Here is a 107,796-nt window from a genome sequence, read left to right as displayed (position 1 = left end):
ACTTCCCTGCTTGTTTGCTTTCTGCTGTGTTCTCACCATAAATTTGGCTCCCGGAACAGTGACTTACAAAGATTTAAATACTTCTTGTTTTCTGACTTTGTACATGCTTGTGTGCATGTGTGCCTGTGCACTTATGTTTGATACACATATGTGAGGTTTATTTGCATTTAAGTAACTTATCGATACACGTTGCCAACAACAACTTGAAAGATCTGGACTTTCCATAACTTGTGACCTTTTGATGATTAATTGTTGTTGTAGTTTACAGGAAAGCTTTTGGAACTGTCTTTCAGTTCTGTTCCTGTCAGATTTCTGACCTTTTTCATGTAGACGCACACAAACATTTACTGCGACTTTGAGAGGCAACTGGGAATTTTCAACCGATGCTCTGGTGTGAGAAAACACAACCACAGAGGCAGGTCGAACATGGAAACATGGGAGCAAGTGTGCTGAGACAGAAGCAGTGAATCCCCACTCCCATAGGGTTACAACTGGGAACAAGTGAAGTTAGTACTCCCCATGGCAAAGGGAATGCACCCCTAGACGCCACAGGACACTCCCAGCCAGCTCCGGTGAAAAGAGAAGCACAAACCACAGAAGTTATAACAGAATACTACTGTGTATAAAAGGAAATCGTGACAAACATCACGTCACTACACAGTGGGACTGACTGACAGGCTTGTGTATTTAGACGCAGCGAAAATACTCAGAACTTCCCCTTTAGAGGTTGGTGAAAAATGAAAATATGTCCGTATGATATCACTCATGTCAGACAGAAGTGAAAAATTACAGAGAAGTGAAATTGCATAATGTCTGTGTTCAGCCCACAGTGATGATGTCAAAGCGTCTCATAAAGACCATGCTGAAAATGTTTGTATCATGAGAAACATGACTTGAAAATGAAATGAACAAAATCCAACCTTGAAAATTATATAAGGAATGAGATCAGATTTCCTTAGTGTGTTGTATTGAGAGTTATATTGTTTCCCCAATGTTTCCCCCAATGGGGAAACAATATAACTCTGATTAAAAATAAAGAATTATCATCAATTATCATCATTATCATCCTCATTAAAATGTAATGCAATGAGAAATATAATGTGATGTGGTGGTTACTATAAAGTATAAAACAACAGAGATACAGTTGTATCATAAAAATCCTTTTTCTCTAGTGATCATTGTATTTTTTATAAATTAATTAAATTAAGGGAAATATGAAAATGATAAATTAAATTTAAACTTTTATTGACTTAAGGGATGTTAATTAGTTATATAGCTAATGATATAATTTTAATGATAACATTTAAAAAAATTTTTTTAGTAGTTGCTTTCATTGAAAGGACAAACACTGAGCAGGTGAAAAGGGCTTTCTTCAGCTAGACTTTCAAAATAAAGCATAATTGGTATCCTTGGATGCTGGTTTTAGTTACTGTAGTTGGATTGTCTTGAACATTGGGTTGGTATCAGTGTCATTGCTCCAAAATGGTTCAGGTCCTACCTAAAAGACAGACACTTCTGCATTGTTATCACTGATTCTAGGTCAGCTACAATGGGTTTTTACTGCGAGGTGCCCCAAGGCTCGGTGCTAGGTCCTATCCTCTTTTCCATTTACATGCTCCCTCTAGGCTTCCTCATAAGCAGACATAAATCAGTTTCCATTTTTACGCAGACAATACTCAGATCTATCTAAACTGTGACCCTGAAATCAGAACAATGCCAACCTGCTAAATTGTCTGGATGACATCCACACATGAAGGTAACAAAATTCCGTGCAGCTAAATGCTGATAAGAGAGACATATTAATCCTAGGTAAAGATAGTGCAAACAACCAAATTTTGAACAGTCTTGGTTCACTATCCCATTCATTAACTCAGCATTGTAGAAATCTTGGTGTCATTGTTGTTCAAAACCCTAGATAAACATGTTAATTCAATGGTTCAATCCTGTTTTTATCATCTCAGAAACATTTCAAGGATTAGACCTCTTCTTTTTCCAAAAATCTGGAAACTGTCATTCACGCTTTCATAACCAGTCGATTGGACTACTGTAATTCCTTGCTCTCTGGCATCAGCAAAAAGTCCCTCTCCCACCTCCAGCTCATCCAAAACTCTGTTGCCAGGATTTCAACTCGGTCTAGGAAGCATGATCACATTTCACTGATCCTGGCTTCCCTACACTGGCTACCTGTTGCTTTTAGAATAGATTTTAAGATTTTTTGATTACTTACAAAGCCCTGAGAGGCCTTGCCTCAAGTTATCTATCAGATCTCTTATTGCTATATGTCCTTTCCCACTCCCTGAGATCATGGGATGCATCGCTTCTTGTTGCACCAAGGTCCGGATTGATAAATAAAGGGGATAGAGTCTTTGCAGTCAGGGCTCCTAGACTTTGGAATGAGCTGCCTGAGGAGATCAGGGCTGCCAACTCTGCCTCGTCTTTTAAATCACTGTTAAAAACTCACTTGTTGCTTTTCGGTGATCTTATTATATTTTACGGAATTTTAGTTAATTTTACTTTATTTGTGTTTTTATACTGTGCTTAGTTTTTCTGGCTTTTAGTTTGGCATAGTTATTGCATTTTAAATGTGTTATGTTTTTATTGTAAAGCACTTTGTAACTGTTTTGAAAAGTGCTATATAAATAAAATTATTGTTGTTGTTATTATTATTATTATTATTATTATTATTATTATTATTATTATTATTATTACTGTATGTGTGAACATTATACATATCCCTGAGCCTGTCTTAGCTACTTACAATCATATTAACCCTGGCACTGCTTATACCTACTGCTGTCCCAGACTCACTCCATATAACTGCATTGGTGAAGTCGGTGTGTTTCACAGCTCAGTACAGCAAATGTGTCACAAAGTCCTCAAGCAACAACACTACAAGAGAAATGCAGCTGTCGTAGCATAGTACAAGGAATTTTCCAGCACCCTTTCCTGAATGCAGTGGAACTAAAGTCTCATACCGGGTATCAGTTTCCACTTTCCAGCTCCCTATAATTGAACAAATTGCTTTGAATCAGATTTACTTGCATGGTCTGTTCTTTGTTATATGGGTTCGGAGTGATTACGGGATCATGACTGAGCTTTGCCTCAAATGATGACAAACTACATGGATTCTCCTAGTAATGTGTTCTCCCTTGGCCAGCTTTATGTTTCTATATAGCTGGCTTGTTGCTGTATGAAGAGCCCTGCTGACTACTGCTGCTCATAAAGGAAATATGAGGAAGTTCGTATTATTGTACAAAAACTTAATGATTAAAAGTTTCAGCCCAGTTATGACAAATGTCTGAGAGAATAATAGCTCCAAAGAGCTGTACTTGAATTGAGAACAAACATTTTTCATCACAAAATTATTTGGAAAGTAATTTTCAGCCAAGCTGCTAAATCATTAATTGCCCACTTGGTGCTAGTTACTAGCCAGGTTACTACATATTCCATAAGAAGTCTTTATGTGAATTCTTTGCCAAATGCATATGACACTCCATCTGAACTCGCACAGTTAACATCTAATACTATCTACCTGATATTTTCACAGGAGTGCATGTTAAACACATTCAGGTGCTGACTCATGCAGACATGCACATGCACTCTGTTTGAAGGTGAGTATCTTTATTACAAAGTGATAATAGCCTGCAAGGAGACACTGGCTTACAACCATGACAGATCCACTTTTCAGGGCCAGCGTATCATCTCAGAGAAGCTCTCTAGCATTTAATTTCATCAGAGGACTTCAGGGGGCAAACATTTTAATAAAGAAGCTCTATTCTATATCACATTACTTTATTATTAAAAAAAATATCGTCTTCTGTCATGTAGCCAAACATGATACATGTACAAACATGACACAACCAAGGAAATACAATAACAGCATCCTTAATCTCTCTACCCTTATGGATTTAATTTCTCTCAGTTTTGCTAGTACTTTCTTTCTTTCTTTCTTTCTTTCTTTCTTTCTTTCTCTCTTTCTTTCTTTCTTTCTTTCCCTTTTTTTTCCCTCAAAATTTTGTCATAAAAACTCAATGGTAATTGAGGCATAGCAGTAAATGCAGCATGACGTTTCTAGCTTTATCAAATGCATATCATTTGAGGAACAATGAGGCTTACACTTTAGATCATCAGCCGCACTGTCCAACAACAAATCTCCTAGCATGTAAATATCAAATCATTCAGTCAGTGCAGGACCTGAGGAAGAACTGGATAGAAAGAATGATGAAAGTGAAGATTACAGCAAGTACAATTGCACAAATCCTACAGACAATCTTGACCAATTCATTCAACAAGCAGAGCTCCAACAGGTTTCTCTTTCTCATAAGAAACTCTCCTATACAATGTATACACAATAATACTGTTCAATGCAATAATAGAAGTGCCCTGGGTTTCTATTCGATAGACATTCCCATGGTTTCAGCTGTCCTAGGTGCCTGCCAGGATGTTTCTGGCCCATGCAACAGACAGCCATTTCCTCCCAGGCCCAGGTGATTGACAAAGACACAACAGGCCACAGAGCCAAAACGACCCGCTGCTCCACTGCCAAGCACTCTGGGTTATAGTGCCATTCCCATACTGAACAAAAGCGTTGAGCAACTGGAGATAGAGAGCCATATCAATTTCAGTTTTAATGAGCACTTTCTGTACTCAAGCTTAATAAGTAGAGTCACCAGTTATCATCCATGTGTGTGCCTTACAGAAACGTGAAGAAACGCATTTTATGATTGTGGCTGTTATTCTAAGACAAACATAAAGTCAGCCGGTGGCAGATTTATACTTTGATAATGACAGCATAGTTTATATGGAAGTAAGTAAATCATGTCTTTTAGCTATTGTATTTATCTCAACGCAGTACAAAACATGATTGTAAAGTCACATACATCGGAAGTGGAGGGGCCTCATCACAATAAAAAAAAAGCGTGCAGATGCGACACAGGACCCAACCCTGGGATTTAGGCTGCCTTGTGCTGTAAACATCTGCATGTTATTGAGCTTACGGCAATGAGACGTGACCAAGCCTCCCTCCGTGGTGTACATCTCCCAGGATCCCTTCAAGGTGAGATACAATCAGACAGTAGTGATAGCATCATATGCAGGCCCCCAAACATCCCTCCGCGAACAATATCACTAATTTGTTCCTCTCTCTCACTTCCCCAGAATCCACTGAGGGTACGTAAGCTGTTGTTTTGTCAAGCAAAGACAGCGAGACAGATTCCTTGTCAAAACTCTTTTCCTTCAGGCCTCTTGCATGAAGAGTTTGACTTCCAATCTGTTGACTGCACTGATGACTCCACTCATCTGTAAGTGTGTGTGTGTGTGTGTGTGTGTGTGTGTGTGTGTGTGTGTGTGTGTGTGTGTGTGTGCATGACCAAACATTTGCCTGAGTGTTTCTTTGCAGTAGCTGTTGAGCTCATCAGGTTTGGAGGAGTCGGCTTCAATGACAGGTGTCGTTAAAGTATGAGTAAGTGTATCTGTGCACGGGGACGCTCACGGGCTCACAGTTGCCTATTATTAAAGAAAACATTCTGCCGTCACCATAGCGATGGCAGCGCTCTGAGATGGCTGCTGGGAGTGCTGACAGGCTTGTGTCAGAGCAGAATTTCCGCCCCGCCATTTAGGATCACTCCATCTCTCCACCCCTCTTCTCATTTCTTTCAAACCACTGAAGCTAATACTCTAATACTATTTTTCTTTTTTTTCTTCTTTTTTTGTCACTGCTCATATCCCGCTTCCTTCCCGTCATTTTCATTCTTTTCACTGTACTCTCTATGTCCAGAAAGGCTCTCCTTGGGAGCCCTTCCAGTCTCAAACACTTAGACACACCGACACACACACGCACCTCTATTAGTTCTCAGAATGAGAGACAGGCAGCAGCAGGTAGAACTGCTTTAATTTTCACAATCTACCCCAGGCAGCTATCTTGTCCTCTCAAGGTAAGCCTTCATATTTACCGCTATACAGTCATATTATTCACTACGTATTCACACCAAACAAGCTGTTATCTCCAGCGATCTCCATAGACATGCAGTGGAACAAGTTTGTGCCTGAAAGTATCACAGACGTACACCTGCACACACAAGAATACAGCTGATAATATAAAGGGAAAAAATCAAGCATATTTCCAATGCTAGTCTTTAATTTCTTTATATATTCTTGCATAAAATGTGTGAAGATCTAAGATATTCAAGGTTTTACTAAAAATTATACAGAGTTCAACAAACAATGGGACAGTAAAGTGTGCATACATTGCATTCCCACAGTATAGTGTTAAGATGGGAGGTATAGATATCCCAGTATTCACACTGTCACTCACTTTAATGTTTAGTGAGTAGGAAAATAACAGTGGCTAAAGATACTTTGTGTGAGTATGGCATAAAGTAGCACATACCGGTTCATGTGTCTCACCCACACAGCACAGTTTCCTGGGCACAAGCTGTCAGCTTATGTGTTCTGCATGACTCAGATTTTCTGATTAGTGGCCTGTTTTCATAGATACAGCGCAACAAGAAACAAATGGGGCTGCAGAATAACTAATGGCATTCCCAAATGAAAGGAATGATTTAATGAAATTGAAGGTTGAAAGCATGGTCAGTGACAAGTACCTTTAATATATGTGTGTGTGTGTGTCACATGTTTTTGCTGTATATCTGCATGTATGTAAGAGGGACAGAAAAATGTCACATCTGACGTAAATAATTCTGAAAATATATTCACATACAAGCATAAAGTAGCCTAATTTGCATTCCTCCATTAATAAATCAACATCTAAAACATTTTTACACTTTTTAATCTTTAATACACAAGTTTTTTCACATGTCAAGAACAGTCAGTCATCACTTTATCTCAAACAAACATGATCAGATTAAACAGCTTTGGGGCTGGGTTTTTCATTCTAATAATAATAATACTAAAATGTATTTATTTCATACACAAAATGCAGCTCAAAGTGCTGGTAATGAATGCCCATTGCCTGTAAATTGCAGCTCAGAGGTTAATACTGTCTCCTCAAAGCAGGATTGGGCTAATACATGCAGTATACATATAAGCCCTGTAATAAGCTGGCAAACTATGCAGTGTTTTCCCTGCATGCTTGGGTAGGATGCAATTACCAGATCTTTGTAAAGGAATATGCAATAAAAATATAATGGATAAATGAAGCATGTACCTGTATATGTTGTGGTATATGTTTAATCTACCATGAAATTGTTTGCCTATAGTGTTCACTCTTGCATGGTATTTTTGATACAGCACAGAGACAAATCATGTGTGTGTTTCATTGTAATCACTATAATAAAAATAATCTTTTCAATGTGTGGTGAACAATATATTCAGGGGGTTAAAAATGAAAAAAAAATGGAAAAGCACCAGGTTCAGAACACCAGTTTAAGTTTGTTGTTTCAATTCATCCAAAGTTGTAGTTATGACAATGCAGCGAGAAAAAACAAATAGTTGATGTATTGCACCAGTAGATGTGTTGACATGTCACCTCACTGAAAGCTGACATGTCTCCACCCCTTTTCAGTGGGCAAGCTAGTCAAACTCCTCAGTCTATAAGAAAGAGTGGGAGAAAAACTCAAAATATTTGATTCTTCCGACATCCATACAGACATAATTCCTTTCAATCAGACCACACTATATTTATAGGGGACTGATGCATATGTGGGGATTAAGAGCAGGGCTGTACCTCACTGTAAACAAGGCCTGTACAAACAATGCATATCCATAAGCTGCTTATCTTTGATTTGTTGTGACCACCTAACCAGAGGCAGTTGCAGTGTCATAATTTTCTGCAGATTATCTGTCATGGTAATCAAATCTATGTCAGCATCACATAGACAGAATAACATTTTTTTATGATCCATATCTATTTTCATTTTTCAGTAATAAAGGCAGTTGTCTCACAGTCTAGATGCAAACTTCACTTAAAACATCCACGAATCTTCATCTCCTCTACCTGTCAAATTTTGCTTAGCTCTCTTGGTATATTCGGACATTTCTGGTCTATCTGCAAGTCATGGTCATGCAGAGGGAGCCTCTGAGACATTTGTCATTGTACAGCTACGTGATTTATGAATAATTTTCCACCAATGTGAAATCATCACCAGAGTGGTTTTACAAGCAGGATAATATCATAAAAGTTTGGCATCTCCACCAAAGTTCTTTCATCTCATTCTCTCTTCCCCCTTAATTTCCCTCTTAATTTTTAAGGCGCGTGGTAATAAAGTAGCTGGTAAGAATTGGAACAGCTGCAATCTGATGACAGATTCATGGTGAATTTAGGAAGAGGCTTTTTAAGTGATGCACAATGAAATTGTTACATTTCAAAGCATGAATGGAGTTTGGAAACCTCGCTGGATCCAATCTGTTAACGAGCCACGACTGTCAAAATACTCATGGATATGGAGCAGTGTGTGTTGTGCTGTGCCAACATATAAACGTAGGGCAACACACACACACACACTCTATTTCTCTTAATCGCTCACCTTTACTCTCTCGCACGCGCACACTCCCACACACACCATGCACAGAGCCATCAGATACACAGCTGCTGGCAGTTCCTTTGGACTGATACTCTCCAGCTACAATGACAGGCCAAACAAGTCTGAGCAGCGTATAGTCATACACATTTCCGTACCCTTGGCCTGAGGCCTTAGACACAGTAGGCAGTCACATTATAGGGTGGGGCTGATGTGCGTATTACTGTGGCACCAGACCTGGCAAGGCAACACAATACTCACACTGCTGTGTGGCAAATAGTAGAGTCCTTAACACAAATGAGCGCCTTAAGTTCACAGCTCTTTATGATTTTGTGTACGTGAGAAGGTGATGGTTCAATTGCTTCATGCTCCACAACAAAAATACCTAAATCTCAAGCCCTTGAAAAGCTGTTTGAAACTCAAGACAGCATGCACTTTGTTAGCTCACTGGAGAAACATTTTATCATAAAGAACTGCATCATTCCATCTTCCTGACATACAGCCGTACATGACATCCCATAATTTGAATTCTGTCTCATTTCCAAGTGGCTGTGTATCACCAAGACAACATCTATATAAGCCTGTCCTCCCAGTGAACTGTGCTCTGTGCTCTGACGAAGCGAAGGGGAACAACAGCCCTCATGGCTATGGGACAGGTAAATTGCACAAAGAGACAAGGGGCTGTTTGTGTGAGACAGAAACATGACACGTTCTGATGCAGGAAGTGCAGTTTTTTTTTTCTCCCGCTGTAAAATAAAGAATTAAATCCTGGGAAGAGGTAGCATTATAGAAACAATACTGGCACCTTTGTGTCTGTGAAGGTGTTAGAACAAGGTAATGTATGACTGACAAGCAATATGTTCCCAAGCTGTGCATGTCTCCTCATGTATAAAAGTGCAGCACAGTTTGTACAACAGAGGGATATTACCATTCAACACTGTATGGTACAACAAAATTGCCCTTGGAGCTTGCCCAGGCAGTAACCGAGCTGTGGAAGTGTACCAGTCTTCTGTGTGCAAGTCACAGCAGAGCAGACATGGAAGGAAATCTTAAGTTCTCCTCTTTCCTATTTACAATTGCTTGGCATATGTTGTTTCACTGGGCAGCATTGTCAAACCAAATACTAGAAAGCAGGATCTAGCATGCATAATATTTAATTTGCAGGATTCTGCAATTTTATTTTACCCCATTGCAACTTATCAGCTTTCCTCTTGTGACGTGTAACAGTATCTGTATATAAAAGACTGTTTGTCTTACCATATAGCCCTGTTTGGCAGTGCTGCTATTATGCTCATGTCTCACGTCATAGCACCACTTTGTAATGCCAAGATGCGGAGACACAAACGATTTGTGCTGTGTGGTGTGGGAAAGCTGGTGCAGCATGCATGGATGGGATCTTGAGAGATTCAAAGATGAGTAATATATGACCATGATATAGATACCATATGTTCCCCTGCCTCTCTGAGAGACCAGGAGGTTGAAGGATGATGAGGTGCTAGTACCTGTCAGATCCTTGACACTCAGAAAGCTGGGTGATAGAGGAGAGGAGAGGAAAGAGATGGAGAAGAAAAAGAAGAGGGGATAGAAAGTACGGGTGCTGAGAGAGATTCAAAGACAGTTCCCATGCATCATGCCAAGTAATAGGCTGGGGCATACAGTCTATGACCTCACTGCTCTGCGGCTGGGTAGAGCCGCTCGGCAACCTCACTGCATCAGCCCCTCCACTTTTGTGGTTTTGTTTGGGACGGATCAAGAAAGCCCAAATGGAGCACAGAACATGGAGGTGGGCTGGAAGCCCAAAAATGAGCTGGAGCCGGCCAAGTGCTTGTGGTCGTCTAGTCAGGTCAACCCTGGTCAGGGCATAACATCGCCCCATCCATCCATCCAGCAAAGCAGGCTTACACTGGCCTCTGTAATGACTGCGTCACAAGAGAGAAACCCCTCTTCCTGACCCAGGCCCATAGTTGTGCTACCCTGGACAGAGCTACCATGCTGCTGCACTAGTGCAGAAGCTGGAGCCAGAACAAGGATCACAGCCAACAACTGAGGAGGTGGAACTACTGCTCTAACCCTGCACTAATGCGAAAAGTAAGGCTGTATGTGAGAGCAAGAGGAAGCACCATTTTGGGATTAGGGGATAGTACCCTTACTGGATGAACTGAAGTGGTGATTGAATATATCCTGCTGAGATACAAATGGAAAACGGAAAGTCTTGGGATAAATGTATCTGAAAAATGAGAAGACATACAGGATGTGTGCCAGGTAGGAGAGAGGTGTGTTAGTCCTCTCTTGGGTGTGTGCATTCCAACCCATCCATTGATGGCCATGCTGGAAATGCTCAACTTTTTAGCAACAGTGAAGAACCGAGTGCACTTTTAAGTGTTACACTATTTTGACCATCTTGACAAAATACAGTAGAGACTGTTATTTAGTAGACATAGTTTTTTTGTCTTATTAGCGGTTTAGAGTGGTAACTGCTGATTTCAAGAATTATGAAGATTGTGTGCAAATGGGAGTTTGTCAGCAATAAGCAAATGCAGTCTGGTCTGATTTGCACAAACCTATACAGTACTAATGGCTATAGTCAATACATGTAAACATTATTTGCTTTATTAACATAACAACTATGTTGTATCTCTCCTCTCTTAGCAAATGTTGTATCTGTATTTTGCCCATTCATTTAAAATTGTTATGGAGTTTGTGACTAAATGTATTATACAAGCTTCCTATTGTACATGACGTATAGAAAGAGAAAGCCAGGCTGTGCATGTGTGAATGTGTTGATTTGTAGGTTTGAAAATGTTCATGGGACGTGTGGCAGTATTCACGTCATGCTAACATTAGAAAGCCCTTGCTCTTTTTGTAACTTTTATTCCTCTCCCACAGAGCTGAACTCTGTCCAGCAGCTCTATCTAGCTCTAGCCAGGATGCTAACCAGTCCCAGGTGCTGTCAGAGCTAGGCTAACACAGTAGGCCCACCTAGACTGCGAGGCCTTGGATTTCACCTCAAACCGCAGGCAGCTCTAACTCAAAGATCCAAACTATACCATAAAAGTGCTGTGGCTAAATCGGGTTAGGCCTTGTGCAAGCACGTTCTGTCATGCATTATAAATCTATCTGCGTTTCTATCATGCACTATGAATCTCAATCACATTTATAAGTTATATGGACTGAAGTTGTTTGTTCTTGTTAAGTCCTCTGTAAGCTTTGAACAAAAGAGATTGCTCAATGCTTCCTGCCAATCAATGGGGCAGTAAATACAAGATTAACATGACGAAGCCAAACCTGAAACCAGGCAGGCTCTTTCAAACCTAGATATATTTGTTGTCTTTTGTAAATCCTGTTCTAGCTGAACCAGTACAGAGTTAAGATTTTGCCTGTACTTCCTGTATTACCCACAATACTTCCTGTTTCTGTTTGAGGTGTAGTGTATGTGTCTGGTTGATAAAACTTAAGATGCAGAACTAACCTGACTTATCTTTTGAGTTGTTGAAATGAATTCTGTCCACATTTTTTTATGTTATTTGCTGCTGAAAAGAGTTGAAAAATCCATACAGCTGCTATTTTCCATGCTCTTATTCTCCACTGCTGATGCCATTGTGTCTTAACAGTCTGTCAGGTGTGGGTATTCAGCCATGCAGGCAAATGTGGTGTGCACATTGCCTGCATGGCTATTTGCCAGCAGTGTGTGAGGGCAGTGTGGTTGCAGACACGGGCAGGTGAGGGGAGGGGTGCAGTGGCTACGTGCCTGCAAAATGGTTTTAGAGGGGCCAGGCTGAGGGGACTACGAGACGAGGAGAGGAGGAGGAGGAGGAGGGAGGGATGTACTACGATAAAGCTCCTATACAAAACACAAGACACTGCCACCATGCTCTGCATATAGATATGCCATACACATTATGCACAAGTGCATACCAAGAACAAGCTAAATGACACGTAATCCCTTCCATATCACATCCATCACAGCGCTTCCTGTCTGCACACACTCGTATAAACTCCCCTCCACCTCACCTACAACCTTCTTGAGCACCTTCCAGCCCTTATCTCTCCTTCCTCCCACATTCGTCTTCTCGAGTTAAAGCTGCCACCTTCCATGAAACCAGTGTTTCTAGATAGCAGCTAAAACGCCTTGATGACATCATTGTTTATCGCCCCCATTACCCAAAATCCTGTTCGGCGGTGTCATTATCTCACCTGGCATAAGACCTCTGATTTGTTGCCTGTGCTCCCTGCCACTCCCTCCATCCCCCATTAAAATACACCAGCATGTACGTACACACACATGCAAACACACACATTGCCACCTCTACCCTGGAGTCTGAGCCAAAGCCTGCAGCAGGCAGCGCTGTGAGAACATGTCCCCACACATCCACTTTCTTGGAGGCCATTTTAACTTGTTTAGCTTGTCTAAGCCTGAACATAGAAGACAGAACAAAGCTGTGCTGCATTTATCTTTCAATATCATTTTACATCAGTAACACCATGCAAAGAAATGCACAGAGAATGGTACACATTTCCCTGACTTCAGCTTTAACACAACAAGACTAGGTCAAAACCTATGATGGACAGTGTATGAAACCCTAGAGGGCTTTTAATTTGAAGCAACAGATACAGGAAGTGGCGACACTCAGCCGAGGCGACTGTCACTCAGTCAGTCACTCAGTGACAGACTTTTGCGTTTATAGGGCTGGTCCCGCCGTTGCAGTCCAGCCAAAAATTATGTCACAGTGCAAAGTAGATCCCACCCCCCAGCTGCAACACTACAGCTCTTGGCCTGTATTGGAGGCATAGACGCACATCAATGGTAAAAACCCTTGAAGACAGACACAGAAATATACCCCTCTCTCCCCCAAAAAGAATATAATTGAATCATTGCAAGAGACAGATGTCTATTCCAACATAATGAAGTCATTCCCTTCGTTTTTTAATGCCTTTCTCTCCTAGCCCAAGCTTTATCACTTCATCTTAAATGTTTGATGAATCCACTGGGTTTTTATCTCTCCAGCCTTTTGTTGCTGCATTGCAGGGTCAGCCACAGGCTAACTGATGTCATCTGATTGTGAAGGTTGATTTTTTTGTAGTGTCTCTATCAGTAGTCATCTTATTCAGCTACTGTTTGCTTTTCAACCCACACAGAGACGAGATCCTTGTCAGCACTCACACATGACATCATGAGTGAGAGGCAGCTCATTATGGTGTGAGTATTTGAGGGAGTAGGCCTATGTTATTTGTGTGTAGGAAAGAAAGAGAAGCACAGAGAAAAAGAATCAGGAGTGAGGTAGAGCACGCAGTAGGCCATGAGTTGTGGGGAAATGAAACCTAAGCTCCCTTTTAAAGCTACGTCCTGTGGAGAGGAGCCCTATAGAGAGTGAGGTAGAGCCCTTTGGTGCCCTCTGTCATCTCTTTCTCAACACAGATCCATCCTTAACCCTTAACAAACACATGGATATGTGTAATCATGCCAACCACATTAAAAGGATGTGGCGCTAATCTCAATAACTTATTAGAGTGTAACACCAACATTAAAGAAATGTTTGTACATGCAGGCATATACAGACCTTGTTTCACATAAGGATAAATAAAGATTTTAATTCAACTGTGAATTTTACTGTAGGTTTAGTGTTAAATATACGTTTATATTGTGGTAATATAGTATCTAAATAAATGACATCAGTTGTCTTTATCCAGACAGCCCGTATGGCTTTAATAAGACTGTTATCTACAGTCTTACATTATATGTGTCACATGCTGTCTGTGTTGATTAGTGAGCGATGAGTGAGTGTTTGTGTGAGTAACCAAGGAAGAATTGGAAAGAACATGAAAAACAAGTATTGTTACTTGTCTGTCACTTGTCTGGGACTTTTACATTTAAAAAAAGAAAGAACAATAAAGCACTTCCATTTATACACCCTTGGCAAACATCCATACATCTCACAGAGAGTGTTTGGTTACGGAGGCTGCATGGTGTTCAAGTGATCAGTGAGTGTGTGTGTGTGTGAGAGAGAGAGAGAGAGAGAGAGACGAAGACAGAAATATTGCATTAAATTTGTATGTAAAATGGTTAAATGTAAAACCACAAAGAGTATGAGGATGTGTTGCAAGGAAGATATTATCATTCCTGTGGATAAATATGTGTGTACGTTTCTGTGTGTGTATCCTGTCTGATGTCATGCAGGTGCAGGGTAGAAAGCAAATGAGGGAGGAGGTGAAGTTCTGCACAGCGTTCGTTTTGCGAGAAGGCAGTGGGTGGTAGGGGTGGAAGTGCAGTAGAGATAATCCCCGGCTTTTGCCCTAAGTCCTGTGCACGCTGGGCAGATCAGGGACTGAGGGAGGAGTGGTGCTACCCCGTGGCAGTCACCCAGCCCCGAGCCTTCCACCTGACCAGCCTGGCAGGCCTGCAGCCTGCAGGCCTGGAGACTCAGCCTTCAACTTTGATCAGTAGCTGCTGAACAGTTACGGCTAAGTCTGGCTGAACAGACTTTGAGCCTGCTGTTGGCGTGACTGTGTCCTAAACTGCCCCTTGACCACTCAACATTAGCATTCTCTAAATTTTCTCTCGCATGCAGAGCCTCCGTTTCCTGATCACCTCAAACGCTTCATCATACCCCACATTTTAAGTTTCATACTATTTGCAAATGAGTGATTTAAGGTGTGTGATAGCTATTGTTGTTACTGAGTGAGGATGAAGTGTCCTGTGTATCAATAAGCAGGGACAGAGGAGGTCAGTGGGTTAATGCGTTCAGTATGGCTATGTGTTTGGCCCTGAGGAGAGATGAAGTTGAGAGGTTAACCCAGGAGTCAAAAGGTCAGGTTACCCCAGAGCACTATTGCAGGCTGAACCCCAATTCAGCTGGAGACCCTGAGGAGAGACCCCTTCAACCCACACATCACCCTGCATGCAGTTGGGAGCACCAGCTGTGAAGGGGAGCAACGGAGGGAAGGAGGGAGGGAGAGGTAGATGGAGCTCAGCTGACAGGATGTGCTCCAATCCCATGACACTCTTTCATTCCCATCCATCCATCCCACTCTCTGCGTTTGTTATCAATCATACTACGCACTTTCTATGTTCATTTAGAGCTATTTCCCCCCAAACAGCAACATTTTAACATTTTTATGTAGTCTTATATGGCAGCTATAAATTATGCCTTTAAATGGCTTTAAATTACAACAATTTCTGAATAAGTTCTGGATGTGAAACCAAAAAAACATTGTGGTGTCACAGTTAATCGGTCCCCCCAGTGGCAATAAACTGTGTCTTTTCCTCAGCCAGTTGCAGCCTCTCGGTAACCCCACCACCACCACTGTCATTATGGCCATCACAAGAGCTCTAATCATGTGAAAAGTGAAGCTTGGCTCCAGCTGCAAAGCCACAGCTTCACACCCATGTCCATCGGCTCGCTGAGGGACTCCAACATGCCCTCGTTGTAAACACATAAACAACAGTCTCAGCATAGCTGGTCAGGGTGAATTCTTTGGATAGCTAGGCTGACAGTTTTCACTTCCCTGTTTCTAGTACACTGAACAACTTCCTCCCATGCTTTCCTTCTCTCAGGGGAGTTCCCAGGTGTTTTAGATGATGCAGGGGGCTGAAATGTGAGAAGACTGTATCAAAACAGGAAGAGACAGCTTGACGTGACTGAGGGGCATTTAATCTGATTCTCAGTATGCACAATGAGCCCAGGGTTGGGATCAGATTCGATTTGAGTAAGGTCTCTTAGGTGTAGTCTTTAAGAGGCAATAAGTATGCTGCTTTCTCACAGCACAGAAAACCTGAAAATGAAAAGTTCAGTTAGAAACTACGTACACTAATTGTGATTTCTAATTAGACCAGAGAACATTTGCATTGTGTCCCATGAGAAAAAGTGCCTGATGCCAATGGGTGCCAAATTACATTCACCTGCGAAAATGACAATGCCATTCACATTTCTTCAGATGTAGATGGGACTATTCCCTAATGGCCATTCTCAGGAGGATTGGTGGTGGGAATGCTTTTTATCCGCCAGTGAGCACAATGAAACTTTTCACATCCACATTCACAGAAAGAGGTGAACCATACCACACAAGCATTTCCTAAAAAGTTCAATTAAATCAAACCTAATACAAGCACACAATCGGAACTACAAAAACACATTGTTTGCTCCTGCATCTCAAGCTGAAAACAAAAAACAGAGTCAACAGCAGCCTCACCAGATTTTCAGAAGAGGCTGGGAGGCACACAGTCCCTGGTCATGCTCTCCCACACAATCACATCCCCAGAGAGAGGATACATGTAACCAACTGCTGGAAAAAGTTGCACAGTCTTGACTTAGTCACATCAGGCACCCACCCTTAAACACCACTCAACAATTGATGTGTGTTCATACAGGCCCCAGAAAATCAAAACGTGCCTCAGCATATGAGTGTGTTACACAAAATATCCATATTCATAGAGTCTGGCCTTTTGGACTGAAAAGGGGGTTTTTAGCACTCCACTTTACCTGATCATGTTGTATTATGTGTCATACCTTGCCACTGACAGACGCTACTGCTGCACTTTACTCCCAAACCCTCACTAACTGGACAAAGGCCAGTGCAATGCTTTCCTTCATCCAAATAAAATTCCCTTAAATGAGTGAATTCATGTTTGTTTCTGAACACACTGAAAGTAAACTCCAGGGAGTAGCTGAGCTCAATTACTGTGTTGTTTTAGCAAATGGACTTTCTGAGTCGTGTCCAGACACTTTTGCGCTGCTAAAATGCACAGAGCTTAAATTCTAGAAATACTGCACAGATGTTTTGAAAATGGCCATAAAATGATTCATGATTTGATAGGTTTCGAAATTAGCATCATCGTTTGGAGGACGTTAAAGTGTCGCCATTGAAGAAACAATACTGTAAACTTTGTACTCCTCACTCCCGCTACGGGAACATTCTGGATTCTGTACATGAAATATAAGTTTTTAAGTTTCATATAAGTTTTTCATTTTAAAGGCAACTCCACCTGCGTTCGTCTCTGGGTTTTTCAAATGGAAACATCCTCTCAGCCGTTAGCAAAAAGCATTGACATGGGTTAGAGTGCTGACGCCCCCTCCCACCCCTACACCACACGCACACACAGAAGCAGTTTGCTGACAGTGTCTTCCTAAAATACTTGTTCACTGTAAGTGAAAAATTGTACAAGTGATGTTGTAGCGCCTGTAGAGTCTGAGATGGTTATAAATGCACCTGACAGAGTGGAGGGACAGACAGCTGCTGAGTGCCGGGAGCTGTGGAGGACAGAGCCAGGAGCAGAGCCGGAGCTTCAGGATGAATAACAGCCACGAGTCACACCAGATTCTGTTCTGATCCAGAGCCATTTACTGGCGGGAGGAGAGCTCAGAGTTTATTTTTTAAAGTTTCAGTGAATGTGCTGTCTGTGTGTGTCTATGTGTCTGTTAACACGTTTAGCAGAGCAGCAGCAACAGTGAGTGCTCAGTCTGTCTCTGTGGCTACTGGCTAGGGGGTTTATATCGGTTTATATGTAGCAGCGTTAGCATGCAGAAACCTACGTCAAGTCAAGTGGGAGAAAGTTTTTAGAAGGGCTTGGGAAAATAGCATTTTGAAGCTAAAACATACGTACTGACCAAAATTTGAATTTTCTGATTTGAATACATACAGAATACTAATGTGAAGCTACTGAATGATATAAAAACCTCAGAAATAATATACCTGCACTTCAAGTATAACCTGATTTAAAAACAATAAATACCTTGAAACATTTTCCTGTTTTTCTCCACAAAATATAAAAAAAACATCACATCACATCACAGAACATTTGTGCTGTTTATCCCATTCATGTACCTTGAACAACTATTGGGACCTGGGCATGAATGCAACTAAACCTACCTGTACCATTTTTGGGATACTGAAATATAACCAGATGAAAACAGATATTAGAATTTTCACATTATCATTACAAATTATTTTTAATTTAGAAGTAGAAAATGAGAAAAGTCAAATGTTAAAACATTAAAATACTGTCTTTGATGTGTATGTAAAAAGAACTTTATGTTAAGAGCCTATGGGCCTATCATATGTAAATATGATAATTACGTAACGTGCTGCTCATCTTACTCAATGTGCGCACCTGAAATGGATTATGTTTAAACATAATATACTCTAAATAATCATGAATGCTATTGACCCCAGAGCTTTCGAAGAAGTAGGAAGCGTTTTGAATTTCTGGCGAGGACACGAACACAGGGCTCACTGATAAGATCACACAACGTGGGCTACATTTCAAGCGGGATAAACATGAAGACAAAGCTGCCTTTGAAATACAAACACAAGTGAAGAAAAACACTGAGTCTGCAGTATTTTGATCATCCTCTATTTCAACATAAAAAGCAGTCCTAATTTTGTCTTGAATTCCTCAGATTTCTGCTCACAGGATGCACGCTGGATCTAACCTTTACCCTTTTTGGTATCATTATCAGCCATTTTCATCCTAAATAGAAACTCATTAAAATCTCACTGGAGTCATAGCAGCAGTTTCTGTGGCAGAATATTTAATTTAGCTTGTATTTTCCATGTATCATATGAACACTGGTTGATTGAAAGCATGCCATGGTCCCAGACAGAAGGTGGGAAAGGAGTAGATGGTGTCGATTTTTTCCATATCTTTATTCCATATCTCTGTTTTGTCCTTGGCTGTGCGCAAATATGGCTGTCGAACAGTTATCCAGGTGTAGATACATGTGGAACAGGGGCAAAGCAGCTAAACCAGACGTGCGGTGCTGAGGGCCTCACTGGCTGTGTAAACATGGCCTGACTACCCTCAGAGCTGATGGCTATCGACCAGCACAGACCCAGGAATGACAGGTCTTATCTGGAACTGGGATTGGCTGCAAGATCCATGTCTATATGTGCATTTGTATAATACCTACAGTATGTTTTAGGTATTCTCTGTTCAAATCTAAAGAGAAACGGTTTAAGACTTTGTGCAGGAAGATGTTGGAGAAACATCCAAGTTGCATACAATGCGGCTGCAGAGGTGACACACCAGCACCATCTTGTTTGTGCTATCATTGTGATAGATAGCTGTGCGAGTTCACGATGTTCCTCACCCGTCTGCAAGCTCTACACATTGGGAGACGAAATTCAAGTGCTACATGTAAAAAGGAACTTTGTGAGCATGGGTCAAGAGGTCACCCCTTTCCCTGACCAAGAGGATTCTTGTAGTGTGTGAGGCAGCAGAACTGTCAGATCTGTCAGGGGAAAATAATGAGACCCTGATATACAGTGTAATTACACAGCTGAAGTACCTTATAACTTTCATACAAAAAGGCAAATAAAATGAGTTGACCCTTGGCACAATATCATCAGTCAACATCAACAGCCTGATATGTTGGACATTAGTGAAACTGAGATATACTTTGCAATGAGTCATAGTGGTGCAAGAGGCAGCACTGAAATCCTGGGTTGTTTCCCGCCATCATACAATTTATGGTATTTCCCTTGTGTGCAAGCAGAGTGCCGCTATGGTTCCACCTGCTTTTTCAGGAGGTAACATCAGTTTTTGATTTTGAAAACAACATTTTTGATTATAGTAATTTTAAAGGGAGGATTTTTCTGCACATTGTCCAGAGGGGCAGATAAGACTACCCAGAGACAAAGAAATTAAAGTTATGAAAAAGTAAAGTGATTAAAATCTATGAGCATAGAGGGTTTATGAAATTGTTTTTATGTGAATGTATCACATGTGAAACAGTCAGCATTTTAGTTGTCACAGATGTACATATTTGTTTTTTTTATTGACATTTCACTACACGCTTTTTATAGGGGTTGTTCTTAAGAGAACCTAAAAAAAATCAGTTTTTATATTTTAAAAGCATTTAATACAAACTTTTAAGTATGTAGTCAATAGTATGTAATACTTTTTCAGAACCTTTCATATCATTAGATGCATGCATACTACTACAAATAATGTGGCCAACTAATTGTGACATTTCTTTCTGACAGTTTCACATGAAGACATTATTTATCCCTGCAGTTGACAGGTTGTCACCCTCTGTCTAAATTCACCAGAGGCATAATGAGACATCTCTATCCCAAGGTAAACTCTGGAGTATGCCCAGACCTTCAATGAGGAAGACAAGTGTCAGTCTGACCTTTGACTTGACCTTTCTTTCACAGAGAGAAGAAATGAATAACACTTTTGGGGAAAACGTACCACTAAAAACTTTAGTGTCTTCCATTTAAATCTAGTCCTTCCTCTTTTCCAATCAGTAAAGGTCACACCATTAAAGCTGCTGCGCTGAATCACTCTCTGTTGGAATTTTTTTTTTTTTTTCTGATTTCATAGTGAAAAAAGAAAGAAAATAAAAATAATTTGTCATAATTTTTCCCATCGGACAGATTTGGCTGCGGGGCTAGTCGGCAAAAGTTCAAACGTGGTGTTCAGCGGGCTGGGAGTGACGTTCTCACCGAGCGGGGACAACTCAGAGTGTTTGAGGTGGTCTCTCAGCTGGAATTCTGAATCCAGGAGTGAAATGGCCTGTCAGAGTGATGTATGATGTAAAGGGGACAGAGGGCTGGCATCCTAGACTTGAGAACTTCTACCAAGATTGTTTTATGTCTTTTTTTCATCTGAAGCACTTGGTGCATGTAATTTCTTTGTTGTAAAGCACCTTGAGCTGCTCCTGTATGAAAGGTGCCATACAAATAAAATGCATTATTATTATTGTAATTATTATTATTATTATTATTACTTCATTTCATGCAGACAGGCAGGAAGCACACATGCAAGTAAATTCTCCTTTTAATTATGATACTTGCATAAAGGATGCAATAGGAGGCAATAGTGTAACAACGATGCTTTAAACTGATGCTGAACTTCCAAAGTGTAAGGAAGTGTACTGCTAATCAGCCCTGACAGTATGTCATTAAAAAGCACTCTTCCATTCATTGTGTGACCTTATAAACATAAAAACCAAATGGCAAATGAATTAATCAGAGATAAAATGTTCATGACCACTGGCCTCACATTTGATGATGTACTCTACAGTTCCTCTGTCTATAAATATTTCTTTTCTTGTAATCAGTTCTCCAGAGACCAGACATGAAGAGAAAGGGAAATGCCCTCGCTCATAAGGTAAAGCTCATATCATTCAGCTTTGCCATAATTGAAAGTAAACCCACATTGCCCCCCACCTCACCACCTCTCTCACTCTCACTTTCATTACAACCTCTTGGCTCCTCTGCTCTGCCATGATTTCAATCTTGGACTAACCCCCTCTATCCCGCCCAACCCCACCCCCCAAAACTCTCCCACACCCCCTTGCCCCCGCCCCACGCCTTGCCACTGCCTCTCTGCATTGATGCTGATAATTACCACTGAATGGATCTGCAGATTCCCATGGATGTCAGTGGAGCCTTTGGCCTGTTCTGTCGCTTCCCTCCTCCTCCTCCTCCTCCTCCTCCTCCTCCTCCTCATCCTCTCCTGCTTCCCGAGTCTCCCCTTCCACTTCTCAATGGGGATTAAGAGCAAGGGAGAGAGGAGAGGGATGGAGAGGGTGAGAGAGGGTGCTTGCCCAGACTGAGGGATGCTTTGCCATGCAACTGCCTCATCTATGTCATCTTGCCAATCAAGGCTGTCACCATGCATAAACCACAAACGTTGCTATGTGTTTTATGATTTTTGGGAAGTTCATAAACTTAATGTCACTATCAATTTGCTGTTAGTGTATTGATAAAGTTCTTACTTGGGAAAATATGATCATAATAAACTCAAGGTAAATCCCATGACACATTAGAAAGTGAAATCCTGTTGGAAAATAGGTTACCTCTATAAAGAACAATTGTGGAAAATAGAGAGAAAAGGGAAAGTAGTGGATTCCCACCATTTCTCCTGTGCAAGCAGAGCTGAGTGGGATCGACGTCATGGTCACTGGGAGCCCACGCACCCTCAGCATGCCAGAGGTAACCGATACCCAGTCAGTGCTCATCCAAGCTAGAAAACCCACTAAAGCTATGTTTTCTTCCAAGGAAGTCCAAGGAGGGGCCAACCCAGCAGCCGGCACACCACAGTTAATCACATCACACCACAGGGAACAGCAAGAAAGAGAAAGCATGAAAACTGCAGAGAGGGCCACTTTAAAGTGGGTAAGAGACTTGGCGTGATGGATAAGATAAAGACAGAATGCTGTATGGGAAGAGCAAGAGGAGAAAGTTATCTTATTTTGTCTATTAAAAGTATGTACGAGCACTAGCATACATCATACATGACTCTTTAATGCAATATGTAACATTCAACATGAAAGGTGGACGTTTTCCAAGATCATGTGGTAATTGTGTCATTTTTTCTTCGGATGCAGCTCCAATTTGAGGAAATGGTTTGGAGTCTGCTTAAAGGCGTCTATGCTGCAGGAGTGTTTGGAACCAACAAGGTTTGGCTCCGGGCTGCATGTCAACCTCACAAATTATCCTCATTAACGACAATTCCAAGGGGATATGGCCATTTGTATGTGTGTGATACTCTGGTGTAGAGGGCCTGTAATAGTCCTGGATGCATACCAGCATGAAAAGTGGCATTTATTAGTCAGGGTCACAGGTTGTACTGCACTGATAGGCAGCCAATAGCAACTCCTCTGGCTCTGATACTGTGGGAGAACCCTGGATTTGTTTCTTGACGTCATGTACCAATGAGGGGAAGAACATCCCAATTGCGGCCTATTTTCAAATTGTGAAGAAAGTAAGAGGAAAGTAGGAATTAGAAAGAAGCGACATGTCATGCTTCTATTTGTTTTGTTCAGTATTTTTTAAAAAGCAGAGGAGATATACAAGTATGCTAAAAAGAAATTGTATGGATAAGGGTGAAAATAAAATGCAACTAAGGGTGAACTGAACAAGAGTGAATCCTCTGCACTGACACAGTATCTTCATCAATTAAAGAAAATGAATCAAGACTTGTGTGCTGTGCATGAAACACACACACGCTCCCTCCTTGAATCTAATGAGAGAGAAAGTGAGACAAAAAGAAACTTGCACCAAAACTTGGCAGAGGCTCAAGTGAGAGCTCAGCAGTCGACACAAAGCTCATGTTTGACATTAAAGGTTTGTGGCTTGACAATTCCTGCTGGAATACTTTCCTTATTCCGGAAAGTTACATCAACACTCCCTATAGAGGAGAGGTGGAATGAGGAGGGAAGCCACCAAGACAGTGTCCCTCATCCCTCCCCTTCTTTCCGTCTCCCTCTATCATTTCCCAAGATTGTTTACCACAAGCACAAGAGCAATGCTGCCTGAGCTCATTATGGACAGCCAAGTCGCAATATACTGCCAAGTCCTGCCCCACTGCCTGGGCCTAGCTCTGTTGTCTTGGTAACCCAGCATCCAAGAACATGGAGGGGGTGGGGGGTGGGGGGGGGGGGTTGCTGGTGCTGGTGGTGATGTGTTGAGGGGGGGTCGCATGATGTCATCCTGTGGCATGGAGGGGGCCAATCAAACCCTGAGAAAATTATGTCACCTTTTGTTGAGCTGGTCCATTCAGGGCTATAGAAGTGCAGTGAATTGAGAGCTGCAGAGAGGTCATTTTTCCCCTGCGCTGTGTATGTGTGTGAGAAAAAGCGGGGGAGAAAAAAAAGGGGAGGCAGGCAAGCAGGGAAGTGCATTGTGAACATGCTAATGTTGTTGACCGTAAGCAAGGCCATAAAGATGTCATGAAGCTCAACTTCCAAAACATCAGCGCCGGGGCCTTCACACCGCTTTTCTTTTTCAGCGTTGACCCTGTCCCCTGCAAATTTGATTCTTAATATGATCCCTATGATGCTTTGAACAACTTGTCAGAACATTGTCAAGCGCCAGAATAAGCGCATGAACGCACTGCAACGAAGCCCAGCCTGGTAGGCTTTGTTTTATCGCTGAGAGAAAGACAACAATAAGCAACCCCTTGAGGAATAATTACCCCCTTGGCAACTCTGCTAGCCCACAATCCTGCACCCATGTCCCATCCCTTGCAGGGATGTAGCTTTCCCCCCTTGAGCCAAACCTTATTGAATCACAGCTGAAATTGACAGTGAAAGACAGTTGAATAGGAAGTCACTGCTGAATTGTTAAACTCACTTAAAATAATTGAAAACAATAAATGCATTTATAGTGTTCCCTGAAATGTCATTCTTCAGATGAGGCGGAGCTTCAGGGATTTTTATGAAAACTCCATTGAATGTGACCCACATTAACCTCGACTCTGACATTAAGCACTTCTCAGTCATGCATACAAGGTTTACAGAAACTCAGCAGGCCAACACATTTTTCCATTATGTCATCTTTATCAGGAAAACTCTCATTTCTAGAAAAGTAACTATAAAAGTAAATTCTAAATAAATGTGTTTTTTCACAATACATTTTTATATCACTTCAAATTTGGCCTATTATCCACACAGGTATTAGTGAAGTAAAACCCTGGGATTTCCAATAACTGCTTAGTTTATCATCATTTAAATTTCACATTTTTCCATTTTCAGTTTAAACTTCACTTTTACTCTGCCTCTTGTTGAGTAGAAAAAGAGTGATGCAACTCCAGATAGTCCTCAGAAAGTAGCAGATTGGCACATAAACAGACTGGTAATGAGGCCAACATGCCTAACAATAACAATGGACACACATATGCACACACGCATAACGAACATTGTGAAAGCATCTTATCAGTTATTAAACTTAACAGACAGGAGTTTGGTTATGCTTTTTTTTATTTTTGCAAACATGGTTTCATAGTTATGGAGCTATAAATCATAAGGAGATTAAGTGTCTTGACAGGTTTGTTAACTAACATAAACACAGGTTGCCAATGTGTTACAATGAAATGTAGTGTCAATAGAGAAGTTTTTTTGGTTTGCATTCATCAGCAACTTGGTGACAATGGCTTCTTTGTGATCACAATTAGAATATCAAATGTCAAATGATGCAGTTACATTTCCTGTGTCTGAGTAATCCTTCTGAGGAAGCTTGATCACATGTGTTTCAATTCATTTTAACAATAGAAAACATTTATCGCGCTCTTTGTTAGATAAACTGTGTATATGCTGTACTTTGCAATCAAATTGGTGTTAGTGCTGACCTCAGTCTGTAAAACTAGTACTAAAAATGAAAATAACCTCTAATTATTTTCCGTTTACAGTTCCAGCACTTGTTGATACTGTATCCAGAATAACATAGTAAATGTCACAACTACAGCGTAAGAGCAACAATGTGAATAAACACTGAATATCAAAAGCAGATGTATATATGGGAAAATATTAATCCAGGTTCAATTTAGAAAAAAGTCAAACAATTTGTAGATCCATTGTGGTAAATATACAAAATATGCATTGAGTTTCCTTTAGAGCACCTCTCCAGACAGGATTGACTGATCTGTTCCTTAATGTCTGAGCAGCAGAACACACTCAACTGTCCTTCTGAGTTCAGCTTCTCCAAGTCCAAGTTGCTGGCGCTGGATCCTGAGAGTGAGATTGTCAGTGATGGAGCTCAGGCTGTCAGCAGCCATGCCAGGAGCAAACATCTGCTGCAGGGGGATGCTGGTCCACAGTCCAAACCACGATTTAGTATGATCCTAGAAACATAATACAGAAACTAATGATTGACTGAGTCCAAAAAACACTTGAAGCTTGAACACCGACACATGTTTCTCATACCCATACTAAAGAAAATTAGAGGTTTATTATCTCTGACCATTTTTTTTTTTTTTTTTTTTAAGTTAAGAGCGACGGTTGAACCAAGTAACTTTGAATAACCAGCAGAACATTTTTGGCTGCTTTCACAAACTCCACACAAAAAGGGCTTGAGGATTCAAACTGGCATAAAGAAGTTACAGATGAACAACGCAGACCCTCATCCACAGCTGAAATTATCATATCATGAGTTGTGGCAAAAACCAGGCTGTGTGTGTTGCTTCAAGCCATGTGGATACAAATCACCAGGCCCGCTTACAGTGCAGCTGCAACTAGCAACTTTTCAGGCCAGAAACAAAATTAAGATGTAACTGCTTGTACCGTTTCAGGCCAAAAAAGTCCTGATTAGAAAGATATGTCTTATTTCAATGATTAAAGAAATTAATTACTTGTGAACAGTTGTGGGAAAAAATACATGAGAAAACTGTTCTATATGAGAACAACAGCTGGATGAATGTTTTGCTTTCTTATGACAGCAGTGCTAATCAGTGTACAACATCTGCTTTTGTAACAACAAAGTCTGAACATCCCGAAGTGAGGTAATGCAGGTAGGTGGCCCCTTGACAACCCCGGCTCTGCTTTACCTGTGCTTGCATATAACCTCCCACAAAATGACATTACGTTGTCTGCCTCCACACACCAGTGCACTAAACCCTGTGGTTGCCATGGCAGCGAAGTGGCAGGACCGGCCTCTCCCGCTTGTTCTTTGCCCGGGGAAGGAACGACGTGTCAGAGGATAAGTAGTCATCCATCAATGTTTCTCATCTTCTTTATGCCTGTCTGCACCTCTGAGCTGGTTTACCTGTGAGGAGTCACGTTCCACCAGCGCACAGGATGTGGCCTCACTCTCGTCCTCCTTCTTCATCTCCCTCCTCCTTCACCGCCCTCTCCTTCCCCTGGGCCTCAGACATCATCACTGCTTTCCAGCTTGCTTCACCTAAAACCTAAGCTACTACCACTCTGTTGCTCTTCTCACACGCTCTGACTCTATACTTTCATTTCAGAATCTACGCTTTTTCCAGCCTCACTTCTCAATAATCTTCCTTTTACTTCTCTATCTCTCCCTTTTGCGCTGCATTCTGGCTTTTCCCTTCCCACGTTTCTCTCCTATGCCTCACCTTGGAGCAGAGCCAGTGGAACAGCATCAGCACACAGAACCAGGTCCCAACCTGCCTCTCAGTCTCAGCCTGCCTGTGTACGCCTGTCTGTGCCTGGGGCTGCGACTGAGGCCGGCCCCTATCACCCTCCCTCATCAGCACATCTACTGTACCTGTCTGCTGGCACCCTGCCATCCACACACACAGTTCCCCTTCATTTACTGAGAGCACCAGGTACGAGGAAAAAAAAAAGAAGATAATGTACGCCTAAAATCTATAGAAAAAGACTACTCATGTTGGGGTCAAGCATGTTTGACCTCCATTGAGAACACCCGCGGCCACCCTGAGAGGTGCACGTATACAGTGCCACTCATTCAGCCTGCTGGCTGCCGTGCACAATCCCATCAACAGGTTGCTTTGAAGGCCACCGACTCTGTGGTGGGCCATCAAAGCATATCTTCATTCATTTCCAATGAAAGGATCTAAGGCTCCTAAGAGAAGCTGTGTTTGAAGTGATATCTCTGTGCCACTGCATTCTTTACCATGCTGTCATGGCTTGAGTTACACAGTAAAAAAAAGTAAGAACATGGGCGTTACGCCAGTACCATCACCCTGATCATGTCTCAAGTACATGTGAACTACCACTGCTACATCTGTTTGATCAGTGAATATACCATACACTGGTTGTTTATAGCAACTGTCAGTGTACATAATAAGACTGTAGTGTGTGTGAGCAAACATTCCTCTGAATGTAGATGAAACAACAAAACAGTCATCCCTACCTGTTGAATCTCTTGAGATCATGTTTCCATTAGTCAGCTTCTTCCCGTTGCTCACCTGAGATCATCTGAAAAATATAAAGGATGGGGAAAGAAAATGATTCAGTGAGTGGCTCATTCAACGGCAAAAAATAAGAGAGAGGAATCAAATTTAATTCAGTCCTGCTATGCCCAAACTTGCATTAACACTTCAGCAAACATTTATTTTTCTACAGTACAACTAAAGAGCAAATAGTTTCTTCTTGCAATGGGAGCCAGGAACCAATGGGATCTCAAAATAAATCTGAGGAATTGTGGGATGATTACCTTAGGATAAGAAAAAAAAAAAAACCTTTCTGTCACTCTGCCATCATCACTGTTCAATCAAAATCTAGGAATATGCACTGGAGCAGTAAAGTTTATTAGTTTCAAGTGTTACTACAAGTTGTCACTCAACAGCTTTGCCTTCCTACTTCATGCATTATTTTTAAAGCTCTTTCTCGACCAAATCTGGTTTTATATTGACCACATGGCTCAGACCTCTTCTGGTATCTTCACAGAGCATTTAAAAAGTCAAACCTAGAGTAGTGACATAGATCACCCCGGTCTGTTTTATGTAAATCTAAGGTTTCAGTGAAGTTTTGCAGTACCTGGCAGTGCAGGAGAATGGAAGCAATCAAAGTGGCTTTTCCATTCTACTGCTTAAAATGAAGTGGTGTGCTGGTTTTATTTTATAAGGTTAACAGGTTCAGGTAGATACTGAATTGAGAAAGTTGCAGGTTTCTTTACACAGATAAGTTTTAGACTGAAGCTATGAGCTCTGGACCGATGACAGTCTGGGTCCCTCTTCATCCATTCACGGACAAAGGTGCTCTCTGCTTCTGAGTTTCACTGTCCCAGACCTGTTACCTTGGCAACAAGTACACTGTTTCCGAGTGACACAAAGCCTGAACTTAAGAACCTCCTTTCAGGTTGAAGGCTCCAAGAGTTGAGGGGAAAACAGCAATAACAGGACGGCGGGGAGAGAAACTGAATACTTGCAAATTGCTTCCCAGAGTTTCTGGAGGACATGGTAAAATGATTCTTTCTTTCCTCTCCCTTTTAAAATACCTTTCCCTGGCATCAGGCACCATATGTAGTTGTGTGTGCTAGTCCCATTTCTTTTATATCCCTTCTTAAATTTCTGTTTTTTCTAGCTATCGTACTGAGCTAAGTGAGTTATCATGTACACCAGTAGACTGGAGCTGCATGTGGCTGGGCTAAGCCTCCAGATGAGGTAATGTTTAGAGGGTTGGCGAGCCAGGAGAAGGGTTGGTCAGGTCTTGATTAGCTCAGGGGTAGGGGCTCTCTCTAATATTGGACACCCCTTTGTGTGGTGAGATTACTACCTTATGAAAAACTGCCCCTGCTGACACGCCTGATGGGATCAGAGCTTCCTGCCTGCTGCATCGTCCTGCTTATGAGCTCTCCACACACAAGAGAGAAAACACACAGCCAAACACCAAGCACACACGAGTGAACATCTCAGAAAAGACAGGCATGAGCAGTGAGAGATCATATACACAACTCACAAGTTCTGTACATGCTTAAAAACAAACGTACACGGCCACACAAGCTAGAGCGTGCACAAACGGCACCTCCTAGGGCCTTCCCTCATCCACTTGTGTGTGTGTGATGACCACAACTGATGACCCCCAGATGGAAAACAACCTGCATTTATTAACGAGGCCAGATGACACACAAACACACACTCATGCTCGCTCACTTGCTTTTACTGTGGTTGTCTCCTCCGGCCACTGTTCAATGGAAATCACATGATGGACCACATCCAGCTCTGAAAAAACAACTGAGAATCTCCACCCCGAAAAAATATCAACAAACAATGTTAAAAAAAAACAGAGAGGATTCAGAGGCAAAGCTTTCAGGGGATTTGATCCTAGCAGTCTTCTAAAAAGAGCTGAGGCTATAGGATGATTTCAATTATTTGATATAATTTCTGATGGTCCATTAGTTCAAAATAGAGCTCTGATTATATGAGATGTGTAAACAGAAAGTCGCAAACAAAACCTGCAACAGAGCTGTACTTTTTTCCAGATGTGTAATCGACTGTTAATTAGCAGTGGCCTTACTGTCATGTAACCTTTCCCAAATAAATCCCATTTAAAACCAAGAACTGCAGTATAAATGCAGGAATCTGGTTTGTTCAACCACACAGCAAACTTCAACACCTTTCCTTTTCTACTGTTTAGAAGCCTACACTAACAAAAGCTCGTATTTCTGCAGTGCACTTTGTGAAAACAAATAAATACTTGAAGGTGTATACACACAAGCATGCACACACCAGTCAGGGACACTGGCACAACCTTGCGCAAGTGGTCCTTTAAACCAGTCATGTGAAACGACCCGTTCCTTTCTGCAAATCAGATTACATCTCCGAGCTGAGGCCTGCAAGTCCACACACACACATTTAAAGCTCGGGTCCATGCAACACACACGCATGCACACACACATACACACACATAACTTAATCAGATTTTGTCCCACAAACCTTCTTGTCTTTGTGAATGTGTGCTGCCGGTATCAGCCAGGCCCGGAAATGCTGGCTAAAAATATGCATATAAACTTACAGGTTACAGTAATACACAGTATGTTTGTACTATGCACTGTATACTGAATTAAGCAGAGGCTACAGATTCCCTTAAATAAGTGCAAAACTAAACAATTTCTTTGTCAAAGAAAATCATAGAGGGCTTTGATAAGCCTCCTTTCAGCAGAGCTTGGCTGCTGTTTGGCAGCTCTGCAGTGGAATGAGCACATGTGGAAACATGTTTATACCGTGTTTGGCAGGAATGCAAATGATAGATGATTCGCAAATTATTCAACCCCTATTCAGGTTACCAAGCACTGATGTGCTAAAGTAGGGAAATCACACAAGTTTCTTCTGCTTAAATCAGTGTCAAATTTTCCTGGGTCAATGAAATACTTGCAAATAATTAAGTCTAAAATGGTGGAATAAGCACTGTACGTGTGATAAAACATAGTGAGTATGCAAATACTTCCACACTGTTTGCTTCTAAGGTGCTTAATACTTTTGATGTCTCTGCGCATTTTAGCTTCAGTGATCAGGCTTGCAACTTCTCAGAGTTTTTGTTCCGAGTCTTTCAGTCTAAGTCACAATGTAAAAGAAGCTGGTTGGCTCACTGCTGGTGGACTGGTCGGCTTAATCAAACCCAGACAGTTGGAGGAAATACAAGTCTCTGTTCTTACAGGATCTACATTAGGCTCCACACTGCTAATCAGAAAGTCCTTCAACTACATCAGCATGTTCCCCTGGCCCAACCAACAACCTAACCTCATTTGTCTTTACAGTTTTATGAAGACACTTGAATTACGTCCCTATCAAATTTGGAAAAAACAATTGCTGCTGCCTCAGAACTCATCATAATAAACAAAATCCTCAATAGATTAGCTGTCTGTTTTCCTGTTGTCCTTGATGCCATGGAGGTCAGAGAGGGGAAAGTTGTGGGTGGCAGGAAGCTGAAACAGCCGTGCCTATAATGGAGTATCAGGAGTGCCAGCTCAACTCAAGTTCAACTCAAGCGGGTCATTCTCTCTTCACAGTGACATCTGAGAAGACCAGTGATGATGACCGGCATCGAGGGGAATAGAGGAGCAGAGGAACCGCACCCTGGGTTAGATTGCACTGGATGCTCAGATAAGAGGACAGGAAAAGGCAGTTTGGGGCAGGGCAACAGGGGAAGCTGGCTGGAGCTACTGTTACCCCAGGAAGAGCTCACTCATCCCTCAGATCACCTGCCACACCTGTGGAGGCCAGGATCTGATTCAGTCACACAATCCCACCGGGCGTGGAGTTAAGAATTGGTCACCAGAGCCTCAGATTGGACTCAACGTGAACCGATGTAGGTAACTGCTACAGCTACCATGCATAATAAATGAGTGTAGTAGTGGTTTTGCATGTTTTGGCCAAACTAATATAAATATGTATTTACTCTACATTAAAGCTTACTGTTTTCCAAAGCATATAAAGTTTTTTTCGGATTTTGAATATTCTAGGCAACCATTGGTTTTCCATCAATCATACCATAGGAACACAGCTTGCAGAGACTTGAAACATGCTTTACATACTAATTAGTCAAGGTTACTTGATTGTTGTGTGGTTATAGCTCTCCTTTTTGGTGCCTTCAAGGCCACACTCACATCGAAAAAAAGAAAAAGAAAAGGAATATCAGTGCAAGAAATGACAAAATGTACATGGTCCTTTTTTGGATGTCTACGTTTTACATTGTTTGTCTTCTGGGTTAAACTTTGCACCAACTTAGCAAATGAATGTGATTCTGGCAGCTGCTATGTAAAAGCCTGTTTCTGTGTACAGCTGTAGTACCAGTTGATTTTTAAACCTTACTGAAATGAGTGAAAACCAGTCAGATTATCTGGGTGCAGGCTCTAAAATGTAAGATTTGCTGTTCTGTTTCAGAATTTCATTATAAATCAAATTATGGACAGTTGCCAGACAAAAGCAGCAATGTGGGCTCTGATAAGTTACTGTATGATGTTTTTGCCATTATGGTTTACATATATATTATATAAAAATTAAATCAATATATTAATAATCAAAAGTCATACTAAGTCACTGAGAATGGAAATGCTGTGATGTAACTAAAGAGGCATATGGTCAGTCTTACAGCAGACACACAGTCTCACACACACACACATACATCGGTAAAGTAAACCACAATGTAGTATCTTCATCTGGAGTGCATTTCCTGTCCTCCGGGTTGGCATATGGCTGCTGGGTCCTGTTTTACACTACTGCATCTCTCTGTGTTATATTTCCCTGCCTGCACAGAAACAACTGTTTTACAACTGAAAACAGGACAGAACTTTAAGGACAAGGACCATAGTCAAGATCTTAGACTTTTATTCTGGGTGTTCGAAAATCTAGAGCAATATGATGTACTCTGCACATCTGGAAAAATCCCTCATGATGGATTATGTTGGTTTAGGATATAGTTTTGACAAGCACAGTTCCCAGTTTTACTTAAGTCTCTTCCCAAGAAACAGAAAGGTGCAATCATCAGTGTCATACACTGACCAAAAATTCAGTCTGGAATGGAAATTTAAGAGGATAATAAAGTTACAGCATGAGCAGCTCTTTAATCAGACAAATTAGACAACTCAACCCTCTTCCTCTTTAGAAAAAAAAAAGTGTGTCAAATTTTACAGGGTGAGAAGTGAGGAGACAATTCTATTCAGCAGCAACAGCAAAGACCTATCATCTTGTCTGAAATAAAAAAAAATGTCACCAAATGATCTTCTATCACCTTTTTAACCCAGTAGAATTCGTAACCAGGAGTGGTCACAGGAGCTGTGAAATGTTAGTTTTAGCATGAAGGTAAACAGCCTCTCCCATGGTGGGCCTGTATCCTACACAGAGTAGGCACATGTTTCCCATTGTGGTTAAAAGGGAAGGGGATTAAAGTGTAGTGCAGCCGGAGCCATAGCCATACACCCCATGGTGGGATCACAGTACTCTCAGGTCTTTCAGTACTGCTGATGCAGCCCAGTTGGAAGTGGCTGGTATTAGGGAGAAGCCATGGCCAGATCTATCAGGTGGGCTAGTCAGGGTCCTCTAGAGCCTGAATTTGAGGCCTTTCCTTGGGGCTGAGGAGGCAGGCATGTTACCATGTTGACAGAACTGCCCCACTCACACAAACACAGGGTAGCTAAGGATTATGAGAAGGTGTTGAAATGGAGCGGATTTTGCTTTTCAGAGGCCCAATACTGTCCCTATGAAAAAGAGATCACCTTCAAAACTCATATTAAAGACAGAAACAGAGGTAGAGAAAGAAAGAGATGAAGGTTAGGTTAGACTGAAAGAAGGACAGAAATCTGTTTAATGGCCATCAGTTCAGGCTGCCAAATATGAGGTTTTCACCCCAGGGCCTCAGGGTCAAATAGGCCACATTCAGGTACCACAGGGGACACTTCACGCAGGAGACTGTGACTGTGCAGCCAATTAAAGGACACTTTAAAAAGGCAAATAGTGCAAGGGACATTGAAGAAGATATGCATAGTGGAGCATATCTGCACTTACCAAAAACTGCCAATTATCCAACACCCCATGAAGCTGCACATGGAGAGCTTCCATGTGCAGTGAGTAAAAACTCTTTCCGTGCAGGGTAAAAAGGGATGCAGAGGGAGGGTTGAACATGTGCCCTGTCATACCCAATATTGGTGTCTCTACGGGGTGGTTTGTGTGAAGTCCTATTGTGTTTGAGCAAAAAAGTTTGAGTAAATCTGATTCTGAAAAATCATGACTGGTCCACACACTTTGAATATTCAATTATTGAGCTTAATTAAAGAATCTCTGCTGTGTGAAACTATTAAGAAAAGTTCAAATGGCATGTTTTACAGTAAACCTTAAAGACTTGCATCTTGGGTTGCAGTGCTCTTATGAAAATATGTGACTTTACTTGGACGTGTCACAAATGACTTGAGACTTGGGTTGGATGCTTTAAGCCTTGTAAACATATCTGTCCATCCTTGCTACACATTGCTCAATTCAGTGAGATGGGATTGTCACTGAGACATTCTTAACCTTTTGGCCTCAAAGCCCACACACATAAACATAGATAATTACATGCTATATGCCTGTCAGTCTTGCAGTGTTGGTGTATCTGCTCCTGTGTATGTTTGTGCATTAAAAGGGAGGAACTAGGGAGCAGGGATTCTGTCTAGAGCCTAAGTGTTTGTGCAGATTTACAGGACTTTTTCACCCACAAAAACTGTGTGGGTGAGAGAGTACGGCATGTTAATGAGCATGTGCGCGGTTGTGTTTTGAAACTGGAAACAGATTTATGTAGTGTTTGGGATCAGCTCTTTAAAGGTCACACTGAACAAGTTAGCTTTGCTCAATAAACCCTGTTCCCTCTCTGATCCAGGTGACTCTAGGCCAATAGTTTCACGACACACGGGACAGAACGTAAATACCACTCTGATCACTTTCTCCTCCTTATTGACATCATTAATTTCCTATTCCAATGACGCCACGCTGACATTCAGTGTCTTTGATTAATTGGTTCCTACAGGGCTTTTGGGCTGTTCCATTGAAAAAAAGAAACGTTCTGGAGCCCTGCATTGTTAGATCCAAACATGCCTCAAGCTGTAAGTATGGCCACAGAAAAAGATACCATGGCAGTGAATAAGATATCAGTCACAGTCACAGAATTTTCCTATCGACACTTATCACAGTGTTACATGGCAGTTAGAGGGGATATCTGTCAAACTCGTTTGATTTAAAACATCTTTCATCGACAGATGTGAGACACACTTAAACACACATTCATTCATTGTCATTCATTTACACACAAGCCTACAAGCATGCCACTGCATGCAGATGTATGTGTGTACAAATAGTCAAAGCACACATTAACAAACGCAAACACCACAAAGAAGCCACGCAAAACTAATGTAAATGTCAGGGACTGCACTAGTGGAAAAAGGTGGGATGAGGAACACATCAAGGCTAATCCAGCCAGGGATTAGGAGCGGGCAAATATCACCAATAATAAACAAATGACTAACATTCCTGGTCTGTGTGGTTACGAGCCCCTGGGCTCCAGCTAGAACCCAACAGGGTCTGGATCCAATCCCTGCTGTTTATCAGTACGAGTAGAAGCGGCCACTGGTGAGATCTCCATGACAAACACTTGGGGGACAAACCTAGAGACCAATCACTCGTCCCGCTTTGATTTACAGCCCAGACCTCAAAGTCCTCAGCTTGATATTCAGACTGAAATGGACATTTTGTTGCCACTCCAATATTCATTACGACACTGCTTACTTGTTTGGCATTTTCTGAGGGGTGACAATTTTACTTTGTCCTAACCAGTCTCCAGTGACAGCCATATATCCTGCCACCCATGCTATGGGGCTTGTTCCCCCAGCTTTGAAAAAGCCTGTGCAGTTTACTGAGTCTCAATCATAATTAATATCAAAACTACAAATGGGGTTACATTACATTTGAATCAGTAATGTTCAGGGATTATAAATTTGACAATTTATTCTTAGGGAGAGGGTTTTGGTTAAGATCTGGTGAGGACTATATTATTAAAACTGCAGTTTCAGTGCCAGAAGATCAATTATTTTAATTTGATGAGCAAATATATTTAAAAGTGGCATCCCATGAACATCTGTCTGTTAATCTGAGGACAAGTCTGCACTCACACAAGCTGCATCCTTGACGGTGAGACTGGGAATATTTTAGCCATGATCTAAATATCACTTGGATGTGGTTTTAGCTTACTTTATAAACCACATGCTACTACAATTTAAAACTGATTTTAACCAAGATCCTTTTACATCTTGACTTATGTAGGTCAGAGTAGCTGGACTGGCCTTCTGAGATAAAATAAAAAGGAAGGGCTAGAGTGCTCATATTTCCAGCATTGTCAAAAATACTGAAGACTGGGCAGGAGGAACAGCTGGAGAGAGATGGAAAAGAAGAACAGAGAGACCGAAGCGATGGAAAGGAGAGACACAGGAGCAAAAGGGAAGAGGGTAGTGGTTACAGAAGTGGGCCTGTGACCCGAGGGTCGCAGCTACATCCTTGGACCAGGGTTGGCAAAGTGAGAAACCATTAAGGTACTTTTGAGCAAAGCCCTTAACCCAAACTGTGCTGCTCAGTGACTAACAGGTCAGACTGTGGTTGTACTGGACAGCTTCCTGGTGTGTAAAACTTTGTGAGTATGGTCAAGGTGCAAAAGAGAGCTGAGTTCTCATCTGAATCAATAAAAGTGAAAAATAAAGAGATCAGGAAATAGGTGAAAGAGAAGAGGGAGATGGAGAAAGATTGAATGTGAGGGATGAGGGCCCAAGTGACGAAGATGAGACAGAATCAGTGAGAAGGACAGATGGAGACAGAGAGACAGATGAACCAATGCCTGCCACAAATCCACCTGAATTTATGTTTGCTCTCTCTTTATATAAACTCGAAACTTACCATTTCAGTTAATATGTTTTTAGTTATTGGCCATTTTCTGTTGTGATTTACCTATAATTTTATTTGGGCACCCACATCCATGCTTTGTATTCATCGTATTAATTTGTATTTATTCCAAGATTACATGCAGTTTAATATATAATGAGCAGTGATTATAAGAGATTAAACTAATGCTGAAAATATGAGTAAATTAATTGATTGGTTGATCAACAGGAAATCAACCAACAAGAACTGTAATGGCCATTTTTCACAATTATCTGACATTTACAGACTAAATGATTACCGGTAAAAATAATTGTCAAGTTAATAAAATATGAAAGTCACAGCCCTTGTTGTTCCAATCTGACACAATTTGGTAATGTCACCAGCTTAAGCCCTGCCAACAAAGACTTTGATTGGCTATGCTGTCACTCACTAAAATTTGTGGCCGGAATTGAGGGGTTTGGAACCAGGCTACAAAGTATTCACGCTCAAGAGCAAGAAGGATTTTATAACACGAGAAGTCAACACCAGAAATACGGCAAAACGGCAGACTTGTTTAGCATTATTGACAAAATATTGATCGCTTGTCTTGGTGTCACCATGGAGATTATTGCAGAGGAATTCTGAACATGGGCCATAGATTAAGGGCCATGAATTTTTTTAAGTAGTAACAGGCTTGGTTAATTAGCAGTTGTGTGATGAAACTGAGATCAAAGGTAATGCAGTGAAAGCAGGTTGTAATTTGGTCGGTGCACTTTTCTACAACAAGGAAATTGTGCACAAGAGGAGAAAGGCCTTCCACTGGAAATGCAGACACAGCAACATTTCAATCTCTCCCTCTACCAGCTCTTTTGTGTTATATGACATCAGATGAAACACTCCACTAAGTCTTAACTTGGGTCGATGTTCAGAGGCCTTAATCTCACCCTGTAAATGTGTGTGTGTATGTGTGCTGAGAAATAGTCTTCCCCTTTGCTGTAATCCACCTATTTTGTTCCGGTCCACTGTTCAGATTCAAGGTGGAAAAAAGCCGAGACAACAGCGTTTTGCCTTAGTCTGTCTGGCCCACAGTGCTTTACCTGCTGAGCACAGAGACTCACCAAGCCTGAAGGACTCTGTTGCTTTAACCCTGTCCCCAAGCATGTCCCTGGCCGGCACAAAAGCCATCTGGGGTGCGGCTGAGAGCTTTAGCAACAAAATAACTCTTTCAATCTGCACTCTGCATGGTTCTGACTGCAGGGCGCTGAGGTCGCCAATACCAAGACTCTTACTGGACCCTCCTCCTCCCTCTCCTCCACCCTTCTAATCCTGGCCTACATGACTGACTCCGACTGAAAGCCCCACACGCCAGAGGTGGGAGCCAAAAGCACTGTGAGATTCAAAAAAGACCACCTGCTCATCAAACTAAATTGCACTCACTGAAGGCAATGGGGAATAGAGAGAATGAAAAGGAGGGGAGCAAGAGGAAAAAAAGCATAAGAATAAAAAGAAAGACAAGTCAGTGCTCTCCCTCTGTGATCTTGGCAGACAAAAGAACAAATTGCATTTCTGCGTCATGGCACCCGAGGGTCAAAATCGGCATAGGCTCCCACTCAGTACTGTTTGTGTGTGAGCATGTTGATATAGGTTCCATCAGTTCCCACAAGAGAGCCAGAGAGGTACACAGGCCTACCTTTCAGCCTTTCATCTTGGCTTCTTTTGTATCCTGCTACACTTGGTCTGTTGTCTTTCTCCTCTATCGGGCAGAATTGACTGTTATTATTCCAAACAGCATTATCTTTATTAATGCCACAGGTCTCGGGACTGTGCACTCCCTGGGAGCCGGGTCTGGACAGAGCTGCAACCAATCTCCCTAGATAAAAGCTCAGTGGAGAGCTGTATGCAAGCCAGACAGCTCGGACAGGCCTTCATCCTCCCTCCTCATTCTCAGAGAGAGGTATAGACCCTACAAAGACTAAGATATGGCTTTAATCTTGGCACTTTGAGTCAGACAGAAACATTTGAACTGAGAGCAGCTCTCTACACGGCTATCAGAAGTCACTTCAGGTTTAGTCAGAACAAACAAATTGTATTATTAGTGAATACATTTCTATATTTAAAATTGAAAATAGAAAAATCCATCCATCCATAATGGAAAAGTTTTGAAAACAAAATTGGGGGAAAGATTGTGGAGTCATGCACAAACTACTCAGGTTGTAAGTCATGAAACTATATCTCCTGGTGCTAAAGAACACCAACCAGCACAGTTTATGAGGGTGCCCTCAATTTCTACCCTGGCTTATATTGTTGGTGGCTTGCATGTACTTGGAGCTGAGGCCATTTCCCGAAGTCAGCCGTGCATGACGAGTTATTTTAAAGATGGTGTGGAGAGCTGACGTGTGGCCAGGCCAGGGCTGGGCAGCGGCTGGGGTCGCAGCTTAGTGCCTCGAGCCCCTCGCTCCAGTGGTCACACAGCATCAGCTCCCGGCCCGAGCCCGGACACTGATTTATGGGACAGGGGGATTACCATCAAACCAGCCGTGAGGACCACCCAGATGGTGGCACAGGATGACAGCCGCACAAACACACACAGGCACACATGCACGCAAATTCAAATACTTACACATTCACACATGCACTTATATGTACCTTTTTTACACAGGTATCCACAGAAATCCACATAGTTACACAAATAACAACTTAAATGCAAACAAGAATCTTGCTATTTAAGATGCAGTTGATATTAAAGATCAAAATTTTCTGAAAATTACCAAGCATGAAAAGCTGCACATGCCGTTGGTAATGGCTCTGTTAACCACTTGAGTGCAGCAGGAGGGATTAGTTCGCTGAGGCTTCCTCATTACCACAATGCAAGAGAGCCAGCTTTGCTCATCAGAGTTCTTATGAATCCGCAGGATATGCTTGGTTTGAAAAGTAATTCTGCTCAATCACGTCATATTATTTCTTTTTTTTTCCTCACTTATGTTTGCATAATGCATAATTGAAGACTGACGACTTGTGTAATTTTCTATCTCAACTGACACAAGTCCAAAACAAGAGCCTTCCATGTAGTTACAGATGGGAAGCAGAAGCCAGGCAAAATCTCTGGCTTTTATCAAAACTGCTGTTAATTCTCTGAAATGGGTGACATTCAACTTGATCACGATGTTTAATAATTCACTTTCCACTTTTCTTAATGCAGGTCTGGACTCCTCTCGTTCTCATTCCAAATGCATTTACCATCCTTAATACTTTCCCACCAAGTCACATTTTCATCCAAGAACATGTGCAAATACACTGAGCAAAAGAGGAAAAAGGGAAGAAAAGCACATATTTCTCACTTGCCAGGGCACAGCATAACTCAACCTCAAGGCACCAGTTGGATGAGCTGAACAATAAGAGTCAATGACAAATCGGACATGGTGCATTCCTTGGGCAAACACTCACCTTATAAAGGGAGACAGGTAGGCAAACACTCACCTGCCCTAAGCTAATAACGCGTGTGGAGGCAAACACACACACACACTCACACATGCACACACTTGAATGTCGATACATTGAGACAATGATGGGAATTAAACTGCACAAAACTCCGTTAGCATGAAAAGAGGAGCTGATTTGCTCATAAAAACAAAACAAAAAAAACAATAAATCTCAGATTACAGAGAGAGACACGTAGTATTTTTTTATAAGCACCAAAGAGGAATATGGGAAACTGGTGTCCCTTTGTGCTGTATAACTGTGCTATGTGAAACACGGAAAGACTGACACACAATTATAACATATACGGTGCACCCTCGATCTGTTTAGGGTTTCTCTTAATCATTGCACTGCAAAAATAAACAGAAATTGAATGATCTTAACCAAGGCCAGTGCAATGGCTGCAGGAGGAGGATTTAAACAGCTTATGTAGAATATATTTTATAATAAGTTGCACATTATAAACCACATACAGGTCTGGCCCAACAAACACAACATAGCCTCCTACAAAATCTGTATGTGCTTGCAAATGTATGAATGTGTGCAACAATGTTTGCGTACATGTGCTTATGAGTCAGTTGTAATGACTGTACTCGCTCTCCTACCAAACAAATCACACACATTTTCCCTTAAGGCCTTCTTTCCCAGCAGAGCAAAGCTCCAGTGACAGCACAACTTCACTCAGTGGGATGCACCCTCAACACTTCCTGACTATGTGATTCCCTCAAGCTGCCTTTTGATTGGACGCTGGAGGACAGAGAGGATGAAGAGAAGGGGGTGGGGAGGGGTGGCAATGCTGGCAGCGGACACATGAGAGAAAACAAATTCCTGCCCCATTACCATGGAGATGAGTCAACAGCAGGTCGGGGGAGAGCAGAGAGGGCCGGGGGTTGTGGGGCACAGGCTGACCTGCTGTAGTTAACAATTCATCCCTGTATCCGGCTCCCAAATGATTGGGCAAACACGGAGTGCTGTGGAGTCAAAAGGGCCCCAAGGGGCTGAGAGAGGGGCATCACCCTGGGGTGACACGCTGACAGGCACACACTGGTTGGTGGAGGGTGGACCAGCTGAAAGAGGGAGTAAGGGATAGGGGGCACCAGTGGAGAGGGAGGGGGCCTGATGGGATGTGGAAGAGTACATTGAGTACTGCAGGCTACAGCACAGTCACAAAACAGAAATGATGGCTGTGGCTTTTTTAAAGTAGTGTAATTAAATGATTTGTGTTCAAATGCCATTCTGAGGATGAGACCAATATTTTTAGTACACCGCAACAAACATCACCCAGCAGATTCTGTTGAAATTCTTCATGTTAAGTTAAACAGTTAACAACATTTGGCTACAAGTTGTGCCAGTGAAAGTAAGAGTTGCGTCAGTTTTATAAGCCTAAACCACAGTAACACTATAAGTCCCTGGCACATATCCACTTTGCTGCAGATAGTTAGAACATTTAGCACGTCTGGGTGCAAGGCAAAACACCAAAAGACAAAAAAGGAGTTAATGTCATAATATCACCTTATGACAGCTAACCTAATAGGGACAGGGTTAAGCACAAGTTAGCTGAGTTTTATAAAGTAGGAAAGAACTTGAACACGGAAACACAAGCACACTGAGACTATTTAACAGTGTCTTTAGAAACATATATACTCACCATAAGATCCCTGGGAAGCAATTAAGGGTTGACACCTCATTCCAGGAATTTGGATTCCTTCACTGTGAAAAAAAGAAATCAAAAGAGGCAAAACGTCACTTCACACACTGACTATATACTATTCCATTGCTTTATCTGCTTAACTCTTCACTTCCCATTTGTTCAGCTGGGTTCATTTAGGTAAAACAGTGTTGGAGCATGTAATATGAGGTACAAATGGAAAATAGTTCAAAGCCTCAACCCACAGGTTCCCACCGGGTTCCAAAACACTGACCACTTTACAGTACATCACAGCGCCACGTGACAATAATGGGTTAAGAGACCGACATAACAGACAAGCAACGGGCGGATCTCATCAATGGCACATCACACAGAAGAAGAAGAACCACAAGGCTTCAATACTGTACTTATATTAGGCTAGACCTTACGTAGTGTAAGGTTTTGTCTCAGTCAGCATAATTTGTCATATGTGACTTTATGCACTGTCACGGCTTGGTTTTCTCCCCAGAGTGGAAAACCAAATCCCATTATCCAATTGGCCATCGGACTTTGAAGGGCTGAAATGCCACCATTACAACAGACCTTTCACTGGCCAGCATTGTAGGGAGGGTGTGTTAGCAGAGAGGACCTGTTACTGGTTCTCCACTGCTACTCACGTCAGAGCACAGTGTTTTCATAAACACTACTGAAGCATGTCATTCCTTTAGTGGGAATTAGGATCCTCTCTATAATAATCCACCCAACAAATCTTATAAATGAAAAACAGAACAGCATCATTTATAGTGTGTCTGTCAGAAAAAAAGAGAAGAAAGTAACAAAAACAAGGGGAAAAAGTATGATTATGATAAAAATAGCAGATGTTGAGAGTCATTTCTCAAAAGGTGTATTATGCAGGGAGCTTGGGACGAAACTTTGGCCGAAGCTGAGGTCTAAATTTAGCATATTTACTAAAATAAAAAAGTGAGTTCATAGCATTGGAACTTTCTCCTCCCCATTCATGACCTCAGTGGTGCAGCCAGCGTCACTCATGACGAAATACAAACCATATAAAACAACAAAAAAAGACCTCCTCAAATACGCTGAGTACATAAGGAAACAACCGCAATTTAATGTTCCCTGTAAATGATCCCATTATGGCAATCCAAGTCCAAATCAACAGAAAAATATGGTTTTGTACATTCTATATTTAGAACCGAGTTTAAGCGTGAATTACCTTTTACATAACAACCTTAAACAGAACACAGTCTCCAGTTTATTATTAAGACATTAACCACTTTATAAGTTGAATTAATAGACAAGAAATAAAAGCTTCTTACTTAAGTTTCCATGAATGTATACTTGAATGTGTGTAAAATACTGTAAAATGTGAATCTTGGTTGTATGACACAGTAGTACTGTATCCATATGCTGGGGTTGAGCCTGTGTGTGTGGCAGGCTGGGGAGGATGCCCCTGGGCCAGGCTGAGGAGTAAGCGAAGCAGAAGTCCCATCTAAGCTCTAAAGCATGCGAGTATCAGGCCTGTAACTAAAACACAAGCGTAAACACAGGCGATGTTAGGGATTACACCCTGCAATACCGCCGCAGGAAACCACAGACAGCACAGGTGTAACCATCGCCAAGGACACATTCTTCCCCATCTCCGTTTTTGCCAGTGGAAGTCTGACTGACAGCTCATCATCTACCTTTGTTGGCTGTGTGAAACTTGTGTAAACATCTGTGGGCGTTTGTATGCTTGTGTGTGTGAGTGTGTGGAGTGGGAGCCACAGGTGAGGAGGCTACACACATACACACAGAGGGATTACAATGGCCTAATGTCATGTCAAAGAAGCCTTGCAGCACAATACCACACATTCTCTCAGAGACTGTAAAATATTTCCTTCGAGAAATCGCCGGCTTATGTATTATATCTTTTTTTCTTAATGTCCCTCAAGGGTTTAGTCCCATATGTCTGACATATCCTTCTCGAGATTAAATCAGATTTGAAAAGTATTAAAAGCAATGATGTAAAGAGCTGCACAGAAAATTTGGAATATTTTTTGTGACTGATACGATATTTTAAAGCTTTACATTTGCAAGTAAAGCACAGAGAGTAAGATTTAGTGAGAGCGGCAGGGATGAGGCAAGCATTCCCTCAGTAAACAGCACCCTCTAGAGCAACACCCTACATTCAATCTTGCACCTCACTCTCATTGCTGCTGCCTGTCTCTGCATAAACTGCAGAACGCTATACTCATATGGCATATGCATCAGTAACAATTACTTCATGCAAAGTGCCAAAAATCCTGAAATTCCTCTGATTTTCAAAGTGAGAAACTCAGACAAGCTCAAGGGTTTACTTTTTTTTTCTTTGAAAGATACCAAATAAGCAAGCTGCCTTGTTCTCTGGCTTATTTGTGAGCCACATACTTACAACTACAGAATTGAGGTTGAACCTTACTCATTTTCCCAGTTTGAGTTGATAATGAGGCAGGCCATTATTAAGAAGTTTGCTTTAATCGTGTGCAGGGTTATTAGGGGCGGTTTACAGTACACAAGAGAGATTAAGGTAGGCCACGCATGACGGAAAGAGCTGAGGAGGCCAATGATAAGCCAGCTACCCACAACTGTGAAGCGGGCTGAGAAATATGAGCGCACAGTAGGACATGAAACCCAGCAAGACAAACCTCTCTCCCTTTCTCTCTCTCTCTCTTTCTTTCTCTGTCTCTCTGTCTCATTCGCCCTCTCTCTGTTCGCCTCAAACCTTGTTACACAACCACAAAGGAATGCCTCGTATATCGGAGACAGATTTAAAACAAGCGGAAAAGAAAAGAACAGTAAAGAGAGGATCGCAGAGGGAAGTATAGGAGCAGTAGGTGTTGTTTGGTTCCTTTATATTTATATAAAAGAACAACATGGCAGGGAGCTTGGCAATACTGTAAAGGCACGTTGCAGTGACACACAAGTCCAGACACATACGCACCTAACTACTTCACACATGCTTACATAAACTAAATCAGCCTGGGACCTACGGTTCTGTGCACCAACCAGGGAGCACTACACGTTTCCTCTATATTTTTCCATGCCATTAATAAAAATAGACATCGCGCTGTTTCAATACTTTTTGTTAGAATTAAGGGAGCACTTGAAAATCCATCATTTTATGAGCTTTCAAACTTTCCCACAGAATTCCCAGTGTTATTCTGTGCACACACACATTAAAGTAGCACTCAATTAGGCCGACACGCGAAGCCTGAAACGGGGCACTCATATGCTCCTTAAACATGACAAATAGCACCCACCACCCCATGTTTATGAGACCCGTGTTGCATTAAAAAAAAAAACTTGTCATTTCCTGACATGCAGACAATGGAAAATCATTCATTAACTAGAATCAAAAGAGATATTTTGACAAACTATTAAAGTTGTAAACTAAGACTAAAACTGAACTGAGCTGTGTCTGTAACATCAGGTGGAACCACATTTTCATATCATTTACCTTCCACTGTAAGGCTCAAAGGCTTAAGCCCTTTGATACGAAACAAAAGTTGGATTTGGTTTATGTCAACATTATCTATATCTTTGTTGCATCATCTTACTACATTGCACAATAAATAAACCACACAAATCCGAGATTAAAATGAACGTTTCACACATCCTTTTGCACTGCATGACTTGACTGCATTAGTAAAAGGTGTGTGTTTGTTTGTCTATGTGTATATCAAGTTAGTAGAAGGTCAGAGTGGTGAAGTATTAGAGCACTGTTTGCTCTCTTCCATGTGCTCTTGGGGACCAGCCTGTTTGAGAGTTTGAACAGTGACGTGTGAAACCCGTAAAAACAGGACATAGCACCACTCTGTTTGCTTAAGAACACCCAAAGAATGGACTGCCATTACAAAACAAATCCCTCAGCCTGCATTCCTCCTGTCCATCAAACTCTACCTGTTGAACAAGATATGACACAGAGCGGAAAAGGTAGCTCTACCTAATTCATGGTGGGATGACTTGCAATTTGTTAAAAGGTTGTCAACACTCTGACCTTCATGTCTGACCCACGCGAAGAGGCATGCATCCACAAGTTTGCAACAAGCATAGATTCTCTTTTTCTCTTTCCAGTAAGAATGAATGTGCTCATGCAAATGCAGGTACACATACTGTGGGTGGTGAGCAAGAAAACAGTATCTCATCTGGACCTTCTTTATCAAATCCAAATCCAATGAAACTTTATGCACCTCTATTTATTATTATTATATATAGAGAGCCAAATCTATATATAACGTCTCCTTGAACTTATGTGCTATTTTTGGCGGCCACCCACACTTACTCTCAACTGACCTTTTCATTATTAGAATGCTATGTATGATCATTTTATCTATAGTATTCATTTTTTCTAAGGAATACTATTTTGATAATGCATTTATAGTGTAAGTAACAACAATGCGGAAAAGATTATTAAATCATAAATTGAAACATTCTAAAATGTGAGGGATTTGGTGCATAATTGTAAAATGTCACATCACTTTTGATTTTCATCACACAGTGATTTGAAGGTGTCTGCTAGAGCTCTGGGAAATTGTGCATTTTTCACAATTTTCTGACATTTTAAAGACCAAATAACTGATCAGTTAATAGAAAGAAATCAACATCATGAAAATAATCATCATTCATAAATTGTACCTTGCATTTTGATGCACCAAAGGAGACTGACAGTTCAGTAATGGTGCCTTTATTTCTGCCTTCTGTCTAACATCTGTTATATGAAACATTTTAATGATGTTTTCAGCAGAGATGTCCAGCTTGTTCTTATGTAACATGCGATTCAGCCCATGACAACAAACCAATGGATCCGATAGTAAAGTCGGGGTGACACTGGGTGGAAATCCATCAACTGGAACAGATGAAAAGGGAGAGAGGCACTACAAGATTCCAGCCCCCTGCCCTCGCCTCCCCTCCCGGCCATCATCCTCGTATCAGAGGAGCCATTGGGAGAACTGGATGTGATTTGTATGTGTGTTTTTGAAGAGGGGTGCTCATAAACAGCCATGAAAGGGGCCCCTCTATTCAGCCTGCAAGCCGAGATGCGCTTCACTGGGCTGGCCTTTTGTTTTCCCCTGTTCACAAAACCTTAAGCATAGAAAAAAAAGGGGTTGATTCACTCGATGTGTGCAGGCCCAAATGATGCCATTAGATTGGTGCCCGCTTTGGGTGAAAAAGGCTTCAGTAGCGCTTGAAGTGATTTAAAAGATGCAGGAGAGAGCTGCCTGCAAATCCTATTTGGGAATAACACTGGAGGAGAATGGGGAGGCAAAATGCCAAGCTAGTGATCATTCTATAGTATGCAAAATTGCTCTCAACTCCATGAGTGCTGTGGATGTTAAGACAAAAGATGCGGAACATTCCTTTGTCACGTGATGAGGGTCAATGTGCTGCGGTGGTGCGTGGGGTCAGGAAGTTCACCAAACTTCCCACGCTGCCTTACACCATAAGACTATGGTTAAAGCCTGTAACTCTTCATTATTGGCAAGAGAATGTTGTCTCCAAAAGGGCCACTACACAAGTGCCCACACGGGGATGAGCCATCAGAAAAAAACTTACAGAACTTCCTCATCAGCATGACCAATCAAACACACAGGGGACAAGAATAATTTTCCCATGACTCTAAGGAAGACTTGTCAGGTATGTCGGTGATGACAAAGTGATACATTAACATTGAGGCTAAAACGGTACAGGTATCCATTCAACCTTAACCGCTAGATTACAAAGCAAAAAAGACAAAACCTGTGCACCTCCCTACTCCAGCGGTCCAGAACAGGCATTCCAGCCAAACAAGCAGGTGATAATTTGACAATGACACAGTGCCAACCAATGGCATTGTGCGGGCTATGTCATCACAGTGCCCATCGACAGCAATCTAATAGGCATGGGAACCTGACAGTGTCAACAAAGGGACGGTGCCAAACAAAACCACTTGTTGTGAGTGAGAGGGCTCCTGAACAGGCTAAGTCCGGTTCCACTACACTCCGCTCAGCCTTCTTTTCTAGTTACATTATGTCTCCTTGACATCTCAGCTATCAGGGAGAACATGTCATGTTTGTTTTTCTTTCATAAATTATGTGCTATTTTTGGCGGCCACCCACACTTACTCTCAACTGACATTTTCGATATTTGAATGCTATGGATGATCATTTTGTCTATTTTGTATAGTGTAGAATCTTCTATGGTTGTGATAGAATGACAAGCCCATTGCATCTCCCTGCTTTCCACTCATAAAATTTAGGAATAATAAGCAGGTAGATAAAAAGTATGAACGAAGGATTGTCATTGGTGGAGATGATTATTGATTATTATTATTATATTATTATAGACTCGAGGTTATTACCTATGCAAGTTTTCTTAATTCCAAAAGGTGTGAAAAAGAAATCATGTCAATAGCTGTTCACAACTACACATTCAGATACATGGGAGGCTCATGGGAAACATTTCTGGGTAAGAGCCTCCTGTGGCTTTGCAGTCTTGTAAAGCCAAAACATGGAAGGAAAGGCAGTGATGGTACATGAGCACATAACCTTACACATAACTTTCAATTGAAAAATGAAGTTGCAACAAAAGTATATGAATATTCTGATTCGTAAAAACATCATTGGAAATCATTAACCATACACACCAGGTGACCTAACAATGAGTGGTTGAAACGTCTAATGACTCAGACAGGCTCTAAAATGATGAGTTTTCCCCCACTTGGCATATTTGTTAGCTGTCTGGCCTGCCAAGCAATATCACCTCTAATTACACACGACAGGGTAGTCAAATGCCCTAAATACCATACTTATCAGTGCTCATTAGTAACACAGTTTTATAAGTTTGAGATAAAGTTTCTGCTGTAGACTACAGTTACCTCTGGGATCTATGGACAGTTGCTTTATGTGGACACACTGTTCTCTGCTCAGCAGGCAGTGATAACTACCCTTTTGCCCTCAAGGTTTGTGCTCCACTCAGTAAAAGATACAGAAGCTACATGGATGAACTAACTTTTCAGTGCTAGCACATGTAACCAACCAATGCTGAGCCCTGCATTAAGGAAGCTTCAACACAGAACAGAGATGCTGTGAATAGAAAAAAAGAAAACGAGGCCACTGAAGCTTCTTCTCGAGAGCTTGAAAGCATTATGTTCCCACAAACATGGTGTGTAAAAGCAATATGAAAAATACAATTAACTACTTATCAAGATCTATGTTTATGAGAATGGTATGATGATATTCTATTCTTCTGTAATGCAACCACACTCCACAGATTGGAGCAGTCAATCAAACTTGGGGCATTCCTGACAAAATATTCCTGGAAAGGTGCCAGGACTAAACTTGTACTGGAATGTTCTTAAAAAAACAAAAACATAATTTATGTTTCTATCATTCTGACAATGAGATGAGCCTGTGCTAATTCTAATTAAAAAATAATAATCAAACATGTACTGCACTTTGTTTATTTATGATACTAATCACCTCAATACCAAGTAAGTCTTACATGGTGAGTTTGATTTCAGTGTTACAGTTGAGTGCCGTTGAGTGCAGTTGAATGTTATGCAACACGTCCCTTAAGAAGACACATTTACGTGTCAAATTCTAACTGATGCAAGACAATAAGTGGTTTGATATTTTTCATGCTTCATTGTGAAACCAAGTAGCAGTTTCTCAAGGATCAAAATATAACCGGCGTAGACCCTAGAGGCCATGATGTCAGTGGAAGTCTTTTCCAGGATGCTTGATATGGGTCCTGTGGGCTTCTGCTGATAAGATTGAGGAGCAGGCCATTAGGAGACCCTCAGCAAACTGCTTGTTGGCTTACAATGCTGCCTCAGTCTCAGCTATCAGACCATCTCACCACAGACCACATGTGGGCTAGCCGGACACAGGTAATCAGGGCTGTCAGAATGGGACCAGCTCCTCTTGCAGAAACCATCTCAGCCCTGTGAAACTATTTCTACTGAATGCACAGGATAAAAACTTTTATGTAAGTAGTGTACGTTGAATTCTTATGGAAGCTGGAAGCAATGACTCACTTTGTGCCACATTCAGCAATGTCAAGCAAACATTTCATTCTTCTCCTCTCTTAAGTGACCCTCCTTGTACAAGCGCCACCACAGACTCTCTGTCAAACCGGTTGGTGGCGAAATCACTGTTCATTGTGATGCCTGTTGTCATGGATACACCCAGGTGTTGCTCACGAGCCAACGCTGAAGAATTAGAAAGCCAAGACGCTCACTAATCCTCCTCCATACCACAGTGTGTCAATAATCAGGAATGCACTGCCTAAACTAAACCATTGTTCCTCTGCCAACAAAATCACAAATATAAGCACTGACAGTGCCTCTGGGCACTGCCGTCTCTGGGACTGGAAAATAAATGAACTAAAGAGAAACAACAAGAGTGAGAGATGGAAGAGAGATGCTTTGATATCTCTCCAGACAGCTTAATATTGTCTAAATCATAAGGCTCTCCACTACAGTGCGGGATGGGGGGGTGGGAGCGTATATAGTGTTGTACTGTTGGAGATTGACAAAAGCAGTTGAGTAGTAGCTTCTTTATACAGTAGGACAAAGTCAGAGACAGTACACTCCTGAGAAGACCAGCTGCTGTCAGCAGTTGGATGGCTTTGAACTAGCACTAAGCCCCGAGACAGCAGGAAATATCCTCTTCACTACTTTGAACTCAGCCCCATTTGAGTCCAATTCAGAATATACAATCTAATAGAAAAATAATCCCACAGGGACTCATACAGATGCATCTGACAATAGCGTCTGATCTTTGCGGACAAAAGCTACCAAACCAAACTATTGGTTGCCCACTGCTCATCTGCCATGGAGTACATTTTTGTTACTATGTTCTGTTCTTCTGAGCATGTTATGTGGCAAGTTGCCATTTTTAGGTTGCTCATAAAAGCCATTTGTCTCCTGTCACCTGTCATTTAAGAGGTTTAATGGTAGCTGACATGTTAAAGAGTCATCTCGACGTAAAGCAGCAGCACCTCAATCGTCTTACACAAAACTACATCTTATACTTTAAGATCAGGCCTGCAGACATGACTAGTTATGAGTCCATCCTATGGAAGACAAAACAATAGCTTGCCTGTTGTCTCTTCTTCTATCTTTCTCGTCTTTCGATGTGTGTGTGTGTGTGTGTGTGTGCGCGCTGCGGTATCTCAGAACAAAGAAGCGCAGAACTGGGCAAACGGATGCAGCTGGAGCGCTGAGACCAATGTGGAACGCCCCGGCACTGAAAAAATCCTCCTTAGAGTTTATTGTGTGGGGTGGCTAGCCACAGCCAGTTCTATTTCCTCAAGATGCAAGGCCTTGCTGCACGCCACAACAATGAGCACCTTTGTCAAGCAGCACTATTATCTTTACATATTACTGTAAATGACAGGAGAGTTTAGTGCGTCAAAGATCCAATTTAATGAGCTCCAGGTATGTGCTTGTCATAAAACGAGAAACTAATTTAAACATCTGCAGATCTAAGCTTCATGTGCTTTCAATGTCTAAGAGCATGTAAATGCTGATCTGAGGAGCTGGTAGTACTCAGTTCTAAATATGATTATATATCAAATCACCCTGAAGATATGGCACAAAATTATTTGCAGACAAATGTAAATGTAAAACAATTTATCTTAGGGCTTTTCTTTGGCAGAGATCATAGTTAAAAATGCTAATTTTGCAGCTAATTTTTATTTAGTTTATGTTGCAATCTAGTTCACACTACCAATTACAAGTGAAATGGCTCAAAAACAAAGGTTACATGGACTCTCAATTACTTGTTTATTGGATAGAAGAATACTAATTGTGGTCTTGAAACCAGGTTAAACAACAAAAAACGGTAATGTTTGTGAGTTTGTTTTCTGCAGCGGGTGTTTTGTCAGTGTCAGTCCTGCTGTTCACATCACACATTGAGACAGAGGTGCACTTTTTCAGGAAGTCTTGGTGCATATGAACTTGATTGAATCATTTTCTTCTGCACATATAAAACAAACAGGTAAATGTTCTGGAGATCGACTGAATCATCCATACTTGGTATAAATGCATCCTGAAGAGCTAAAAACACAGATCAGGCACTTGACCCTCTCTGCTATATTACAGCTAAATCTGTATGGAGTTATAGTTGTGCCTCATTCTTAAACGTGCAAGAGAACATTTTGAGCACAGAAAATGATTTTTTGTGAGAAAATTGCAAGCAAAGAATAATCTATTCAGTGCTCAATATACTTATTTACATGTTTGCTATTATCCACCTTTTCCACTCAGTTGTACTCACTTCCCTTCTCAATTTCTCTGCTCTGTGTGCTTGCAAAGTCTTTTGACACTCACTCAGCATCTGTCTTTCTCTCTCTACATCTCTGCTCTGTGCGCTCTCAGGATTGCCTGCACACTTGTTCAACTCTGCACAGTGTTGCATTCTGCCACAACTCAAGCCATTCTGAAAATTGGAGTAGAGAATTTCTGATTGGCTGTTTTGTCTCCAATCTGATTGCTAGTAGGATTACAAGTTACTAGTAGAGTAGGTAAGCACTGGAAGAATGGTAGTATAGCTCCACAGCCCCACGTTAGTAGTTTATACAGTTTTTTTACATACCTAGTTTTATGAACCTTTATTCCATTCTGTTAGTAAGATAGCCTGGACTTTATTAGCTTGCAGTCTAGTAATCTTGGTAGGATGCTAGCAAACTTCTGCCATGTGTGCAATACCTAACTAAGCTGGTTGACTACCTTGAGGATTGCCAGCTACACAGTCAAGGTATTATACAGTAATTATTTGATTACTGTGCCTTTAATATTTTTTCAACTCAGTAGCACAAGTGTCTGTAAAATGTAAATGAGTCCTGATTTGAGTCTAATATTTACTGTAGGCTGGCTGATTTACTACTTTATAGCATTTAAAAGAAGATGTAGCACACTCTGTCCAACAAAATTGTATCTCAGATTTAAATTTACAGGCACAGTTAAAGATAGTTTTTTAAGGGAACTACTGTACATTAATTATTATAATGCCTTGTCTCATCATCATCAAGTTAGCCAACTAGTTTAGTTAACTATTCTGAAATAATGTCGTATTGTCTGGCAGAACTTAGCTAGCCAGCTATCAAGATAGCTGAATTTGTATAAAATAAATATGTGTTGTTGTATTGTGCCTGCTTCCTTCTCCCAGTGCTTCCCTAGTAACCCATCATACTACTAGTAATCAGGTTAAAGAAAAGCAGCCAATCAGAAATCACCTACTCCAATTTTCAGATTAGCTGGAATTGTGGCACACTGACACTGTACGAAGTTGAGTGAGTGTGCAGGCAAACCTGAGAGCGCATAGAGCAGGGATGTTGAGATAGAAAGACAGACATTGTGAGTGACCAAATAGATTTTTGTTTTCTCAAATTAAATCATTATTTGAGTGATAATTATTTTTGCTAAAAATATGTTTTATTTTCTAGCAGAAAAATATTTTTCTGTGCTCAAAATGTCCCAGCACACGCTCAGGAACAAGGCACAAATATAACTCCATAAACCTGAACTTGACCCCTCAGTCACCTGATTTAAGCGGCTGCATTTTCAACAGAGCTGGTTGGTTGAGGATTATCTGACCCCAGACTTGTAGAACTTGGCCCTCCTCACTTGGCAAGTGCTCACTCGTCCTGATGTCATGGGTCTAATTGCTTGCGCTGCGTGGGATGTGAAGTCTGATGTACATTGTTGGCTGTGTGCACAGTCTTGTGTGTGTGTGTGTGTGTGTGTGTGTGTGTGTGTGTATGTCATCAGGAGCCAAGCTAACACTTGCCTGCAGCAACACACACAGACACACACACTCATGTCTTCACCCGCCACAACCTATCATTACTTCTGTCACGTAGCCACCTCCGCAGTGGGCCTCACAAGTCCCGACAACCACCGGCACACACACCTGGAGGGCCAAACACTTAGTTCCCAGCCCTGTGCTTCGTAAACACAACCTCTTAACATACACACACACACACACACACACACACACATACACTCACCCACACATATATATAAACACACACACCTATTCATATCCTGCAGCCTCAGCTTCTACCTTGGCCCTCCCATTTTCTAAAGTATGTCTCACTTCTCTATTTCCCTAACCGCAAATGCTTTAGTGCTATTTAATTTATTTCCTTTGTTATCATTTTTCACACCAGCTGAGTGAAACAGCACACGAACTGCAGTGCCAGGTTGGCAGCAGCTTCCTGGCTGCTCCTGTGACTAGAAAAAACTGTATGTGTTTGAGAGCGGAGAAATGGGTTTTGAGAGGTTGAATGATCTACCGAAGACAAGGTACTTTCCAATCCAATTTCAGGTAGAGTACATTATGATTCAATGAGAAGATATGGCTTCCTCAACCATGTGGCCTCATCCATGTTTGCTTGAGCTGGAGCTACTTGAGAGTGCACACGGTTGAAAGAACACATAAGACCACTGAGCAAACATGTGGCTGACGTTGCACACCTGAGCCCAGCCTACCTTCCACACATCCGTGACCTTTGCAAAAGCTGTCATCGTGACAAATCAGACACAGAAAAACTTCTGAAGATCCCAGCCTGCTGGTTTAAGGCCACTCAGTGCAAACAGACACTTGAGGCAGAGTTAATCGAGGAAACAATGGAGGACCTCTGGAACGTGTTACACCAACAGAAGCCTTTGAAAAAGACAAGAATCACGGTGGTGTTTGCCCTCCTTTGTCATGTTACAAGGCTGTCTTGGGCCTGTGCTTGCTCTGCACCATGTTCTATTCAGAGAGGGCTTAGTGTGTAGCAGGTTGCTCCGATAGGTGTGTGAAACCTGAAACTCACAGGCTTTAGAGGCAAACTGTGGAAATAGAGAATCCAGAAAAACAGCATGTCACACCTTACTGGATTCAGTTCCCAGAAACCAAAAGCAGATTATCTTGATTATCTATGCATTCTCTTACAAAGACCTTGAACATGAAATACTTTTCTTGAAAATTTAAAATTCCTTCATGCTGTTTGATGATTTAAAATATAAAGTGTTTTGAAGCAATAATCTGATAAGCATGTTGAGAACCATGGTAGCAACTGGACAAACTGAACACATCCTTTTTACTTGACAACTTTATTTTGCTTTTCATGTGGAAGCTAAGGCTTGATCTCTTTCTTTTTGGTACCAAACCGTCCCGATCCTGTACAGTGACTACCTCAAGACGGGATAGATAACTACTGATCAATCAAATATTTTGTCTAATACATGTAGAGTCAGAATATATATATACAGCAATGCCCTAAAATGTGGCCTTGTGCTATGCACGGCTTACTTCTTTGTTCCTACCTTATTTCTGTGCCTACAACTGTGTGTGCGTGTGTGTTGCCTGTGTGTGGGTATGCACTATGTGTTATAAATGACCTCATCAAACACTAGAATACACAGTGGAGGGGTCTGGGCAACATCAGGTCCAAGCTACGCCACAGAGCCCCGATGGTGTCTCCCCGCTTCATTTACATACAACAATATACAGGTCCACAGCCCACTCCCAAACACACATACACAAACCATTCACGGCATGCTAAACTCAATCTCAGTCAGAGCGCGTCTGTGCATGAGTGTGTGTGCGTGTTTGTTTGTAAGTGAGTGGAGGAAAGGGCAAGGCGCCTAAAGAACATGTCATCTTCATTCAGTGTGGTGAGCAGCGTTTCAGAGGCATAAAGCAAGATGGTTTTGTTGCTTGAGTTTTATACTTTTGTTTTTCATGACCTGAGCACACAGCACAAGGGCAAGCTGGTGTGGTCAACATATCCCTTCTCTCCTCTGCTGTAAGAGGCACACTGTGTGATTGATTTGAGAAATATGCAGAGCGTTCTCCAGTAAGAGAACTGGGGAAAGATCCAGCCTCAGGATATGTGTGTGTGTGTTTTGTGTATGTGTGTACATGCAAAGGGCTCAGGCATGATCAAACAAAGCACATCCAGGTACAGTATGCCATCTGTACTCCCCCCAGCCCCCCAAAAATGTACTCTCTCCCGCCCTCTGCATCTCCATGCAGAGTTTTTGCGGTATATGGAGTGTCAGAATGAAAGAGGCCTTGTCTAAGAGCCTAATCCTTGGGCGATTAGTCAACGCGTCTCGATTAAAAGCTGGAAATGCAGCCACGCCTCCATCCCTCAACTCCCCCAGTAGAAAATGGCAGCCCACAGGTGTCCATACAATGTGTCTCATTAGAAAAAAATGGGTGGCGGGAGGTGGATCAGGGGTGACTTTCACATGAGACAGGGGAGAGGAATGGTCAGGAGAGGGGCCTGAACAATCCTTCACAAAAGGCCTGACAGCGGTAACACAGGAGCCCTGAAAGCATAAACATTTCTTTTTTTTTGATTTTGCACCCATATGCTATCACATTCTGAATTAAAATAAGCATTCTCTTTCTTGAAAATGTTAATAAGGCAACGAGAGACAGAGAGAGAAAGAGAAGTGGCACGTATATTTTTGACAGATTATCCCTTCATCAGCCGGTGTTTTCTGTAAACAGCCATTTTGAAGTGGAAGGATTGAGAGCAGAGACAGGTATTTCACCTAATCAGCCTCATACACCCTTACTTTCCATCAACACATGTTCAAAGGCTAAAATACCTCATCTTAGGGATATTCCCATGCTAGAACATGTCACCAGTACCACAAATATTGGGACTCTGATGACTACACAATCAGATATATATAAACTTTCTGTGTCAATGCTCAAGAAGAAATTATCAACAAAAGATACAGTATATTGTGTTGAAACACATCATGAGTCTGTAGGCTGTTTTTATGTTTTATGCTTTACACGTGTTAATCACACAAGTGCTTATTAAAGGAGTGATGCGCTTGAAAGGAGAGGCAGGAGATGTTTCGAGGGCTCAAGGCCCCAGACAAGGGACAACAAAGCAAGCCTCTCTCTCATTAAAAAACAATCACTCATTAAAAAAGAATCATAAAATAAATCAGTTTTATAATGATATTTTTTCCACCTGCTTAATAGTCACAAATGCTGATCAGTTTATGTGATTACTGTTGAACTCTTTAACTATCAGCAGCTTATTTCCTCCTGTTTAATAATAACTTTTATTTATATAACACTTTTCATATATAAAATGCAGCTCCCAATGCTTTATAGTGTGGCATTAAAAACAAAACGCAATGGTAAGTGAGAGCAACAATATGAAACAATGAGAACAGGTTAAAATAAAATCAGATGCAAGCAGGAGGATACAATGTGTAAAAAATAAATACAAAAATAAATAAGTTCGTGAAAATAGAATAAAGGATCCAGTATAAAAGGCATAGAAATAAGAGTAATAAAAAAAGTCATTTTTCTTAATCTGCTCCTAGTTAACCCATGGCAGTTTGAGTATCAGGAAATGACCTTTGGCCCTGGGGACAGACTACTGTACTTCCCCAATCACATCCATCGTGTGCCTAACCTTGAATGAAAGCTCGAAAAGGGAGGGGTATGTCTTTAGAGACCGGACATAGAGAGGAATCACTTACCACTTTCCCCCAGAGACTCAAATAGCCTTACACAGAGGGGGGATTCAAATAACAATGGCAAGAGGCAGGGACTGAATGTTTCCTGAGATCACATGTTGTTAGGAAGACCACAGCACTTGCCAACCAGCCAGCCAGGCAGCCAGGCCGGCTGTATGCGGAGGTCCACAGGGTGAGAACACACATGGTTTGAGTTTGGCTCTGTGTAGGACCGGGAGGAAAGAGGGGCCTGGTAGCAGGAACCCTCCAATTCTCACTTCCTGCTCCTGCTGGAAACGTGATCTGTGTGCCCGTCGTCCCCATCAACACTGAGCACAGTGTTCACCCAGCAGCCAAGGGGATAGCATGTTCATACGCAGGGCACCCCATCACACCGAATCAGCCTGTCAGCACCCTGAAACCCAGGCTGGTGTTTCCCTAATGAGCTGGGGGGGGGGGGTACAGCAAAGACAATCCCATTCAATCATGCTGTCAATCCTAGTGTGCCACAGCGGCAGGTTAGGTGACATTTCTTTATTTCTACAGGAAGCATTTTTGAAACACGGGAGCTGATTATTAACAATATAAGTAAAATAGGAACAATACTTGAAAATGAACATTATCCTGACCTGTCTTTCACCTGCGTACAGTAGATAGACATCTACTGCTGATAATGAGTCTGGGAAGAGAGGAAATATATATATATATATAGGTGACACATGGGGAGAGGCCATAATTATAGGGTTGTGCAACTGTCTTAATTATCTTTACTACCTGAAAGCCAAATCAATGTCACTTTAACTGCTCCTGGAAGAAAGAACTCCAGCTGACCTCGCAGTCCCTCCTTGACAGCAGAAGATGACTCACCTCATACCACAGGTCACATTTGGTCAAGTAAACACACCACACTAGTAAAACCACTGGGCCCATATACATGCACCAATGACTTACGTTTAAAATAATTATTTAAAAAAACGAGGGACGAAAAATCTATTTGGCCAAACGATACCAGCGAAAATGCTGCGCTGTTTTGCAAGAACCGAAGCAGTGTTTTGGTAGCGACAACAGTTGCGTGGGGCAATGTGTGTGCTGTTGTGTGTCCATGTGTGCCGTGTGTGTTGCCAAAGCCCGAGCTTCATTGTTTATGCTCTGCTGTGTCTGGGTCAGCGGGGCTCTTGACTGAATTCTTGCCCCAGCATGCAGAAAGTTTTAACGGTGTTGTTGCAGGAGGAGGAATGATTACATTATAAAAATACACCACACCATATGTCCTAGTGAGCGCCCAAACCGCATTATGACATACAGTAGAATCCAGCAGGCCTTTAACCCTGCCTCTGCACTTCACCAACCCAGCTGACACAGCCTCGCCACAGCTTTGGATGATCCGCTCACCTGGAGTTATTTTCGGACAAAAGAATAGTGATTTCCAAGACAGCAAATGCTTAATCAGCAAGTCCTGACGTGATGGAAAAATGAGACGGGCACGCATCACAAGGGTGTTGAAGAAAGCCCTCTGCTAGTTTTCAATCATGCTCTGTTGTCACCCCAGAATTTGCAGGTATTAATTCCAACCAACCAACCATCAGCAGCTGATTTTAATGACCCCCCACCGTTCCTCCACTTCTCCTTCCTTTCCTGCCAGTCAGTGCGATTAGCTGGTGTAGTGTGTTTGGTTAAGGTGAAAACATGCTCTTTCTTGGGTCTTCTTGGGAGCTACAGAGAAAGGCACTGTGGGAAATGTAACGGCAGAGAAGAGCACATGCTAATGTGGGTTTGGCAGCAAAGGTCATCAATGCTACTTCACACTTACACAAACACGACAAGACCAATTTGAAGATGGTTACACAGCTTTTGCATACAAAGCAGCCCCTTCTGTGTGAACCTTCCCACACGAGTTCACTCTGGTTAGGAGCCAGTCGGTTACCTCGATCAGAACCTCGCCCTCCTTCTTCTCGTCTCCATTTCACTCTCTCTGTGCGCTCCTTGTGTCTCATAACAAGACGGAGCATGCTCACAGTAAACCTCTTGGGGGGTGAAAGGGATTGGGAGATTAAATTTATTTTGAATTCCTTCCCCTTAATGTGGCAATTACCCCCCTCCCTCCCCTCCCCTCCCCTCCTCCTTCCCTCTCCCTCACCTCTTCTCTCCTCTCACAGCAGCACAGCACGGAGTCTGTTCTAGAGCACATCTCGTTTATGTTTTGTACACAGAATACATTTCTTTCACCCCCAGCCGAATCTTGAGCTTCACGGCAGAAACGGCCAGCCACTCATTCGACTTTAGGTGGATTAGCTGTACGTGTGCTGCTGAAAAGGTTTTGCGGAGTATGAATTTCTTAGTGTGAGGATTGTATAAAAAGATCCAACCTCATTCATCATTATTTGTTACTGAATGTTACATACAGATGTGCATCCTTGTATGATAGTGGAAGCAAACACACAGAACTACTGACTGACAATGATGACTTGACCTTTTTTTAAGACTCAGGAAAAGTATATAAAACGTAATCCTAATTTTGTGCAAACTGATTCTCTCAACTTTACTTTTAGTTAAATGTATATATTTATTCCTTAAATTTGAAGTAGTTTACTGTCCTGCTGCTTGGAAATGCAGGGCTTCCACTAGTTAAAACAGTCTTGTGAAATGTGTTTTCCTGAATGAGACAAAAGTAAATGGCTAAATGCTTTAACACCATAATTCTATGGATCTTAATCTCACCGTTTTGCCACGTCATAAGCCTGGTCATTTGTGTATAATCTTAGTAAGCAGATCAGAAACTCTGTGTGTGTGTGTGTGTGTGTGTGTGTGTGTGTGTGTGTTTGCCGTACAAGATGCTGCTATTTTTTTTTTCTGCATCCAAGACAAAGGTCAGGAATGCTAAGGTCAGCAGTGATACAGTTACAAAACACAAGTATCTGATCGTGACGTCCAAAATCCCTGATCTAAACTACTTGTGTAACAAAACCGGCCGGGAATGAGAGATTTCTCGGCTCAATTTTTGTTCCACTTTTCAATCCTCTGTGTCTAACCTCTCAGAGGCGACACACATTCTCCTTTGGTAAATGAATCCCACCAAAAGGCTCCATTTCCCTCTTTTCTTTGGTTGGAGGGCCAGTCACAACCCCCCTTTTCACTGCATTTTCACACATTCCATGCATCTAAAACGGTCTCGTTTTCTATCAACTAAGCTTCTTAATTGACCGTTCTATACAGGGAGGGATTAGCTGATAAGAGGGGGGAAGAAAAAGAGGGAGAGCAAAACAAAAAGAGGAAGTAAACGGTCAGTTGGGGGGTGGCAAGACACCAAAGGATTACCCCTGTCATCTGCCCTGAGATAAAAATACATCTTCAGAAGTGTGTGTGTGTGGGGGGGGGAAAGACTTTGTGAGGCATCCAAGAAAAATCTGTGCTATCAGGCACTGTGGAGGCACCCTCTCTCCAGGAGAGAACACAGGAAGGCCCCTGCAGGGAGGATTCAGCATTTCCTCCACCAGTAGTTAAAGTTAGAGCACTCTGAGGTACCGAAACCCTTTCAATGGGTCTGTCATCGATGTTCTCTCACAATGCTTGGCCCACATCTCTCCCGCTCTCTACTTTCTTTATGTTACTTTACAGAGCTGCCCAGGGCCCATTCGTACACTAAATTTTTTGTCGTCACGTCATGCTGTAATGTTCTAATCTGTTCTTTCCATTGTTTGCTGAGTTGCCAGTATATTCTATGATTTTCATTACAAACAAGGAAAGGAGGTTGTAAAAGGAGCTTTCGTGCTGTTGCGAGATCTCCAAACTCTTTAGAGCAAAGCTGTAGAATGACTAAGTACAACAGGGACTGATATATTCTATAACCTGTAAGTACACACACACACACACACACAGTCGGAGTGCCAGCTGTGCCACTGACGTAGGTGGAGTCCGAGTATCAAGCCAACACAGGCCTTTATAATTGTCCTAGATTTATAGGTGTGGTGCCTTGTGTTCTATATCTAATTACAGATTTTTACAATGATAGCATGTTAAGTGAAATGTAATACAAGAGCGTAAGAACCATTGCTTTGACCTAGACGTAGCAGCCCATGAAGCTCTACCTTTTAATTTCACCATATAGGGTTTCAGCAAAAAAAGGCTGATATACTTCCTGCTCAGGGGTGCAGAGTTAATGTCAGTGGCAGAAAAGCAGACAGGAAAGATTTTTTTTTTTTTCAGTCCTCCTCTCAATCTGCCTCTCATTTTAAGGCTTATCACTACATTCTGTCTAAACTCAATCCTCCCCCCCCCCCCCCTCTCTCTCTCTGCCCATTCTCTCAAAAGGTGCACATTTCTTTATCTTGTATTCAGCAAACAAAGGTGCCATTAGGTGGCATGCCTTCTGACAATATTTAATTAGGTTAAAACAAGTAGAAATGGCCTCTACTCTGACTCAAGGGAAATTCCAGCTGGGGATGACAGGGGCGGTGGGAGGGTTGGAGGAGAAGGGGGATGAAAGTCGAGCTCCATCTCTCTTTGACAGATTGGTAGAGACATGGGGAAACTTTACACGCTGTTTATTTGACCATGCTTTCCGTATGCTCGTATCATATTAAAAACCACAAGTGTCGGGAGAGGAGTCAGAAGAAAGGGCGCTTTCCTTCCCTCAACAATACCCGAGCTGTTCACGCTGATTTATGCAGCACAAAGGTCTCAGTGAGGGGAGAGAAATACACACTCACTAACAGTCAATACTGCCACAGATAATCTGTAATGATGCTGTCACACACACAAACATAAATGCTAGGAACGTAGACACATGCACACACACACAGGCACACGCACACCTCACATAGACACGGTGGTGCATCTGTCAGCTGTAACTATAATCTTCAATCTGACACCTGGCGATCAGCAAACAATTATAAAGCCATCAAGCAAGCAAATCCTGGTGGTGTTGAAACCACGATAAAAAAAAGGCCAGGAGGTGTTACCGTTGGCAGCTTTTACAATGCAAACTAAAAGGAAGATACACATCTTCTAAAACACTATCTTGTTAAATGAGTTACTTAAAAGTTGCAGTATTCTTAATTCTGTTAAAATTAAAATCCTTGGTGAATAATACAAAACAGATGGTTTTTTTTAAATCATTTTATTATATAAGCTCTACCTATTCATAAGCTTTTTTCAAAAAGTGCATGTGCACTCTGACTATTGGACAATGTAAACTTTGCACACTTTTTAAATGCATTTCTCACATCTGCAATGAAACTCTCATAAACAAAAACATGCTATAATAATTATAAGCCGTATGAAACGTCACAATACATCAAACTCTGTTTCAGCTGAGCTCTGAGGAATCCTAGTCTCCATGTGCCCTCACATTTGCAAAGCAGATGTCTTGATTAGAGCATACCAAGAAAATCTGTCATTCCCCCCAACAAGATGAGACACAAAATTCATGACAGTAAGGGGTTATAAAAACAGCAACGTGTTGGGCATGAAAACAGTTTTGTAATCTAATAATGATATATGATTCTGATATATCATCAGACTGTACAATAAAAGTAATAAAAAATATTAGATTCAGTCCAAGATGATCATTTAAGAAAAGTGAAGACCACCCGTGTTTGCTCACATAAAAACCATGGCTCTCGTGTCCAATCACATATCATAGATCAGACTGTTTATGAGTCAACCTGTAAAGACCAGCGGCAAAGGCTCAGCCACATGTTTTACTGCTCTGTTTGAATAATCAGGTACAAGTAAAACAAACAGCTACAGAAGGGATGTTTAGCAAGGAGCTCAGGATCCAACTCGGGGTAATAAGTGTTCATTAGTTTTAATAGCCTGGCTCCTGCACCAAATGAAAAGAAAACTAGGAGACCACATCCAGCTAATGTAAATAAACCAAAAATCTCCTCCACTGTCTATCTTGAAAAATCTATCTCACTTTCTTAACAACTTAGGTAAGAGTAAAGCAGGAAGTGGAAGATTCTGCTGTCCCGACTGAAAAGTACAGTTTGTATTCTGGAGTAATTACTATTGGAAAGACAATTAGACGCTGTGTGCATGTGTTCACTCAAGAGAGAAATGAGGAAAGATCATCCAATAAAAATAGAACATTTGACAGAATTAATTAATGCACTATGTGTCTAGATACAGAGTAAAATAAACATAACTGATGTAGGGATTAAAATATGAAAATGAAGAACAACCGGATCTGCTATGCTCAGACTTCAAAGTGCTCAAACAAAAAAGGGTGGGACTCATGTCAAACATTTTTAAATCTTAAAAAAAACAAACAAAAAAAAAAGTATCTTAAATGACCTTGTGTCTCTGTTTTAAGCCCGTATGCGTCCATTAGGCAGATGCTGCTGTTGGGCTTCTCTGGTGTTTGGTGGCACATCTTGATTCCACCTGAGCCGAGAGAGAGGCAGTGAGGCAGGCCCAGTGATCCAGATGGCCCCCCAACACTGGCCTGAACATAAACATGGCTTGGGTCTGGTTGAGTAGAGGGAGACCCCGTTTATTTATGGACATGTCTGGGTCTGGGACACAATTATAGAAAGATAGATAGAGGAGGTGAGGGACAAAGGAAAAGGGCTCAGAGAGCGGTGCGTCCAAACTTACACATGTGGATGACTTCCAGTACGGTCAGACAGTTGTGTGATCTGGCCCACCTACACAGCAATAGCTGAAAATGTGTGAGTGTGCGTTTATAACAGCGTGAATGTGTACAAGGTTAAATGTCCCTATGCCCACATACTGTTCCTTCTTATCTACATTCCAGTCCAATGTACAAACTATAAAGCAAAATACCTTTTTAAACTGAAGGAGGGAAAAAGCAACAACTGGCTCATTTGAGGAACTAATTGAACTCTCCGTGACGTCAAACACGCCACAAACAAGCCAATGTAGCAAGCGGTACTGGCTGTAGGGCGGCAAAAGTAGAGTGAGGGTGTGAGGCTGGGGAATTCAAAGAATTTTCCCGTGTGCTTACCGGTAAAAACCAAGCCCACTGTAGGTTTATGAAAGTATGGCTGAGCAAGGTGCTTTTCATCTTTACCGCACTCTCATCAACTATATCAGTTCAATCTAGATTTTTACAATGGAGTTTACAGCTTAATAGCCCGGTACAGAAACCCAGACATCGTAAGGTGTTTTTATGGCTCTTGTCTTTATGACGGGTCCAAATATCATTGCATTACTGTACAACACAGAGGAAGGTAGTTCTGCAGAAAAACAACTATTTTACTTTCATAATTACTGCAGGATCCTTGAAATAGACCTGAGAAACTGCAGCTATAACGAGGAAGCCTTGGTGAGTCGATCACTGGTCACAGTCTGCACTCACACTACAGCACGTTGCCTCACAAACCCTGCCAGCTCATGTTTTCTGTCGCCTTTCACAAAAACCAGAACAACTATCCAATATGAAAACAAGTCACACATCCGATCAACCTGCGAGATCGTTGTGAGGAAAGACAAATCAGCATCACTCATTTCTCACTTCGAACTCTTCTAATGTTCAAGTAAGCATAATGTTGAACAAATTAAGATAAGGTACATAAGTGCAAAAGCTGCTTTCACTTTTTTCTTGGCAACTTTGACGGCAAAGTCATTAATCCAGTCAGTCAGACATTAATTCCACTGACAAACGTCTGCTCGTTCTTCTGCCTCAGTGCGAAGGTTCTCTGCTCGTCTGACTTCGGCATCGTTACAACATCGCATAGGGCAATAAAACTCTAGCTAGGTGATTAGCACGGTGGCCTGACACAGCATGCACACACACACACTGAAGTATAAACATTACACAATCGCACCAAACATGTGAGCAGCTTCAGCTAATTAAAACCACGCTGTCTTTTAATGCCTGTTTATATCTGACTCTTAAATGAATGCTGCCCCCGGAGCTCCTTCCAAAACAGCTCAGTCAAGGAGCGGAGCGGAGGGAAGGAGAGGAGGCTATAGGGAAGGTGGGATGAAAATTACAGTAGGAAGGGGACTGGCAAATGATTTTTATGAAGGTTTCACGAGGAAAAACAAGTCAACAGAACGAAGAAAAGTTCACAGTTGAATTAAAAAACACTTGATTGGAAAAGCAGTTTAGCCCTGGGGTAGTGTTTATATTATTTAAGCAAACCAATTCTTTAGGTGATTGAAGAAATCTACACCAAGGCAATTTGAATAAGCAAGACATTCGAGGCATAAAGATTATCAAAAGCGCCGGGCTGTTCCAATTTCTTTGATCTTCATGATTCAGTGAATGAGTGAACGAGAGCAGGGCAAAGGGAACTTTAATACCTCTCAATCAGTACCATGTGGGGCTTTATTGGTGTGCCACTGCCATTCTCGCTGCCTTGGCGGGCATGAAGGACACAGAGACCCAGGGGGCAGGAGGGGGGGACTGGCCATCGCTCACTCACGTCGTTAAAGTCGATAAGCTGGCAGCTGGCAGGAGGGAAGCTTGCCATCAGTAACCACCAGGTCCCCGACCACCTCACTCACATTTTCCAAAACCTTTTCTCAATCTGCTCTCTGCCTGGTTCAGAGTCGGATCAGACTCAGCCCTCCAGAACATGGGCCAGTTAGTCTGACGCATGGCACCGCAGTTCTGGGAGGGGTGGAAAAAGTCCAACCTCACACCTGAGTGACCTTTGCCCTGTCCTCGAGGCCACCACCAGACACTGTCAATCCTCTGAGTAACAGTAAACATGTACGACCAGCTACTTTGACATCAATACTTCCACATACCGCCTTGTCTTTACAAGCCACACTGAGCACATAACACACAATTAATGTAGTGTATCCCGATTTTTAGAAATGTCACTGTTGTAATTATATTTGGAGGTGGATTACCTATTTTCATATGCACAGATTTTGAGCCACATTTCAGGTTTGGATTTCCAGTTGCAACTTGTACAGACTTAACTGAGAAAGTGGCAGAGGCATATGTGTGTGTGTGTGTGTGTGTGTGTGTGAGAGAGAGTGAGGGAGAGACAGATGTCTGGAAGAGGCTAGGTTGGCAGAGTTTACAGTAGAGGAGTGCAGGCTTTGTAAACGAAAGGAGGAACACACACAAACATACGTACCCACCTCACACAAACTCCCCCACTTACACCACACTGAAACCAAAGCTTACAACAGCCGCGCACCGCTGCTAATGCCCTCCTTGTGTGTATAAGTCGGTACCTGAGTGTGCGTGCACATGTGTCTACGACATTACATCGCGCTCCAGAGTCGTCCCCCCCCCCCTCCTCTACAGCAGCTGTCCACGCCCCAACACACGTGCACCCCGTTTAGACCGCTGCTGATTGAGAGCTGGAGCACCGATTGGAGGTAGCAGCATGAGGGGAAGACGTAGTTACTCATTTTCATTGCTCTAGGGTTTCCCCTGGTTTCTAATTGAAGGTATTGCCAATGTTACCAATGGAGGCCCAGTGTTACCCAGTGCAAGGGTGGAAAAGTGTAGAGTGAGGGGGTGCTCCGTTAAGAAAGCCTGTAAAGTAGCTGCTGCCACTAACAACACCCCGTTAACATGAACCACAGACACACAGCCATAAGAAATAGTTATAGAGAAAGGCTCACCATGTTATGCTTTATTGCACACCTGCAAAATGTGGTTAATGCAATAGCCAGCATATGCATAATGAGGTTTAAAATGTGAAAAATGCAGCTAATGAATACATGTTTTTTTCCTAAATTCTTGCCTGCCTACAAAGTACATAAAGACAGGAAACTACAGGGTCAATGATTAACTTGAATAGTAGACGGAGGTTACCCTGAGCTATTGACTAGACAGATATACTGTACACTCAGACTTCCTCCTCTGTATCTTTACAGAACACCTCCATGACTCACTCACTCTACCAGCTCTGCCATGCCTCAACATATTGTCTGCAATAAACAACAGCTTGGGAAGAAAAACATAGATCTCTTCCCTCAAGGCGAGGTAGCTCCTACAGTACCTGCCTGCCTGCCTGCCTGCCTTGGACACGTCTGGTCAGGTCCTCGGCTCAGCTAGCCCGCGGTAGCTCTTATCAAAAACTGCTGAAGGATTTAGATGATCGATTATCATGAAGAGATGAGTAATTTTGGAGTGCTTAGAAGAGATGGCAAGAGATAAGCAGATGGGAGCAGTGTTGCAACCATTCACTTCTGTTGTGGGCTGTTAGCGACTGCCACAAAATAAATGAGATTTGACGCAGGTGCTAATGTCAACAGGCTCTCTCCACACAGACCTAAAAGTACACAGTGGGCAGTACAAGCTTGCACTTTCACTGAGAATAAACAGGAAAGAAATTAAAGGGAAAAAAGAACAGGAGCAGAAGCAAATAGTGGCCAACAGCTCTGATAAGCTCACAGTTTGGAATTTGATTGTGGTTTTGGTAAGAAAGTAAGAAGTAGATAAGAGGGATCCGGAGGAACTGCTCACAATGCATGAAATATTACAAAGGTTATATAAAAGGTTTTGTGTATGTGCATGCCTTTCTGTGTGTGTGCATGCACACACTTTGTAGCATTCAAGGTAGATGATAGAAAAACCTAAAAGTATAAATCAGATTAGCTACAGATTATGGACAATTTAACACATTCTTGTACCAGCATGAGAGGTGTGGCTGTGTGTGTAAAGTACACACACTGCACTAATACACAAATGCACTTAGCCTATGCCAATATACACCATACCTATATACTGTATACCAATACTACACCTTACTGCACATGTGCACACATGCATCAGCCACAGTGCAGTCAAACAGTTAAAATCAAACAATGATAACATTACAAGTGCAAAAAAGTTACACAATACACAGAGAACAATTCACTTATGATTGCAACCTTTTCCCATGACAATGTATCTCATAATTTCCAACTGACAAGAACCTGAATAACTACATACTCTGAAATCAGATTTGTTACGAGCAAACTGGTCAATGTTCAACAATGTAGTGACACACTGAGAGGAAACGGAAGTCTTCCTAAACAAATGATACACCTCTTATAAGAAACTATGATATTTAATGTTCAAAAGAAGAGAGCTGATGAAACATGTTTCGACAGGAGCTATGCACATGCAGTAGTCCAAAACAGCCCATAGAAAATGTTTATTTTTGTAAGTTCTAGACATTCAGCCACATGCATGAAACAGTAAACAAAACAGTTATGAACTACAACTTTAGCCTGGGCATAATTTTCCAAGATTTACTTGAAATAGTACTGAAACACAGACATACAGAACACCTGTGGGAACTGAACTGTAAGCAACACTACACTTGTGCTATTACTGTCACCCAATCATAAGCTGCCCCACCTGTTCTTTCACCATGTCACCTGTATCTCTCTCATTCATTCTCTGTGTTCTGTAATGTCTGAAGTGCAGAGAGGAGGAGTAAAGCCAACAAAATGCCAAATGTCTGTTACATGATTAAAGCTGCAAACAACCAGCTGAGCAAACAACCACAACTGGTTGTTTGCAGTTTTCAACATGCTATTCAGGTTTTCTATTCACTATAGTGCACTATACTATCCATACATTCAAAATTATATTCCCAGCTTTGCTTAAACTACTCTAAAATCTCTTGTGTTGACTTATTTGATGAAATCAACATGACATGCCACACGACAGTTGACTCTCCCTCAACAGAATTACAACTTGTAAGGCGGGAAATGGTTAGAAGCAACAGATGTACAAAGTGAACAGTTGGCTTTATTGAAGTTCACGCTGGGTTTATCAGTGTCGGTACACACAGAGGCACATGGCCACTTTGATCTTCAAAGGGAGATGAGCTAGAATGAGGGGCAATAAGAAGATAATAATGCCAATCTGTATCCATTACTCCATAGATCACAGGGTTACTTTGACGTTCAAAGCAGGTTTTACCTCAAGAGGGAGACCCATGTTTCATGTTACCACATTGCCATCTAGTGGACAAGCTTGAGACTGCCTTTTCCTACACTAGAAATAAACAAAGTGTGCTCTATGCACTATACCTGTAACGGCAGCCAAACTTTGCCAGCTAATTTAAAAACACATTGACAAATAAATCAATAAACTAACCAGTGAACCAAATTTTAACAAAGCAACAGATTTTTTGTCTTGTACTGTATTCCACAAATTTATTTCACTTATGGATTTTAAACAGTAAAAAGTTGAAGACATGAACAAACTCTAATCAAAGCATTAATAAATGTAATCACTGTATTTATTTAGGCAAACAAAGGCAAAAAAAACTGCTCAATGTATCAAAGATGTTTCATCTACCTATTCACATAATATGTTTTATACAAGAGAGACACCTTGTGGGTAATGTACCAAACTGTAGTGTGGTAATATTGCACACAGCAAGAAGAGAACAAGGCTCTATGCTTATATGCAGTCATTTTAAAAGCAGGAAAAAAGCAAATAGATAAGATCTGCACTGTGCTTAATGGTTTGACACTTTCCAAAAAAACTTTGTGACCACTATGATGTGTGTGAAATTGAACAACAAAAAACAAAAACAAACAAAAAAAATTCTATTTCATGCCACTGATGAAATAATATAAGAATATTTGACAACCAGACCTATATTCGTGTTACAATAATCAAGTAACTAAGACAGTGGGTACTGGTGTCTTTCAATGTGTTTCAGGACAAGTCAATCAAACTGTGACCTCTAGTGGTGAAATGAAGTAAGGGGATGCAAAAAGGCCATACACTGGAGACTATTTCCTGTCACACTTTGCATTACAGACATCTGTGCATGTTAGAAATACTCCTGACTGAGGGTGCATGGTTTTCTTTGTTGCAGTAAGAGGGGTAGAAACAACTTAGCTGCATAGTCCTTGACAATTGAACCATGTATGGTGGTCTATCTAAATATTAAAACTAATGTTCAGGGTATTATACAAACTTTTTGAAGTTACAAATGCAAAATACTTTATAAACCTTACAAAACAACACATAAACTAAAAACAGCTATTACAGTGGAACAGATATTAATTTGTATTTCTGAATACGGTTTTAAACTCCTGCTCATGTTTCTGTCAAACTGCTCACTTTTCATTTTCAATATAACACTACGTATCAAATCTCATACAGAGTCCAACATGATTATATTTCATTAACAATATGCAGAAAAAGACCTAAAACGTGATCACTCAAGAGTTACGGGTTATTTTTATAAATAATTCAGTCTTTTAACGTTCTTTTCCTGATGTGTTTGTAAGGTACTTTTTGTAAAACATTGTAAAACAGAAATTGATCATTTATTATTCTGAATAAAATTTGTAGCACATATCTCAGAGCTGGATTCACACTATTTGAATTGGTCAATGTTGATACACTTACTGTAAGCTGATCTAACTGCATCATTAAAGGGTTTAGGGAGTTGTTTGGGCAGGGAGGGATAACATCTACACAATTTACATTATTGATTATGTCAGTTTTTATAATTTCTTGTTTGTGCTTTCATCCATTTTTGACAAAACTATTTGTTTTTCATTTAGGGAACAGGTTTTTATCCATAAAGTCATCATAATAACTATATAGAACATAAACATATACAAAAAACACTAAATACAAGAGAGGCGCTTAGGGAAACAGTTGTTTGTATTTATAGATACAATATTTAACATCCAATATTGTAAATAGCATAATGTAAATTATGTAGAACTTTAATAATATACTTTATAACAAAGATATATGAGCATACCTGACATATTTTTAATATATTGTTTGTAACAAGGACTCCATGTAACGCAGCAGTGATACTAAGTGGATTATCCAGGCAAAATAAAGTAAATTAAGCTACATTTATCTTTAACAGTAACTTTTATAACCACACACACTCTACTTCATCTCCAAGCAGTTTCAGCACCACAGAGCTTTAGTGGCCGAGAGAGGAAATACAACACAGTAAAGCTGTAATTCTCTACATTGTCCACAAGGGTGTAGCAGTGTCTAAGAAATACACAAAGGCTACTCCAAAGTCAAACACTGATTGCACTGAAACATTGCTATTGGGTGCTCATTGCTATTTTTTTGCAAAATAAGGCTATATGGAGACAAAACATAGAATTCATTGTCCATTATTTGTCATAAAATTCTATCTTTTGTCGCTAATCGTAAGATTTTACTCCTCTCAAAGGTGACACAGTATTCAGCCAGGAACAGCCCACTGAGGAACATGGATGTCTGTGTCTTTTCCACAGCCTGCTGAATGAATGATGCCCTGTGATGACAGCGTGACATCTGGACAACCTCCAGTCGCTTAAGCTGTCATTACAGCACTTTGGCACAGAGAGAATAATGAGCACTATTACTGTTGGCTTATCTATGCCTATGGTCAGAGACACTGACAGCCACTTCTTTCACTTCCACAGCATGTCTGTCAGTAACTCAGAGCTCACTGTGGTAGCATACAGACCTAGTAGCAGAGCCTTAAACAAAGAAGTATCTGCCTCCTGCTCACCCAGCCTATAAGTTTAATGAGACACGATCATGTGTGTGCCCTTTCTAAATGTCAGTACACTTAACAATCCACTTTGGATTGCACTTTTTATGTGGACAGGAGTGTAACTCGACTTAATTCAATCTCCTTTAAAAAAAGCAAATAAAACTAGACATGCGCTCAAAGCTGTCGACGTCACACACAGATCCCCTACACAAGCGCAGGACTTAACGAACACATACACAGTGGTCTGAGGAGCCTGGTGGTCTGCTGTGTCCCGGGGAGGTCACACAGGAAATTTCACGCTCCTCTTCACACTGAAAATGTCTCCTTTATCCTCCCCACTGAGACGGAAAGAAAAGGGAAGAGGAGTGAAAGAGTGGATCGAATAAGAAAGAGCCAGCTCCTGAATGAGGATGGCTTACTTGTGTAGGTGTGACATGCTGAAACGCAGTGGCGTTACCATGGAGACCCACACCCAGAAAGTGAGGCCGAACATGGTCACAGGTTCGGTGGAATGTGACATTTGTGAGACGGGAACACAAAGGGAGGAATTTTCCCTCCAAAATGAGAGCATGAAAAGAGCAAGTGAGGTCAGTGTGAGAGAAAACAGGAGAAGGAATGTCTGCTATTTTAGGTGTTGCAAAACTAAGATCATAATTTTTTTTGTGTGCGAGGTAAGTCAAGATGTCACCTGAAGGTCCGCCCTAGACACCTGTCTACTTTATATGCACACACACAGAAAAAAAACAATTGAAATTTATCAGCAGGTAAAATTATAATCTCAAAATGTAGAAAAAATTGCAACAATGTAAACAAATGCCATGCACTTCCTTTGTATTGAGCAGGTGAGGTCAAGCCTACACTTCTACACTGCAAAACATCACAGCGGCCTCTTCACCTGCATGTATTCCAGTCTGACTAGCAGAGTCTGTTCTTAGCATCTCTTATTCACAACTGTTCTGCAGATCCATAGTGTCCTTGTACTGAGGTGGGTGGTGCACGCAGCCTTCCTGTGGCAGAGCCTGAATGGAGTGCTGTCTGTCTGTGTCGGGCCAACAGAGATGCCCCTGTGCTCCACTGTGTGTCTTTGCTATTTGCTCTGTGTGTGTGTATGTCCTCCACCCATCCTTCTTTCACCTTTCTGTGCTCTCCATCTCTCCTACATGCGCTTTCTTCACGACGCAAGCATGGTTGTGTTTACACAGGAGGTCAAGGACAGAAGGGATAGCAGGATTTAAATGACAGTTAGAAGGAGTGCAGCCGTTTTTTTTTGTTTTGTTTTTTTTAATCACTCATTAGGGAATAGCACACCATATGGCAGTAAGGTGAGTTGAAAAGGTCTAAACACCAGGTGCAGAGAGAGGTTTATCAAAGAGAACAAGCTTTAAGTGTCAGACCCAGAGGCATCACCCTGAAGAATCCGCACTCATGTTCACCACTTCCTCTAAAGTACCCTGCCACACTCTCACTCAAGCACAGGCTGTCTGTCTCTCTCAGCCACCCACTTCCTGATAACTCCCAAAGCAGAACAACCCCCCTCAAACACATACACATACACACACACTCAAACGCCACCCTCTAAGTTGTGGTTTGCCTGTAGGAAATCAGCAATCTGCTGCCATTAACCACCAGCATTTACTCTTCCTCTCTCCTCCCTCCTCTTCTCTATTTCTTTTACCCCCGTGTTTAAACAAAGCATCTCTCCCTCATGAGCATCATTAGGGAGAGAAGACAATTGTTGTCGGCCAGTAGGAAGAAAGCCCCACACAGACTGTGGCAACAGGCCAGAGGAAAACACAAAATAGCCAATTAGTCTGAAGCAGTGGTCTGGTGTCATGGCATCTCAGAGGCCTATAGCTTTGTGTAGGATGATAGGCCAGATCTCCAGTTGTCTATGGCAGAGGGCACTTGCTCCTTCTGTGTTAGGCGAGTCAAATACCTCTGTTTAAAAACATTTTTAAAGTGTGATTCTGCTTTATAGCTGAAAAAAATGTCTCATATTTCATCTATAAAATCTCAAATTGTGGACAACTGCCAGAGAAGTCGACTACTCACCAAATGATACGTTATAAAAGCTTTGTGCCAGATAATTCCTTAATTCACCCGCATCTCTTACAAATTTTCTTAACAGCTGAACACTGTGAGAACTTATCACAAAACCTGCAGCTAAGAGAAAATCACAAATGCAGGGAAAATCACCAAAGCTCTGAGAAAAAAAAAAAAAAAAACACTTTACACAGTGCTCCCAGCTTTTCAAAAACTCTCTCCTTCTCCCTCTAACACACACATAAACACATAGGCACAAACACATACACCTCGAAACAAAGGTGCCATTTTACTCAGGAAGGGTCAGCAGTTCTCTCCATGAGACAGGGGCTTGTTCTTGGTCAGAGGCTGCTGCCCAATCTCAGGCCACCCTCCCCTGGCTCCACCGGCCCCCTCTGGCCCCCCTCTGGCCCCCACCACCCCGGAGACAAGCTCCCCATTGTTCCTGCACTACTAATAAATGACAGTTCTCCTGTTCAGACAAACTTTAGAGCCCAATCTAAACACACACACACACACCCACACACAAACTGGGTGTAAATGGTGCTCCATATGAAAGGATACACAGCAGCTTTTTTTTTTTTTTTTTTTAAACAGCCTGATATTTCTCATGGAGCTCATTAAAAGGTTATCTGACACTAATGATGGAAGGATATTTTCCTGCGATTTGAGCTTTGTGCCCTGTGGAGCTGATGAGGTAATGCTGAGGGCACATTTGCTACAAAAACAAGGTGTCATTAATGCATAATAAATGTTACTATTGCTTTCCTTTTCCCTTCCGTGGTCGAAAAACGGTCATGACATCGAGACACGGTTCACCGGGAGGTCACGCCGCTCAGCCAGCGTTGTCACCTGAGTGTAATGTCACATACACACCCACAAACACACACACCAGATTCAGAGCTTGATCAGGGCCAGGGACCAGGTGAGCATTGAGTTTAGACATGATAAATCACCACTCAACTTAAGCTCATAAACACACCATTAACACGCTCGACCACAGCAACTTGATCTGTTTACCTTAACCACCGTGCTGGGGACTATTGCTCTCCGGCAGGCCTGTATTAGCATGCCTCAGGGGGGCCTGATGCACATGTCTATCACTGGGGCCGGCCAGCTCCAGCTCTGGGCCATGAAATTGTCTCAGTGGTGCTGCTTCAATGTTGTCTAAAATATGTCTCAACACTGCATGAGGTCATTTTCCAACACTCTGGGCTTGCTTCAAGGACCAATCTATAGAGCTCTATAGAATCACTGCATAGCATCTTTAGTGTGGAAAAAGTGTGTGCCTGTTTTGTCTGAAGTGTGTGTGTGTGTGTGTGACCTGATTTGTTCAGGTATTTTACGGTAATGGAAACTTGAATGAAAAAACAGAACAATATTCTAACAATGACAAAACAGATGATCCTTTTTTTTTAATTCTTAGAAACTGCCAGTGATGAGAAAGTTCCTGGGAAATTCTGAGTGGAGTAAATACAGGTTTGTTAAGTGTGTCTGACCCTGGTGTGTATATGGCTCTCTACTGCGGTTCACCACAAGTATATCATATGACAGCACAGCCAGCACACTCAGCTCGGTGAGGAAGCAAATTCCTGCCTTAGGATTCTCAGCTACAGACTAAGACATAAACAAGACTATCCAAAAAAAAAAAAAAAAAAAACACATCGACTGAAATGTTCTGGCTACTTTGATGTCTAGGAGACAGTCTGAGGGAGAGAAACGAGTGTATGAGAGTGGGCGTGCATGGGCGCATCTGTGTTTGTGTGGAGCTTACACAGCGCAGAGGTGATGTTGGCCGTGTGCTGTGCAGATGCTGGGCGAGCGGGGTCACGTCAACAGACATGCTCCCGCTCCGCCGTTCAAACGACAAAAGGAGGAGGAGGAAGAAGAGGCAGAAGTTGTGAGAAGTGGAGTAAAAAAAAAAAAAAAAAAAAGCCCCAGTGTTTAGTCAAGGCCTGCTCACTGACACAAAGTCTGTCTTTGTCTGCCTCCCAGGGTACCAGATAAAGGAATTCTTGTGTGTCGGGGGCTCTGACCGAGTTTATTTGACACTTCAGCTCCTTTTGTGAAGCAAGTGTCCCACCGTCAATGCTGGCCATGAGAGTCACTTGGCATTAGACAGAGGGTCCCTCTTCAGTGGAGAAAGGGGGTCTTGTTTGGAGACGATTTTTAATGGAGGGGGTGTGTGGGGGGAGCTGAGTTGCAGGGGAGGGGGGGGGGGGTGCTTGGTCTATGCTCTTCGCTGTATACAGACATATAGTGGGGCTCTGTCCCCTGCCCTGACAATAGATGGAATTTTTTATTGCTAAGGAAGTGGATGGGATTGAGAAGTGAAAGGTGAAGGGTGGAGGAAGAGGGGATGCTTTAAGAAGGTGGAAGCCTCATCATATAACTTGCATGAACACACACCCACTATGAAAGCAATGCCATAATGTCACAGTGTGCTTGTTAAACAAGCACAATGCCAACTTGCAGAACAGGTACAAAACCTGATGAGTGTCATCAGTGTGTGATATAGGTTTCTCTTGAATGAAACATCTTAAACATAAACCTCCCTCTGTTAGACACAGCTGGGATTTTTAACTGTTACACAAGTCATGTTTCTGGTAGCAGCAGTCTGCTGTAATGACAGCCGCTTCACTTGGCTGACAGGCTTCCCTGTGGGCAAAGTTATGGAGCTCAAACAAATTTACTCTCACCTGAATGGAATCACTGTGGGGGAAGGTGGGTGGACTACATGTTGCTTTCTACAGTATGGACACTGTATCCACACAGTTCACTCATTTTGCACCTGGTCTTTCACAACATATGATAGTGCCTCTGTGAATGGGCTGTGGACACCTGGCACTGCAGGTGTATGGCGACTTAAGGACAGGCTATAAAGCTGTACATTTCAAAATAGGGTGTAAGGGAATGACAGTGCTCAATTCATCCGTCTGAAATACAAGTCAGTCTAAGTCTGTTTTGAGGGTGAGAGATGCGCACGTTATGAGCCCGGAGAATAACGGAGCAGTGTTGAACAGGTGAACCTGAACATGTGGAGCAGTCCAGGGGTTTGACAAGGTTTTTCATATCAAACACACCCATCTCCCCAGACAAATAGTAGAAATACAGCCCAACTTGAGAAGAGATGTCTTTCGGAATCTCATGGAAAAAGAGTTTGGTTGTTGAGTCCAATTAGATATATAATAATATATAATAGGCCAAATGGGTGTGTAGGGAGATAACGGCAGAACCTTTGGTCAAAAAAAAGCCATTGTCAAACGTTTTATTCTGTTTGTGAAATAATAGCTGGTGGAATTAAGTTATTCCACATTGGGACCCCTTTTGGAACACCACGAATGACAACAGCTGGTCCCCAGAAACGCACGGACTAAGCTGCACGTTTTGGCGAGTCAAAAAACTAAATGACAACATGAATTTGTAACAGAAACTGAGTGTAGTCTCAATCTTTCACTATCAAAAAGGCAAACGAGTTTTAGATAATTATCTTGTTTTTACAAACCTGCTGGATCAGGAGATGCGTACTGACATTATCCAAATCGCTGGACATCTGCTGAGCACCAATAGAAAAAAAATCCCAGGATATTCCATTGCTGTATGTCAAATCCCGCCACAACAGACATCGATTTTCCAAAAGCATATCATTGTACTGGCCGTCTATGACACTGGCCACACTTGAACACGCGTAAAGTATCCCAAGAGACAAAAGACTTGTCCAGGAGCAGGACTTGGGCAGCACGAGTAACTGTTGCTGGACAGCACGCATTCCGTGCAAGAGATTCCCTTATATCCTACAAGATCCACAGCTGGAGCGTTGAATCCATTAGCTGCTGCCATCATGATCCAGTTTTTCCAATAATAATAATAATAATTTTAATAACTCCTTGACGTGTGTCAGTGCTGCAACGGTTGCATATGATCCACTTAATGCGTCCAAAGAATCCCTGCGTAAACAGATTTGTGCTTTGGCAAATCAAGCAGATCGATCAGTGTGATTACTTCCAATGAGCAGTAAAAGAAGCTCGGTTCCTCCTTATGATCCAGTACAGTGATGATTCCTGCTTGAGCTCCAACTAACGTCTCTGTAGCTGATACGATGCGCTCCTGTGAAGAGCCGGAGCCACACTGAGCCATAGTTGGAGTGTAGCAACGCAGCACATGCTGCTCTCAGCCAACGTAAGCACGCAAAGCATGATGGTATGTGGAGTTTATTGATGGTTCTGCTAAATATTTGAGAGCATGACAATCATATCAGATTTCCCTAATCTTAAAAAGCAATAACACGAAAAAAAGTAAAGTAACCTCTAACTGAAAGCAATGATAGTCATTTTAAAGTATAACTAAAAGTACAGTATTCTCAATTTTGCCTGTATTGCCAGATAAAAACATATTTTCCTGTTGCTGGAAATCAACTTATTAATTTACATTAACAACAAAAAATACCTGTTGACATAAAGTGTGCCTATTTTTATTATTCTCTGTAACAATCAAGTATGTTATTATGTAATGAGTCTTGGCTGTTATAAATTTGTTACAATCACTCATCATCTGTCAGTTTGATCCCAGGTTGCGTGTGAGCCCTGTGTGAGCAGCGTGAGTGAGTAATAATGATCATCTGTCGCTGTGCACAGATACAGGGATGTCGGTGCCTTGAATCACCTTCCAATGAATGAATCTCTTGTCTTTCTTACCTCACTTTCATGTCCTAACCACCTCCAGGCTTGCTTGTATTTCTGGGATCATAGCTTCCCTTAAACCTCAAAACAAGGACTGGATTACTGGGAATGGAGTACAGACTCAAAGACTAAAATTAGAACATACATGAATTTACAGTGGACAGCTGAATGACACTCAAGTTAAATTAGATTTTTACTGACAAATGCGCCTGAGAACAACAATCTTGCCATTATTTATGGTTTTGACAAGTGTTAGAAGACTGTTTTAAGATATTATCTGCACTCCCTGTGTGTGTTAGAAGACTGTTTTAAGATATTAGTATAATTTTTAATCAATGACTGTATTAAGTATGGCATTCCCTTTGATATAGTCTGAAAGGGACAATGTACTCTGTGGGTAAAGTGGGTAATCTTTGACATAGTCAAACCATTCGTGTTTGGCAAACAATAAGAAATCTACTGTATATTCAATAAACTTAGTTTTTCCTATACATTAAATGATATTTTATCTACATATACTTAACACATATGTGGGAATTTATCTTATCTTAATTTATGTCATCCTGAAATTTTGGACAAACTGAATTATTAAAGTTCCTCCTCATCACAGCACTATGACTGGTTTCTAACACAGTTTGTGTGTTAGACATTGAGCAGGTGAAACTCCACTCCGCCTTTTCCTTTACCCCCCATTTGGCCGTACTCCAATACAATCCAGGAGTACCTGAATTGCACGCGATTCTGTCAATTGCAGGTACTTGATGGCTTTCTTGTGTGCCGGGTTGAAAAGTTGTTGGAGGTTTGCGCACACAGCATTGCGTGACTAGAGCTGGGGATGAAAACACAAAGACATTGTTTTCAGTGATCAAACCCCCTTTATAGTAACTCAACAGCATTCCTGTCTCGCATTCCTAAGCCACCGCTGCTGTGTGAAGGTTTTTTTTTTCCTTTTAAGAAAAAAAAGAAAGAAAGAAAAGGAAGGTTACACATTTTTATCTGGTTCACTGTGTTGACCTTGCTTCATGCACAAAAGTTATTCTGCTCCCTTAGCTCATTAATCATTAATCAAGACTGAATCAAAGTATTAGTAGAGGTAATTATCTTGTAGAGGAAATTAAGAGGTAATGCTCTCTTATCTACAACTATGTAATGAATGTAAACAGGAGAGCCAGCAGCTACTCCTGCTATTATGCTCAGCATTCTCCAACTAACTATCTGTATAATACATGTATGTGCAAGTGTTTGCAAATATGTGCCCACTTGTGAGCGTCCTCTTCTACATCAACTCATGCCAGTGTGTGTACGTAGGTATGCGCTAATGTGCACACAAATGTTTTCCAGATTGGTGTGACAAGGATAATCATATCCAGAGAACACAAAACCATTCTGAACGCTGCTCACACAGATTGGAGGAAAAGGAGGAATGCATCGGAGAATCTAGCGGAAATGAGGCTTACTGAGCGAAGAGAGGCTGCAGATCTTAAACAAATTGCTTTGTGTATATCCATATCAAGACTGTAAAATGTGTTATGCTGGATTACAAAAAATGTATATGTGCTACTCTGCCCAAAGAGCCCATATAAGTGAAACAGTGATCACCTGGTGGTGGTGAAATAAATATAATATTTACTGGAAGCGATGACCTCTATGACTTCTGCTTTCAACATACAAAACATAGAGGGGAGGACAATGGAGTCAGTCATATCTCCAGTGTGTGCTCTGAGAGTGATTAAGACTAGAGGACATTCATTACTGGCCCGGCTCAGACAGAGAGGGGCTTCAGAGCAGAGCTCTTGTGTTGGACTGTTTGGATGTCCTATCCTCTTGTATCTCTTTGACTACCTCCAGCACAAGGCTCTATTCAACCAGACTGGGAACAAATGTTTCCTTATGTGGCTCTGAGTGCCCAAGCTCCAGCGACAGGAGAGCAAAAGCCTATGAGACCGACAGACAGAGAGGTTACAATAATGCAGGCCATACCGTAGCTATTTAACTACTCAGCCCATCTTATAGTATGATGTGAGCTGCATTATTAGGTGTGGGGGGGGAGGGAGGGGGGGTAATGACGTCATGGAAACCAAGGGGTAGATGAGAAAATGACAAGTATTTCCCAATAACAGCATGCCCATTCACTGGCATGGCCCCCACCACAGGCGTGCTAGCCTGCCACACTTGGTTTCCCCTCCTTATTTTCCCACTCTCCAACTTTTCATGGGTGTTATTATTTCTACATCCGCCTGGGAGTTAATTTGGTAAATATCAGCCAGGAAACCTGAGGTTGGATTCCATGTTGGCAGCTCGTGTAATTTCATGTACAGCCAATATGCTGACTTCCCCCAAGGTTCTCGGCCTCTCCGTGGGAACGGGCAAAGTGAAGCTAAACAGGGGTCAAGGCAAGGTTTCAAAGTGAAGATTACTCATGTGAACACTGATGAAAAATGGTTTGTATGTGCACTTATGCCTGCGCTATATAATAAGACATAATGTGGCGTGTACCTCTTCTCTATAGAATCACCCAGGATAAAGAGTTAATCCTCTTGTGCTATGAGACTGATAGGGTTGGCTTCCTTCCAACACCTCAGGGAGTCAGATCTGTGGAAGGGACGCTTTTTTAAAGCAAACCATGTAATCGATGACCTCCCTCCTACTATGGTATTCTTCACATTTGATTGGTGAGAAGTGTAACAATTTAGGTAAAATCACTTCCTTTATTCTAAGTACCTCCTCATCTCCCTTTATCCCTCTCTCCCTCTCATTAAGGTGTCAAACTGTAACAGGGTTTCTAATGTTTACTCAAAACATGTTTTCCCACTTAAAGGGAAATTAAATGAACTTTTGGCCTGTACTAGCTCTACCATTGACATGTGCATGACTCACTCCTCCTTCCTCCCTAACACACACTCTTACACTGGGCGAAGGGGGAATTTCTTTGGACAAACACACCCTTCCTGGAGTCTTACCATCTTGTGACCATGAGAATTTTAACCTGCAGGTGCCTCCGTTTATTGGGTCTCTGTGTCTTGTAAACATAAAACTGTAAAGCACTAATTATCAGCAAACTACACATGAATTTCCTGCAGGGAAATACCATGCAGTGATTGTGCAGCTGTACATTTAGGCATGTAGATTTTTGCCTATGGATGTGTGTTAGTTTTTGGAGATTCATAATATGAGTTCTGTTTTGGGTGGGGGCATGAATTTTGGTGTTCATTCATGATAAATTGGTTCAAGGTTCAAGGTTCAAATCAGAAATAGAATAAGGTGAATGTAAGGCTAAAATAGGTTACAATAAGGGATCTAGAGTGATGAATAAAATGAGTGTCTGTAGTCAGCACGCAGGTATATGCCAGCTTTTGTCTGTGGATGCTTTTCTAGGTGTGTGTGTGTTATCTCAGTGGCAGGCTGTGTGTAGGCAGCTGGGAGTGTGGCAGGGCTATGCGTGACTAGGAGAAATACACCTGTCTCTGTGCTCAGGTACGGAGGGGGAGCCGGCACGCAGGGGCCTGCCAGCTGAACAATGCTCCCTATTGTACCTGCGCTCTGACTGCAGACGCTCACAGGAGAGGAAGCCCTGAGCTCGGTGTGTGTGTGTAGCTAACTCTCTCTCTCTCTCTCTCCCTGCTCACACATCACACGACATACATAGTCAAATTATTTATAGTACACATATTGTGCTGACCGCAGGCGCCCCGAGCTAAATCCCGATAACTCTGCCTTTTACACGCAAGGTGCCAATCAGAGCAGTGACTGACAGATTTTACTTCCAATCAAAGAGAAGACTGGTAAAAGGGAAAGGGTTGTGTTTGGTTAAATTCATAATTGTCTTGACAACATTTTGCATGCAGGTCACTCGTAGGTGAAAACATATAACCTCAAACCACATGCACAATTCATGCAAAACAGTAGAAATACTGTTCTCTGTAAGTCCAGGGTCTGCATTGTAAAGCTTATCATGTTGAATAATGTGATTCTACAGCCATGCACACCTACACAGAGATAATTCAGAGGTGTTACTGTAAAGGTCTATCACAATAGAAGGCACAAGACTCTCAATATAATCCCGTGATGTGACTTTTGTCAAGTAATCTATTATCAGTCTTCCACCAGCACAAGTTTTTCTGGGCTTTTTGTTCTCGGTACAGATAAGGCAACCTTGAGATGGAGAGCCAAGATACCGTAGATGGAGAGAAAACGGGAGACAGACAGTCAGACAGAGACCCTGAGAGAAAGCAAGAACGAGGCCGCTTGTCAGTAAATCACTGGGGCTCGCTGCAGTTTCCACAACAAAGGCTGACTCTCATTTTGTCTTGATTTGTTGGCCAATTATGATGAAAAATGAACAGGGCAACCACAGAGAGGGCCGCGGACAAGAGGGAATGCTGAACATATGCTTTCAGAAGTTTCGGTTCTGGGTTGAGCTTGGATGGACACAAGTACCCCTTCTGTCAAACATAACTCCAGCTGTTCCACAGATGGGGTTAGTTATTTGGTCCCCTTTGGTGAATAAGAAAAGGTACGGAGGAGGCTCTGACTCTTGATATATTAAAAAAAAAAAAAAAAAAAAAAAAAAAAGTCTGAACCTCTTTCATCCCATTATCTGGAGGTCACGAAGGCTTTCTTCACTTCTTTTGTGTGGCGTCATATGAAGAGCTGCATAGTCAGTGCCATCATTTAGTTATCTATTCCTGTTAAATTCCTTGACCTGTGTAAGTCTGTGTGTGTGTGTGTGTATGTGTGTGTGAGAGAGAGAATGTGTAACACCAGCAGTATCTTACGTGAATGTGTGTGTGTGTGTGTGTGTGTGTGTGTGTGTGTGTGTGTGTGTGTGTGTGTGTGCTCACTGACTAACGTAATACAGTCTTCATAAAGGTAGTATTGTTAAGTTGCGTGCGAAGCTCATGCTTTAGGCTTTGGGTCCCCGCCCACCCCTGTAAACCACGGCCTTTTTTTCCTCTCCTTTTTTTCCCTTCTACACCTTCCCCTTTCTTTTTGTTACAGGTAAACATTTGATGTCCGCACGCAATCCCCAGAGAGTCTCCTCCCCTTGTTCTCTCCTTGGCTCCCTGGCTTCCACTCAGCGTTACTCACACTCTTCTCTCACACACTCACCACACACCTCTCTCGCCCATGCACACACAGACACGCTACCCTTCCCTCCCCATTCTTCTGACATTCCTCTCCTCACTGACTCAGCACCTGTTTCCTATGAAGGTTATGAAGTTTTTCTCTCTCTGTCTCTTGCTGAGTGATTGGCTGAATTTTTGATTGACTGGAAACACTTGCCTATATTATCAGGCTTTACCAGAACTTTCCGCACTTTGAGCTTAATCTATTTTACTTTCATATTACTTTCATTCATATTCTGGGACTCTGTTGCATCTTCCAATTTGTTAGAACCACTGGCAATATAGTCTGTCCCACAAGGGCCTGGAAATATGTTAATTTGTTAGAGAATAAATGCCATTTGCAAGTGTTTCATTAAGAAACTTAAATGAAACACATTGAGAAGAACACAACATTCTTGCAGTGTGGATTTCCCTTGTGTAACCCAAATTAACAAGCAGTTCAACGAGTAAAATAATATCTCACCACCATGAGACAGGCAAACCTTTAACAAAATAGGTGTGGTATTATTTTTATGATTTGATGATAATTAATTATTTATATTAGTAGAAATGATTTACTTTTGTAGAATATGATCCAAAAATATATCATCTTTGAATAGAAAAAGTGGAAGCCATGGAAAAATGCTGGATTCATTGAGCTTTTTTTGTCGATTCATATTATAGAACAATATTATCACCTTTGTAACCTATACTGTAGTTTGCTATTTTATATGATGTTGCAAGTAGGGTTTCAAGTAAAGTTTATACAAGACAATATGTGTAAATAAGATCCAAAATATTTATTGGTGCGTGTGAATGATTGTGATCTAACAGATGTTGAACACTGAGTGAAGGTAATAAAACAAGTCCAAATCTGGTCTATGGACTCCAGCTCTGTTACCCATGCCAATCTCAGTCACGCACATCCCTCAAGCTGCACTCCAGCGCAAACTCCGAGACTAAGGGAAGGTCTGACTGGTTCTGACACATCACGGGCGACTATCATATCCAAGCAGAGAAAAACACAAACCTCTCTGCCAAATGTTACCAGCAGCACATATGACTTCAATCAGCACTAATGAACGTAGGGGCAGAGAAGAGCTTTTTTTTTTTTTTTTTTTTTGAGTTTGTTAGCAATATCAAACACATACACCCACCCACACACGCATGCATGTCTGCACCATACAGTTTATGGTCTGCACACATAGTCACGTGCTGACTGACAAACCCACACATGAGGGTTAGGTTAGTGCATGAAGATTACATGCTCACCAAATATAGCATTTTGAATTGACAATAAAGGCTGTTTTGGTTTCTATATGAAGTTGACTAAGATATTCAGTGATCCTTGAGGTTTAAGATTACTTTCTAAGCTTGACGTTTGACTGCTGCCTACTTTTTTAATTGGAAAAGTCAGACTGTTCGAAAGGAGAAGACAGTCCCATGAAGGCATAAAAGAAATTATTTCAATCCCTACATTGTTGTGTCTCCTATGATAATTGTGGCCGCTGCTCTCTTTCATCAAGGGCTTTTGGCTCCCTCCAACCAGCCCAATTAGCAGCCCTGCTGAGGTGGAGTGTATTATGCAAATACAAACAGTTACTGTACCAGCATGAGCAGCCCCCATGGGCTATGTTAAATGAATATTAGATTTGTTGTGCCTACAACAAGTTACCTATTGTTGTGCTGGCCTTTCTGCTGCTCTGGAAAAGCCATTCAAACAAGATAATCTGTCTGCGTCTCGTCAATGCAGCGCACTGTTTCCCCCGTGCTTGGACGAAACTCTGAGACAAAGGGGCTGTTTGATTGGGAATATGAAGCAATTGGTGTTTGAGAATAAAGGGATACTTCTTATAATCTCTAATGTTTGTCATTAGAGCCCAGCATGCAGGGTGGCACAGACCACTCTGATCTAAATGACGACAACCGGAATCGTAAATTTTGACCATTTTTTATAATCTTCCAATATTCCTGTAATTCCAACGTTTTCCTCCTTTTCTATTTACTCCAAACTTTCAAGTCAATCTGTCTGTGTCTATTGTTTCATGCTTAGTTCATCTCATCTGTCTCTGCTCTCATTGGGAACAATTGCTTTTGTCCATGAAGCCAATAGATGTTCTGGATAAAAGGTGTGACAGTTGGGTCAGAGCTGTGAAAGAGCTGTATTGTCCTTCCTCACACCGCAAGGTGTGCTTGGAGACAGACCAACAACGTGGCAATGTAATGATGAAACACGTTTTCTCTCTAAATTCGTACCACATGTCTGCTAAAGGAACCGTTGTTCTTCCATCCCATTATCCACATTAGGTGGTTAACAAATATTTCAGTATGTGTCCATAAAAAGCAGTAATGCAGATGATGCCTTTTGGAAGGTTGTTGTAATGTTTCCTGATGTCTCGATGCTTAATATTAGACCTGCATAACTATGACTATTATCGATGTTCTATTTTTACTCTTTTGGTAACTAAATTTGTGGAGATTAAAAGTATTTGTTCAATACTTTAACCGTGATGTTTTATCAGAAAAATCTCAGCCAGTCATGCAGATAGAGATAGACAAGTTTGGGGTATGCTGGAGTACATAGCATGTGTGTCACTTTCTCTCTGGTCATGGCAGGCAGCTGTTTGTAAACAGTACTCCCCACACCCTAGCCAGCTAATGACAGGGTTGAGCTGGAATACAATGGCTGCTTGATGGCACGTTCTAGCAGGGAAAAGAACAGCACTGACAAAGTTGCTTTGAGATGGAAAATAGAGATACAGAGATAGAGATTGATCAGCAACAAAACTGTAAAAAAAAAATTGTGGCATTTCTTTTCACTTTTGTTTTTGTTTGTTTTGTTTGACTTTTGTTCCTGGAATCCATCTTATAATCATTATAATCATTATGTCCGTGTTTTTGCACATTGATGCAAAAACATGGATCAACACACATGCAGTTCATCAAAGAGGTCAGAATACTGCCTGTGGAGCAATTTGTAGACCAGTATGGTACTGATTTACTTTATTTGAACAGGCAAAAACAATTTTCTTTTTTCATGAATTTGCACTTCTTTTACATGCATGGCTCATTTCATATATTTATAGCAGTTATGACAACTGAGCCATCTGAGGACATAGCTAAAGGAAGAAGTACGACATGAGCATTGTCAACGGGAAAACACTCAGAACCAAACATTCACCGCAAAGCAAGGAGTGACAGAGTTCAGTCATTATATAGCCTCACCTCTAATTTACCACTATGACCACCAGTGTTGAAATTTGGTTTGCGGTTTGTTTGAATGCCTACTGTAGAGTCAAATACAAAAAGTCTATAATTATTGTACGCCTGCACAACATATGGATGGAGGATTATCTGTTGCCCTCTCTGTTTGCCTGCTATGAAGGAACACCCACAGGTAAAACTTCAAAGGAACAATAAAGAGTTTTTTCTCACTGGGAAATCCAGTATGATTACCATTAATCTTTATATTGTCATTATTGCCTTTTTGGGTACCTGGCAACGGAGTAAGGTGTGGGAATTAATTTCACAACAGTTTGTTTGTACCAACTCCATGAACTGGTCAGGAAACAGTACCGGATATGGATATGTGAATACCAAGCCATGGAGGCTCAGCGTATGGAGTCACTTTAGCCTGCCTTTGATGTGTGAGAATGGTATGCTGAGGTCCAACTTCTCTTGCTGACGCTGACTCACTCAACTGTGAGCTAGCGTGACAGCTGAGGCAGGTTAATGTGTTCCCCCTCCAGACAAACACAATGAAATACGACTGACTGACTGCTGCCTTGAGGCAGAGGACATCAAGCGCAGAGGAAAGAAACTTCTCTGTTTGAACATTTTGGTGGTTTTCATTAGCAAGTTCTAAAAAAAAAAAAAAAAAAAAAAAAAAGTAATTACACAGGGCTTATCTCATCTTTTTATCTAAAAAGTTCAAGCGTTTACCTGATATAAACACACTTACAACATGCACATCAGTGCACACATTAAGAAAGGATCATCACAATCCCATTTGAATCTACAACTGAATATAAATCTATCGTGCCCAGGGGCAGATAGAGTGCACTCTGAGCTCTGTTCAAACTCCTTATGAGTGTCTAACATTTATGTCACTACCTCTCAACTGACACAATAACAGTTCTTCCAACTGAGGTAACGGCAACTTTTAACATGCCTATAATGTTGATTTTGTGTTGCAGAGTTATTCTTGGAAACAGACTTTGGGCATATGACATACAGATCTCTAAGGATAAAGCTGAAGGGCACAAGTAATACTATTGTTAATTGATGATCGATTGTAAAAACAATAACAGAACAGTGTGTGACATGTCTGACTCTCTAGACAAACAGCAGCTGTCTAAATCAGCCTTAGCGCTGTTGTGAATCTGTCTAAATTGTGTGTGAGTGTGCTCATTAGCTCTAGACTGTTCAATTCTGTCTCTCAGATGGCTGTCAAAGCTCGGGAAAGTAACATACCTTAAGAGACATACTGTCTCAAGGCTGCAGCAGTGTACTTGATAAAGCCAAAAAATGCTGCATGTATAGCCAGAAATTCATTTTTCTATGGATGTTTCACAAATATATAGCAAAAACACATTTGTAAGCCTGAAAATGACTTTGTATCACATATTTCACACCATCTGTAATACACCCACAGCACTCTACTGACTCTACTGTGCACCCGTATAGTAAGACGATGCGGGTTTGAGCAAAAGCAAACCTGTAAAGTCGAACAAAGAGTGGAAAAGCTTTACAGGGCCATCAACATTATAATCACTTTTGTTTATATAGTCAGAAGTGTAAACCATGCATGGTTCCTGTTGTTGGATCACTGAAGAGGTGGGGGACACTTTCGGAGGAGCATGGTGGTCCAGCTACATTGAGGTGAATGAGCCATAAAGGCTGTGAGGGCAAAGGGAAGTGGATAAGTTAAGTATAGTGTTATGTGGTGGTGGTTTGTAAAGGTTGGATGTTCCGAGGGGGCAAAGTATGTGTGTGTTTTGGAGTGGTTGATGGGGGCTGAATAGGGCACTTGTTGTTGAGAGGAGATATTGCAATACAGCCACTGCTGGTGGCCCCTTCTTTCTCCTCATTGTGCACATCACAGTATCTCTTCTCACAGGAAAGAGAAACCAGGGGGACCAGGTTTAGAAAAAAGGGGGCTGTGATAAGATAACAAAGAGAGATCAAGCTCATTCATAAGAGATAGTAAACCCCTGAGACACACACGGACACATATAAAGACAACACGAAGAGCAGAAATGAAACAAGTTGTTTCACAGCTGCCGTTCAGCACTTTTGTGCTCTCCTTCTCGTCTCTTTTGTTTGACTGACATTTATAGCACTAACAATGGACTGTTAACCTCGCAGTAGCTCTTTATGATGGCGAAGGATCTGCATTTTTATTAGGGTCGACTGTTGAAATTGTTAGTCATTCTTCTCCGCAGCGTTCCGATGTGTGATTTCTACCTGTGAAACAAAGTCCAGAGTCTGCTGCCAACACACTGAGGATGACGCACAGGATTGGTTCACCTACTGAACGTCAGTCATAGCAGCAGTCAGGTGACCCCTGGTTGCTCTGGGTCAAAGGGTCACTCAGACAACTGACAGAATAACAACAGGAAGGCCCAGTGATACAGATCATTTCAGCATAAGTATGATCTTGATATGATTAAGCATGAACAAATCAAATGTGTATAACTTAACACATGTTAACTAAACTGCTTAAAACAATGTTAGGAGATGTTTGGGGGTTTTTTTTTGCATTAACTGTCACTAAAACTTGAAGTGGTCTATAGCTATTCCCCTGAGTCCTGAGAAAGAATTCCAGGTATTTTTTGCTTTAGGTGTTGCTTTAACTGCATTGTTATGCTACATAGGTGTGTATGGTTTGATAATATCACACTCAATGTCAACAGTGGTTGCCTGACTCATGTACTTGTAATAACTGTATTTTTTTTTGTTTTGTTTCCTCCTGGAAGCTGCTGCAGGTGCTGTTAGTGCTGAAATTATATGATACATTGATGCTTGTATCACTGACAGTGTTTTTCAAAACACTGACCCCAAAAACTCAAAGAGGATTTGGAAAAAGAAACACACACAAAAATCAACTTGACTATATCCAGCATGTATCCAAACAATGCCTGATGTGTTTGTATGAGAGGAGAGACTGAGTCAGTCTGACAAGGACAAAGAGAGATAGATTTCATATGTGCCAACCTGTATGCCTGCTTGCATGGGTGTGCACCTAAATGTATGGATATTAGCCTAGGTGTGATGTGCTAGGTCGCATCCAGAGTCATTCCTTTGTTGTGTGGAGCAGTGTTGCCCCGAGGGCTGCAGCAGCGTGAGTGTGAGCTACGCGGTGCTCTGGAAACAAGAAAAGCGGCTCTGTTTTTGGATGGCTGTCTTGGCTTTGTATGAGCGCTTGCTGGCACGCAGTCAAGATCCTGCCCCTAGAGAGGGAAGATTAATGACAGCTAGTCACGGAAAGGCTTTACAGCAGCAGAGAGCAAAAGAGAGGAATAGAGTGGGAGATGGAGAGGAGGTAAGGAGGGAGGAAGGGGGGGGGGGGGAGAAACAAAGGTGAGGAACTGCTGTGTTGAAGTTGCAGTGATAGGAGTAGGTATGAGTAAAAGGTGGGTGTTTGTGCATCAAAAAAAAGGGCCCAGTGCAAAAACTGATTAGTACAATCATCATATACACTTATAATAAATGTAATAACATAAGAGAGTACAATGACTGGACAAAAGCCCATGCATTCTTCTTTGAATTTCATCACACTAATCCAGCTAATGTCCACATGACAGCTCTGACAGCCACTTATCTCACAAAACCTCACCCACCGGTGATCAAACTATATATGCTCAGCACCTCTGCTAAATCCTGGGGAGGGTGAGGGATGGATAATTATACAGGTTTTGTTTAGTTAAGGTCTAGACATTACATCTATTCCCTGTCATATAATGACACCCCTACTTGACAGTCCTGTGAATCCTCATCTAGCACATTATATTCCCTCACATAGTGGATTATATTGTACTCAGGGTTCCTTGTGTACACTAAGAATTGGAAGCTATATCATGAAATGTCAGATAGAAAGAATGTCAGACTTCCATTGAGGAGCTGTGTGTTTTACACTGTAGAGAATGTTTCTACAAGTGAGAAATGGAGACCGATAGATGAGGCAAAGAGAACAAATAAAAGAATTAAGTACCGTCCCTGAAGTTAAGTAACCTGGACCATGACTAGTGTACAATGAATGCGCCAAGAGCTGAGGGGAGTGTGGTGCCGCAAGGACCGACCTCTCTCCCTGTCTTCCAGCCCAAACCCCAAACCAAAGTCCCGGGCTCCAGGGCAGGCACAGGTCACAGTGAACTCACTCTCCCGAGCTCCTTTCTCATTCCCTGACCACACAGCAGATGACCTCACTCCTTCTGAAAGTCCCTAACAAACTTAGGTCTTTGTATCATAGAAGAAAAATGATCCTGAGCAAAGTTTGCCTGCCAGGACCAAAGATTCCTCAAATGGAGAGAGAAGAAGAAGACAGCATGTGTGTCTGTGTTTTAAAGCTGTTTACCTCATTCTGGAGACATGCTGGATTCCTCCATCATAATGCATGGTAAAATGCTCCATTTCACGGTGCCAGGCAATTCTGACCACAAGAATGAAGGGGAAAGTTACTCTGTGAAACCCTTTTCATCCGGAGAACATCTTTCAGAGCACAGAAAATGACTCCACAAGGCAGTGTGATGAAATATCAAACTAAGGGCAGAATTCAGCCCAAGCTTTCTGGGAATTACGTTCATGTTGGACGATTCTACAGGGCACAGTTTACTTTTAATGCCAATGTTCAGTGGTAATGCGAGGAGTAGTGAAAAGAAAAGCATGGTTTTGGAGGTCAGGGGGATAGGGGACTATGTAACATGATCATCTTTGGTGTTCCTTTCTCAGACCAGCTAACAATGTTGGATTGCTTTAATATTTTACCATGACACAGATCTTTTTATAACCATGATACTGGATGTTTTAGTCACCTTACATTAACCTGTAGAATGTAGGACATTACTGAAATAATAAATAACACGTGTGAGCTGTTCAAATAATTTGTCACCAGTCTGTCTTTTGGGGTTTTGCAGCATTTCCAAAGTTTGTGGAGTGGGTTGCTCTATTTGCAATATGTTGAAACACTCTGCAGTGAGAGAGAACTTAATCTATTACTGCCATCACCACATCAGGAACGCTGCATGACAAAACTGAACAGGGAAAAAATGAAGAAATCTCTTCAGTATTTCCACTGGTGCACCTGGAGGAAATTAATTTAGTAAAGCAAAACAACCAAACCCAGTGGTAGTCTTTCATCACTCATTTTATCCAGCAGACTACATTATACATACTGTATATCCACAGCTGTGATATCTCTAAATCAGTGCTTGATATCTCTAACTATAGATGATCCACAGTATGCCTGTCTGTAAAGATGTCCCTCATCCAGGTATATCAGTACTCAAAACTAGCTTCATGAGCCAAGTCCTATACATGCTTCTTAGCTCTCTGACATGGCATTTTACATTTTTCTAAACACCTGCCACCCATTCTGCCGACACGACCAGGGAGAGAGCGGAGTGGGCGGTAGGGAGAGAGGGAAGAAGGGAGGGGTGCTATTGTTGGCACACTCCTGCAGTTCTGTAGGCTGGGGAATGTGTAGAGGTGGAGAGGGGGATTAAAGAGAATAAATATTATTCTTTCACAGAACTGCTTTGAATCAGCATTGAACAGCATATTTAAAGCTGTATGGATTGGATGAGATCATTCAAGGGAAAAGGCTGCTATGGTGACCCATAAAAAAAAAAAAAAGAAAAGAAAAAATGTCCAGTGGCAACACAAGGAAAAGTCAACAAGAAGGCGAATAAAGGTTAGAGCATGACTGGACTTCAATAAAAGTAGACTGATGGTTGACAACTGAAAGGGCAACGTGATACTGAGACAGTTACTTTGCTCTTTTTATGGATACTAGGAGCTTTTAAAGAAGCTTCTTAAAGTATTTTCATATGTCTTAATACAAGTCTGAAGGGGATCTTTAGGCATGTTCATATCATACTGAGATGAACTCTACATATCAACCTGCAGGCATTTGAGCTTAACAATGAGCCACATCATACATGATGACCAACAGAATCAAAGAAGCAGTATGGCAATTCTGGCTCAGTTGTTGGGGCAACCTTGAGAACTGGCTCACATTAAACAAGCACTATTTATGCATAGGGCTTAGGATACATACTAAACTTACGGTATAGACCTGGGAAATGTTTGTTTTGACTTTTGTTTTCACTTTCATTTTTTTATTTTTTACAGATGCTGTATTTTTGCTGCATCTTGTATGTTTTATGTTATGTTTTGGAGCCACAAAAACAACAAAAACAAAACAATTATATAACAATTTAACTTAATTTCCAATTTCCCATTTCTTTTAACCATGACCGCTATGCTTGTTCTGTCGATAGCGGTGCCCAACACTAGTTTAGAAAGGCCTTCATGACCACAGATTTTTGTGAAACAGTCGCCAGTTGGTAAACGTTTCTTGTACTTTTTCTTCAACCTTTGTACATGATATTAGAAATCATACCAGTGAAAGTCACACTGAAAGTTGAAATGAAAGACTCTTTTTTTATTATAATTTGGGGATTATAATAAAAGACAAACTGAAACACTGTTGGTTTAAGGTTAAGCCCCGACAGGAAAATTGTTGAGACAAGTTTGGTTAGGACATTCATTTTAGGTGTGTAAGGAGGATTACTTCAGTTTGGTGAGTGGAACCTCATTATATTCACAGCCCCCAACCTTGAGGTTAGTCACTCACGGGCTGTGTGGCTGGGTTATATGAGCAGTCTCAATATTGTGTTTTATGACAAGACCCAAATAGTTCCAAGTGTTTTGGTAATTTTCGCAAATCAATATTTTTTAAAGTCACTTTGGATAATCTTGAATAATAAGAAATTAGGTTATAGTAAATTTAATTAATGTTAATATTTGGGCCCGACCGATACTGGATTTTTGGGGCCAATGCCGATACCAATATTAGGGAGTAAAAAAATTCTGATATCTATATATCTACTGATAATCTTATATATAGAGAATATATACATAATCACACATTTTTGCAATTATCCCTCAAATGTGGTTATCAAACACTTGCAACAAAGAGGTGTAATGGAGGCATTATATTTTACACTTTAACAATAAACTTTATTGTATAAAATGACATGGAATTTGATAATTATAAATAACTATAAATAAAAAAAAACAGAACAAAAAAAAAACAACACATGTACATATATATATTAAACCTGAATTAAGAAAAAGGATCAAATATACATAAAATGCTGCCTATTTAAAAAAATAAATAAATATCGGCACATATCAGACAACATATATGCCTATACTGATATATCTGTGATAGGCCTCTCTTCAGGCCAGTGTTTAACTTCATTTCATCTTAACTGGTCAGCCTCTGTTAAGCCCAAAGCTTCTTCTTAAGATCAGGTTGTTATTATACTATAGCTCTTTGTGAAAAAAAAAAAATCCTTGATTGTACAATGACCTGCTGGGTTATAAGGTCTCAGTTTACAAAGCTAGCTTGAAAACTGGTACTCAGCTTATTTTTCCTTTTGACATTCATTCACTTACAATCATTTGAGCCTCAACAGAGTCATATTAGATTAGTCATGTACAAGTAAGGCAGTTTGGCTTTCTTCTTGAACTAATCAGTGAGGTGTAATCCAATTCCTTAACCCTTGAATGCATGACCTACAGTATGGATGTTTGGAAAACAATACAATCAGTTTGTGTAAAAGTCCACTGTACCATACAATATTATTTATCATGTATCCTGAATATGATATTTTTCATAGATGATTTGATGATAGAGATTTCTGCATGAACTGTCATACAACTCATACAGATCTTTTTAAGATGTGGATGAAACACATTAGCTGAATAATGGCACATCACAGAAAATGATGAAGATGTGGGGGCTGAAGATAGCTGGACTGAAATCTCAGCATCCTTACTAACCTCACTTGAGTAAAGCAGAAGAGACTTACCAACCTGTAAATGAAGGCTCTACATAACTTACAACACCTCTGCAACTGATTATGGCAATGAGGATGATTATGTTGAGGAAGGTCATTCATGGTGTTGCCACAAACAGCATCTATCAGGAATAAAAAATAATAAGCTTAGATAATATAGCAAAACAACCACCAATCATGGTCATTATGACACTGGACACTGTTGCATTATACTGTTGACATTACAATACCATTAAGTACATGACTGATACATCCTAGATCTTCCCTGTAGGAACACGATATCAGTGCTCTGTTTTTCTCAAATTTAAAATCTGTATTTTAAATTTAGATGGAACTAATTTGGATCATTATTATGACAAAATTGTGTTTAATTATGGATCGGTCAAATCTGGCCGATACCTGATCCTCTTGATGAGGTCAGTATCTATATCACAACACTGGTCCACAAGTGTATTGGTGCATTCCTTCTTTCCTCCCACTTATCAGTGTTGTTTGTGTTTCAGAAACAACGACAGGACAAGGAGTGCCCCCCAACCACCATCTTATCTCCAGGGACACTGTGGGGTCAGATCACCCAAAGGTGCTGCACTCCAGTCTTGTGGAGTTGACTTCCAACACATTTAGGTTTTTAAGTTTGGGCCCAGACGGTTGCTTAATGTAGTTGGCTGTAATGGTAACGGTACACTATTGCATCCCTACAATCAACTTTACCCCTGAGATTAACCGACCTGCCGACAGGTGAGCAGTGAACCTGCTGAGATTTCACTGACGTGAGCATGTGGGTGATGTAGTCCACAGAGTCCCATAGCAAGGAAGAGAGTGGAGAGTTGATCCTGCTGCAGGGCACAGAGAGGGCAGTGTCTAGGACAGAGGAACTCTGATGGACGGGCACAAAGAGACCATTGGTTTGGCCGAGACACAGCGGGAATCCAGTTGTCGTTCCGTGGGAAGAGTTGAGCTCAGCGAGACAGACCTCTCTTCCTCTCTCCCTCAATGAGTATGTGACAGAGAAGAGGAGATGGAGACATCAACAAAGCCCTCACAAGCAGCCCTCAATGATTGAGTGGAGGCATTATTTCAATCCAACATGAGATACGCACCATTACAATGTTGCCGTTGGGGAAGTAATAATAATGAAATACTCAGTAATGAACACATACCATGTAAAAAAAAAAAAAGTACTGTAGCTCCCTGGAATACATTATCCGTAATTATTAACATGCACTTTTAACGGAGGTTTTGTTCATTATCTGTAATGTTGGAGGGACATAACAGAGAAGAACTAGGCACCCTGGAAAAATAATGAGACTTGTGTTATTGATCCTCTGTACATCAATACCTGGAAAAAGTTTGTTTCTGCCAAATCCTGATCCAAAAAATATTCCCTTTGGCCAAGTTCCCCCTCATTTTATCTGCATCGCAACCCAAGCCAACACATGTTGCAATCCAAAGCACACACCGATTCCCATGAAATAAAAGCATCAATCTGATCCAGCACTACTACAGAAATCCCATTGTTCTTCATCATACAACACTGACCCACCACAATCAAGCTCTATTGGGAAACTCTGCACTCCTGTTAAACACTCCCATAAGGAAATGCACACATGCACGCACATTTGAATATCCCAAGCAGCTGTAGGGGGGGTGGAGGGCAGTGGACCATGGAGCGGGTGATACTTGGAGCTCAATAAATAAAGTGGAAGGAGAATAATCAAGAGGCTTGAATATTTGGTTGTTTAATTAGAGTGATGATACCGGGAGAGAGTAATGCTTTTGCGAAATTATTTGTTATGCTCAGACTTGTCAACATTGACTGTGACAGTGTTTTATTGTCTTTGTTGAATAAGCATAATTAGTCTGACTCTTTTTTGAATACTTTCTCAGATGGTAACATTTATTTCTTCATGACTTTAATCATATTTAAGCAAGAAATGTTGCCTTTACACGTGCACACATTATTACTCATGAATGACTGAAAATGTTCCCCTTAACTCCATCTGTCTCATCTGTCATTCTCTGTTTCTCAAGGGGGATGTGTGCATGGCCCTTACACACTGTTTTGATTGTTATCACATGCCATGAAGTGCTTGTCTGTATTGGGGTGGAGAGATAGCAATCACTGCTTCCCACTTTACCCACTGTACTCCACCTGTGGCACCTGGTCTAAGGAGCCACACAGACCACAGGGTCCAGAGGGAGTTATTCCAAACAGTACTAACACTCAACATCCCCAAGCCCCCATCACTGGGCGTCAAATCATTCTGCACTGGAAACCGACATCAGGAATGTCAAAAAGAACAGAGTTTCTGGCTAGTTAGACCTGTGCTTGCCCTCTACTAAAATATGCAGTGGTTGTTTTAGCCCAACTTTACACTGGTGACCCGACGCCCCAAAGTCACTTCTCTATTCCCAGCCACTGCCAAAAAGTTAACTACTTTCCGTCTTGACTCCTGCAGACTCTTCCACCCCTTCCAGGGCTCTAATACCCCCGTGACCTCCCGGACTCTCCCCTGCCTCCTGCCCCCTGCACTTCCCCACCCTCCTGTGCCCTCCCTGGCACCTTTGCCCCACGGCCCGGCCTCATTCATCTAGCCACCCCTCTCCGGCCAGGGGAGCTGAAGGCCCTCTTTGTATGCGCTCCCTGGGAGATATTAACCCCCCGTCTCCGCGCTCCCACCAAACAAAGGAAGCACTTACTAACCGCTAAAGCCTTAACAAACAGCGCCTTTCAAATGAACCCTGCTCCATGCGGTGCAGAGGGAGGGGAGCGCCCAGGAGAGAAAAGCCCAAAACATTTGCTTGTTTTCGCAGATTACAGAAAACCCGGTGGTGCTGTACTCGGATCCTGTTGAGTTGACTTGCTACACCGTTAGGTTCCTGCTTGGACTCAGAAGGTTGCTACTGAAATAAGGAAGGTTGAAAAGTCCTCATGCATGCACCCAGACACTCATACACCCTACAGGTATCTGTTTTTTATTGTGGGGAATTCCTATTGACTTATACTAAGTCCATAGTTTTACTAACAATACACTCCTGCATAAAACTCTTCAATCTTACCCTGATCTTAAATTTATTGCAACCATAAACCTTTACTGTCTATTTGGATCCCTACTAGTTACTGCATCACTTAAGAATTTAACATTGAGACAATACAAATTGCCAAAACTCATAAACAACTCACAACTACTCATTTAACATCCAGTTTCCTTTAATTTCACCTTCAGGTAGGTGTAAGTTTGGAATTTCCTCTTGTTTCAATCTGATAGTATCACATATTGTACATATTTTTTTATCATTTTGTTCCAGCTCATCATTGAGACTATACGGTGGTTACACTGATTTTTTTTATTCCGTCATATGGAAATATTCTCGGTGTCTCATGAATACATTAATACACATTTCCTCTGATGTTCAATTTAAAATAAAGTTTGGAAATAGAGTTTTAAATAGAGTTTGTACTGTCAAATTGGCAGGGCAGTGCAATTGAGGAGGTTACATAACATGGTGATGATATGGATAAAATTTATTATAATAGTAACTCTTTATATCCTGATATAAATTGTCAGTATATTTTCTGGAAAACAACTGTGAAACCATTTGTGAATAAGATAACCTGATGGGAATGTCTGTTTTCAGCGAATCCAGTGAATTAAGATCCTACTAAAACTAAAACTACTGATCCCCACAGGGGAAGTTTAGCAATACCTTAAATTACTATTTTACATTAAAAAAATCCTTTAAATTACCATAAAGCAGTCCTTCCCACCAAACAATGACCACGATTACATAATACAACAATAAATATTAAAAAGGTATATATGGCTCAATGGAGCCTCCTGTTACTCATTTTATAGTCACATGTTCCATACACCCGCCAATCATGACAAATCTTTCACAACAGGCAGTTCACATAAACATTTGAGATTCACAAGTTTGCATACAACAATACTTCACTGTGTGCTTGCTACTTCACTGCTGCCTGATTTTAAAAACTGGAGGTTTTCTAGGACAGTCTGTGTCAAGCTTGCTCGGATTTGCTGTGGAGCATCACTTGAGCAAAGCCACACTGCTAAACTAAAATATGTACAAATGCAATAAATGGTTAATACTTTGACATTACTTGACTAAACTAAACTAAACTAAACTAAACTAAACTAAACTATAGAAACATATCTGACATTTGACAAACTGCTATCAATTTACAGTGTATAACGTCATATCACCCAACCCTAAATGCCAACAATGTCAAAGTTGAGTTAACACCTTAGAATGGCATGACACATTATAACATTGGATGTTAAAGAATACAACCGCATGAAACACTAAGTAAACCCTTCCTCTTATTTTCATATAAAAACAGCCATGTGTGACCACTTTTGTTGATTTTGTTGATCAGGACCTATCAAGGCAGTAAAAACACATAGCCATGTCTTACACAAACAGGCACACGCACAAAAACCAACAAACCCAAGTCCCATGAGTAAGTTTCTGGGCAAGTGTGTAATGTGGTTGAGGTTCAAAACACAAGCCAAAATCACCCAAGCTGCCTCCCAGGTCTGAAATAAATCCACCAATGACCTTTTATCCCCTCAGAAATGTGCACTTAATATGATGGGGGAAATGACTTTATGATGACTTTACCCTCAAACGTTTTGGCGAGTGCATTGCAGGCGCTTGCTCTCCGGTTCAGGGCAAGAGAGAGAGGGAGGGCGATGGAGAGATAGAGTCCAGATGCAGTGTAACTATGGAAATGAGATTGTTTTGGAGCTTAGCAAGGTTGATGACACTGCACACCTGTGAAGACACAGAACAATCACACACATTATTATCTATGACGTATTTCGTCAGAGTGTAGTTGAACAATAGGTCAACAACCTCTGAGCCTGCTGAATGTACTGCTTGTCTCAGCAAACTGAATAGCAAACATACAATAGAGTCACATTGTGTAATTGGGAATTGAGAAATACGTTGAATAAAAAGAAATGTTTTTCTAAATTTAATGAGAACTGCTCTGTGTTTGACCAACTCCTAATTTAATTTAGCAACTGTATCAAGAGTCAAATGGGACACTATAAACTGAAGGCAGCTGCGGTTAAGAGCTTTACAGCCATTGTTCTGCTGAGGTGATAACCATTGTTTAAACTGCAGAATATGACCTTTATTGGACTCCACACTGGAAGACAGTATTGATTTGCATTTCCTTGTGGACTTCAGGTGTGACAGCTTTTATCTACATATGTGCTTTCAGAGAACTATGGTTGATTTACCTTTTTTTTTGTTAAATGTTTGGATTAGTAATATTTGGAGTATTAGTCATATTTGGTGGAGCTCAAAGGTTAAGTTTCACCCAAACATTGGCACCTGCTTTTTTGTCTGAACAGTGAGTCACACAGAGAGCAGTTAGGAGGGCTTGCAGGTAAGCTGTCATTAAAAGGTTGCCTGTCCTGTCAAGGTGTGCCATCACCTTTACAGCTGTCAGGGATATGTCTGCAGGCCACTGACTTCTAGCTTAAGGCTAAAACATACCCACTGGCTGGCTGGCCAAACACAACATAGCAAACAAGAACATGAATAAAAAGGTTACTGGTATCCTGTAAGTGATCCAAAACATACACATCTGTTTGACATGCTAATAGAAAATATTCAGTGTAAGTACAACAGCAGATAATAAAGGCAACTAATTGTTCCTGATAATACAGTATACAGTATATTGGTCTTTTTCCACCTGTGGGAAAATGACAAAAAAGTAGGATTGCTTCTGTCTTTGTTTGAATTGACTTCAATTGATGTAAACTGACTTAAATTGATGTAACCTGTGGCTTCATTCTCAGTCACATCTAATGGAAAACAACCCACTGTCTACACTCGTCAGACAAGAATACAGTGTAAATGTCCACCTTCCCACTGTCCCATCCAACACCCATCCCTCTATCCATCCAAACATGTGGTACAACCCCCTGTTCACAGGACAACACAAGACCCAGAAGGAGTGGACCGGCGCAGGTCCAAGTCACAGGAATCGTCTTCCCACATCTGAGCTTTCTGCCAATGAATGAGGCTTTGTCTGCAGAGGAATGAGATCCATATCTCCCATTTGGCATCGCTCATGTCGTCACTAATCAGAAGCAGATGAGCAGACAAGTTGTGCTTTGCGCTGCCTGTGTGTATGTGAGCGAGCGCGCAAAGCTTAGATGGGTTTTACTGCTGAGCTATGGAACATGACTGGGGTTAAAAACATGGTTTATGTAGAGATCAGAACACCCTGATGTGAAACACGCACTCTGGTCTGTATCACATTTTATGACCACTGTCAGCAAATTATTCACAAAATAAAGCATAGGGAAAGCAAAGGGATTTCTGCATATCCTCATTGTTCATATTCAGAATGACAACAGTCAAAATTAGAACTTAATGTTGTGAGATGTAGAGTCTAAAAGATATCTATATTTGTCTTCTGACATACTGTGAATTGTGAATGAGTGACAGAGTGAGTAAGAAGTATGTGCAGTATGTATGTACAGTAAACGCATGTCCTTACGACGTTTAAAATAACATAAAAATTCAGATAGTGAGCTCTGGGCAGGTCAAGCTTCGTGCACTTGGAAACAAGTGATGAGCTACAGTTGAATAGCACTGACAGGCTAGAAGAAATACAGCCATCTGCCACCCGTAGGTCAGATGTGGAACAACCACAAAATATTTTCTCACGGGACAAGAAGGGAGATGACTTGAGAGCACAGCACACTCTGCACTGTGATTTAGCCTAGCAGTGTACTGTATAAATAATATAAGAGTAAGATTGTAGCACTTGTACCTGTTATCTCTGTTTATTATTAGCAAGGAACACAATGTTAATGGTTCCACGGAAAACGAAAAACTCTTAGCACATAAGGCAATAAAATGAAAATAAAGAAATTTTAGATGGAGCAATTCAAAGAGGCATTATTCCTCCTCTGTGTGCAAAAGGAACTCTAAAGTAGGTGTAAAAAATACTAGGGCTGTACCCGACTCAGAATTTTTTGTCAGTCAAATCGGATTTGGCTGTTCAATATGAAGATTTGACTATTTGTTCCTTTTTGTTTTTTATATATACAGACTATCTGGCAATCAAAGTGTCAGTGATGACTTCGACCTCATTAACAGTCAAATGCAACAGAGTCATGGGAACATATTTTTGAGCATTTAAAAGTTAATAAAAGACAGCCGCATATAATGCAAAATTTGAATTGTGGCCTATTTGAATTGCCAACATATAATGTTGGGCTTTGGATTTATCTGAACAATGAGACAGGCAGCACATATGTATTTCTGTTTAAATCAATGTGTAAAAACAATGTGTAAATGAATAAACAAATGAAACAGTTTCAAATAAATTCACAGCATTGTTCGCTTTGAAATAATAACTTCTCGTCTTCAACAGGATATGCTTATTTATTACAACTGCTTGACTTGAAAAATCTCAGTCGACTGAGGATGAAAAACTCCAATGATAAAATTGGTCTGTTAATAAGTCCAACGGGATACATTAACTAAAGTGCACATTGGAGTGGCTGTAACAAAACACATTGATAAGCAGGCAACCTGGTTCAAGCTCAAGCTTTCAAGCTAAAAGTCAATCAGCTGCAACTCAGCTACTGTGTTGCTCATGGCTACTTCAGCAGGGCAGGTGCTTGATGACACATGGTTAGTGGAGGGGTTTTATATATTTATATATATAGATACACACACACACACACACACACACACACACGTATATGTATACAACCACTGGTATACTTTGACATATAGCAAAGCTGACTTAAAGACATTCCAAGCATTCGTAGTTGAGTTCCCACACTATGTGGTTGTGGTGTGGAGTGACTGGATCTGCCTGTCAAAGGCAAGGTGACGGACATATGGCCAACCTCGAGCTCCTATGTTGAAAGTAGATGGTTTCCTACCAGTGGGGCTTTTTAAAAGCAACTTTGTGATGTTTCTCAAACCATGCCGTTCCCAAACTTCTCATGGCCACATTCACTCTGTACAAAGGATCTCTGTTCACTCTGGCCTCTCTCAGTATCCCTTTGTGAACTTAGTCGGCAAGTCCTCCGCACTGGAATGCCTGTTCTCAGGGTTAGGAGGTAAAACGCACACAGAGGGACACACAAACACATACACTTTCCCACATATTTTTCAAAGACATCCATAGTTAGATGTAACCGAAAGCCAAAGACAGGTCACTGTGCTTCCAAAATGGAGAATATGTCTCCTCTAATTGAGACCTGTGGCCCTCATTGTCATTCTGGTTAACCACAGTTCATAATGTTTAATGATTATGTGATTCTCATGGACCTGAATGGAAGAACATTAATTCCAGTGGAGAGAGAAATGGAGACAGAGAGAGTTTGAGAAGGGAGGGAATATCTGAGAGAATGACAGGAGATGCAGAAGGAGAGAAAGGAGGTGAAAAAGAGTGAGAGCTTGGGAGCTTCAGACGACCTCTTCACCAGTAGAGACTGTATGAGGGGGGATGAATGTAGTCCTTTGTGCTGGGCAGACTGTGGGCTCCAATGTATGTGTGTGTGTGCGAAAAAGAAAGAGAGAGCTAGGCGGCCCAGGCTCAGGGCCTACAGATGTCTGGAGCTGCGCCGCTCACCCCCGGCCTCCACAGGCAGCAAGCAGCTGTTGTCAGAGAGAGACAGGCCGCCCCGGAGAGACTGGGAGGGGGCCAATGGGCAAAAAACAAGAAAGAGCCTCTTTCACAGCCTGGTATGTCCTTCTGGATCCCCACACAATGTATCCTTTGAGGACCCAGAAGAATAACATTTAGATTTAAAGTTTTCTCATCCTGGGAAGTTTGGGTCAGCTCGCTCAGTCCTCTTGCTCTCTAAACTGTTGAAGGGTTGATGCTGAGGTTAGGGTTGGGGCTTAGGAAAGACTGTGGCTGGAGTCGGGAATGGAGCTGTGGCTGCAGTCTTTAATTTGGGAACTCTAGCAGATAAAGTGAGCACACGGAGGTACTTCAAGCACTCCTTGACTAATACAGACATAGAAATGTCAAATATATTGTAAAACATTTAAGAATTGGTTGATTTTGATTAAATTAGTTCGTTGGTCATGCCAAATGTTCTTGAATATAATATCAAAGTCTTAACCTTGAAGAAACTGGCTAACAGAAGATGACAATCCAGACTGTCTATAACCCAAACACAGTCCGGTGCCGATCAGCCAGGATTTCTACACACTCTAAACTCCCAGCAGGTGTTTATGAAATGTGCTCCCAGCACCTGCAGAGTCAAGGGAACTGAGCCACTCTGTGTTTGCACGGCTCTGAAGTCAAACAGGACACAACGCATTACTTGTTGTAGTACAAAATGTGCCTTGGCAGTTTTGGAGCCAGGTTTGTCGAGATGTTTCCAAAGAAGAATTAAGGAAGTAATATACTTCCAGGTATCCAGGGAGGAAAGGTTTTCTCTGTGGTCTCTGTGAACAAGCTTTGTCAGCTGGAGGGGAAAGGAAGGAAGGAACCTCTCTTTTTTTCAGCTAAACTGCATTCATAAAAAGCTAAGGCTGTCATAATATTGGAACTTTAAAGTCAACAAAGTTTTACTCACTTGTTCCCTGGAAAAGAATGTTACACCTGACAGGAGACAAAAGTAAAATCTGATCTTGTTCCACACACCAATTGCAACAAAATATACTCTGCTCTAGTTCAAATCTGATAGATCTAGATGTTCAATATTGCTGCTCCTGTGACTTATTTGAAGCTATATACAGTCAGTATTTCATCATTTTGATTTTTTCATGTTAATAACTTCCAAAATACTCATAGTCTCTATATTCAGTTCTTAAACAAAGGCCTGGATCAGAGAGTCTGACCCCACTTCTGACCTCCCCAGCCTCCAGTGCAACCCACTTCAAAATGTAAAAAGCTCTAAAGGGGGGTATGGGAGAAAACTAAAGGAAGTAATATAACTCAGGTCTAACACACTCATTGTTCTTTAAAGCAGTATCATTGTGCAATCACACCACTGTATTGTACTCACAGAGCTACATGCTCACAGAGGAGGTACAGTAGGTACTATCATAGAGACTTTAACTAACAAAAAGGCAATATTTTTCTATCTGATGGTCACCAGTGGAAATATAAGCAACACCTGCAACAACTTGCCCATTTCCTGTTATACATCTCCAAGGACATAATATTTGTTTTGTTTAGCATTTAGGGCATGTGTGGGATTCGACTTTAGGACAGCTGGGCATGGCTGGCGTGGTGCAATAGTAAAGGGCAGGGTGGCAAAATAGATCATACAGGGAGGAATATTCTGCCAAGACAAACACAAGGGAGGACTGGAAAATCACAAGGTTGCCCGTCATGTATGCCCGGGCCTGACCAAAACATTGGCATGCCCAGGCAGGAGTTAAACCCAATAGATTAAGTTGAATCCACTGATTAGGTTTGGCTGCAAAGATGACAAAACTAATAAAGACTGTCAGACAGAATTCCAGAAAGTGGGATATTAATTGTAATCTCACAATGTTTATTGATATAAATCCTTTTGTTAGATCTGGCCATTACAAACAGTTTATTCTGAGAGATAAATAACCATAGAAAAAACACAATGGGTGAAAACTAAAACAAGTGTTATCATCACAGACAAACAGCTGTAACCATCCCACAATCCCATCTTAAAATCTCTTGATAGCAGTAGCCCCATGCACTGAAGTGATTCTGAATGTCAAAATTGCAGAATGCAATTCATGAAATAATGTATTTAAATCAAAAACAGTATGTGCTCATCTATTGTACTAGAAGAATAGTAGAATAGTCATTGGGTTTATAGAAAGGATCATCTCAAGATGAAAAGCTAAAGTGATAAGATACTATTTGCAGAATGTGCATGAATAATACTCCTACGAGTGTTATGACTACTCGCTTAGTCATTGTCTGGTCAAATTTCGGGGAATTAGACAATGGAGGAAGTATTCAGATCATTTCTTCAGTAAAGGTAGTGATACAACAACAGAGAAAATATTCTTATACTTAAAAGTACATTAACTCAAAGTCCTGCTCTCAAATGTGTAGTTAAGTAAAAGTATATAAGTATTAGAAGTATAATCAAGTATAAAAGTGAAAATACTCAAAGAATTGCCACTTATGGTGTTAACATGTCAAGCACCCACAGATATGTGTATGTATGTACCTTTACAGATGTTAACAAATATATAAAGTACTGCTCCTTTCCTGAACAAGTGAACAAGGTTGGTACTGTGACAGCACAGCAAAGGTTATATTAGAGTGAGACATTTTTTCAGACAGTTATTTCATAGTCATCATTTCAGTCAATATATCTTTCAATCACACGAACTGAAAAGCACAGTGAATGATAAAAAAAAAATACAGGAAAACAATATGTTCCATCTGTACACATGGATTGAGCAAGGCCGAAGTCATCGAAAAGGAATAACTTTGGGCGTGGTCATCATCAACAATAACCATCATTGTCATGGTCATCATCGTCAAACAAATTGATGTGCATGTTTTCTGGAACCATCTCTGTACACACACACACACACACGCACACACACACACGCACGCACGCACACGGTATGATTGCCTATACTAAGTAAAAAATCCAATCCAATCAAAGACATCATGGTAACCATGGTATCATAGCTGACTGTATGACTAAACAAACATGAGGATACAGTACCGACTGTGCACACCCAGTTGCACAATGACAATGACTGCCAATGAATTCAGACTGAGCAAAAACTGAAGTAATGCAAGAATCAGTTAAACAATGATTGAAAACTTGATTACTGTGGTAGGTAAAGTGCAGGAATGTACACTACCACCATTGTTTTTTTAATCAAAGTTTGACATTTTTAGGATGTGTTATATATAGCCTACTCAGTACCCCTATCACCCCCACCAATTCATTTCAGGTGAAATCACGTGTAGATAAACTTGTGTTACACCAGCCACGTACTTGTCTTAAAATCCAGGACAACCTAAATGCTATTTTTTGCCCATATAACTTTATATCAGTCAGGAGAAAGGAGTTGTGGAAAGACACAAAAAGGAGAACAGAAGGAAGGGAAAAGAGAGAAAGAAGGAAGGAGAAAGAAACTCTGGAAAATGTTTGAGAGAGTGAAACATGGGAAACTAGAATAGCTTAACCGCAAATAGGCTCTTTCATTGAAAGAATGTATAAACATACGGTTGAGTTTCTTGGGAAGTCTGGCTATCCCATGAATGGATTGTTTGTTTGTCAGCCACTGAAACAATGTGGGAAACAACACAGGAGGCAGTTACAGAAACAGTTAAAACTCATGTGGGTGAGAAAAGAGCAAGTGAATACAGCAAAACCCATCAGTTTAAATGTTCCCCCTGGGCTTTATAGCACAACAGGCAACACAAATTCTGACCTTGGTTGACATATAATTGAATGTGATTGATTTTTATAGTAGTATCTCTCCTACTGAAAAAAATAAAAGAGCTTAGAAGAAGAAGGAAGGTAAGAGAGCACATAATGGTCAGTCTGGCTGGAGAAAATAAAAGGGAAGCTCTCTGTCACTCTGTTTCCAAAACCCACTGACCAGGGCTGGCAGCCGAGACCAGGGCTCAGTGAGGTAATCAGGACTGCTCGGGAAAGTAGCTGCCTAGACAGTATGTGTGAGTGAGCGTGTGTGTGCTCAGTCTTTGTAAGAATCTAATTGAGTGTGAGGATATTTTGTGAAAGTGACGACATTTGGGCTGGTCCTCATTCTTCAAAAGACTAGGGATGTCAACGAATTGATGAACAAATTAGAAGAATATCAACATTATTTGCAGTCATCCATGCAGTGCAGGATAAAGCTTGACTGATGTCTCAGAG

The 107,796-nt window shown here is 41.4% G+C and overlaps 1 long non-coding RNA gene across 1 annotated transcript; it reads right to left on the bottom strand.

The window, feature by feature from the left end:
• Positions 1-24,741: 24,741 nt before the first annotated feature.
• On the bottom strand, positions 24,742-78,210 carry LOC121883369. The gene is made up of 4 exons (XR_006092205.1): positions 77,568-78,210; positions 42,128-42,189; positions 28,041-28,105; positions 24,742-26,043 (listed from the first exon to the last, which is right to left on the bottom strand). It is a non-coding gene; the product is annotated as an uncharacterized LOC121883369 (long non-coding RNA).
• Positions 78,211-107,796: the final 29,586 nt, after the last annotated feature.

The sequence above is a fragment of the Thunnus maccoyii genome, chromosome 18, assembly GCF_910596095.1.
Source record: "Thunnus maccoyii chromosome 18, fThuMac1.1, whole genome shotgun sequence".
In the NCBI taxonomy this organism is placed as follows: Eukaryota; Metazoa; Chordata; class Actinopteri; order Scombriformes; family Scombridae; genus Thunnus; species Thunnus maccoyii.
Note: the sequence above shows the minus strand (reverse complement) of the source record. Positions and strands in the feature narration are given on the sequence as shown.